At 32.8% G+C, this 138,812-nt stretch overlaps 10 protein-coding genes, 2 non-coding genes and 1 pseudogene across 15 annotated transcripts; 4 read left to right on the top strand and 9 right to left on the bottom strand.

Moving 5' to 3' along the window:
• Window positions 1–1,969: 1,969 nt before the first annotated feature.
• Window positions 1,970–4,117, bottom strand: LOC112025957 (chitinase-like protein 2). The gene is made up of 3 exons (XM_024058635.2): window positions 3,670–4,117; window positions 2,971–3,130; window positions 1,970–2,709 (listed from the first exon to the last, which is right to left on the bottom strand). The coding sequence occupies exons 1-3, from the start codon at window positions 4,046–4,048 to the stop codon at window positions 2,298–2,300; spliced, it is 951 nt and encodes a 316-aa protein (XP_023914403.1). The 5' UTR covers window positions 4,049–4,117; the 3' UTR covers window positions 1,970–2,297.
• A 21,208-nt stretch (window positions 4,118–25,325) lies between these two features.
• Window positions 25,326–34,099, top strand: LOC112007292 (calmodulin-binding transcription activator 5). Of its 4 annotated transcripts, XM_024039626.2 has the most exons (15): window positions 25,326–25,446; window positions 25,587–25,725; window positions 26,317–26,442; window positions 26,955–27,070; window positions 27,609–27,697; window positions 27,811–27,856; window positions 27,972–28,083; window positions 28,382–28,495; window positions 28,581–28,636; window positions 29,462–29,720; window positions 29,817–29,878; window positions 31,201–31,916; window positions 32,235–32,781; window positions 33,222–33,530; window positions 33,612–34,099. In XM_024039626.2, exons 2-15 carry the CDS (start codon window positions 25,671–25,673, stop codon window positions 33,657–33,659), a joined length of 2,655 nt encoding a protein of 884 aa, XP_023895394.1. In that variant the 5' UTR covers window positions 25,326–25,446; window positions 25,587–25,670; the 3' UTR covers window positions 33,660–34,099. The 4 variants fall into 4 exon arrangements, with proteins under 4 accessions (XP_023895394.1, XP_023895393.1, XP_023895392.1 ...); XM_024039625.2 differs by having other exon boundaries at window positions 28,388–28,495; window positions 29,462–29,878; XM_024039624.2 differs by having other exon boundaries at window positions 29,462–29,878.
• A 2,832-nt stretch (window positions 34,100–36,931) lies between these two features.
• LOC112007278 (small COPII coat GTPase SAR1A) lies at window positions 36,932–39,570 on the bottom strand. The gene is made up of 3 exons (XM_024039611.2): window positions 39,245–39,570; window positions 39,026–39,157; window positions 36,932–37,544 (listed from the first exon to the last, which is right to left on the bottom strand). Exons 1-3 carry the CDS (start codon window positions 39,371–39,373, stop codon window positions 37,224–37,226), a joined length of 582 nt encoding a protein of 193 aa, XP_023895379.1. The 5' UTR covers window positions 39,374–39,570; the 3' UTR covers window positions 36,932–37,223.
• Window positions 39,571–44,809: 5,239 nt separating this feature from the next.
• LOC112007279 (small COPII coat GTPase SAR1A) lies at window positions 44,810–47,704 on the bottom strand. The gene is made up of 3 exons (XM_024039612.2): window positions 47,248–47,704; window positions 47,013–47,144; window positions 44,810–45,319 (listed from the first exon to the last, which is right to left on the bottom strand). The coding sequence occupies exons 1-3, from the start codon at window positions 47,374–47,376 to the stop codon at window positions 44,999–45,001; spliced, it is 582 nt and encodes a 193-aa protein (XP_023895380.1). The 5' UTR covers window positions 47,377–47,704; the 3' UTR covers window positions 44,810–44,998.
• LOC112007337 (small nucleolar RNA snoR83) lies at window positions 45,930–46,056 on the bottom strand. Its single transcript, XR_010627060.1, has one exon. It is a non-coding gene; the product is annotated as a small nucleolar RNA snoR83 (small nucleolar RNA).
• A 2,229-nt stretch (window positions 47,705–49,933) lies between the features above and the next one.
• Window positions 49,934–55,492, bottom strand: LOC112019063 (protein disulfide-isomerase-like; annotated as a pseudogene).
• Window positions 55,493–63,591: 8,099 nt separating this feature from the next.
• On the bottom strand, window positions 63,592–68,707 carry LOC111988415 (superoxide dismutase [Cu-Zn], chloroplastic). The gene is made up of 8 exons (XM_024020204.2): window positions 68,256–68,707; window positions 67,450–67,511; window positions 67,315–67,354; window positions 67,085–67,180; window positions 66,968–66,999; window positions 66,721–66,796; window positions 66,245–66,298; window positions 63,592–63,885 (listed from the first exon to the last, which is right to left on the bottom strand). Exons 1-8 carry the CDS (start codon window positions 68,536–68,538, stop codon window positions 63,857–63,859), a joined length of 672 nt encoding a protein of 223 aa, XP_023875972.1. The 5' UTR covers window positions 68,539–68,707; the 3' UTR covers window positions 63,592–63,856.
• A 3,352-nt stretch (window positions 68,708–72,059) lies between these two features.
• LOC111994044 (borneol dehydrogenase, mitochondrial) lies at window positions 72,060–72,783 on the bottom strand. Its single transcript, XM_024025904.2, has 2 exons — window positions 72,656–72,783; window positions 72,060–72,423 (listed from the first exon to the last, which is right to left on the bottom strand). The coding sequence occupies exons 1-2, from the start codon at window positions 72,691–72,693 to the stop codon at window positions 72,060–72,062; spliced, it is 402 nt and encodes a 133-aa protein (XP_023881672.2). The 5' UTR covers window positions 72,694–72,783.
• A 3,482-nt stretch (window positions 72,784–76,265) lies between these two features.
• LOC111994027 (uncharacterized) lies at window positions 76,266–85,223 on the bottom strand. Its single transcript, XM_024025880.2, has 4 exons — window positions 84,895–85,223; window positions 84,504–84,715; window positions 82,474–82,738; window positions 76,266–76,701 (listed from the first exon to the last, which is right to left on the bottom strand). The coding sequence occupies exons 1-4, from the start codon at window positions 85,150–85,152 to the stop codon at window positions 76,372–76,374; spliced, it is 1,065 nt and encodes a 354-aa protein (XP_023881648.1). The 5' UTR covers window positions 85,153–85,223; the 3' UTR covers window positions 76,266–76,371.
• Window positions 85,224–99,555: 14,332 nt separating this feature from the next.
• LOC111988397 (zinc finger protein ZAT5) lies at window positions 99,556–100,765 on the top strand. Its single transcript, XM_024020185.2, has one exon. It carries the CDS (start codon window positions 99,737–99,739, stop codon window positions 100,646–100,648), a length of 912 nt encoding a protein of 303 aa, XP_023875953.1. The 5' UTR covers window positions 99,556–99,736; the 3' UTR covers window positions 100,649–100,765.
• A 3,683-nt stretch (window positions 100,766–104,448) lies between these two features.
• On the top strand, window positions 104,449–104,521 carry TRNAV-UAC (transfer RNA valine (anticodon UAC)). The gene has a single exon. It is a non-coding gene; the product is annotated as a tRNA-Val (tRNA).
• A 1,627-nt stretch (window positions 104,522–106,148) lies between these two features.
• LOC111988420 (large ribosomal subunit protein bL9c) lies at window positions 106,149–111,791 on the bottom strand. Its single transcript, XM_024020210.2, has 7 exons — window positions 111,531–111,791; window positions 111,264–111,391; window positions 108,929–108,974; window positions 108,141–108,238; window positions 108,009–108,056; window positions 107,244–107,431; window positions 106,149–106,459 (listed from the first exon to the last, which is right to left on the bottom strand). The coding sequence occupies exons 1-6, from the start codon at window positions 111,675–111,677 to the stop codon at window positions 107,311–107,313; spliced, it is 588 nt and encodes a 195-aa protein (XP_023875978.1). The 5' UTR covers window positions 111,678–111,791; the 3' UTR covers window positions 106,149–106,459; window positions 107,244–107,310.
• A 15,682-nt stretch (window positions 111,792–127,473) lies between these two features.
• On the top strand, window positions 127,474–129,048 carry LOC111988430 (protein SENSITIVE TO PROTON RHIZOTOXICITY 2). The gene has a single exon (XM_024020224.2). It carries the CDS (start codon window positions 127,608–127,610, stop codon window positions 128,817–128,819), a length of 1,212 nt encoding a protein of 403 aa, XP_023875992.1. The 5' UTR covers window positions 127,474–127,607; the 3' UTR covers window positions 128,820–129,048.
• The last annotated feature ends 9,764 nt before the right edge of the window (window positions 129,049–138,812 follow it).

The following is a 138,812-nucleotide window of genomic DNA, read 5'->3' as shown; positions in this document are numbered from 1 at the left end:
AAATTTATATTTTTTTATCATAAAAACCTTTTATTTCTATTTCACATAATTTTTTTTTTTAAATATCACATCAAATTATTTATTATAAACTCTATTTCATTAAAATTTCATTTTTTTCTTTATTTTTTAAAATTGTTTTTCTTTGGCTAAATTGCAAGCTACTCCTTTAAATTTTGGAGTTGTTTGAATTTTACACCTTAAAGTTTCAAAATTTAAATTTTACTTTCTAAAGTTTTATTCTATTTGCATTAGTAGCCTCGCCGTCCATTTTTCTGTAAAGTGTTACATAAGCTGCCACACATGTTTAGTTTATCCAATAAAATGATGTCATGTCATTTTTATTATTTAATATCATTTTAAAATTTTTGGGCTCAAAAATGGTGTGGAGTCATTTTTTGGCCTAACTAAATATGTGTAACAAGTTTATATGGCACTCAGCGGAAAATATGGAGGAGGGACTGTTAATGCAAACAGAATAGAATTTCAAGAAATAAAATCCAAACTATGAAACTTGAGGGTGTAAAATCCCAACACCCATAAACTTTAAGGATATAATTTGCACTTTAGCCTTTTTCATTCTTCACGCATAACAACCATTATCTACATTCTGCCTTCATTCTAATATATATAAAGAAAGAATAAAAAACTAAATGCAAAATGAATAGTGTCGGTGTAAATTTACATTGTTATTGTAGCAATTTTGCAAATTTACACATTTTTAAATTGACTGATGTGTGTGATTTTAGACTTATAAGTTTCAAATTTATTTAATTAAGCATTTTGTCTACTTCCGTTAATTATTTCCATTAATAAGTTTCCAAGGTTTTATTTAATTTTTTCAAAAATTTTAAATTAAAAATTCCAATTAAATATTGAAAAGTACTTTCCAATTTTTTTTTTTAAAAAATAAATAAATAATGAAAGTTGACAAAAATACCTTAATTGAATAAACTTAAAATTTAAAGGACATAACAGAAAAAGAACAAAGTTAGAAACCTAAAATGAATTTTGATCAAACTTAGAGTTACCGTTTGTATTTTTGCCTATAAAACAAAACCAAATCCATGTTAATGAAGAGAACCTTGAAGTAGTTTTCTGGTATGCTCAGGGCAAGATATTAACCAGATCCAATATTTGAACACATGATTATGATGACATCATGACAATTTAAATATCTTCATTTTAAAACGATATATAAGTGCCAATTCCTTGTCAAAGACCATAAAAATTTATTTCCCTCTTGCAAGAGAAAACTCGACAATGACAACGAGTATTATGATTTGTTAAAATTGAGATAATAATTAATCACCAACCAAAAAATTTTATTATTGCAATAATCCCTGTATTATGTATTGGTCAAAAAAAAAAAAAAAAAAAGAGTTGAAGGCATTTGTTTCTATTCAATCCAAAAACAAATAGGCTTTTTTTTTTTTTTTTAGAATGAAATAACAAATAGGCTAAGAGCCATATGTCTCAAACTGGCACCTTCTAGCATTTTTAACAAAGATATTTAGGGTTTCAAAATTCAAATCCTCTCCAATATAACTATTGAGTCCTAATTTCTTTTTTAATTGCACTTTTTTACAGTAAACTTTTTTCCTCATTTACAATATTCCTCGAACTATTAATATGCTCATTTGACACCATAATTTTGAAAGAATTATATCATTGTGCAAACTGCCAAATAAGTTGGGTGGTAACTGGTAAATGAGATATAAATTAAGCGTAATTACAAACTTACCTGCATTTGTTGCAATAAAAAATCAGTGTCTTCATCTAATTTAACACCCAATTTAGATGGTAGGGGATAAATTGATATAATTTTCTTAAATTGGTATGTCAATAGAATAAATTGATAGCTTGGGACACATTGAAACGAAAGTTTAGATAGAAAAATGTAATTTTTTTCAACAAAAAATAAAAATAAAATAAACGTAAGCCACATAAAGCACAAGACCTTAAATAAGAGTGCAAGTAAAATATTCTAAAACTTCATAAATGACACCAAATATAACCACAAAATGGTTCATACCATCCACATTGCATAGTTACAAAACAGCTTATATTTGAAGACAAAAGAAACCTCAAATTTACACAAAGACACGTATCGATATAGACTTCAATTGTCTAGGACGGATCATCTTCACACAAAGACAAAAAAATGAATAGATTCTGTATGTTCAATTGGGTTTTCATGATTTAACCTTTCCTTCGGCAATTGTACTTGTTCTCAAAACGTTATAGCTTCCATCCCTTATTAATTCTTTACCTTCAAACATGATTAATTAGTTCAAAGCTCAAGAAGTTGGGGAGGAAGATGAGGGGTTGAAAGCAAGCTGCTCAGAACAAGTGAGGACTTCATGAGGCCCTGCCTCTTCTCGGCCAACGCCCATAAGATCAAGGTAGTATTGGTAATGGGAGACTATGTTGTTCATGGAATCACTATCACCCTGACCACAAACACTATCCCCATAGAGTATATTCATGGTGGTGCCAAAACCAGGAACCCTTTTGGCCAATGTGTCATTCTTGGTTGGTTTCCAATTGCCAACAAAGGCATCATGTGCTGAAGGCTGGTTTTTCTTCACTGGAGTCATCCACCTCCAAATTGCAGCTTGGAAAGCTAGGGTAGCATTTTGTTCTATGTATTCTGGATGGTTCAACAAGTCCACCTTCAGAGCTTCCCCAGCTTTTCCATAGTTGTAGTTCCTGATGGTAGCACCCACAAAAAAAAATCATTAGGATTGACAAGTAATGAAATCACTTGAAGAACACATAGCTTATTTGATATTCATATGAATTATGCAACAAAATAATCTTATTTTGAGGTTTCTTTAGCACAAAACAAAATATTGTATAGAAGATAACTACTTAATTAGGTTATGGCTTACACAGCCCTAAGTAAAACAAAAAACTAGTTCAGATGCAGAGATTTGATGAAGGGGGTGATGAGGATAGAAAGGTGCTTACCAATACAAAGGCAAGGCACCACGGCCATAGTATGCAGCTCCAGGAGCGCACGGATAAGTGAGCTTGTAGTATTCATCACAGTAAAGAGAGTCAGGGCTCAGTTCCTTGTTGTAGCATAAACCCCAGGCCAAAGGTCCCCCAGTGGCAACTCCATATCCACCTGAAATTTTTTCAGCCATCAATATCATAATCATTGTTACTTGCATAGAGAATGAGCAACGGACCCATTGACTATATAACAAACATAAATTAACAGCTTAATATTAATAACACTGAAGGTTCATGTAATTCCAAGCCAATCCTGTCTTAGGATAATAGAATCTACCAAAATCACTATGTATGGTCCAAGAACACCCAATGCTTTGTTCGCTAATAATGCAGTAATAAAGATCTAACTAAAGATTTGATTATTCAATTTATCATCATTTGAGACCCAAGAACATAAAATCTCTTCCCTAATCTGCCCTGAACAACAGGAAATACGACTTTTCATGGTATGTTAACATTGTTGTCAGTTAAGAAGAAGGAGGTTTTGCTTTTTATGTTAACATTGTCCTCCTGAATAGTAAAATAAGCGAGCTTTTTAATTTTTGCCAAACACACTTAAAACCATTAGAATCAGAAAATAAGTTCTTAAAACACCTTTGATAAAACCAATCAGACAAAACCAAAATACAAAACAGAGAATTTTTAACTCACAGGAAGTTTTGCTGCCAACATGGCCTAGAAAAGCAGCAACTTCTTTCATTCCCGTCTTCTTCCCACCAGTGGTACCAAAGCCATCAGGCTGGTGCTCAGCAGCAGCAGTTATAAAAGAATGGTAGTCCCAGAATCCAACTGCATGTGCCACAGGAGTATTGCGCTTGGCAAAGAGGTTCTCAAACTGGTAGGTCTGGAAGTACTCAGAAATTGTCTCATTACAGCAAAACTTGGAGAACCTTTTGCACTCCCACCCCTTTTGACACACCTTCTTGCCCTTCACTGTCTTCACCACTGGCTTTACAGGAGCCTCATCATCACCATTGACAAGCAATAACATCAATGCAATTGTCAAGAGCATACACCATTTGGCCTCCATTTTGACTATACCAATTGCTTAGAGAATGCTTTGTTGTTGTGCTGCACATTGAAGGAGAGGGGAGAGATATGTGTCATTTAAAGAGGTTGGTGAAAGGGATAGAAAGTGAACGTACAACTCATTAGGAGGAACAGATTTTCAGAGTTGGAGTAGCAGGAGGTTTTGCTTCATTTTTATTCTTCTTTGGAGTGCAAGGGAAGAAAAACTTGATAGCTGACTTCTTCTTTTAATCAATATGTTTCTCCCATTTAAAAATTAAAAATACATCTTTTTTTTAAAGAAAATAGTCCCTTCTTTCTTCTAGCCCAAAAGAGGGTAGAAGGCCTAAGTGAAATGCTGGCGGGGTTCTATTTTAGGCTGAAATGAACTGGTTTGTTTAAACCTGTTTGGGCCTAACAATTTTTGTTGGGTTTCATGATTTCGTCATTTTTTATTAGTATTAAAAAAATATATTAAAACCCAAATCTATTATATTGTATTATGCTGTATGATTACATTATATTTGTATTGCAAATAAAGTAATTCTAATCCTGGGCAATCATATGGAAGGGGAAAAAAAAAACCATCTTTTTGGGGCTTTTTAGCATATTTTAGCGGATCTCATAACCAAAATAATAATAATAATAATAATAATAATAATCATTTTTGCTGAGCTTTTTCTCCCTCCCCTCCCAATTAAAAACAACTTTCACTAAAGTTGAGAATTCCCAACACTACCGTTTAAGCTTTTTAGCGCACTAATCTAATTTTTAATAAAAATAATGAACTGACATATATATACATCCTAACTTATTAGCATGCTAATCTAAACCTTGTGAATTTCCATTCTTGTTATAGCTCATCAACTGAGTCGGCTCATCTTTTGGCTTGTTGAGCTTCTTTTCCCTCAACTTGGGAACTCATCCCTTCTCTTCCATCCTTCTATCAATTTTTTGTAAAGATGTTGTTGGAGCGATTCCTTCTGTTGTCTTTGTCTTTTTTAGGGCTTGAACCGCCCTCCTCTTAATAATGTTATCTTATTTATCAAGAAAAAAAAAATTTGTCAACCCATTTGAGAGAAAACACTGCTTAATAATAATAAAAATTAAATAAACATCAACCAATAATTGAAATAATTGGATTCAAGTATAAAAGCACACTAACACTTTTATTATGTCATCTTTTGTTATTTCTCACATCTAAATTATTTTTCAAAAAAAATAAAATTTCTTTATCAATTTAGTTATCAGATGAGTGTAACAACCTGATTTATCGCAAAACTTATTGTCAAAGTATAACCATTACTAGGTTTCTACTATAAACATAGGCCTTTAGTGCCAAATGTAATTTCCTCTTATTTTTCTGAACATGTTATCACTTTCGCTACATTCTAATATTCTATTTCAGATACTACTGTATTCTTGGATGGAGTGAGACCAAAGACAGGGGATTGAAACTATAAAATTTAGATCCAAACACGTACATTTGAGTTCACCCAAAAATAATAATCTTACAATATTGTATTAAAGAATTTAAGATTGAGATTTCGTTTATTTTGAAGAAATTGATTTTTGAAAAAAAAAAATGCATTTACAGGTGCTTAGGGTGATTGAAATTGCTTATCAAAATGAAAATAATTTTCAGTTAACTATAAAATAGAGGTGCTTTGGGCACAGAGTGTTTTGCATTTTAATGTGTGGTCATAACATTCTAGGCCTCACCCAAAACTCGTAAGCTTATCCTCCACCCTCACCGGTTACTGTCACTCTGTCAGTAGCTCAATCTCCAACCACCACTAACGTTGCCGGTCACTTTTTTATTTTATGAAACAACAACATAAACCTTTTTGGCATGTGCTTTGAGACCTTCCGTATCTTCAGCCCTTAAATTAGTAGGGCCATAGAGGATTGGTAACTAGCGCCAGTGAGACTCATATCATTTAGTAGGTGGGTTACAAAATCAGTAATCCTCCCACCCCAAAAAATAAATAAATAAATAAAAATAATGATATAATAGTTCAAACTTTCTATATTAGTCTTTCGCTTATTTCGTATGAACTGAGATTAGTGCAATACTAAAGGAAAAATTTCCTATGGATTGAGTTTATGTTCAAAAAAAATTTCACAATTTCTTGTCTCAACTATAATGTGATAGAGTATAATTGATGAAAAAAAATAATGAGTTTATGTGTAAGTGATGGCTAACTATTCACAATCTGTCACATTAGAATTGTGGCAAAAAAAAGTTGTAAAATAATTTGTGATCCTAGAACTACTCACACCAAGGATATTGTACCATATGTAATTGCTTTCAATGGCCGAGATGATTGAAAGTTGAAAAAAAAAAAAAACTTTCAATCTCAACCATTAAATTAAAATAAAAAGGTTAAAAGTTAGATGAAGTAGTAAAAATAATTGTGAGAGAGGAAGGGGCATTGCATTTGCGCCGAATCTTTATTCCACAGATAACTTATTGTCTGTTGGGTGGCATTTGTTACACTCTGTTACACACACTAGGGCATGTTTGGTAAACGGTAATAGGCGTTGTAATGTAATAGTTATTCCTCTGGTTTATTTATTTTTTAGTTTAGTTATGTTTTTATTACAACGAATAGTCATTTCTTATGAATAGTTATTCTTCAAAATGAGGAATAACTATTTCTCTTTAAAATGTGGTATTAGTTATTCCTTAATAAGTGCAATACATTTTATACTCAATATATTTTCAAATAAACAAACTTTCCATATAAATCTAACAATTATAAAAATAAAAAATCATAAAAAATAGCACATATTTCTCTTAAATTTAAAAATAACAATTTTTAAGGAGATATAATTGTATAAGTAAGATATTTCTTAAAATAAATGTTAAGTTTCATTATAATGTTATAAGTTACAACCAAACTAATGAATATGTTTAGTTGTTACAGTACAACATACTTTATTACTAGTAATAAGATTACAATTTCTGTCGTAATTTTCATTCAGTGTACCAAACGTACCCCTAGTTTTTTAACTAAAATTGTTTTTAAATTAAAATTATGAGTTGAAAACACGATTTTCACCTTAATAATTATTCTTTAAAGACTCATCATAAACATCATTTACACTAATTATTAAGCTTGAATTTTTTTTTTTTTTTAATACAAGATAGAATTTCTACTCTAGCCTAATCTAAGTATATATATGTGTAAAACTCCCTCTTGGAAACTTGAATCCCGACCCTTGATTCCCACACCCCCACAAACATTTATACTTGTAGAGTGACCGCCGCACCAAAAGTGCGCGGTGGTTAAGCTCGATTCTATTAATACTTTTATTTTATCGTATTCGACCTAATCATTACATTCCTCTTACATTGTATCTGTTTCTTTTTATGTTTGAGTTGGTAACTAGGTGCAATTTGCAAACTGCAATGAGCCAAACCAACAATTCCTTGGACTATTTGAAGAAACTTTAGCATGAAAAAAAAGTGTGTTACTGCGCATTAACAGGGTATATTACACCGGATGCAAGTCATCCAATGATTGAAAATAATAGTAAAAATGTTAACTTTTTCCTTCAATCCATAGATCAAAAAACTTTTTAAACTCCAACATCTAAGAGAAAAATGTTAAAAGAAATTAACTTTTAATTTCACTCCTTAAATAGTATTGCCCCTGATTTACTGCTCCGAATCTCAATATTTGTTGCATCATATGTAATTCTAGTCATATTTCAGTATCAATTTTATTTTTTATAAATTCATATCATATCATAAAATTTATAATAATAATTAGGTTACAGAAGCCGTAGTTATGCCAAGAGTCTATCTTTCTAAAAGATAGACATACATTTTCTCCGATTTAAAATTTTCCACACTTCTTTATTGGTGAACAAAATTTAAGAAACAACCAATATTCTCATCACAGAAATTGCATAACCGAACTTGTAATTTTTCCCGTAAAAAGCTTATCATTACAAATAGCAATCAAACCTTTTCTTTTTTCTTTTTTTGGTGATACATGCATGCACCTAAGGATTCCAACCTTACTCCCAAGTCCTACCAACCATCTCATACATTTTATTATTATATTAATAATTTTTTATTATTAGGTCAAAACATTAATATACTTCTTTTTATATAGATGTGATTCAATCTAATTTCTTTATTCATTGATCAAATAATTTACCTAATGAACTAACTGAAACCAACAATTATCTCATACTTGTGTAAATGGATGTGCTATTAGACCCAAATTTTTTTTTTTTAATAAATATGATAGAATTTGATCGTATATAATTTGCTTCAAAGTAATTACTATTTACCATTAAATCAAATCCTCAATAAGTTTTTTTTTTTAAATAATATTCGACGATAAGACTTTACTAACTATTGTCGGGGACGTTTTGCGACAAAGGCCGAGATTGTAGCAATGAGCCAAAACTCCCCTTGGGTTCGTTAAATTCTTTAGTTATTTGGAGAGCCAAGCCCAAAATTTGCAATGTGAGGTACACAAAGGCTAATGGTGCTTTATGGAAAGAGAAAACAACACAAAAATGAAAACACAAGAAAGTGCAAAAACCATATATTCATAAGTCAGGAATTTCAATCCGCAGTTACACAGAGGGAGAAATTGATAGAAGTCTTGAGCAAGAGAGGGAGAGTTCCCCTATATCAATATTTTCACCCCCAGGCCTTCAAATCGTCCATACACTAAGGTAGCTGACTGGGCTCTTGTGTCAAAGTTTTGGGTTTTTTTTTTTTTTTTTTGTTTAATTTGCACTAACCTCTAAACTATAGGATTTAACTTTAAAATGAAAATTTTCATAAAATAGAAAATGTTGTAAATTTATTAATTAGCTGCGTACCTAACATTACTCCAATTTAAAGCAGATTTGATGGGCCAAACTCCAAACTCGATTGGTACATCTGACTGACAAGTGGCAACATGCAATGGAGTCCAAAATTCAAACGATTTATGAATAATGATAGTGACTTTATATGAAGGATCCATTAGCGACATTAAAGGAGTTTGGGGCCACAGTCACTGAGTCCCTGTTTATTTTTACTCTCCTCAGTAGAAACAAAGGAAAGCGAAATACCAACGAATTTTGCGGAGGCCCAAGAACCCAAAAAAACAAAACAAGATATACACATCTATTTATTTAGTGAAAGTGTGAAACACATTTCTCATCGTACTAAGATAAGACTTGACCTGTTACCCAAAAAAAAAAAAAAAGATAAGACTTGACCTTTCTCTCCAAGAAAAAAAAAAAAAAAAAAACCACAAGGACCTAACCTCTAACAATAATTAAGTTTGATAGTTGTTAACGGTCATTTTCGCGACAAATTTTATTGTTTGACGGAATGACTAAGCCTAATTACTTAGTGGGTCAGACTAATGTATTTTTGTCAATGTATTTAGCTCTGTTGCATGGTCCAAGCCCATGCGAATCATTGGAGAATTGAGCAGGAATGGTTTTGGCGAGTGTGGGCTAGTTCCCATTGGACGTTTTACATAAGGCCAGTCTTACGTGCTGTGAAGTGGGCTAGGGACGCTGGGGGCGTCTAAGGCCAATGAAGGAGGTCCAATGCCAGAAATTTCCACCCCAGATTTAACTCCATGCTCTGTGTGACTGTGCCCATAATTTTCAGTCCAGCTCCATTTTCCCACACCAAGCAGCTGACTCTAAGAAAAAGCTGAGCAGTCTAGCCCACTCAGCCTCCCAAATATAGTCTTCCAAGGCCTACAAAGACTAGAGATAGCAGCTATAAAGAGGGAGCAACTTTGTTTCCATAATCATGCAAAAAGCAACCAAACCTTTCCCTAAGCATAAAACATAATACACCAAGTCATAAAAATAACATCTGAAAGGTCCAAGGCCTTCCTCCCACCTAAAAACTAGTCACAAGCATCCCCTAGAACTTGATATAAATATGCATCACCAGCTCACAAGAAAAGGGAGGTTTTTCTCTACAAAAAAAAAAAAAAAACCCAAAACTTNTACGTATACAAAATTACTGTTTACATACTGTTTATGAGACTTATAATTACTTTATTTAAAAATTAAAAATAGTCTTACAATATTATTTATATATTTAAAAATTATTTTATTATAATATCTTTAGTTTTCAACAAAATAAATTATTCATATTCTAGAGTTCTTTTCCTTTATTTTTCTTTTTAAAATTTTTAATATAGACAATTCGTTTTACAGTTAATGGTGTTAGACCAATTTTGTGGGTTTAATTTGTTAGTTTTTAAAAGTTTAGAATTTAATTGCTATTCTAGAGTTTAATTTGCACTAACCTCTAAACTATAGGATTTAACTTTAAAATGAAAATTTTCATAAAATAGAAAATGTTGTAAATTTATTAATTAGCTGCGTACCTAACATTACTCCAATTTAAAGCAGATTTGATGGGCCAAACTCCAAACTCGATTGGTACATCTGACTGACAAGTGGCAACATGCAATGGAGTCCAAAATTCAAACGATTTATGAATAATGATAGTGACTTTATATGAAGGATCCATTAGCACATTAAAGGAGTTTGGGGCCACAGTCACTGAGTCCCTGTTTATTTTTACTCTCCTCAGTAGAAACAAAGGAAAGCGAAATACCAACGAATTTTGCGGAGGCCCAAGAACCCAAAAAAACAAAACAAGATATACACATCTATTTATTTAGTGAAAGTGTGAAACACATTTCTCATCGTACTAAGATAAGACTTGACCTGTTACCCCAAAAAAAAAAAAAAAGATAAGACTTGACCTTTCTCTCCAAGAAAAAAAAAAAAAAAAAAACCACAAGGACCTAACCTCTAACAATAATTAAGTTTGATAGTTGTTAACGGTCATTTTCGCGACAAATTTTATTGTTTGACGGAATGACAAATAATAATTTTGTCTCCTATTTACAAATGCGTGCATAAAAAAAAAAAATATATATATATATATATATATCAGACACAAACGCGCTAGCTTTTTTCAGCCGGATCCAGACAATCATAGAGAGAAAGTCTGTCGGCATAGAAAGAAGTGTGCAATTTGTCAATTTGTGGAGGAGCCGAACTGGGAAATGCGTGATTGATTTTGAGTGTTTGACTGATTTCAAGACAGATTTCCCACGCTTTTCTTTTTCTTTTCTGTTTGTTTGTTTGTTTTTTTTTTTTTTTGGGTTTAATTTGTTGTCTTTCAATAGTTGAAGGTTTAATTTGTTACTTTCCTTTCAACAAAAAAGAAAAATTGTTACTTTTAAAATTATAGGGATTAAATTAGGTTATTCATAAACTATAGGATTTAAAGTGAAAATTTTCATCAATTTTATTTTCTTGTTCTATATTAGGGAGGTTGGCCAGAAAACAACGTTTAATTGACAAACAAATGAATTTTTTGTAGGTTCCCATTAGCTCAACTGGTAAAATATCTGATAGTTGAATAAGAAAAAAATTAATTAGTATCTTAGTCTGATGACAAAGAACTATTATAAAAAAAAAACAAATACCATAAATTGGAAACTCTAAAAAAGAAAAAATTATAGGACAAATAAGTGGATTAAAAGTTAATTTAAACTTATTTTCCATAGGACCATGTTAAATTTATTCACATAAACGCATGGATTAAAAGTTCTTAGAAGTTTTATAACTTAGTTAGTTAACATCTTTTTATATTTTCAATGAAGAATCAAATCTTCACACCTCCGAGCCTCTGATTACTATCAAATTATCAATAAAAAAAATGTAAATTAAAGTCAGTTGTGAAAGTACCATTTGCCACTTACCATAATCTTTTTTTAACTTTTTATTAGAACATTTTTTTTTTCTACTTCTGCGTGAAGATAACGAACCACACATATACCGAGCTATTTAAGTTTAACACTGGTGACTGGACTTTTTTGTTTTGGACTGTGAAGTATGAATGATGGGTATCGGTGACTTACTGTTTTTTTTACCACTGCCTTGAAATTTAAGCAAAGATATTTATACTTCTTAAAACATAAAGAAAGAAAATAAAAGGACTTATTTATTTATTTATTTATTTTTTATAAATAAGAAAATAAAAGGACTTAGAAGATAGAAGGTGAGAAAGTGAAAGTAAGAACTATTTGGTCTAAGAATAAAGTTTAATTACAAAATTGATTGTAGTGTGGGTTTGGATTGCAAGTTTTGTTGCGGCGCGTTTTGATCTTCACGTTTTCTCTTTTTTTTTTTTTTTTTTTTTTGGCCGGCATTTTTGACTTTGAGGGCACAAAATTTACTGTTTACGCACTGTTCACGTACTGTTCACGAATATTTAATATTAAAAGTGGGTCTCACAACACTATTTACACATTTAAAAATTATTTTGCTACAGTGTTTTCAGCAACAATCAGTTTTCAGCAACTTTCAGCAACAATAAGTGCTATCCAAACGGACCCGTAGTGTTAGGTTACAATTTTACTCGAAATTTTTTTATTGATAGTAAATTTTAACAAATCCACTAACGAATTATATCTTCTTTTTTTTTTTTTATTCTCCATACTTGTAAAACTTTTAAAAAATTAAAGATCAATAGTTTTATCATCAATAAATTGTTTAAATTGCAAATTTTTATAATTTAAAATTATGCATAAAATATAAGTTTATAAATCATATAGTAAATAATATCTGATTGACGCAAAATTTGATATGTGTATTAAGAATGTAAAAAATATGCAATTCAACTGTTAGATTTTCAAAATATGAAGTAATGTTTATTTTATTAAATAAGGTTTTAGCCTAAATCTACAACTAATTTTGTAGCTAACTTTTTTCTTTGGCCTAATTGTTTACATCCATAACAAAAAAAAAAAAAAAAAACTTTAATATAAAGTATATATGAGATATATTATACTAAACCTGAAATAACAGCAACTTATTGTATTCCAAAACCACAGTAGTCAATTAGTAGTTTCTCAAAAAAAAAAAAAAAATTTACAAAACCACAGTAGTCAATTAGTCAATGATCTACTTATTTAAAAGTTAGATAATTTTGAATATATATCAGTGTCAATTTCTTTAAAACTTTCTCCTATTTTCCCGTATATGTGTTAAAAATACTAAGAGTACATTTGATACACTAAATGGAGATTAGGACAGGAATTGTAATATTTATTACTATGAATAAAATGTGTTGTAATGTAATAACTAAACTTATTTATTAGTTTGGTTGTGAGTTGTAATATTAGAATGAAACTTAACATTTATTTTAGAAAATATCTTACTCATACAATTATATCTCCTTAAAAATTGTTATTTTTAAATTTAAGAGAGATATGTATTATTTTTTATGATTTTTTATTTTTATAATTGTTTGATGTATATGGAAAATTCATTTATTTGTAAATATATTAAGTTTTGAAATTATTGCACTTACTAAAGAATAGCTAATACAACATTTTAAAGAGTAATAGTTATTCTTCATTTTAAAGAATGATTATTCATTGTAATAAAAACATAACAAAACTAAAGAATAACTAAACTATAAAAATAATTATTACATTGCAATACCTATTACAATCTACCAAACATTCTAAAAATAATTATCTTCTTATTTGTGGCAATATCATACTCCGCATAACATCCTAATATGTTACAAGAAAGAAAAATGATATGTCTACAACATTTTTACAACAAATCCTAAGTGGCAGGTTGTTACTGGTTATTATTGTTGAAGCAAAAAAGTAATCTTAGTGTTAGTTTCAAATTTGAACCAATAACAACTAACCACCTGAAATTTGTTGTAAAAATGTTGTAAAATTGTTGTAGACATAGCATCTCTCTATAAGAAAACCTCTAAGAATTTATTTATTAAAACCTCCTACCTTGATTAACAATTTGTACTTGCTTTTCTAGACCAACCCTAGAGACCGAAAATCTTTACCCCATGCAGCCCATGGATGCCTCTAAATTTATGTGGAAGTAAGAATTAGGAATTGTAACATGTCTGGTGTGAGAGGAAATTTTTTATTTTTTATTTTTTAAATCTAGACCCAAATCCGGATCCTTAATTACTAAACCCTATTAAAATTTGAAGAAAATGACACAAACACTCAAATTCTTCTCTCTTGTATTTTCTTTTAGAATTAAGAGTAGTCTTCATTTGTAGCCTGCTAGGTATTTTAATGCACGTAATTTTCTTTTTTGATATATATATTAGTAGGTAAAATTTAAAGAAAATCCAGTTAGATTCTACAATTGAAGTTCAATTTTGTGCTATATGTCCTAAATTATTTATTTTTAGAAAGTTTTATTTCTTAATTATTTTGGAGTCAAATGTGAGACTACATTATAAATATTCATCCAAGTGAGTTATTACATACAAAAACTAAAGAATCTAGAATTAATGAACATAAAAAATTTAAAAAAAAATTAAAAATTTACATTTTCTACTTAATAATATTCTTAGAATAATTTTTAAAGAGTTAGAAAAATATATAAGAATGACTATCAATAATATTTAAATAATATATGCAAGAATTATACTATGTAGCTTAATGTATATCTTTTAATAATATTTATGCATATGCATAAGGTTACAAATACGTTGTTTATAATATGAAGCCTCTGATAATTTGATTTTAATAATTTTTACTTTATAACCTCGTAATCCTTTTAACCTTTTGAGGATAGAGCATGATACAGTGTCATCCTCAGGATTACGTAATTTCATAAACAAACAAGAAACAACACATGGAAAATGTAATATAGTCCAGATATGCTACACAATTCAAATTGACAATTTGGCGGAATAATATTAGCTTAGGTTGAGAAACTACTATACGGTATACGCTAAAACGCAATATTCTAAGACTGACATGAATTAATCACCGGCCTAAAAGTCCAAATATAGTAGACAACTAAAATTGACAATCTGATTGAAATATTCACTAAAGTTGAGAAAGTATCAATAAAAAAAAAAAAAAGTTGAGAAAATTTATTTACACTCAAAACAAAAAGTATATATACTAAAATGGATTAATCACCAGCCTTGTCAAATTGTACAATACCACTATTATCATGTAAATGGTAAAGTACACATTGATTTCATACAATCATACCCCATATAGTCCCATACGTGGATACGAAAATGATGTTTCTCTTACTATATATGCATGCATGAAAGTCAGTATATAGCTAACAGTTTTTTTATATATTAGAGCATCCGTAGCAGATGTTCTAAAAATTATGCCATTTTACAACATCAAACACCTACTTTATCATTTTACCATATCATTTTACAACATCACATTTATCAGATGTTTTATCATTCAATTCTATACATTAAAATAATATTTACTACATATTAAAATAATATATTATCTCATTCTCATTATCATCAACAACAGCCACACCATCAACGGCACAACCACCGGCCACCAATATCCACTACTACAACAACACCTCTACTGCAAACCAACCACCACAATTACCAATATCAGATCAACCAAAATTGCAGCAAAAAAAAAAATGCAGTTACCAATATCAACCCAAACTGCAAACCAACCACAATTACCAATTACCAATATCAGATCAACCCAAACCCAAATTGCAGTTACCAATATCCTCTAACGCCGTAGTGACGTTCTTGAAGGCAATGGTCGGCGATGGTCTCTGCGGTGGTTGGCGATGGTCGGCGACGGTCTCCACAGAGCGTGGGTCTACGGTGGTTTATGGTTTTGGTTTGTGGGTTTGGGTTTGTGGGTTCCAATGGAGTAGTTTGTGGGTTTGTGGGTTCCGATGGAGTAGTTGTGGGTTTGGGTTTGTGGGTTCCGACGGTCTCCACAGAGCGTGGGTTTGTGGGTTTCGATGGAGTAGTTTTGGATTTGGGTTTGTTGCTGCGGTGGTGGTTGTGGTTGGCTGAGGTGGTGGTTGTGGAGGATGACGATGATTGGCCGCCGCCGCCACCTTCTTCTTGCTTGTGTCCGATTGTGAGAAGAGGAAGAATGGGTTGGGAACTTGGGAGAGAGAGAGAGAGAGAGAGAGAGAGAGAGAGAGAGAGATTCTAAGAAGGGAGAGCAACTGAAATAAAGAAATGAGAGGAGAGAGAATTTTCAAATAAAATAATAATTTTCAGGTTTACCACATATACCATACTGATGGGGTGTTTTTTTTGTGGTTGGTGTGGGATATGTGCCAAATATTTAGCATTTGGCACATATCCCACATCTACTGTGGGTGCTCTTAAGTGCTTGACAAGACATAGTACAGAATCTTTTAAAGTTTAAACTCTTTTTTTTTTTCTTTTTTTTGCATGGAGACATGATAATTGATAGAAATTAATGAAATGACAATGAAGTATCAAAGAATAATGCATTCAGCTAACTACAACCAGTGAATTACATTTTTGTCAACAACAAAAAATAATAATCAGTGAATTACAGTATATTAATCAGTGAGTATATATAATTATATATTATAGTTGAGGGTACGTGAGATTGTGGCTGGCGACTTGACAAGGAAAAAGATGTTCGAGTAACAGTTATTTTGGAATGTTCCAATTGTGCTGTTCAAAATGATGGTAATGCTAATAAGGATATTTAAATGGGTTATTCGATTGGATTTTGGATAACTATGCCGACTCAAATAGATGTTTTGACTCTTCTGAATCTAACACGTACTCTGAGCTCACAATTTATCTTTTCATCTATATCAATTAATATGGTAAATTAAAATTTGAGTTTAATGATGAGAATATAAGAATACCAAAATTTTTTCTATCTCAAAGATAGTGTCTGGAATAAACTATGAGGGTGAAAAGAGAAGCTTTCTCTCTAGAGTTGGTCAAGATATTCTTATTAAAGTAGTGGTCCAAGTCATTCCAACTTATATAATGGGGTAGTTTCAGCTGCCAGTAAAACTATGTGATGAACTTAGTGCTACGTGTGCAAGATTTTGGTGGAGACAAGTGGAGTGTGAGAGGAAGATTCACAGGCTTATTTGGGGAAAGCTCACTCAACCTAAATGTGAAGGGGGTATAGGATTCCGAGACCTGCGTGCTTTTAATTTAGTTATGTTGGCAAAGCAAGTGTGGAGGTTGATGTTGTATATATAGGTATATACATGGAGAGGTTGTAATAATGATGTTTGAGTTTTGAGAATATTGTTTCATAAAGTTGTTAAAGTGAACATTCAAGTTCAGAAATTTTCTAAATGAAAATTTGAAGTACAGCATTTTCGATCAGTTAAAACTTTGGCTCAATCGATCGAAATGGTAAGAAAATAATCCTGGAGTCTTTGGATGCATCAATCGCTATTCGATTCCTGTTCGATCAATTGAAAAGAGCACTTGATCAATCAAAAGGAACTTTGACCAATCGAAAGTCATAAAATAGGATTTTCTGCAAAATTTTCTAATGACTGTCCAAGTCATTCCAACTTACATAATGGGGTAGTTTCAGTTGCCAGTAAAACTATGTGTTGAACTCAGTGCTACGTTTGCAAGATTTTGGTGGAGACAAGTGGAGTTTGAAAGGAAGATTCACAGGCTTATTTGGGGAAAGCTCACTCAACCTAAATGTAAAGGGGTTATAGGATTCTGAGACTTGCGTGCTTTTAATTTAGTTATGTTGGCAAAGCAAGTGTGGAGGTTGATGTTGTATATATAGGTATATACATGGATAGGTTGTAATAATGATGTTTGAGTTTGGAGAATATTGTTTCATAAAGTTGTTATAGTGAACATTCAAGTTTGGAAATTTTCTAAATGAAAATTTGAAGTACAACATTTTCGATCGGTTAAAACTTTGGCTCAATCAATCGAAATGGTAAGAATATAATCCTAGAGTCTTTGGATGAATCAATCACTATTCGATTCCTGTTCGATCAATTGAAAAGAGCACTTAATCAATCAAAAGGAACTTTGACCAATCGAAAGTCATAAAACAGAATCTTCTAGTGACTGTCCAGAGAGTTTGAAGAGGTTTCAAGTCTTGTGAACAATTTTTTGAAACATTTTAACTCTCCATACATGTCTTTTGATAAAATAGAGGTTTATGTTTCGTTGAAAAATAAATAGAAGTTTATGTTTTCTTGAAACACAAAAAATCATGTAATCATTCTTCAGAATTACTATATGTAGAACCTAGCATCTTGGTTGTATTCAGGAGACAAATTTGCGATAGCCCTTTAACAACAATAGTGTAGGGGGCAAATATTGTATAAGGAAAACGATATTGTGCCTTCAAGTTACCTATTTTCTGTTTGTTTTTTATCTTAACTTTATTATTCTATTATTACTTTGTGTAATATCCCAGCAGTTTATGCAAGCCCCAAAATCACTCCTTCATCGATGTTTTGAAGCACGCTATTTTCCTTGCTGTCACTTCCTAAAGCCCTCAGATCGCCCAAATAGCTCCTTTGTATGGAAAAGTATTATGGCTACCAAAGGGGTATTACAAAGGGGCACTTGTTGGCGAGTGGGAAATGGAGCTTCGGTCAGTGCTCTTCATGATAACTGGAGTCCTCATTATCCTACCTATAGAGTAGTCCATCGGCTTATCTAGTTGCATGCAAACTGTAGAGTGGAAGAACTAATTGATTTTAAGACTGTATGGTGGAATAGTGTTCTCATTACATCCCCGATGTTATTTTATGGATGCATAACAAAAATGGTATCTATTCAGTCAAGTCTGGATACCGTGTGGCTTATCAGCTAGCTAAAGAGGCGGATTGACTGTGTAGAAGCATCTAGAGGAGTCTTTAGTCAGGAGGTGTGGAGAAAATTTTGGAGGTTGAGGCTCCCAAATAAGAGCAAAGTGTTTGGCCGGAGAGCATGTAAGGAGATTTTGCCTACCATGTCTACTTGCACCGAAGGAAGGTGATTGCAGATGTTGTATGTCCTATTTGTAAACTTGCAATAGAAACATGCTTACATTCACTGTGGGGTTGTGGGGCAGCGAGGGATGTATGGGCTAGTAGCTTACCTCATTTATAGAAAGTTTGTCTAGACCAATAAGACATGATCCAGTTAACACGCCTTATGATGGATAGGCTCTCGACAGATGAACTTGAGTTGATCCTAGTTCAAGCTTGGCTGATTTGGCATCAACATAACACAGTTGTACGTGGGGGTAAGTTTCGAGATCCTGGGGCATTGAATCGGCGAGCTCTGGACAATTTAGAGGAGTTTTGTCATGCCCATTTCCAGCTACACAAGGGAATGTGCCCCCAGCAGTGTGGCAGCCTTCTGATTTTTACAAAAGCAACTTTGATGTGGCCTCCTTTACGAATCCTTTGGCTTTGGGGATTAGGGTGATTATTCACAACGACAAGGGTGAAGTGATGGCAGCTCTCTCTGTTAGGGGTTGTCCTGCTTTGGATAGTGATGAGAACGAGACTATGGCTTGTTGCAAGGCAATTCTCTTTGTCATGGACGTGGTGTTTTGGGAATTGGTTATTGAAGGGGACAATGTGGATGAAATGAGATCTTTATCTAGTCCGGAAAGGCACTCTTCTAGGCTCGGGCATATAATACAGGACATTTAGCTTTCTCTAAGGGAGTTCAGACCTTCCATTTTTTGTCACATTCGGCATGAGGCAAATACTATGGCACACTCTTTAGCTCATTATGCTAGGCATATAGTGGACGTTGTGGTTTGGTTGGAGGATTCTCCACCTCCTACTAAGGAGGCATTGTACTATGCTTTGGCCCATTTGCATTGAATGAAATTCAATCCGTTTTCGGGGGAAAAAAAAAGGTCTAAGACAATAAATATCAATTAAATATTATTTATTTAACTATATATATATATATATATATTAAAAACTATTCTTATTTATAGAAAAAAAAAGGTCTAAGACAATAAATATCAATTAAATATTATTTATTTAACTATATATATATATATATATATTAAAAACTATTCTTATTTATTGAAATGCAAAATTGTTTATTAAGTTATATATTTAGGTTTTATTAACGTCTCTTTTTTAAGTTGTTAGAAAAATTAATTGTCAATGATTAGTTGTTACCCTCGTAATAATTTTTTTAATGAAATAATTTAGAATTTCAATTGAGTTGAATTTCTATTGACTCAATATCTTGGGGTCTTCTACTGGCTCAATATATATATCAGTTGTTGTTCTACAATTTTGGGACATTTTAATATAACTTTGAGGGTTTTTTTGTTTATGTAATTGAGAATGGCCGCACACTTAAATTTATCCCTAAAAATCCCTTAGCAAAAGAGTTGAATTGTTTATTGCTAATATAATAAATTTAAACCTAAGTTGGGTCATTTTGATTTAACTTAACACAACACCATATAACGGGGAGTCTGGGATAGTTTAATAATAATAATAATAATAATAATGCAATATTTATAATGAGGGAGAGAAGAATTAAATATGGCAATCTCTATTAGATGCACTAAAATATATCAATTGATCTAAAGGATATTGGGACAACTGAATTTCATATTCATTCCCCATTATTAGTTGCTAGTGTGACACTACCATGATTGATGAACTCATAACTTTTTTTGGTCCCAAACCAATGCCACGTGTTAGTTTCAGTGCATCAATGCATTGAACCCAATTCGTGTTGGGTCCATTGCATTAATGCATTGGACCCAAACTTAATCCCAAATCCCATGAAGCGTCTGTCTCACGTCACAAGAGGTCCAATGTGGTCCTTTTTGTCTTGGAGAGCCAACGTCGTCTGTGTACCATACTGCTTATAAATTTGTTTTATCTGAATATCCGATGGCAATGGACTTCAAAACATTTGTAGAAGGGTTTTGTTAACATTTCTAATTTCTTGGAGTACTTTGGTTGCATATATCAACTAATCATTTTAGGATCACAAACTTTTACTCACATTTTGTTACAACTATTTTATTTAGTTGATGCTAAAGGCGTTGTAGTTGAATTGACATCTCTTCATGCATAAAGTGCTTAAGGGTCTAGGGGGGAAAGTTATTTCTAATTTCTTGGGGTACTTTGGTTGCATATATCAACCAATCATTTTAGGATCACAAACTTTTACTCACATTTTGTTACAACTATCTTATGTAGTTGATGTCAAAGGCCTTGTAACTGAATTGACACATCCCCATGCATAAAGTGCTTGAGGCTTTATGGAGAAAAAGATTCGAGATGCAAGGTTAGTAGCAAATTGTAATTATCTTTAAAAAAAAAATCCTATGTAGTTGATTGCGAGTAGTGGAGAAAAGTGATGAGTAATGTGATACCTAACATTTATAGATTATCATTTAATGTATAATAAATGGTCCATGCATGATTTAATGGTATTTGACTTAAGATAAAAGGCATGTTATATATATATATATATATAGGGAAATGCTAACGAATGCCCACAAAGTATTAGTTAATAATCTATTTAAAGAAATTTTTTATGAGGAAAAAAAAAAGCAATTAATGTTTTGACAGTTTTTTTCATTTCCAATAAAAGTGACGTTAAAACTTTCTTAAAATAGATTGTTAACCAATGTCTAAAAGCACTCGTTAGCATGACTCATATATATATAGACACACACACACACAAGGAATAGAGAATCTAAAAATGAGATTCGAATTCAAATCCTTTATTCAATGACAAAAAAAAAAAAAAAACTTTATAAATTAAGCTAACTTTAATCTATGAATATACTTATTCATTATATCATATAGATAAATTACCCAACTCAACTAGTCTAGGCTGTCTAGCTACTACACATAAAAAAGGAAACATAGAAATATGTTTGTCTAACCTATGTCTTGGTTTTTTTGGGATATGGTACAGTGGTGTGAAATTCATGAACAACTAAAGGCATAATGATAAAATGTCTTAGAAATTATTAAATCACACTTTATCCCTAAACTATACCCTCTAATATACTTACTCTTTTAAATTATGAAAATACACATTTTACCTACTTAAATTATTACTTGTATAATACTTGTCCCCTAAACTATTACTCAGATATGATATAACACCTAGCACCCACGTCCTAGGGATAATAATTTAGATTAGGAATGTGTTGGAAGTTGGTCCCATTTTTTGCCCCCTTCCTGTTTCAACGTTCAAGAGTGAAGAAATCAAGTAACAAGTTTGTGGTACTAGTGGGAATGCATTAATTGTAAGTTGTGGACCTTTTGGTATGCTCCTCTTTTCTACCTAAAATTCTTAATTGTTCTTAAAAATCTTATCTATATTACTTTAAAAAGTTTAAAAATGAATGAACACTGAATACCAATAACTACTAGTCCAATCGCGAGTCAAAACTCACAAGTCTCTGGTGAAGCTTGGTCAAATTTTCTCCTTTCTTTCCTGCTGCGCATGATTATATTTATGACTAAACGAGTCCTTAATGCTACTAATCAACTATCATGCTTAAACATATTTATCTTTAACACTGGATAACCATGGAAATTGTTTTTAGTAATTCTCCCAATTCAACATCAATACACGTGATTTACGATTAATCACATAATAATAATAAGGAAAATGAGATCTGAGAATATAGTGAGATCATGCTAATGAAATTTAAGTATTGGCATGCTTCTCAGTTTCAAAAGTTATTAAAAATTTAATGTTAGCAAATCTAGATTTCTTAGGGATCTCAAAAAAAAAAAAAAAAAAAAAATTGATAATTCATCTATAAATGGGTTTTTTAGATTTAGTCACATCATCCCCCGTAAAAATAAAAAATTAGTTATATCGTTAGGAAATTCAATAGATACCAAAACAGTAATAATAAATGTTTTCTCAAATGTTTACAACATTGCAAAATTTTAACCACTTATTTATTAATGGGTGGTTAAAATTTTAAGAACTCTACTATAAACCTCTACCATCCAAGTATCTGTTCCTCAACTAAGTTTTTTGTTTTTTTTTTTTTTTGTTTTTTTTTGGTTTGGAGTCTCTTTAGGTAATCTTGCTGCTGGTTGTTCCATTTTTTTTAAAGTACTATAACCTATATTTTCAACATTTCATAATAAGTTATAAGTAGTAAATTATTATTAGTTCTAATTTAAATTTATAAAAAAAAAATTATTTTTTTGTCCACTCGTAATTAACAAACAATAACAACCTTTCATTTAGAATTTGTTATAAAAATATTATGAAGATAACTATTTTTTTTCCCAAAAAAATACAATTACTATTGAGTTATTTATTCCTAATGCATCTATACTTTATTTATAATTTATAATATATATAAAATTGAAAACATTTAACTAACCTCATAATATTTTCTCCCTTACAAAAAAACCTCATAATATTTTGTCATAGAAGCTTTTAATGTCTATCTATATATATGATTTTAAATTTTATTTCATATTTAAACCGTTCATTAAAAATTTATCAACCAAGCCTGACGCAGACTTCTCTCACCCTGCAAAAATTAAAAAGATTACAAAAAACACTCTGTATAATTATTAATTATATATGCTTGTATGCTGTATGCAGATAAGATCAAGTGGACTATTTGATACATCACATAAGATCGCTACTCTAACTTTTTTAAGCCGTAAACAAACAAAAAAAAAAAGAAAAAAAAAAAAAGAAAACCCCATCCAAGTCCAGCCAGTCATTTCCACGAAAATGAGATTATTTTCATAAGCATGTTTTGCTTATTTTTGGTAATTGTGCAAAAATACAATTATACATTAAAATGAGTGGTGCTTTAAAATAAATTTAAAAAAAATAAAAAGCTGAGTGAAACAGACTATACTGTATCATTTCTACTTATTAATTAGGTACATCCCAATGTAGCTCTTTCTCAACAAATCCCATTGCCGACATCAATAGAAGAACTAGAAGTCTAGCAGCCCTGAAATTAAGGGCCTTTGAAGATGACTCCGAGAATGTTATTCAACAGGTTTGAAAAGATGGTCCTTAATTGCTTAAGCTCATTTTGGTTATGTCAATGAAGGTATTGGAGCATGTGTGACGGGGTCTAGAAATAATAGTTTTATTAATGTAAAATGCAATGGTAATACAGTTGTTCATGCTCTAGCCAAAAAGAGTTAGAGACCTTAAACTCAAGAAAACTACAAGTTTAGTTGGCAGAAGTACTAAATAATGTTGCCCTGATTGTATTTTATGATTTGTCAAAAGTTGTGATCCAATAAAGTAGCGTGTAAATAATGCATACGAGACTCACATTAATATGAGAATAAGGTAAGGACCCGGTTTGGATAGACTACTTTTCACTCAAAGTAAAGTTGTGTTTTCAGTTTTTTTTTTTTTTTTTTTTTTTAAAGCAGCTAGACTTATTGACTTTTAGGAGGCAAAAAATACATTTCACTCAAAGTAAAGTTGTGTTTTCATTTTTTTTTTTTTTTTTTTTTTTTAAAGCAGCTAGACTTATTGACTTTTAGGAGGCAAAAAATACTGTGCGTGTACTATTCATGTACTGTTTACGCAATATTTAATATTAAAAGTGGATCTCACAATACTATTTACACATTTAAAAATTATTTTGCTATAGTGTTTTCAGCAACAATCAGTTTTTAGCAACTTTCAGCAGCAATAAGTACTATCCAAAGGTATATTATATTGTGCATATAAGGTAATTTCACTACTTTAGATGACTTGATTATAAAAAATAAATAAATAAGCTACTTATTTTACAATTGACATCACTTTTAGGCTTTATTTGTTTTGATATTAACATTTTTTGAAAAAAAGATTATTTTTCAAAAAGCATTTTTTAGAGAACTGTTTCACTTTTTTTTTTTTTTAGTAAACTTAAAATGAGTTAGATAATTAGAATAAAAAACAATTCTATCTTACACCAAACTAAATAAAATAATTTTGACTTTTTTTTAATACTACCAAATACAGAAAAACCCAAAAAAAAAATTTATATAAAATTTTTCATTGAAACAAATTATTATAAACTAGTCGCGGCCTACTATTTTAACACTTATTCGTCACGCATTTTATGCTCTGATTTTGGTGACTCGGTTTATGGAAAGCCAGAGCGGACAAGTAATTATAGTCTCTTATTTATTTAAGAATAATTATATAATCTCTTATATTATAATAATAAATTTTACTAATTAAATTTATATATATGGTATAAATATATGGTACCCACCAGACGTGTAAAAGGAAACCGTTCTGTTCCAATTTCGGCTCTCTCTTAAATTTTTATCCTACACCGTCCAACACCCAAACGAAAATCTTTGTCCCCGCATATTGACCAGTTGACTATTTTGTTACTCAAAACCGTAAGGAAATTTACTGTAAACCCCAAAGAAAAAAAAAAAATTGTCCCCACTTTCCTTTTCAATTCTCTGCTTTTTATTTTAAAAGGGAGTATTTTATCTGGAAAAAAAAATTAATAATAATAATAATAAAAGGATACAATCATAGAGCACAAGAATTGCCTTTTTTTTTTTTTTCCCTCTGTTTCTCATGGTCATTTCGAGTCTTCGGTGTTTCTTGTGATCACTGTTCATCATCAGGTACTTCTATCGTTCCTTCTCTCTCTCTTTTTTTATTTTTTATTTTTGTAGAGTATTTATTATTGCTGTAGTTGTATAGAGACTAATCAAAGTGATAGTGGGGCTGAGATTTTGATGGGTTTAAGGTGCAAAATTGACAGTTTAAGGTTTTGAGAAAAAGAGATAAAAAGAGTCCTGGGAAAGAAGGTTTCTTTTGAGGAAAGAAGGTTTCTTCTGAGGTTTTCATGATGGAAGGCCAACTTGTTGGCTCTGAAATTCATGGCTTCCATACATTGCAAGGTATGTACACAAATTCTCTCTCTCTCTCTCTCTTTTTTATGTGAAATGGATTATTTTGGTGAATTTTGGAAAATGGGGGTCTTTGAATTTTGATGATTAGAGAAATATAGAGCTTTTTTTGGAAGTGATTTTAGAAAGGAAATGAATTTTTTGGTGTTGATAAAGGTACGGAAAAAGTGCTTTCATGTTGTTAAGTAAAGGACTGAGGATTTTTGCTTAGGATTTTTTTGGCTATTCTAAGCAAGAAAAAAGTAGTTTTGAAATGCCAGAAAAGAAGTAAATTTGTTGCTTGTTTGATTTTATGGTTTAAATGCTTTTTTTTTTTTCCCTTATAATTTGAAAGAGAGAGTGTGTTTTTGTGCTATTACTTATTTCCATTTGTTGGGCTTCAAATACTTTTGTTATGGGAAATTTTTATTGCTTTAAAATAATTTATAAACGGTTTGGAAAGTGCTTTGATTGGAACAATAAGTTTAATTTGAAATTATTAATTACTGGTAAGGCTTCCTTTTTGTTAATGAATATTTAATCATGTGCATCTTGACCAAATTCTATTCTGTATATTTTTGTGGTTCCTTTTTCCATGTGCAGATTTGGATCTTGGGAATATTAGGGAAGAAGCCAGTACAAGATGGCTCCGCCCAAATGAAATTCATGCAATACTCTGTAATTACAAGAACTTCAGCATCAATGTCAAGCCAGTGAACTTGCCCAAAAGTAACCACCTATATCTATAAATTGTAATGTGATTTTTATAAACCCATAAGCCTGACTCTGTAGTCATGAGTCATCCCATATATCCAATTTTGACATTTTTTTTCTCCAAATATATTAGTCACAACTCATGGTGTAACTTGATTATTAGATTTTTTTTCTTCTTAATTTGGTTTTCACCTTTAACTTTATATCTAATATATCTTGTTGTGTGCCCTTGCCATTTTGTCATAACTCAAAGCTTAAATGCTCACACAGTCACATGATGGACCGTGTGGCCCATTCTGCCTATTTGGTGTATATGATGCAATTAGAAGCTTTTGCAAGTCTTGTTACATAGGACTGTAATGCTTTTGTAGCTCTTATATATTTTAATTAAAAGCAAAGAAGCATTTTTTTGCTTGGGTTTGATAAACTTTACATTTGTTTTATGGAGTTTCTTTTATCAAGTGGTATACAATATAAATTACTTCTGAGACTGTTGAATTGCCTATTTTGGTTGTGTAATGTAACAGGTGGCACTATAGTCTTGTTTGATCGTAAGATGCTTAGGAACTTCCGGAAAGATGGTCATAACTGGAAGAAGAAAAAGGATGGGAAGACTGTTAAAGAAGCCCATGAACACTTAAAAGTGAGGTTCTCCCAATTTCTGATATGTTTTATGCAGCATCAACTTATGTATATGCAACTCCTGGTTGTACTTATTGCTGTATATATATACCTATCAAAAAAAAAAAAAAATATATATATATACACACTTTGACATAAGGCTACGCGCACGCGCACATGCACATGCACACACAAACATATACATACTTTCTATGTCTACGTATATATGTATCCTGGAAGTTTTAATTAATGTCCCCCTTATATGCTATATTTGATTCCGGTATGTACCGATGGATGTTATTTGTAACAATTCTTGGGTATATGTGTTTTGCCTTGTGTATGATTATCATTTATGATATTGTAGCTTAGTTTGCTATGGTATGAGTGCCAATATTTCTGGTGTTAGAGATCTCTGGAATCTTGATTAGATGTAAATTCTGTATTGGCAATTAATAGTTATGGATATAATAGAAATTATTAGGTTAAAAAATTTCATTCCACTTGGCAAATTCTGTTTTAGTGTGGGTTTATTTTGGTTGTTGCTTGGTTTAATGGTTCAGGTTGGTGATGAAGAAAGGATCCATGTATACTATGCACATGGCCAAGATAACCCAACCTTCGTTCGCAGGTGTTACTGGCTTCTTGATAAGTATGTAGTGATTAAGCTTTATTTCAGTTGGTTTCATTGCTAAGCTATATCTGAATTATATAAAAGCACATTAAGTAGTCTTATCTATGATTTTGTTTTTATTTTTGTTTCAGGAGCCTAGAACATATTGTCCTTGTTCATTATCGTGAAACACAGGAGGTCAGTACTATCATGGCTCATTTCATTCAATTTCCACCTTTAAGTTTCTCTTCGCCATATGCTTTGGTGTAGATTTACTAACCTTATATTGGGCTGTGGCTGACTTATGATACAGTTGCAGGGATCTCCAGGCACACCTGTCAATTCAAATTCTAGTTCTGGTTCTTCTGCTCCTTGGCTTTTGACAGAAGAACTTGACTCTGGTGGTAATCATGCACATTATGGTGGTAAGAAAGGAATTTTAGGTCATGTTTAGCTCAACTTACAATGCTTTCATAGTAGAATGGTTTTTTCATTTTAGTAGTACATTTGGTATTTTTGAGTTTAGAGAAAGTTAGAAGTGTTCATTCTTTATTTTTATATTTGACTAGTCTTGCTCAGCAAATTGATACCTTGACTTACTATTACTGGTAGTAGGTTTTTTTTTTTTGGAACTGTATTACTAGTAGACATTGATTATACTCTAATAATTGAACCCTTTTCTCGAAAATGGATATACAACATTCTGACCCTTGCTTTTTTTAGAATCAGCTGGAACTGTCCAGAATCACGAACTAAGGCTTCATGAGATTAATACGCTAGAATGGGATGACCTCCTCCTGACAAATGATCTTAACAACTCAATTGTACCTAAAGGAGGTAACTAATTAGATGCTATTTGCAGCAGCCATTGGCTACACAGAAACTATTCACTCTGCATTTTCTTACCTCTTCTTTGTTGCAGCCAAAGTTTCAAGTATTGACCAAACAAATCAAGCACTAAATGACTCCTTGCATTTTGTAAGTAGGATCATTCATACTCTAAATATGCTTCCTATTTGTCCTTCATTTGAGGTTTTTGCTTTTTGTTGTTGTGGGGGGGGGGGGGGAGAGGTACTTTCCTCATCTAGGGTCCTTTTCTTCTCCTTCTGGGTACACCAATGATATTATGAATGCTGTACAGAAAGTGAATGGTTGATTATAACCTAAGGAATCCTAATGTACGTCAGTTTTTACTTTTCTTTTCTCCCATGGTAAAGTAAAATTTTTTTTAGTTATCTGACATCAGTATTATGAGAGTGGAGCACACTTTTATGGAATCAGGGAGTATCTTTATTTAATCAACCAAGTTAGTTGCTCATGCCATTTATAAGTTCTGCTAACACTGATATGAGGATGTTAAGCTATTTTGTGCAACGTTAATGTTTAGAGCATTAGGCCACCAGGCTTCATGTGTTTAGTTCCATGACTTCTCTTGTGGTTTTGCTGTTTACTGCTCAGAAAAATCATAGAGACACTTAAATTTGCATGTGCAAGTGTTTGTAGTCATTTTTTGTTGGCCCTGAACCATTATGGCAAGAGAAGGTTTAATTCAGAGGGAGAAGAAGAGGCAAAAATTGGAAAACTTGCATAGTATTGCATTGTTTTTTTACTTTCTAGTTAGCATCTACACATGTTTTGAAATTTCTATGGCTGCACACGGGCTTGACATGTACCTTTCACTGTGCTTCTATGAACAAACCAAGCTGCACTAATGCTATGTATGTTAGTTTTGGCTAGTACTATTTTGTTTGGTCGCTGGTAAATTTGGTCTAAGATCCACAATCTTATGGTTTGTTATTGCAGGGAGTGAACAATTCCTCAGCTGAAGTTTCTTCTTTCAGTAATTTGACAGAAGCAATTGCTAGGAGTGATAACATTTATTCAAGTTTCCCAGACAGTATTTATGACCAGGCAATGAAGGGTCAATTAAATGCAAACGTGCCAAGAAGGGATTCTATCACCATGGGAACCAATGATTCATTAGATATTCTGGTCGATGATGGATTGCAAAGCCAGGACAGTTTTGGAAGGTGGATAAACCAGATCATGGCTGAGTCACCAGGTTCTGTGGATGATTCAGTGCTTGAATCCTCAATTTCATCTGTTCATGAATCATTTGTCTCTTCAATGACAGATCATTCTCAATCTTCTGTTCCAGAGCAAATATTTAGCATAACAGACGTCTCCCCTGCATGGGCCTTTTCAACCGAGAAAACAAAGGTTTTTTTCTTTTGCGAATGCCATACATTTTCTTTTTGCTATTCTTAAATTATGACCTGTAATTCTTTCCTGTTTGCCTTATACGTTTCAAATGCCTTCAACCAGCCTTGAAGAAGCAGGTTGTATTTATTAGTTTTTGGACGGAAAAGATCTGGCATTAGAAGATATGGCAATTTTAGTTTGTTGCATACGAGGTTGTTTAAGCTTCTAGGAAGTGAAACTTTTTACTCAGCATGTATTTTAAGCTTGCACTAATAACATCATTCTGTATGCATAACAAATTGTAGAAAACTACCATATAATAAATTATTTTGAAGATTCTGGAGAGAGAGAGAGAGAGAGAGAGAGAGAGAGAGAGAGAGAGAGAGAGAGAGAGATGTTCCAAGATCCAACTCCATAAACTGCTGTTAAATATCTTAACAATCTCACTAAACAGTTCTAGGAACATGATTCTGTTTAGTTTTGCCATCTTGTTCTTGTTTGTCCCTCCCTGATCCTATAGATCATTGTAATTTGGGTTCTTGATTTTTGCCACTGTAGTACATTTCCAGTGTACTTGTTTGACTTTTTATTCTTAATAAAATTTCTTATGTTAAAAAAATAAAAAATAAAAGGTGTTTTGATGGTTTAATTTTAAAATAGAATTTTGTTAGCATCTCTAGTTCACCTTCCCCATTAAACATTCAAACAAACCCATTCAAGGATCTGGGAGAACCATCATGGATTGTGATGGAGTGGAAGGGTTTGTGTGCGTTGTGGAAGAATATTTTGGTGATTGAGAAATACCATATCACATACATGTCTTTAATTAGGAGGAATGACGCTAGACACTTCAAGTGATGAGTTTGATTTTGCAAAATTTTGGTCGAACTTTTGGACCGAGCAGGTCTTAAATTTGGAGTTACTTGTGATACATACTGATATTTGTTTGAGCTTGGAAGAGCTGAATTCAACTTTAGCTTTTTTCCTATCAGGATTTTTAGAGCGACAAAGTATTGATGTCCACCAAAAGCTGATGGCTGGCAGCTCCTTTCACATCTGTTTGAACCAACTAAACTAAATCCCTCAAACTTAATAAAAATCAGACACGTCCAACTTGATCTTCATTACTTTTTTAAATCATAGAATAGATTGGTCATAAGGTTTGAAACTGTCTGGGCTAGTTAATGTTTTCCTTGCAGTCAGGCCTCTTGCTTGGCACAACAGGTAATGATCAAACCTGATCAATGAATGAACCACTATTTATATGGTTTGAATAACCCAGGGAAGCAGGTTGAAATACTTATTAAAAGCTTTTGACCTTTGTTTAATTGTTGTTGCAGATCATAGTCATTGGATTCTTTCATAAAGAGTGTCTACATCTAGCGAAGTCCAGTCTTCTTTGTGTCTGTGGCGATGTCTGTGTTCCTGCAGAAACTGTTCAGGTTGGGGTGTATCGCTGTTTTGTGCTGCCACATTCCTTTGGACCAGTAAGCCTCTTCATGAGTTTTGATGGTCACAAACCCATCAGCCAAGTTCTGAATTTTGAGTATCGCATTCCTTCATCGGTTGACCCAAAAAATTTGTTAGAAGAGAAGTGCAAGTGGGAAGATTTCCAATATCAGCTTCGGCTGGCTTATCTGCTCTTCTCTACTTCCAAGAACCTTAACATTCTGTCTAATAAAGTATCGCCAAATTCCCTGAAGGAGGCTAAGAACTTTGCCCACAAAACCTCTAATATTTTGCATAGTTTTGAGAAATTTATTAAGTCAGTTGAAGAAAACAAAGTTCCATTTCCACAGGCAAAAGATGTTCTGTTTGAACACACTTTGAAAAACAGACTAAAGGAATATCTGTTGGAAAGAGTTGTTGAACGTCCTAAAACCACTGAGCACTCTAAAACCACTGAATATGATGCCCAAGGTAGAGGTGTAATACATTTATGTGCTATTCTAGGATATACATGGGCTGTTCCTTTATTTTCATGGTCGGGCTTATCATTGGATTTTCGTGATAAATATGGATGGACAGCTCTTCATTGGGCAGCCTTTTGTGGAAGGTATCTCTTTTGTTTATCTTATTCATCAACCGATCAGATTTGCAGCGTCCTATTTGACTCTTGAAGCTTTTGCATTAACTTTCCCAACTTTGCAGCAACCTATTTTAGTTTTATGTGTGTTATTACTAAAATTGATTTTATGCATGTTTGTCTAACATAAATAATTCTCAAGCTGATTCATGTAAAAGATAGCATGGTTTTGTGTTTGCTCATATTGCTTACATTCTGGATTTGGGAGGATAAGTTATACTTCTTCTACTGGGCTTGAAAAAGCCATCTCAGTCTTGGATTATTTATTTCTGAATTTCCAATGTGCAGGGAGAAAATGGTTGCAGCACTTTTATCTGCTGGTGCAAAGCCAAACTTGGTCACCGACCCTACGCCAAAAAACCCTGGGGGATCCACTGCTGCTGATCTTGCATCTTTAAAGGGTTACGAGGGCTTAGCAGCTTATCTTTCAGAAAAGGCTTTGGTTGAACAATTCAAGGATATGAGCATGGCTGGAAACATCAGTGGCTCCCTTGATACTAGCGCAACTGATACAGTGATCACTGAGAACCTCAGTGAGGATCAGATCTACCTTAAAGATACTTTGGCAGCTTATCGGACAACTGCTGAAGCTGCAGCACGTATACAGGCTGCATTTAGAGACCACTCACTAAAAGTACGGACCAAAGAGGTTGAGTTTTCTGCTCCCGAGGATGAAGCACGCAGTATAATTGCAGCAATGAAGATTCAACATGCCTTTCGCAGCTTTGAATCAAAAAAAAAGATGGCAGCTGCTGCCCGTATCCAATATAGATTCCGCACTTGGAAGATCCGTAAAGATTTCCTTACTATGCGGCGCCATGCAATCAAAATTCAAGTAAGCCTTCTTTCCCCGTCTTCTTGCTGGCATAGTTGAAACTTGGATAGCATAAAACATTATAACTAGCACGAACCACCTACAACGACAGAGGCCTCGATTCTTTGGCTTGATCAAATTCAAGTGTAATTTTTCAGTCAAGGTGTTTTCTTTCAGCTGACCCTAGAAGCAATCAGACTGAGTTTAGCCTGATTAACACGGTTAACTAAATGTAAGCCTGTCATACATCCATACAGGATAATGTAGCATGGGCAAGACAACCTGAACTACCCTCTCTGTTAGTGCTTGGAATAGTTGCAATTTGTCAAGTATAATTATGACTTGTATGTAATAAAATTAGATTACACACTTTCACCCAAATACCTTTTAGCCATAATGTGTAAACAATATTAGATTTGAGGTTCAAGAAAAGATGTTTAATTGTACCTTTCCCAATGCAGGCCGCTTTCCGGGGATTCCAAGTGCGGAGGCAGTACCGTAAAATTCTCTGGTCAGTTGGGGTGCTTGAGAAAGCAGTTCTGCGCTGGCGTTTGAAGAGAAGGGGTTTTCGTGGTTTTCAAGTTGATCCTATGGAACCAGTTCCTGATCAGAGGCCAGAAAGTGATACTGAGGAGGACTTCTATCGGGCTAGCCGGAAACAAGCTGAAGAGCGGGTTGAGAGATCTGTTGTACGTGTTCAGGCCATGTTCCGTTCAAAGAAAGCACAAGAAGAATATCGGAGGATGAAGATGACCCATAATCAAGCAAGGGTAGGTTCCTCACAATGAGTTATTTAATATTAATATTCAATTTGGTTTAATAATTAACTAATTTAATATTGTTTTCTGCAGTTGGAATATGAAGGGTTCCTTGACTCTGATACTGATATGACTTATTAGGTGAAGAGACAGGTTGTGCAGAGAAACTGGTTTCTCTAAGGTTCAGATAGCAGGGAATCCAATTGTTATTGATGGTGTGCTTAGCAAATGATAGTTCCAGAAGGGTGGTGGCTCTGTGCTTGTGTAGCCTGTACATCTTGTAAATGCCTAGAAAGATGTTGACTTGAACTTTTGGCCCTTTCATTGTGTTTAATGATGTTGAGGGGGCCTTTCATTGAGTTGTGGGTCCTCTGTTTATTTTTGGTTGTTGACCCCTCTTGTCAGTGCTTTTAATTACAAGATCTAGGACTTAGGAGGATCTACTTGAACATGGAAGATGGGAAACCATGTAGTAGCCAAGGTTGACATTAAAATATGAATGGCAATATAAGTAACCCTAATGAGTAAAGACTCCTTGTTCATTTAAATAAATAAATAATCCCTTTCACCTTGTCTTTGAATATGATTGCCATATCTGAAAGTTTAGTGATACAACTCATTTCGCATCATTTCTTGTTGAGAGGTGATGTGCTGTGATTGGTATACTATAAGTACAGTATAAGTGAGAGGTTAATGTGAAAATAATGTTATATCAATTACAATTTGTTATTTTAATCCATTTCAATAAGTATTGTGATTAGTCCATAACTAACCAAAGAACCTTAGATATGGTTAAGAGGATAATAGCTCAACCAAGATATCCTCACCTCCTGCTTCTAAATTATTATTAGATGAGTCCGGTTGACGGGTATTTTTAGGGCATTTGTTAGTGAATTATTTTTAAAAAGTTTTTATTCAACTTTTATGAGAAATATAAAAGACTATAAAAGAATTAAAAAAAAAATGTTTCTTTTCATTTCTCATATACAATTTTTAAAAGTATTTTTTAAACGAATGACATAAAGACATTTATTAACAAAATCCTTATTTAGATTATAAGAGAAAATGAGTAAGATTTTTTTTTTTTTTTTTAATACAAGATGAAAATTCTACTATAACTTAATTTAAGTGTATATGTGTGTAGGGGTGGAAAAATTGAACACGACCTATGAACCTGACACAACATGAAATTAACAAGTTACGGGTTGAGGTTTAATGGGTTAGTGTCATGTTTGGGTTGAGTTAGTATCCAATCTATGGAACCCATTTAATTTGTCTGACCCGTTTAATTAAATTACAATTTACCAATACATTCTTCAAATCCTAAGTATATAAATTTATTAGTTATTGGGGTTTATTTTCTTTGACATATTATGATTGATTATTTGTGATATTAAGATATGTTTTAATTTTTAATGATTATTTGTGATGTAGTTATTCAGATCAACACGATTGACCTATTTAATAAATGGGTCGTGTTAGGGTTGATGAATCTTGACCTGTTTAATAAACATGTCGAATTAGTATTGATCCATATAGTTGGATATTCATGAGTCAACACGACACAAACTCGACACACAAACACAAATTACTACCTCTATATGTATGTAAAACTCACTCCTAAAGACTTGTACCACGACCCTTACCCTCTTACACTCCACAAATACTTATGGAGTAATCATCGCACCAAGAGTATGTAAAGTGAAAAAGAGTAAGAATTGACTTATATACGGATTGGATTCAATATTTTATTCATAAATGTGTAAGATTTGACTTATATACGTATTTAATATTATTCATAAATGATCAAAAGAGTCTTATAGCAACTTTTCCTCACCTATTGCCTCTAGATTAGTAATAATAGATGAAAAGTAACCATTGAGTTGTATACATATTGGATTACCTGTGCGCTACAACATTTACCACTGAACTAGAATGTAACACTACGTTATTAGGAATTAAAAATACATTTAAGTCTGTGGTACCTTTAGGTTCATAAATGAAAATTTCAAGATTAAAATTGTATTCACATCTACTTTTTTTTACTTTTCTTTTTTTAACAAAGTATTCGCATCTACTTTAATGTAAGAATTGCATTGCTAAATGTTTTTTTTTTTTTTCCCAATAAAGTTGAGGACATAACAAAAATATTCACAAATTTCACAACATTCTTTAATTAGCCTGTCATTTCATACATGAGCCCATTGTAATATATGTTTCGATTAAAATATATATATATATATATATAAAAGGTGGTGTATATTAATTTTAAAATATTGTGAAAGGATATTGTGAAATTTTGTTGTAACTTTTTAAGATGAAAGGATATCTTGTAATCGCATTATAAAAGTAAATACTCTCACAACACGTGATTACACACTGTGGGACAAATATATTGTGAGAGATAAGATATACTACCTATTTCTAGGAGACTTACCTATCAATGATTTCAATTAGCAAACAACTCTACTTGTACACGGCTTATTCTAAATTTAAACAAAATAACATTTGACTCTCTTTCTTTTTTTCTTTTTTTCTTTTTTTTGGGGGGGGGGGGGGGGGGGGTAAAAAATAATATGTGACTCATAGAATAGCTAAGCACGCCAGATATTTTTTAACGATATACAACTTGGCTGGAAGATGTGGCAACTTTTCCAGGTAATATAAGCCAAACCTAAATCTTCTTGTATTAATTAAAAAATAAAAGGTATTTCAATCTCTTTGACCAAATAAGCGATAAATTGCTGATATTTCTACTCCTATTTCAAGTATAAATTTGAAATAAAGTTTTATTGTTGTAAGTCATTTTTAGTGTGTGTTTGAGAAGCGTGATTTGCGCTTTTCACGTTTGCGTCTACGTTTCTTTCTTTCTTTTTTTTTTTTTTTTTTTTTAAGACCAGTAAAAAAAGAGTAAACAGTAAATTTTTTATTATTTTTAGTTTTCAACAAAATAAGTGATATCTAAACAGACTTAGTGATATAAATTTTGATGACCGTATTTAAGTTTATAGCCTCAAAACGTTGACCTTCAGAATGATCATGTGTGCACCTAAACCCCAAAGCCATGGAGGCTGTATAAGAAGCAGCCACACAAAGATGATGACTGAGGGCTACGAGGAAGATTCTTTTGCTTCCATACAATCTAGTTTCGCAAAGCTGAGAGAGAGAGAGAGAGAGAGAGAGAGAGAGATTTCCCTACGCATGAGAACCAAATCAATTCAATTATAGCACAAATTTTTAGCTAATAAATAAAAAAAAGAATAGGGAAGCATCCCTAATGAATTGATTTGGAGGAGTTTGAACTTTGAAGTTGACCTTCTGTAAACATTAAAACCACTCAACTGATCCTCATAACCCCTTTATTTTTTGATACATTCATTGATAGTTGGAGGTAAAACACTGGGAGATTCCAATTGAGCTACAAGACTCTTGGCCACAGTCTCTTTATTACTTTCTGCAATTTAGACATTTAGTTACCAATACAGAGTGAGGAGGCAGACAGAACTTATCTATCCCTTAACCAAAAACAGGTAGAAAACACACCAAGTCTCCAAGCTAATTATGAGGGCTACTAGCATAGACAGTAGTCACAGTATATATTCACTTTACATCAACAACTATGCTTAAAATTCTCCAACACTAGTTCAAATGTAGAGACTGCCGCAATGGCAGGAAAACTATGATCTCGGTAGCCTATCCATTTGCCTACTTGATGTATTGAGAAAGCCACTTGAAGCCTTCGCCATATCCCATCTTGCGTACAATGCTGCACATGAAGACTTCAAGAGGGCGAACATTGGAGTCGGCCAAATTAACCTTACCTTTACCCGTGGTGAAGTTGGTCAGGCCCATATGGTAGCGCAACTCATCCTCTGAAGCAGCATAAGGTATGTCGATCTTGTTTCCCAAAATAAGGAATGGGACAGTTGCCAAGGACTCATCAGAGAGTAGCGCATCAAGCTCCTTTTTTGACTCTGCAAATCTCTCCTTGTCATAAGCATCAACCAGGTACACAACAGCATCCACCTACATGATAAAAGGTTGCAAATGATCAGTGAGGTATCAACCCCATCCAAGAAAGTTTTACTTGAGTCTTTTCATGCATCACCCCCACCACCACTGCTTTTGGCTGTAAGTTGGACTTTTTGTTCCTTCCAAACCCATGAGTAATTCAATGACAACAATAGTTGAAGAATAATCAGTTTGCTTTGATAGCAACGGACATGAACACCCCAAACACCTAAAACTACAAATGCAGAGTAAACAATATGACCATGAAGATATAAATTTAAATGATAACACCTATACGTAAGTCTCTTTATTTCAATATGGTATCCACACAGAATCATAGCAACCACTAAAGTCGAGTTAGTCCAAAATCAGAATAATTAACAATAAAGTGTCAAGTTTGACACTTACTCCTACCATAAGAACAGGTGGAGGGTTAGATTGTGATTTCAAAACCCACTGGGTGTGTGTACAACTTACCAATTAAGAAATTTGAAGAAATTAGTGAGCCATGAGTCTATACATCAAACAATTAATCTAATAAGCCATGAATTTCAAATAAACATCCCTAAGACAAAACATGCATTAATTTTGTTCAACACCATAATCTAGCTATATTTTCTACCATCTACATCTTCCCTAATCAATCACAATTATTATTATTTTGGATAGATCTAATTGATCACAATTATTATGAAACAATATTAACAACAAAACAAACAGTTTCACTAAATGAATGGATTAGCCAACCCCAAAATTTAGGCACTAAGAGTCTAAGACTTGGTTGCTTGTAGCCAATGCACAAACCTCGCACTTTTGCAGGGTCTGAGAGAGATCATGGTAGGCAGCCTTACCCCCAATTTATTTGAAAGGCTGATTCCTGGACTCAAACCCACAACTTGTTGCTTTTGGGATTAAGACTTGGTTGTTGTTCACTAAAATTACACATTCAACCCAACATTCAGAGTCAAAATCCCCCATGGTTTCAATTTTTAAATCACAACATTCAGAGTTAAAACTCCAATGAAAAGCTAGATGTCACAATGACCTCGTACCTATTCTTCAAAATCACTCTATTTAAGGGTGTTGGGATTATAGGTGTGATGCTGCCGGCCACGATTTTTGTAACAACTTTTTTCACAAAATCACATTCATAAGTTGCGATTGGAAAAGCTTCACTTTGTTCACGACTTGTTGAAATGACATGTTAGGATTAATATACAATAAAAATGATGTCAATAGTGAATCCATGTTGAAGTGACGTTACACCAATCACAACAGCACGCTGCGAAAAAGAAAAAAAAAAAAAAGTGAACTTTTTCCATGTCTCTAAACATTGCTCATAGGGCCACTACTCAACACCACTTTTAGTTGTGAAATTTTTTATTTTTTATTTTGTAGCTATACTTATTGTAAATATTAATAAACAAAAAAATTAAATTAAATTGCACATAAAAAAAAAATTGAGAAATAAAGCAAAAAAAAAGCAAAAAAAAAACCTTAGCGTAATAGTCCTTCCAGACTCTGCGAGCGATTTGATGGCCACCCAAATCGAAAGCTTTGAACTTTATCTGCCCAATACTCAGCTCCTCCGACGTTGGATACTGCGTCGGTTGGTGTTGCACTAATCTCTGCAAAACCAAACAAATACAAAATTTGTATAATTTATACAATAAACAATACAATAGCCTCTGTTTGGTTACTGAGAAAATTTGTACCTCGTCTTTGAGCATGTGTAGCAAGGTGGTCTTTCCAGCATTATCAAGCCCTAAGAACAAGATCTTCGCCTCTTTTTGCCACAGACCTAGTGAAGCCAGAATTCCATAAAACCAATCAAAAAGAAACATTTTTTTTTTCCGTTTCTAAAAATATTTAGTGAAGGAAAATGATTGGTTCGCTTTGAATCTGAGAAAATTCTCGGGAAAATTGTATGGGTAGTGAGAGTTGTAAGAGAGGGATTGAGCTTTTTTGGTTCGCTAGAAAGTGACGGAAAATTAGAGAGAAAATGGAAAAGAAAAGAAAAAAAAAAAAGGTTTTATTTTAATTTTTTAGTTTTAGGGGTTTTATTATATTTGGAGGGTGACCAATAACCGGTTAGAACAGTGAGAATGTGTTGGTGTTATGGTATGAAGGATGCTGACGTGGCCGGTGGAGGGGATACATAATGGGGATTAGCCGGTTGTGGGCTTTGGTGTCTGACGTGGGGGAATTTCATTGGCTGGTACGCGTCATTAGGATGTACCAAGCTATCGATTTGGAAACTTGCGGAAATGATGTTGTCTTTGAGCTCATGGTTTTGAGAAATTATAAAGTCGGTATCGAATTGTGGACAAGTAATATGATTTATTATTTTATTAAAAATTTATATTTGTTTAAAATTGCTGAGTTATAAAATTTTTTTAAATATAAACTGATTATTCACTAGTAATTTTAAACAAATTAGAGTCTTTTAGTAGAATAGTGAATAAGGCTGTGTTTGTTTCGTGTAAAATATTTTCCGAAAAATACATATTTTCCGGAAATGCTATTTTCCGAAAAAGGAAAATATTTTTAAGTGTTTGGTTGTATTATGAAAATTGGTGTGGAAAATATTTTCATGTGTTTGGTTCAATTAGGAAAATGCTATTTTCCTACAACAAATTCCGGCAGCAAATTCCAGCCACAACAACAACAACAACAATTCCGGCAAACGCAAACAACAACAACAACAATAACAACAACAATAATCAGTTCATAAAAAAAAAAAAAAAAAAAAAAAAAAAAAAAAACAACAACAACAACAACAACAACAACAGCAATCAAACTTAAAAAAAAAAAAAAAAAAAAAAAAAAAAAAAAAGAGCTGAGAGATCGAGGAAGAGGAAGAGGCGCGGCGACGACGATCGACGATCGACGGTGAGGCGCACGCTGGGTTCTTCGGGATCGAGATCGAGATCGAGTCGAGCGCTGGGTTCACGGCGAGGTGCGTGCGAAGGCGGTGCGGTGCGAAGGCGGCGCAGTGCGAGGAGCGGTTCTTCGTCAAGGCGCGGTGCGAAGGCGGTGCGGTGCGAGGCCGGTTCTTCGGCGAGGCGCGGTTCTTCGGCGACGGCGGTGCTCTCTTTCTCTCTTTCCCTCTCTCTGTCTTCATGCTCTCTCTTTCTCTCCATTTTCCGGAACTCATTTGAAGTGAAAATGAGTCCGGAAATCATTTTCACCCTTGACCGTGAGTCAACTGAAAATGATTTCCGGAAAATTGCATTTTCCAGCGCAACCAAACACCCGAAAACTTCGAAAACCATTTCCGGAAATGAATTTCACCCAAAACAAACGCAGCCTAAGTGACGTAGTTCACCAAAGGACTGTATAATTTCTCGACGATTACATAGAAGAATCCTTTATTTAATTTTTTTTCTTTCTTAATAAAAATGTTGGAAATTTTATTTTTAAATGGTTGTATGATAGAAAAAGATCCGCATCCGCATTTTGAAAAGTATAAAATAGATAATCTAACGTTAAATGTTTTTGAAAAATATGTAAAATAGAAAAATAAATTTTTATACTAAAATAGTTAGAAATTTTTGTTTGAATTGATGCAAATGCACTAAGTACATCGCACAAACAAAGCTCCAATTACGATTATTTTTAAACAATTTCAGGTGGAGGATTTAAATAAGAGGGTAGATCTTCTAGACAAATACTAAAATTAAAATAAAATAAAATAAAAACCATCGGTTAGACTTGTGAAGCTATTAACATGGTCACTTTAATCTCATTTCTATGCACAAAAGTAAGGAAAATTTTTAAGTATTTCCTAAAAAACGTTTTCAATTTGTCATGAACAACTGGATCTTTTCAATAAAGCGATCATATGGACTGTAGCTATATTCTCTATGACTCGAACAAACTTTAGTGTCATCACACTCAAAAATAGAATAAAAATTTCTAATAACTTGGGAGAAAAGAGGCCCTTGGACAAGGCTTTTTTAGGCCACGTCAGGTTTTCCTATTATCCGCGGCTGGAAGCAATCGGTAATGGAATAAGAGGAGCAGCCAAAGGGGGACCTATTTGCATCTGAAAAGTGATAGAGTCTACTTAATTTGCTTTAAAATAGAATAATTCAGTTGGTCAATAGCTATGGCAATCGTGAACACCTATTTTTAGAGAATGTAATACAGGGATCCAAAAAAGAGTGGGAGAGAGAGAATATAATACAGGATCCAAAGAAACTTGGGTTGGAGAGAAAGAAAACTAGATTCCAGCTGATAAAACCGTACAAAAATAAAAACATGGAAAAGAACATTTTAGTATAAAATGCAAACACGTAACATAAACTGACACCAAAGGCATTGAAGGGAAGACTAGCACAGATTGCTTTAGTGTGAGATTGACTCAGCTTAAAAAACTTACTTATTTTACTATTAAACTTATTTTTAATACTATTCATAAGTTACATTGTACTTTTTGATACTATTCATATGTTCTATTTTATTATTTCAGTTAACTTTTACCTTATCTATAATACTTTTAACAAAAAAATTTCAATTTTAACAAAATAAACGGATTTCAAACAGACTCTTAGTATGATAAACACTTACTAAGAGCACCGTTTTGGCAAAAACACAATTTTGTTGCTATTATGTGAAAGTAGTTACATACTCGCCACTTTCATATGCACCCACATACTCGTAATCATCCGTAATTTTTCATAAATTGTAAGTTATAACTGATAATATTATTCTTATACGGGCTTGCCATTGACAAAAAAATTGTTGCAAATCAATCACAACTTACCACTTTTACACAAGCTTACCACAAACACAAAATTTTCACATAATAATAACTTATTACCTTGATAAGTTGTGAGATTATGTGTGAATAAGTGTGTGTCTTTTATTTTTTAAAGAAAAAGTGTGTGTGCATAAATAATTTAGGTGTAATCTTAATTCTATTAAAAAAAACGTTTTTTGTGATATTGGGTGAGAAGGGTTTTTTTTGTTTTGGTAAATTTTACATTTATTTTACTTCAAACAAACACAACATTAATAAAATAATTTAAGGATGCTTTCAAATAAAACAATGAACTTTTTGGGTTTGATTTTGGGGTTTAGATTGATATAAGTTTAAAAGTTTAGGATTTAATTTGAAACTAATGAAACTATAAGGTTTAATTTGTAACAATCTTAAAATTTGGGGTTTAATTTGAATGTGATTGAATATTAAACTACCCTTAAAGTATAGATAATAATATAATTTGCCATTTTTTTTAATGGGTGGATTGAATTTTAAGAGAAGTGAGAAAAGAGTGACTGTTTTTGTTCTAAAAGAGAGTTCTTTACTTTTAACCTAAAAAAATTAGCCAAAGGCCTTGTAACTGAATTGACACCTCCCCATACACAAAATGCTTGGGGGTCTAGGGGGGAAAAGATTCGAGCTGCAGGGTTAGCAGCATATTGTAATTATTTCTCAAAAAAACTAAAAAAAATTACTATTTTTATACACATATTGGAGAGAGAGAGCAACAACATAAAATCTATAAAAAGTCCACTTGTGTAAAAAAAATTAATTTTTTTTGAAAATCTACTTATATCATTTACAAAATACAGGTAGCAAATAGGGAGTGTGCCAGGAACAACATGGCACAAAAAAAAGTCCACCGACCCTAGGTGGGTGTGGTCAAAGGCTTTGGTCAACTGCCTATATGATGTTGAAAATTGAAACTATCTCAATAAATGGAATTGAATTGCTATAGCAATTAGAGTTCTAGGATGTCAATAGGTCGGTATGAACTTAAATAGCGTCATATCTTGTTGGCATTGTTTAGTTTCTCACATTGTTTGGTTTCTTTTATGAGGAGAATTAAAGTTCAATCTCTCCTACTTATTGTAATTGATAACAAAAATTTGTTAGTTGGTGGGCTTGGCTTAAAGCATTCCCATCCAAGAGTACAAAAACTCTTAAAATGCAAAATTGAATACATAATACACAAAATTAACTCCACATCTGATACTCTCTCTCTCTCATAGGCATAGAAAAATCTTTTGGGCCAACAATGGAGGAGATGGGGCTTTGTGTCACGCATGGCTGAGGGCTTCTAGCGGCGTGACTGTAAATCTAGGTGTGAGGTTGCCAGTTAGAGTGCAGTGAGTTTGCAAATCAATTTGGGTGGTGTGGGTTGGGTTTGCAAATTGGTGTGGGTTTGCAAGTTGGAGTGCAAATCAATTTAAGCTTGAGTTTGCAAATTGATTTGGGTGGTGATGGATCCGCATCGATTTGAGGTAGTGGTGATTGCTGGGTTTCGTGGGTTGTCGATTTGTGTAACAAAACCATTATATATATATATATGGGTCAGGTTAAGTTAGGCAAATTTTTTAATCTACTAACTCACACTCAACCTAACCCATTGTTAAAAAAAAATTGGCAACAATTGGATTGGTTTAGTTTTGGTAGACTAGTGGGTCGGCTGCACATCTCTAGTGGTGGTAGATATGGGTACCATGGTAGTTGGGTTAGGAATTAGGAAAAAGGAAAAAGGAAAAAAAATGAATATTTTAATAAAATATGATACAAAATAATAAAAAATAGGATGTAAGATGTGTTTGAAAAGTAGTAAGGTAAAATAGATAAAACTAGTTTTTGATGATGTAAAATAAATTTTCATTGCATTCCCGGATGAAAATGCTTATCCAACTGGGTAAAAAATTTTGGTAAGATTTTTACCATCAATATGATGTTGCTCTAATAATAACTTGGTTACCTAAACAAATGAAATAAGTAATTCCAAAATATTTTACTGTAGATACAAAAATTTTAAAATAAAAAATAAAAAAGAAGACCACGCTCAATTGAGAGTTAGGTGTCAGGACACATCAAAGCTGATCTCCCTTATTTAAACGTGGTTCAATGTGTTGCGATCCCCATTAAGAAACAATCTCAACTTGTTCTCAAAAAAAAATAATAAATAAAAATAAAAAGAAGAAGAAATGCTCCCAAGTCTCACCAACCATGCATTGGAAGCTCCTCCTCGTTGCCATAGTTTAAAGAGAAAAATGGAACAACATTGTCATGGCCATTGCTTGAAAAGAAAATGGAACAATATTCCTTGACTAAAACACCCTTGATTTATAGACTATCATCAGAGAAGTAGGATATATGACAATGGCAAGAGACATTAGAAGAAAACACTTTTTTTTTCAAACAATAAATGTACCATGATACTTCAAAATTTATTATGAATTCAAAACAAAAACAATGCTCAAATCAGAGGCAGAAAAACTAGCAGAGAACAACAGCATAATGTCAAAGCTTGTTTGAAAAAGACAAATTTGAAATTGCACGTTTTATGGATAAAAAATTATGCAGTTGAAAATCCTTCAATTCCAATGAAATAAATAGTAAAAGATTTCTCTTCCAATCTCATTGCAGTCAAGCGCTTCAAAATTGCAGAAGCTTACCACAAGAATACAGTGCCGATCATTATCCCCCTACTCTACTTCTACTTGATATATTGGGAGAGCCACTTGAAGCCTTCACCATAGCCCATCTTGCGAACAATACTGCACATGAAAACTTCCAAGGGCCGGACATTGGACTCTGTAAGGATCACCTTCCCCTTGCCAGTTGTGAAATTGGTCAGTCCTAGATGATAGCGTAGCTCGTCTTCTGAAGCTGCATAAGGAATGTCAATCTTGTTCCCTAGCACAAGAAACGGAACATTAGCCAGGGATTCATCTGAAAGGAGGGCATCTAGCTCCTTCTTTGATTCTGCAATTCTTTCCTTGTCATAGGCATCAACAAGGTAAACAACTGCATCCACCTGTTCATGGATGGAAATATAAAAATAGATGGTCAGCATTCAATTCTTTGGCATGTATATACATGCTCCAAAAGGGTCATTGTCAAAATAGATTTGCATTTTTAAACTTGAGGGCTAAATGAGTTTTTCTCCTTCATTCGGTCACAAAGAGCAGGTATGTTAATGCCAGTTCAAATGAATTAAACACCATAACCAGGATCAAGACCAACTTGTTCTTCACATGGTATTGTTCTCAGAATTTCAAAAAATATTAGTTGCTGGAAACCACTTTAAGTCTGAGAGTCTATCATGAAACATTGAGCACAGAAAAACCAATAAAGTATTCATTCTGAAATTTATTGAAAGGTGATACAACTAAATGGGGAAATATTTACCATTGAGCAAACTTTGAACTCATTTTTCAATGGGCAGGTCTTCCCACTCAATCTAAACAAAAACTATCGTGGAATACTATCTCAATGAAGAGAAGCAGCCCCACTTTGGTTCTTTAAATCTCCAAGAAGATCTAACAAATAACCTTGTTCTAATAAATCTATGGCTTCTCTTTCAAACCTGAAATTGACCTCTTTGAGAATAGGTTCCACAAGACATGGTGGATTTTTGAAGGAAGTTATGTATGGAAAGCTACTATTAAAACACCTCCGGAAAGACAAAAAAGGTGCTATCAGCGAAACTTCCATTGTTCAATGTTTGCCTCCAATGAATCAGATAAACATAAGAGAAGATATATCTGGGATTATGGAGGCATAGCACATTAAGTCATTGCTGCTAAGGGAGCAGGCAATACTTTTATTTCTTCTGAAGTTCCACTCGACTACTAGTTGGATTAAAAATCATATTTTGATAAGGTAGCAAAGGATTTCTCATGTGTACAGAAGGAACTAAAGCTAGAAGCATGAATAATAATTCAATAAACTTGCACTTATTAGACCAAACCTACAAAGAATATGATTCCAATAATTCAGATAGAAGGCTGACCCTTCTCACAACTCGAGGATGTACAAGATTAAAAAGAATGAAGAAATGCTTTATTCAAAAGGGTAAACCTTATGTGCAGTTCTTTAGGGAAAGTACCTTATATTTCCAAATTCAATTCAACCGTGTGGCTGACCAGTGGAGCATAAAAGATGTTCTCTACCCCTAAGGACAATTGAATTCAATTATGCGGTTCATTGGCCAATACAACCACATGGTTCAATTTAGTTGGGGAACCAAAAGTACAATTCTGAAGGAACTACCTAAGTTTTGTCCTGTTCAAAGTTGTAGGTAATATAACAGCCTATAAGATTATCAAAGAAATTCTGTCATTGGTTTAATTTATAGTAAAAGTATCTAGTAAAACCTAATACAATTAGATCTGCTTATAGTTTCCAGTAGTTCATACAAATAATCTCAATCAAAATCAAAAGATTCAAAGAATCAAATGTGCATGAATGACTTTCAAATATAACCAATCAATTTATCCATTATAAGATGTTCTAATAGAATCGATTGCCAAATCCACGTGTAGAATTATAGTGTGGATCAGAAGCGAGTCCCAATCCAATAACATTGATTAAAAACAAAACAAGAGCAATCTAACATTGGATTAAAACAAGAAATGCATAGATCATGTTTAGTTGATACATTTTAAGCCAACACAAACATAAAATAGAGAGGAAACCAAAAAGAAAGAAATCAAATTCAAATGTACCTTAGCATAGTAATCTTTCCAGACTCTGCGAGCGATCTGGTGGCCACCTAAGTCAAAAGCTTTGAACTTGATTTTCCCAATACTCAACTCCTCCGAAGTTGGGTGCTGAGTTGGCTGGTGTTGCACTAGTCTCTACCAAAAACCAAAAAAACAAAACCACATTTTCCAAAATCTCAGAAAAACAATCTCAAACAGCAAAAGACAGAGAAAAAGGTAAAGACAAAAACAAACCCACCTCGTCTTTCAACATGTGCAGAAGAGTGGTTTTGCCTGCATTGTCAAGACCCAAGAATAGAATCTTGGCCTCTTTTTGCCATAGGCCAAGAGATGCAAGGACACCGTAGAACCAATCAACAAGGAACATGTCTGTGTCTGTGTCTCTTTCTCAAAGCCGCAAAAGAATGTGAGGAATTTGCTGTAATCTCAGGTCTAAAAAGACACAGATCGAATTGGTAAGGAACAAGAAGGACCCAGATCAAGCAAAGATCCAATCTTGCTGCTAAAAAGGTATGTGGGAAAAGAGGAAGGTGGGAAACTCAGAATGACAAGAAATATGGACTCATTGGTATGGGGCGTGGTTTGTTTGTTTGTGCGTGAGAATCAGATTGTGTTTTGGGTTTGGTCAGATACAGTTGAGCGTTTTTACAACTGGAAGTAAATAGCATTGTTGTTATTAATTTCACCGGAAGAGTTATGCTTAGCTAGCTTAGGCTGGCTTTTATTTCTCTAAAAAAAAAAAAAAGCTTTTTTTAAAAAAAAGAAATTATATAAAACAGTTTATATATATAAAATTGTATTTGGTGGGTAAGCAATAAACAGAGACCCATTTCGTGTTGACGCGGCATTTGAATTTTGACCATACGGGATTTGTTGAACTGTCATGGACCTTCCACTCAAAATAATATAATATGGGTGAAATATTAAAGACACGTTTGGTAGACTGTAATAGATACTGTAATGTAATAAATATTTCTATAGCATAACTATTTAGTTGTTTGGTTATATTTTTATTACAATGAATAGTTATTTCTTATGAATAACTATTCTTCAAAATGATTGATCAAAAGTACTGAATATCTATTTTTTCATCTTATATAATAACTTTTAAAAAAATTTTCCTAAAAAGTCATTAGTTACCACATCTTCAAAAGGAAAAAAAATAAAATTTATTTGTTGTTAATTATTAGCTCTATTTTGAACACCCTAACATAAGTGTATTTGAAAATTTTGACTTAAAAATGATTTAATTATACTTTTTTTTTATACTCTACTAAATTGTGGATATATATTCAAAATTCTATTCCTAAATGGTCACTAAACTAATGAATAGTAATGTGAGGGGAGAAAAACACAGCCCAACTTATTGGGCCCAAGTCCCTGAATCAGGAACACTCTTCATCCGAGGAGATGGGACCCTCAGTCGGATGCCCACGCCAATGGGGGATGCCTGGAGATGAGCACGCATACCATCCGAGGAAATGCTCATATGTCCGAGTAGCCATGCGTCCTCGGATCCGAAGAGGTTTGATCAAACACGAGTATGGGAGGTTCAACTGATCTATTTGACAAGTGTCAAGAGGGAGAGGGACCTCGGACACACATAAAGATAACGGCAACGGAGAAATATCAAGGAGGCATACTCCAACCACCACATTTAATGCACTGCACCTAACTTCCTGGCCGCATTTATGTGGATAGGACCCCTGAACAGTGCTTTCTCAGCTACCGCCACTCACATAAGGCTAAAAGTGGGGTGATGGGACATGTACTTAAGTAGGTGCCTGGATGATGAACAAATGGACGGAGGAGATGTAAGAAGGCAATGCTATATAAGGGAAGGGTACCTCTGATAGAGGGGGATCGGAAAATAGGAGAGGAAAAGGATATATGAGATAGTTGTGGCCCCAGGAATTGTAACCTTATATGATCAATGAAAAACATCTCTTCGGACGGAGTATTCATATTAGTCCGAGAGCACATTAATCCAAATCTTCCCATTCGCATCGCTGTTTGATATTGTTATTTTCATTATTAGCCTAGCTCTTTCACCCACTCTCTACAAAATTTATTGTTTTGGGCTCGGTGGGCCAAGGACCCATACAAGGGAGAGGGACCTCGGACACACATAAAGATAACGGCAACAGAGAAATATCAAGGAGGCATACTCCAACCACCACATTTAATGCACTGCACCTAACTTCCTGGCCGCATTTATGTGGATAGGACCCCTGAACAGTGCTTTCTCAGCTACCGCCACTCACATAAGGCTAAAAGTGGGGTGATGGGACATGTACTCAAGTAGGTGCCTGGATGATGAACAAATGGACGGAGGAGATGTAAGAAGGCAATGCTATATAAGGGAAGGGTACCTCTGATAGAGGGGGATCGAAAAATAGGAGAGGAAGAGGATATATGAGATAGTTGTAGCCCCAGGAATTGTAACCTTATATGATCAATGAAAAACATCTCTTCGGACGGAGTATTCATATTAGTCCGAGAGCACATTAATCCAAATCTTCCCATTCGCATCGCTGTTTGATATTGTTATTTTCATTATTAGCCTAGCTCTTTCACCCACTCTCTACAAAATTTATTGTTTTGGGCTCGGTGGGCCAAGGACCCATACCTTTTTGGACTTAGGCTGCAAAAACTGACCCTACAGAAACTATGGCAAAACTAAGGATTTTTTGATAATGGAAAAACTGAGAATTACATGTAGCACTACTTGAGACTGTCTCGCATCTCTTATTTTCTTCCTACTGCAAAAAGATTGTGAAGACTCGCTAATGTTGTCAAGTAAAATCCGCCATACAAGTATCTCCTCTTATAGTTGGAAGCACTACTGCAACATTTACAAGGAAACAGGCAAATAGAATTCTTAAGTACACATCCATTAAATAACATATCTTACACGGCATAAATAAAGAAAGAAAAATCAGATTGTGCTGATGGAGGTATACACTGCATAGATTTTTACATATTTGAAGAATACACTTTAGCCAAGCATGATGGCCTGTGTTCCAGACATAAATATGGTAGCCAATATACTAATATAGTTTCAAGGTGTAAAAGAACATTAAAATAGGACTCAGAAGTCACTAGTTTCATCTTAAGATTCCAGTACTTCATTGGATAAATTAAAGCATAAAAAAATGTTAGTACTTACCTTAATCACAGTTCATCATTCACTGTCGTATCTGGTTGGACTTGGACTGTCTGGTCCCGATTTTTCTGAATAAAATCAATGATCTCCTCCTTTGTTTTATTCCCATCATACTTCAACAGGATACCACTGGTAAATTTGAAGTACAAAGTTGGTAACCTTGTACCTCAAAGTTATCACTTGGGATGTCATTTTCAGTCGCATCCTTGGCAGTAGTAAGATCAAAACAACTCAAAATCAAAACCAATTAAGAATGAATATGAGACTGAAGAAGTACTAGAAACGTGATAGAATTAACTGAAGTTAAAGTATCTAACAAAACAGATCAGACAGGTGAGTAGATGACCAATTAGAATAGCAGTCAGTAATTGTATAAAAGTTAGCTATTATGGATCTAACATGTTTAGAAATATCAAAAATATAGGTAACAAAGAATAGACATAAGTTATATGAAACGCTATGTGACTAGTATAAAACTTGATGTAACATGTTTATTAACTTTGATTGACCAATCTCAAAGGGATAAATGAATGCAACACAAAGGTTAAAACATTTTTTTATTTTTTATGCTTATTTTTACTGTGAGTTCATACTGGGTTTGATCAGCAAGGAAGGAAAATGGTTTAGACAAAAAGACAAGTTACAACGTGTAGATTGGATGTCTGTTTTTCACTGATTCTTGGGTCTGTAGCTAAATTTTAATCCTAAATCACTTTGTCTCAACGTTTCGGCTTCAGTGCTCTTTCCTTGAGGCTCAAGTTGTGCAAAGCTGCAAGCTGTTAGCCTCAAAATGCATTAAATATGGATGCTTTGGTTTCAACTACTTAACCTATTTTCACCGATGGCCTACAGGGGCAAAATGTTGTAAAGTGCTGTGGAAAAATCTGTGCTCCATGACAACAAGAACAAAGATTTAAACCAAATACCACAAAATTAGTAGCACAATCTGAAGTATTAGTTATGTACAAATGGGCAAATGAACTGTCTTTGGAATACATGACTGGAAAAAAAAAAAGATTCTTACCAGCTTTGCAATGAGAACATCAGTATCATTTTCAAATGAGACAGCAACTTCTTCCAAAATTGGGGACAGTTTCTTGCAAAGTCCACACCAGGGTGCATAAAACTCTAGCAGAACTGTGAGTAGAACAAGTAAAAACCATTAATATTTTTTCTTTTCCATAATAAGCATTAAGGAATTGTTGAGGCAGAAAGGTGGAGAGTTATCAAGATAAAGAAAATATAATATTTACTCTATTTCAATATATTTGCCTATATAACAAATCATTGCCGTCCTCACAAGACACAAATTTAACACATTTATAAACTTGTTGTGTCATCATAATGCTATTTTAAGGAAGTTAATTTAAAACTCTCACAACACCAATTTGCTTACAAAAAAAGCAGTTCAGAAAAGATTCAACTTTCAATCGCTGAACGAATTTTTGCAAACAATTGCATAAGGCCTAAGCCCAATCCATATTTGACTGTATTACATTAAGGATATTCTGGCAACTAATTCAAGCATAAAACTTTCTAGGGATCTCTACTTTGGGACCAATTTGGTCTTTATTTTGAATTCAATGGTCCTTAGTTTAGTAGTTAAATTAGAAGTCTTAATGCTACTTTTATAAGAAAGAATTCTCATATATATTGCATTCAATCAATGTACACAAAGAATTGATATTTCTTAAATGAAATTATGATTAAATTGCTTTATTGAAAAATGCATGCCTAGAGTTTTCTCTCTTCTTATTCTTTGCCTCACTGTTACTATTCAGTCATTGTTTTCATTACCTTTAAACAATAACAAACTTCTGTCTCTCTCTTCTCCTTACATATCAAAACTCCAAAATTCACATACTTTCTCTAACAAACAGACACCCAAGAACCCCTTGAAACAACACTTAAATCCTAATATTGTTGCTGTTAACAATTTCCAGTAAGCAGATTTCTAAATTCGGAGTCTGTACTACCCCCCAAATGTGAAACCTTTTCAAACCCTATTTCAACCTACAAACCTTAACTATAGCCTTTCCTCACCATAACAACTCCCAAAATCATAACTTTTCCTACCCAAAATCCCACCACAAGTACAGACAGAAATATTATATCTAATTAGTCCTGCATCAGAAAAGTGAAGGCTAATTTCTTTAACTTAAAACAAGTAGGTTCAGAATACTTCATAGTGGGACTTTTACAGCACTGTTAAAATGGTAATTTATGGCACTCTAATTAAGGGTTTTATTTTATAAAAGTGAGATTGCATGAGTTACAATATGTCTTTCTGGCTGCATGGGCATAAATCAGATATTATTATTAATACTGATAAATGATATGTTTTATGAAAAAAATAGTAATAATAATCAAAGTGAAAACGAAACAGATATCACTGACATCAGTGGGGCTGGTCTAGTCCCAACTCATATGTAGAGATCATTAGCTTTTCAATTAGGTTTTAGAAAATCCATTCAACAGCTCTTTTTGGAAGAAATTTCTAAAAATTTCAAATTGTGCGGTTTCAAACAACTATAGGAATAAACTTTGAATGATGCAACTAATGAAACACTAATAAAGACAGACCATTCTTTCCAGAGTTGAAAACCATGTCATGTAGGCTTTCAGCAACAACCACTTTCAGAGGCTCAATATTAGTTTCAGGAATGGGCTGTGACTTTATGAATGGCTTTAAATTTCCATCCTGAAACATGGCCACATTGGAAATCAGAAATTTTTTTAATGAATAAGACAAAAAATCAAGCAATAAAACAACAGTGCAAGATTTTTCAAGTCAAGAATGGAACAAACTACATTCATGAGGTGAAGAATAATGCATCACTAATATGAATCATATTAGTGGCAACAGAAGCAGGAGAGCATTGCCGTGTATTGCTTCAACCAAGGTGCAATATGTTCAGGCTCCAAGTTTGGTTTAAGGTACTTCTGACCATCATTTTTTAGTATGAAGAGGAGAGGTACCAGGTCATCTTTGAATCCAAAGTACTGCCCGCCCAAACCAAATACAAAGTAAACATACCAAAAGAGTAGGCTATTAAAAAATAACAATAAAAATGGGTGGGTTGGAAAAACAATAACCTCAAGTGGCCCTTGGCTCGCCTCAACATCAGCTATTAGAAAGCTTATGCCCTTTCCTTTGTTGTGCAAAGCAACATCATGAAATTTTGACTTGAAATTATCAACATGAACGCCAGTGAAGTCCAAAAATGGCATCACCTACCAATGTCCCCCAAAAATAAAGAAGGAAACTATTAGTAAGGTTACTGGGGGTAAGGCTACCTACCAACCACCTCTCCAGATCTCACAAAAGTGGGAGCCTTGTGTACTAGTACTAGTATAACCGCTTTTATTTTATCTTTCTTTATTTATTTTTAACTATTAGCACATAAAAAATAAGTAATGATATTAGGCAAAAAAAAAAAAAAAAAATGTATTGGATGAATTTTTCCATATAAAAATGCACTCTTGTAGACCAAGAAAGCACAATAGGGAAAAAAGGCAAATGGAATTTCAAATATTAAAAAACTGAAAGGCTGCAGACTTGAATAAGGGCAATGGGGATAACCAGACCCTAGAAAAACATGTAAGTGCACATCCACACCCAGCAACAACCAGTTAAAATAAGAAAGGAAATAGTATATAACAGTTTCATTCAGCACAAAAATAAATTTTGTGACCTTGTTATTAGGGCTGTTGAAGAACTTGATAACAAATGGATGGTTACTTGGATCCTTGTCGAAAAGAGTCATAATAGGCAAACTAGCTTCTTCAATAAACTTCACCAAAGCATCCACATTAAAATCCTGGAAACAATAAGGCATAAAAAAAATTGTTCATCATATTAAGAAGTGTACCAAATGCCATAAGATCTATGTAATCAAATTGCATTCCACAGTACCTGGAAATCAACAAACAGTTCGTCAAATGGTTTTATCAATCTCACTGTTAGCCTGTCCACTGAAGATCCACCCTTTGGAAGGAGTTTGGCATCCAAAGTGCGACCAAACTTATAGTCAAAACGCAAACTTTCTGCTAAAGCAGTGAAGTTATCAAATTCCTCCCCCGAGAATTGTGGAAAAATTCCAAACTGTTGAATTGGACACACATTATTGGTACAAAGTGGACCTGCCAAGGGAAGAAACAGAAGCTGAAACTAAAACCAAAAATTCTTACAATTAAGATCTTGTTTTCGCCAATAAGGCTAGCAGCATCTTCCACAGATTTTATTTCAACTGATGCAGGTGCAACTTGCTTTTTCATGTAAGCTACTATATGATCAGCTTCATGAGGGCCTTTATATTCTTGAATATTTTTCCTCCATTTCTTAAAATCTTAAGAGTAGGGAAAGCCCTTATGTCAAATTCATCTGCAAGTGCCTCATTTGCTTCATCATTTGCATCTATTTTTGCCAGAATGACTGGAGGGTCATGGCTACTCAAAATGGAAGCAGCTTTTTCATACTACAAATTACAAGATTTGCATTTGAAAAAATTTTATTCAATTAAGAATGCACTTGGCCTACATTTGCGAAGAACGGGGACAACTATGACTTTAACCTAATGAGAAAAGAAATTAATTACCTCTGGAGCAAGTTTCATAGAAAAGTTACACCTGCACGAGGGAAGGGAAAGATATATTAGACTGAAATATGAGCCCAACCCACCTAACAAAACAAACAAGAAAATAATAATTTAAACTTCTGAATGAGAGATAAGACTACACAGGTCACAGGAATCAAACTCAAGGAAAAAAACAAAAACAAAAAATCTCTACTGAAACACTGTGGTAGCTAATACACATGCTTGAACACAAGCATTGTTTTAATCACACAAGTTTGAACAAGAATCTAATTAAGCATAAACTCTTGAAGGATCATTTAAAGTATAGAACAGTTTGAATGATGGTTAAATTAAATGTAAAATGTGCAAGAAATAAATACAGGGGATAAACTTGAGGTCATATTGACTCTTATAGCCAAAAATGCTCAGTATAGCTAAAAATGTTCAGAATAGGCTGCTCTCAGTAAATCACTGACTTTTACTATTAGAGGACTACTAACTCACCAAACACGGTATTGTTGGTCCCAAAGAAGGATGACAATCCCTCTGAATGGATGTAAACTTTTTAAATTTTATATCTTTTCACTAAGCCAAACATCTACATGGGAAGCTATCATTATCCCTAAGGGTTTTGGTGCGTGAGATTTATTATGTTGTGATCACCCCTTCACATTCCTATTAACAGAAGCGTAGGCAGGGCCACTATCAATAAGTGACCCTCTCCTATATGGCCGATACATGGGACATTACTCTTGCGGACCCAATAGGGCCAATACACTAGATATGGCGCTGTTAATCATGTTTTGGTTACATCCCTGTTTGCATTCCTGTTATGATCATGTGGTAGTGAATCTATATATTCTTCCTTTTCTTTTTTTTTTTCTTTTTTTTTTTTTTTGAGAAACTTCCTTTTCATTATTTATTGTGAAGTTTCTTGTAATTAAGAACCCTTAGAACATGACAAACAAACAGACACTTTTCTTGTTTGTACACAAGCTTGCCACTAGACACACAAACAAGTGAACAAGCACGAGTCTATCACAATGTTTCTTGGCTGTTACTAAACAATCTAGCATGCCTTGAGAACGTGATTGTTAAGGTGACTCATAATACAAAGATATCTAAGTTTAATTACATGTAAAAAAAAAAGTGTATAGATCACGAAGTCCTCACTTAGAAGTAGGCTAAGGAAAGTAGAGGAGTTGTGTACATATATCCATGTGATGATGGGTCATGGTGTGACATACGAAATATCAATTTAAGGTGAAAAGTCCTAGTTATTTTTTATTCAAAATTTGTTAGGAAGAGTTATGATTTCCACATATTCATTATTTCACATCTTTCTTCATATATATATATATATATATATTTAGTGGTGTTAAAATGTAAACATTCTCACATTAATTGTGAATATGTGTGTGAAATAGTGGATATAAACAAGTGTAAACAAATATTTTTCTTGTATGAATTAAAGTTAAAAAAATATCTAAATTTTTTTCTCAATTTGTTAAATCAACAAAAGGGTTCTATTATATTATCCCAAAAAAAAATGACATTATTCTATAAAAGACTATCTACCATACGTTAAGGATTTATTCTATTTTAAGTGAATGTAAAATAGAGAAAATCCATTTTTTACCATTAAAATTTTATTGATTTTTTTTTTAATTCTAACAATATATAGAATGTCATTTCATTTAAAATTTAAATAACACGATACTAAATACACATTGACATTTGAAATCTATTACTGTAAAAGACTAAAAATACTTGCAAATGATATTTATTCAAAGTAACAGGCCAATGAGATTACGTTATCTAATTGATTAATGCTTTATGGTTTGTAGTAGGAAGATTCTAAAAGTACTACAATAGGAGCTTCCGATGATAGTTTCTTATTATCAAACAAAGACACCAATAGATTTTTACAAATTACAAATTGATGTAATAATGAATGTAATTGATGAATTTCAACCACTATAAGTGAATATTTGAATTGTCTTTTTATAATTGGTGACACATCAGTTTGTAAGCTCAATATAGTCAACCATGTAACACATGTTACACGGTAGTGCACTACTCTAATAACACAATTTTATTTTATTTTTAGGAGTAAAATACTACATGCAGTGGACTAGTGAACTTAGTACTCACTCCACTTAATGGGTTTAAAGTCTAAACGTCACTGATTAGAGAGAGAGAGAGAGAGACCGAGAAGTTTTTTGAGCCACTCATAAATAAAGATTAGGTTGGTTGTAATTAAGAACCCTTAGAACATGACAAACAAACAGACACTTTTCTTGTTTGTACACAAGCTTGCCACTAGACACACAAACAAGTGAACAAGCACGAGTCTATCGCAATGTTTCTTGGCTGTTACTAAACAAGCTAGCATGCCTTGACAACGTGATTGTTAAGGTGACTCATAATACAAAGATATCTAAGTTTAATTAAATGTAAAAAAAAAGTGTATAGATCACGAAGTCCCCACTTAGAAGGAGGCAAAGGAAAGTAGAGGAGTTGGGTACATATATGCATGTGATGATGGGTCATGGGTGTGATATTTGAAATATCAATTTAAGGTGAAAAGTCCTAGTTATTTTTTATTCAAATTTTGTTAGGAAGAGTTATGATTTCCATACATATTCATTAATTATTTCACATCTTTCTTCATATATTTATTTATTTAGTGGTGTTAAAATGTAAACATTCTCACATCAATTGTGAATATGTGTATGAAATAATGGATGTAAACGAGTGTAAACAAATATTTTTTCTTGTATGAATTAAAGGTAAAAAATATTTAAATTTTTTTCTCAGTTTGTTAAATCAACAAAATAGTTCTATTATATTGTTTCAAAAAAATGGCACTATTCTATAAAAGACTATTTATCATACGTTAAGGATTCACTCTATTTTAAGTGAATGTGAAATAGAGAAAATCCATTTTTTACCATTGAAATTTTATTGAATTTTTTTTATTTTATAAATTCTATCAGTATACAGAGTGTCACTTCATTTAAAATTTAAATAACACGGTACTAAATACACCTTTACATTTGAAATCTATTGTTGTAAAAGACTAACCATGCAAACTATAAATACCCTTTTTTCTTGAATAAAGGAAGAGATTACTCAATCCATTTTCATATCGCTCATGATCTATATTATAACTGGAGCACCCATTTCAAATGTCTATCCTATTTTTGCAGAGCAGGGTAATGAAAATCCATGCGAAGCAACTAGCCATATTGTATGTGCCAATTGCCATTTANCTTTTCATTATTTATTGTGAAGTTTCGTATCGTTATTAATTGTTGTAAATCTGTTACTTTGGTAACTAAATCATTGCACCTCTATCTATGTATTACCTCTATTTATATATATATATATATATATACATAACTTTGGTACTCATTATAAATTATTTTATACCTATCTTTGTCTTGTTAGTATGTCACTTCCTAGTCCTACCTTTTTTTTTTTTTTTTTTTAGAGAGAGTTATAACCTATGACGTCCGCTTTTAATGATAGCTCTTTATCATCAATCCAAGGCACCAATCGGTTTTTAGTGTAGACGGGAATTGAAATCTAGATCTCTTATTCAACCATAATGTAAAGTTGTGATTTCCAACTATCTTGTGTTGACTTTAATTCCATGCCAAATTTGATTGTAATTTATTCAATCATTTTCTCTGTATGTATATGGGTTTATTTGTAAGGGATGAATGTGAGAAATTGGTGAAGAATCAAGCTTCAAAAGATGAATCAATGGAATTCGTGACTAGCTCACGAGAAGCAACCTGCGAAAAGGCCACATGTGAAGTACATGACTAGAAGCTGAAGAGTCATGCCAGACTGTGAATTTCACAAGTGTTTCGCGAGAAGGGCCAACCCGCGAAATTGTCTGTTTGGCAAAAAGTTGTGTTGCTCTACCAAATCCTTTACCAACACTATATATACCCTTATTACTCACGAATTGTAAGGAATATTTTTCAGAGAGAAAACCCTAGCAAATACACTTGAGAGTTAAAGATTGTTATATTCACAATCATTTACACATTTTCTTGTAGTTTTTCTCAAACTCCTACCTCTCCATTTCTAGATCCTTGAGAGATTGTTAGCCTAAACACTTACCACACTCATTCTGAGTGATAAGTGAGATTTTGGTGCTGCCGGGAAGCATTGGAAGGAGTCATTCATTGGCGGATGCAATCAGGCTGAATTGCGAGATCCAGAAAGCTAAAGAAGACAAGACTCTGAGAAGTCCGTTGGTAGTAAGAGCTTGGAGGGCTCAAGTACATTGGGTAAACTAGGCTTGGAGGGTCTTTTGTTATTCGTGTACTCCAACTTATTCTCTAATGGATTGATTTCGACTTGGAGGGTCACGAAGAGGTTTTTCGCCGAACTCTTTGGAAGGCTGTAAATGAGCTGAACTTTGTCGAGTAATACATGTTCAAGCTTGGCTTATTAGGAAAAGTCAAAAGCTCAAGCTTGGCTTGAACTCGTAATAAACCTAAAAACAGTGTTTGAGCTTGAGATTGTGGGAAAGCTAAAAAGTTTGAGCTTGGCTTGGCTTGGAGCTAATAAACCTGTGGATATTGAGGTTCCACAAGCAAATACTTGCAAATGATATTTATTAATTTGAGTATGAGACATGCTGTCTAATATTCAAAGTAACGGGCCAATAAGATTACTTTATCTAATTGATTAATGCTTTTTGGTTTGTAATAGGAAGATTCTAAAAGTTCTACAACAATACAAATTTTACTGTATAAAACTTACTAATTATAATTTTTTTTTTTTTTAAAGTTTCAACTTGTGGCATCAGTTTCTTATCATCAAACTAAGACACTAATCGATTTTTACAAATTACAAATTGATGTGACAATGAATATAATTAATGAGCTTCAACCACTTCATAAGTGAATATTTGAATGGTGTTTTTATGATTGGTGACTCATTAGTTTGTAAGCTCAATATTCTCTACCATATAACACTACTCTTTGTTATAATATTGTGAGCTTATTAATTTGGTTGTTATTGATGAGTGGACTCGAATCATCCTTGAGCACTGCAACAAACTAATTAATGCAAGTTATTAAGAGTGTTTTACTTAAAAATAATAATAATAATAATAATAACCTATTTGTATTTCTATCACTAACTCATACATCTACAAACTCTTGAAATCAGAAATGAAGTCGATGGCCTAGCAAGTGATCATTTGTGTAATCTCAATTTAACAGAGAATTAATTACATCTTTATAATTGGCTGCATTTAACAGAAAAGAAAATTGCTGAATGCTTTCTTCAAACTGAATTTTTATCATTTTTTTTCTCCTCAACTGCACAATCCTGTGTGGCTTGGTTTATGCTTTACTCAAAAGCATGTCACATCCTTTTCAGTTAGAGCCTAAGGGGTACTCTCCAAGTCACTTCTTCTAAACTATCTCTAAGCTCTTTTTCTTCCATCTAACTGTCATTTGACTTCTGTGGCCTTTGTAAACCCACCGACTACAAATCTACAATCAATTGGTTGAAATTATCAGTCAAGTAAACTTTCAATATATTAATACAAACAACAAATTAGCTTTCAATTTGATAGCTTCCAATATTTCATGAATATAATAAGGGGCAGTAATTGATTGGTAATTAAAAAAGTGATAATAGTGGTAGACTGGTTGGTTCAAAGTCCACAAATTTCAATAAATGGTGAAAAAGATAGTAAAATATGAAAGATGGATTTGATAACAAAGAGGGCCCATAGGCCATAGTCCTTATTAACATTGATTTTTCTATTAGTTGCTACCAAATAAATAATGTTCAGCTACTTAATCGAACATGCCTTCTTAATTTGTTTGCAATCAATTTGGGGTATAACTTAGCTGTTTTCTTAAGTCAAAAAAGCTGTGAATTTCATCTTGCCATTAAAAGTTCTAAATGTAAATCACATTTCTTGATAGTGAAAGCTCTTGCAGAAGATCCAACGCTTACAGTTAGCTCATTGACACACACCGACATGCACACACCAAAGCCAAAGATAAGACGCTGACTTCTTGTGAATACCATTGGAGCCTTTAATGATATCAATCTAACTTTCTTGTCTGTAAGCATCAGCTAGAAGTGGTTACACCATACTACAAGAGTGAGACAGAACCAAACAAGAAATAGGAAGAAAAAAAAGCTTCACGAAATGAATAGCAGAAAGTACTATTCTATCTGATCTCTCTCTCTCAGTCACACAGTGGTTTAGTACTAGCTAGCATGGGTAGTAGAAGTGGCAGTGGTAGTGATGTCTTTGTTGTTAGCTAGTAGTATTGATGCGTTGGAAAACCACTTTCAGAAGTTGCAACCAATGCACATAGAAGAAAGAAAATCAACAAAATTGAAGACTAGGGTAGCTATCACTTCAGCTCCATTCTCCTTTAATGACAATTACACTATGCCAACTACACTACCCTGATGAATTAGGTTTACAAACAGTCAAACACCTATACATATATTTTTTTTGTTTCACTTCTTTCACTCTCACACTTGTCTCGTGAACTAACTTAACATCATACATTGAAGACTAATGTTGATGTTAGTAACTTAACATTTCACATCCATTGAAATGAGATTAAATGTTATTGGAGCAACATATATTATAGGAAAGAGGTGAGGTTCAAACTACTGATATAAGACACTACAACATCATTTTCACCTAAATCCATCGTTGTTACCACTTTTATTATAAAAACTATAGATTGCGTAAACATTATTGTTTATTGAAACAAGCCAATTATGCATATTAGTATATTAATAGCTAACCCATTCCCATATACTTATTAGCTTCTTTATGCAAATGTATACATGCGCTGGTAGAATCAGAATCCAAAACTTAAGGTTTACTTTTAGCATTTGATGATGCATTTAAAAGGAGAAATAATCATATATAAAGAGGCCACCAAATTAAAGACCTCGTTGCAAACTAATGCTTCAAAAATACACATGGGTCATTGTTAAAATATTGAACATGTGTTTGGTTCTGCATTACATAATACATTTATGTCAAAGAGAATATATAGTCTATATACTTCTTGTTATCTAAGCATGAAGTTTAAAATGGTGGTTCACTTACCTTCAATTTGTGCTGCTCTTACTCACTTGTACAGTAGTAACAGTACTGTGAGGGCGTTTTTGGTGTTCTAGAAATGCAGAGAAATGAGAAAATAGTTTACCTAATTAGGTTGCTTGTTCTAGCAACTAGGGTTGGTCGGCTATTCTAATCAGAATGATAGCATGGCCAACATAAACACGTGTACTTGATGTAAAAATTTCTTTTATTACATATGAATTTAGGAGACAAATGAAATAGAAATCACGACCAACCACTTTTTCTATTTAGTGGCTCTTGACTCATTAAAAATGAGGTATATTTTAGAATAAAAAGGAAGAAATGAAAGACATTTTGCTAATAACTTAATAAGAGTAACCTATATATTTTTGTGTAATATTGCTTTTCTAGAAAAGTAAAACAGATCCCAACCTAAATTCATAGTCCCAATTGATTAGACTTTGATGTAAGTGTTAAGTTAGTTATTGGACTATTTATTTGAACTATTAACCCCTTAAAGATTTAGCTTTGTTACAAATCAACATTCTATTAGTATTTTCTATTAGAGCTTAATGGATTTTAATCGTGTGTTGTGCAAATGTTTTTTTTTTTTTTTTGGTCATTTTATCAAATAGTTTTGAAATGCCATTGTTACCATGTGCATATTATATAATTAAATTTATTAGATTTTAATAGAAATACTAACAAAGGATTAGATTCGTCACAAACTATATGTCTAACAGTCTAAGAGATTACTTGTTCCAAACTTCGAGTTAGAAGTCCAAAAAAAAGTCAAAATTCAAAAGTTTTAAACCTTTGAACAAAAAGTTGTACTTCTGTGGTATTCCAATCGTCTTTATTATTATTATTAGTGTCATTAATTTTTTTTTTTCCAGACTTGTGAGTCGTGACTGGCCATGCAAAGAAATATAACTTTAAAGAATGACATAAACCAATTTGGTATCCAATCAAAATTGCTAAAGAGAAATCATGAACTAAAGTTAGTAAGAAACTAAAAGGCCACTTAAAAATCATGATCTAAAGTTTTTTTTTTTTTTTTTTTTTTGGTTGTCTTAGTTCTTTTACTTTTTTTGGTAAATCCAGTGGAAATTTCTATAGCTTCTGTTAAGAGCTACTTTTCGTCATTTGCTAAGAAAGCATCAATTGGGTTCCGCTTTTATTGGGAAAGAGCAAAAGTTAACTTAGATTTGGATTTTTTATATATATTAAAAGTGATTTGTCTTTCTCTATCCATAAAAAGAACTAATTTGTAGTACATTTATCATTTTTCATCAAATTTGCTAATTACTATGCATTGAATTTTTTGTCCTTGGGGAATTCGTTAACCAGATAATACAATGTCCATGATGTAAAGAGATGGAAAAAAGCATAAAAATCCTTGATCATGGTCTTAATTGTCTCATGTGGTATGATAAATGTTGATCAGTTGGACGGCCCAGACAATTCTACTAGCAGAATTTTGGAATGAAACTTCAACTCATTTCAAAGGAACTATTTTCCATTGCCATTCTAATTCTATCATGTGATTGCCACTTGCTAGGTAGCCTCCACAAATTTTCTTAGTTATCTTTTCCATGATGCACTGCGGGGTCTGGCAGAAAAATAAACGCTCTAGAAAGAATAAACGGCCCAAAATGTAAATTCTGGGCCTTATTAACCATGTTTTCACTGTGGGGAACGCAAATCTATCTTAAAAATCAATAGAAGACAGCAAAAACATTATGAACACAGCTCTAATGCACATTCAAACATCAGCAATAAGTTCTCCACATTCACTAGGCAAACAAAACAACTCGAGTTTATTGGGTAGGGTATATTTTTAAACACAGTGAATCTCTGGGATCATTAGGACTAATACTGGCTGTCCCCATAATTTATATAGCACACCCTCAGCTTTGAAATAACATTGTGCTCTATAAGAGAAACTGGTGCAAGCAAGCATGCAACGCCACACAACAAACTGCTTTCAAAGCAAGAGTTGCCATTACACTGGTACAGTCAAACCAACGACGCCTGCATAGACATTATCACAATGAGTACGGACAAGAAAGTCGAGCAATTATGAAACACAGAACATGAAATTGTTTATATATAGTGCAGATGTCACATAGAGGATATATATCTTATGATACATACGTATTGGGACTCAGATTTAAATGATGCCCTTATGGTAGTCCAAATGGAAAGTCCAACAAATAATGGCATTGTATTCGTTAAGTGTTCAAAAGACTAAAGTACCAGAGGTTATTTTGTTTGACAATTATTTCTAAGATATAAGCAGGATAGCATTCCAGAAGAAATCTCACAAGATTTTCCCAGCTTCCACCTCAAGTTAAAATCTCCCTTTCCTAACCGCATCACATGAATTCAGGAATGAGTCAGATGTGGGGGATGTGTATACCGTATAGGCATTAGATCTTGTATAATCTAAGGATACAAAGAAAGGCAGACTTATTTAAGTATCTGATCTTCATCCAAATAAAGTTTACAATGAGTAGTCCTACTATTCCTCTATCGCCAGATGGTCAACACACACAATGGAGTAGATTCCATATCTTCAGACGCCTACGAAATGAAACATTCCTTGCCATCATTCCAACAACTAAATCATTGTCTAAGTATGACCCAGACAAACCCCTAATAGACTAACACAAATGACTACAACTCCCTTTCCAATGAATGATGTAAAAGAATTTTGAGGATTTGCATAGTTCCGGTGATCAGATGCTTGCTTCTTTTAGTGGGACTCTTTTTTATTAGTCTTGGGCTTGGGGACTCATGACTAGTGATTCCCTCCCTTCTTTTCTTAGTTCTCTTTCTCTTTTGTAATTAATTTGTTATCTAGTTTTCTTTTTTGTTTTCTCTTTGTTTTGTTCTTCTTGTATTTTCTGGGTTTGCTCTATGTTTTTCATGCATAGAGTAGCCGTTCGTTTATATAACATTCTTATCAAAAAAAAAAAAAATATATTTTTTACTATAAGAAGGTGATCAACAGATTCTCCATTACTGTTGCACATGCAATAACAATCAACAATCATAAGGGAGCATTTCCGAAGTTTATCCACTGCCAATATTGTACTCAATGCCACTGTTAAAGCAAACAAAGAAATTTTACAAGGAACCTTTTCACTCCAAATACTCCTCCATGGAAAGTGAACTCCTATAGATCCTCAAAGACTCTCATAGAAAGATCGTACCTTGAACTTCCCACTCGCAGTTAACCTCCATGAAGGTTAGACTTCAAATTGGCCTTGAGGAAGGTAGGAGTACAACAAATCGAAGAAACTATCCACAACTTCCAATTCCCAATCTTGGAAAGACTGACAAAAGTGAGGATTATAAGTACGTCCACCACTTGAAAAGAGGCAGCAGAAGCATCTTTATCTACCACCACTCTATACAACTTGGGGTACATATCCTTAAGACAAGAATCACTGAACCAAAGATTGTGCCAAAACCTGAGTTACCTAACCTAGAGCCATCCCCAACACTCATGAAAACCACAAAAAACATCTCAGCCTCATCTATGTGTTTGTGACTATATATATATGCTCAACACGCTCAAAGAATTCAAGGAGTTGATTAATAGAAAAATTGAGGTTTTGATTATTGAGGCATGTTGCCCCTGGCGTGTTCTCTTTCCCTCTATCTATTCTCCTTAGCATTCTGTCATTATCATATTGGTGTTCACATGCACTTTTCATGCTACAACTTGTGGACACATTTATCTTATTTTCTTCTCACCTATTTTGCAACTCTAAATGAAATATATTCACTTCCTTACCAAAACCCTAATCATTCTCACCCAATCCTTTTTCGCAAAGTTCTAAACACTAGACCTAAATCCACAAATTCTTCTAACCCAAAGCCTAACACAAGCACACAGACACAGATTTCCCAACTTTAATTCATAATTTTACTGAAGATTAAGTAAGACACTAATAGCCTAACCTCTTTTCTTAAGTAACCCACCCACTCCATTTTTCACTCCTATGTCTTCACCAACTCTCAGTGTATGTATGGGTGGGGAGGGGGGATAAGAAAAGACTTGCACCAACAATCCTCAAAGGAATTTAAAATCTTTCATGCTATCATTTGGTTGCATGATAGTACAAAATTCATGGAATTGAGTAAAAAGGAATATAGAGCTATGCCTGCGTTGTATATAGGATGTTGTGCCTAAATGATTTAAATACCCAATATGTCAAAACTCAAAAGAAGATTCTTGATAAGATTGTTATCAATATACTCCTAACTTGAAACTATTAATTGGAGGGAGAGTCAAAGAAGAGATGATCGTTGATTTGAAGTTCTACATGCAAGAAAACCAGGTGTGAGTCTGAAAATGAATAAAAACCAAATTTTTGCATACCACAAGCCAATCTTCCACCTGCGTTTCCAGTGGTCAGGCTTAGTTCATGTCCACCTGCAGATGCAGAATCAAATAAGAGTGAGGGGTCAAAAAACAATACATTTACAGCAACATGAGGGAATCCAAGAAAGTAATAAAAACTTTACTATAACCATTTAAGAGAATAGATACTCCTACCATTTAGGGACCTAAAACCTATCTGGTCCACTCATTTTTTCCTTGACAATGCCCTTAATTTATACTGCTATATACCACTGGTGATGTTAGTTAAGAAGATCCTGTGGATAAAAAGTAAATTTCCTCTCTAATGGCCTGCCCTCCCCTTTCCCCAAACCCAAACCCAAACCATACACATTGTTGCAAGTTCAGTCTTTAGTTATAACGAATATAAGACTCTCAAGCTTGCAAGAACAAATTCCTCTGCAAGCACAGGTGCAGACTGCAAGCTAATTGCTTGATAATGAATAAATACTTACCCTTTCCAAGATCATCCTCAAGCTCATGAACCACGAGGGCTCTCCCAACAACTGCATTAGGACCAGTTAATGGTATCTGCACATTTTAGCCAAACAGAGTAAATACTCTAATATGAACTACAGTCCCATATAAAAAACAGAGTAAAATGATTCAAAAGCCATACCAACATGACCACATGCGAAATAATAAATAAACAAAAGACAAACACACATTATCGCTCAATCAATATAAGGATGTAAGCAGTACCTGGTTATCTACAATTGTTGCCTCTGCCACCCCTGTATTACCAAAAGATATGAGACAATATATTACTTGGTTCAAGTAGAATACAAGTGAATCAAAGAACATCCACATAGGCATTACCATCAGCATTGGCAATTATGTTTCCCAGGTCACCCGCATGACGGACTTCATCCTCAGGAGCACCATGTGTCAAATTGTTAGGATTGAAATGTGCCCCTATTGTTTAAAAGTTAAACAGGACAGATTATCATAAAAGCACCATCCAAGAACCAAACTTTTCACACTTCCATTGCAAGATTATAATAACCTACATTTTAATAGTTTGAACTCTAAACACTATCAAGTCCTACCTGTAGAGATGCACCCATTTGTTGTGTCACCAAACTCATGCTGCACAAGAAAAGAATTAAAAGTAAAAACAATTCAGAAAATTTTGAACATACAAAAACATTGATTATGGATGGTAATGATGAAAAACCACTTACTAGGTGGAACCCATGAGGCCCTGGAGTAAGCCCAGTAACACGAACCTTCACAGTCGTGGGACCTATAGCATAATCATTACAATTTTCGTCCATTAAGATGGTTTCTAATTACAATTTTTTGAAAATTATAACATTATTAGAAGTAGTAAAATATGACATGTTAATTAAGAAGAAAACCATAAGTTTGATTCCGGATAGAATAGAATGAAGGAAAAGAATACATGTGATATGACATACCCTGACTAGTCCATTGAGCAGGATTAAAGCTTGGTTATTGTTGTAACTCAAAATGTATTTTCTTTTCTTTTCATATGTTTTCCCCCTTTGAAAAACAAAACGGTGCTTCCTGAAACTATGTTCGGTCTTCAGTTTAGGAGAAACAAAAACCATTCAAAACATCTCATTTGTGTGATTATTCCGTTATCTGAAAACATCTTTTAAAAAGTATTACCAGGCATATTGTTCTGGTTGATAACCATTACAACTTAGAAACAATAGAAAACACTAAAATTAAAATCTGCATTACTTCCATATCAGGTAAACATCAAAACTCTTCCAACCAAACCTAATATCACCATTCCAGTAAGTACAAATAATCCCATTTTTCAACATACAATAAACAATAATAATCCCATTTTTAATCCAAATTTTCCATTTCATTCAAAATGCCAATAAATAAATATGAAACCAAAAACCCAGAAAGCCTTAAAACTAACAGAAACAATTACAACCATAACACTCACAATCCCTCGTATCTATTTGATAAACGAATTTATATAAAAAGAGGAGAGTCAAAGAAGAGAGACCATCGTCTTCTTGGGTCAACGTGACGACGCCTTCGACAGCGGAGGTGCCCTTGAGGACGGCAACGGCTTTCTTGGTGGCGGCGACGACGGTGAGAGGTTTGGGAGCTGTGGCGGCGGAGACAGAGAGGGTGAGGGATTGGCGAGTGAGCTTAAGGGAGGAGCCACGGAAGGTGGAGGAGCTGAGGAAAGGAGGTGGGTGGTGAAAGCTTGAGGAGAAGTGGGAAGGAGGAGAAGGAGAGAGGAGGATGGTTTGGGCAGCCATGGCTGCCAGTGCGGCTTGCATTTTTGGGATTGTGGTTGAGATGAAGAATGAAGAAGATGATGATAATGAATGCCACAGAGAATGAGATGGAACAAAGCTTCTGGTGAAGTGAGTGGTAGCTCACAACTGTGTTTTTTTGTGTGTATGTACCATGGGGGGTTTATCTGTTGTTGGGCCTAAGGTTTTTTTTTTTTTTTTTTTTTTTCTTTGGTTTTTGGATGGGCTTGAAAATCTTATCCAAAAGAAGTAATAAATGGTTGGGACCACTGATGCGTGCCATAGAGCTAGGTAGTGAGGTAGAGGTATACAACAGGAACAAACAAAGAGAATTTTGTCGTGCAACAAACATGTTCTGAGCAGATGGCAGTCGTCGGGGCAACCAATGGGTGAGTGGGTAATCTTGAAATGATGCCCACAACAAACCAAAAACAGTTAGTAAAGCCCTAGGGGTAAAAGGGAGAAATCTCATTGAATTAGCTCACTATAAAAGGGAGGTAACCACGGTAGAAAAAAGGGGACCGAAGTGGAGGAAAAACAGGGGAATTAGTGAAAAACAGGGGAAGAAGAAAAACACCCAGAGGGGAGAAAAAAAAGAAGAAAGAAAGAAAAAAGAAGAGAGAAAACGCGGCAGAATAGGAGCATGCATCAATAGACCATCTTTTCCCTCCCTCTTAGCAAACTCACTCTTTGAAATCTCTAAAAGTAATAGCTAGTAGCCATTTAGGCCTATTCTCCAAAATGAACAACTTTTATGGCAGGAGTCCATGATAAGGTTGTTGAAGTTGGAGTTTGGGTTCCTTCTTGATTTACTTATTCTATGGGCAGATTTATTACTTAATTTTGATTGCAAAAATATATTTGATTTCTCTCATTATAACTTATATCTACCGTATTTAGTCATCCTGCTGTAGCACGTTTTTATCACGTCTGCCGCATCAGTTGTCCTGCTGTGGTGTCTTTACTTGCTGTATTATTTATTCTGCCGTAGTACATTTTTATTATATTTACCGTGTTAATTATTATACAAGCTAAACCATTTCCTGCCGAAGCTTTCTTCTTTATTTGTTGTTACGTATTTTACTGTTGACACAAGCTAATCATTATCCTGCCATAAGTATATATATACATATACATTATTTCTCATGTTCTGGAAAAATATATTTTATATATGTATATGTGAATACGTATAAGTATATATACTCATATATGTATGTATATATTTGAGAATATGCTAACCCATTTAAACTAATATTTGTTTGATGGGTATTTTCTTTGAGTTTTAGATTTGTTTATGCGCAGGAAGTAAAAAAGTGTTTCTGCAGTAAAAACAAAGAGTGGTCATTCGCGTTGTAGAAGGCTTTAAAGCACGGCAGACGGCTTTAAAGCACAGCAGATAGCTTTAATGCACAGCAAACAACTCTATTGCACAAGGCTTTATGGCAGGAAGCTTTAAAGCACGACAGGAAGCTTTACTACATAGTAGAAAGCTTTATCGCACAGCAGGCAACTTCACCGCATAGCATAAACTTTTATTGCACGGCAGACGGTTTTACTACACGACAAAAAGTTTTGCTGTACAGCAGAAAAGTTAAACCTTGGCAGAAACTGAAGAATAGTTCATTCTGCAGCAGAAAAGTCAATCCTGCGGCAGAAACTGGAGAAAAGTTCCTACGGCAGAAACAGGGGATAAGCCCACTTCGCAGCATCTTCCCTTGGACTTGGACTCAACGTTTGTGCATAAGCCGACCCAAGTTGAGTTCCAGTTGGACCGGTCTCAACTCCCTTACTCAAAACACTCGGGCCTACTACCGCGGAAGGCATCCTAGCCCAACGCACACAAAAAAGGCCCCCACAAATGCTTTTAATATTTGAAATCATATATATAATATATTAAATTGGGAGGCTAGGAGCTCAATTAATAATTCAAATTAGATTTTAAGTTCAATCCAATTTTATCACAAGTATCCTATCAATTTCCAATATTTTCGATGTCACGTGTCCTTCTAATTGCCATATAATTTGATGCAAAGTGTCTGAATATTTTAAATCAATTCTAATTTTATGCTAAGTGTTATTTAACTTATTTTAATTGACTTCAGAGTTGTGTAAGTTATATTTAAATGCAAATTCACGTATCTAATTAGAAAATATAAAATGACTCAATTCAAATATATGATGCTTCATTGTTATATGTATGTATCTAATTGTGACCATTTTTAATTGCACCTGTACATACACAAGGATTATAAGGTAGTTATGACTACTTATGAGTTAAACTGATCAAAGTCACCCTTGAAATGTTGATTAAAAAAATAAATTAACATTAGAAAAATGTTATGTCCACAAAACTTGCATAACAAATCCTAAGTGATAGGTTGTTACTAGTGGACAAAAACGTAATTTTAGTAGTGAGTTCAAATTAGAATTAGTAATAACTTATCATCTAAAATTTATTGTGAAACATGATACACGCGTAACATTTTTTTTTAAGGGAAAAGATTGGAAAACTTTATGAAAACAAAATGACTATATCAGCTTGGAGTATAGAGCAAACATGTGATGTAACATCCTCCATCCATTATGTACAATTTAGTATATTAACTGCATATCTAGGTAGACTATAAGCAATTTAATTGCCATCTCTCTTAGTGCGAGAGTAGAGCAGTTTAGTAAAAGACCTAGAGTAGAATCTTGCATCCTCGATTAGCAAACCATTAGAGGACATTTCCCTATTCTTATTGACCAAAGCTTTCATAACCACCTTAGAGTCTTCTTCCACAATGGCTCAATCTATACCAATCTCTAACCCAAACTCAAGGGCTCAAGCTGTATCTATTGCTTTGATCTCTACGAATTGATAAGCTTAGGGGTGTTGTAGGGATAAAGATGCTATGACTAACTCATGGTTATTTCGAATGACCACGCCAATCCTAAATTAATTGATATCTACAAATATTTCTCCATCAAAATTGATCTTAAATAAATCTTATGAGGGATGGTACTAGGAACACGAGCAATGGGTTGTCATGGTCTCGATGGAGGCAATAATACTTTGAAGGAAAATTTTGATGCCACACCCAATTACACAATTTTGCCCACAATTTATCCATGTGGTAAGTTGTGGTTGGTGGAAGGGTGTGGCACATAGACCTACCATCATTCCTCTACTAACTACAACTCACCACAGACAAAGTTGTGTAATTAGACGTGGCAACAAAATTTCTTTGCTTTGAATTCCTCATGTAGATCCTTGGACATTGGGCAATTTGGTTGACGGTGCAGCTTGGTTGATTTAGACTGATTTGATTTCTCTGAGTCCATATCGATCAAGTTATCATAGCAAATAACTTTGCATTTTTGTTTTGTTGCATAACCCAAGAAACAAGAGTTTGATTAAAGTCCAAAAATTGAGTGCGGTGTCGGAAATCCAAGAATTCTATATTATCCTTTCAATTTTATATTTAGAAAGTCATTTTTTTTTTAAAAACCAACCCCCCCCCCCCCCCCCCCCCCCAAAAAATATTCACCGTCGGCATATTCCTTCACCTAAAAATGCCATAAGCACCTAAGAGGTTGACACTAACCACTTGCTCAAATTCAGCCTTGGTGGTGTCAAGGATGTTGAGTTTGGCTGCTCCAGCTGTACCAGCATTATTGAACATAATGTCTAGCTTACCGTACTTGGAAACAGCATGGTTAACAGCATTTTCTACTTCCGTTTCCTTAGTAACATCACAATGGACAAAGGATGAGGATTGAGGATTTAGTTCTTTGCATATAGAGTGACCCAACTCGTCTTGGATGTCTGCGATTACAACTTTAGCTCCATGTTTGGAGAAGATTCTTGCAGTGGACTCACCAACGCCGCTAGCCCCACCAGTGATTAGTGCCACTTTTCCTTCTAGCCTGTGACATATTTGCATGATATTATCTCTCAAATTTAGTCAACATTAATTAGATGGCACATCTGCGTAAGATATTTGTTACGGCCACAAGGTAATGCATGCAGTGTGTAACAAAAATAGAAAAATTATTTACTCTGAGAGAGGGAAATTTAGGATTTATTTTCATAAAATATTGCTGTTCTTTAATAAATTAAACATATAGAGGCAAGCTAGATAGCTAAAATTTTTCATACCTTCTAGTTGCAGCCGAAACTAAAGAGAAACTTCCCATGGTCGACGAAGTTAGAATATGTGTTGCAAAAACGAAAAATGAAACCCGAAGACCGTCACCAAACTGCTTTGTGATCTCTCCTTGAATGTAACCAACTTATATAGCTAGAGGCAATGTCCCACCCCTGCATTCCCACAACATGTGTTTTTTCTTTTTGAAGAAACATGTTTTAGCTGGATGGGAGCTGTAAACAGTGTATAAGACCCACTAATAAAATTATTTCAAAATTTTCAACTGCGTCCAAATGTTTACCTAGTTTACAAGACAAATAGCAATGCATCCCACAAGAACTGGGCCCATGTCATGTTAGGTAGAATAGTTTGGGCGTTCTATCAAAGTTTGTACCATAGTCAATTTCAACAAAAACACGTGGTCCGCTTTTACTAATTTCATACTATGTATAGATATATTCAAAAGGTATATGTATTAAGATATATTGTATAATTTTTTTATAATTTAAATATTATTGATAGTTATTTTTATATATATATATATATATATATATATATATTTTTTTTTAACTCTTTAAAACTCTTATAAGAATATTATTAGGTAGAAAATGTAAATTGTACATTTTTATTTATTTTTATGTTTATTAATTCTAGAATTTTTAGTTTTTATATGCAATAACTTACTTAAATGGATATTTATGATGTGCTTTCACATTTGACTCCAAAATTAAGAAATAAAACTCTTTTTAAAAATAAACAATTTAGAACACGTAGAACAAAATTGGACTTCAATTGTAAAATCTAATTAGATTTTTCTAAACTTGACCGTTAATATATATAGATTAGGGAACACAGTTCTTACATTTTTTTCATGCGTCTATTTTCACTTTGTTACATTTTTTTTTATTTTTATTTTTTATCATATGAGTTTATTTGTGCATGTAATTTCTACCATTTTTTGAAAGTAATGGTGGTCTAATCTCAAGGAAGGAACTGAGACGAGGAGATCTCATCTCTCCATATCTCTACATGTTTGCTATGAAGTAAAAAGAACACAGGACTCACCAATGTTTTCCTAACTGAGGAAGCTAGGAAAATTTATTTAAGATATTTTTGTTTTTTTCTCTCTCTCTCTAGATTTTTTTTCCCTTTTTTTTTTTCCCTGGTTTTCTCTTATCTAGATAGCGATCATTAGCTTCAACTGCATGTTTGCACAAACTGCGAAAAACATATGCCACACTCTCTGGTTCGATGAGACTTTTCATAATAATATCATATTTTCATTTGTTATATTAACTTCATCATCTATGGGTTTTTGGCCATTACAATAAATCATGAAGTCAGAATATATGTTGCGCATATAGCCGCATACTGCTTATAATAAAAGATTTCAAGAATGAATATGTGATTGGAAGAAAGAACTTTAAATATGATTATATCCTGCGAGGCAGCTAGTGTACATATTTAAATTTTGGAATAATTTGGGACTACGCAATGCGCAATTTGTTTGCTTGCTTGCTTGCAACATTATCATTTCTAGTTTGTATTAAACAGGGTTTTTTTTTTTTTTTTTGTTTTAAACTTAAATGATTTTTTCATACATATGTCTATATATTATATAGGCTAGCAGTTGCAGCATTACTCGCACCTATTATCAATTATTGGTGGGCAAGGTGTTCAAATTGTACTGGCTTGAATTTGATAGTCGGTGGACAGCAATTTCGTGAATAGTAAATATAAAAAATGCCCCACATTTTTTTCATTTACGTCTATATATATTATATAGGCTAGCAGTTGCAGCATTACTCGCACCTATTATCAATTATTGGTGGGCAAGGTTTCAAATTGTACTGGCTTGAATTTGATAGTCGGTGGACAGCAATTTCGTGAATAGTAAATATAAAAAAGGCCCCCACATTTTTTTCATTTACGTCTATATATATTATATAGGCTAGCAGTTGCAGCATTCTCGCACCTATTATCAATTATTGGTGGGCAAGGTTTTCAAATTGTACTGGCTTGAATTTGATAGTCGGTGGACAGCAATTTCGTGAATAGTAAATATAAAAAATGCCCCCACATTTTTTTCATTTACGTCTATATATATTATATAGGCTAGCAGTTGCAGCATTACTCGCACCTATTATCAATTATTGGTGGGCAAGGTTTTCAAATTGTACTGGCTTGAATTTGATAGTCGGTGGACAGCAATTCCGTGAATAGTAAATATAAAAAATGCCCCCACATTTTTTTCATTTACTATTATCCGAGTTAGGCAATAGTCTAGGAGGCCCTGAATGGAAGAATGCCCCACATTTTTTTTTTATTAGCTAATAGGAAGAAAAAAAAAAACTAAAAAAAAAAATGCTAAAGATACTATAAATTTCATTACATTACTATGTATTTTGTCCATATAAATTGGGTAAAAGATTTGTTTTTATCTGTATAAAAGGAGTTTAGAAAGGGGCTTTGATTTTGTTTGTATAAAAAAAAAGGGTTAAATACGCTAAGATATGTATACATGTTCAAAACACACGCATCTCAACTAGTTCTATCAAAATGTGGGGCATTTTTTAGATACTAGAAACACGTGAAAAGTTCGCTTTTAATTTAGATAGTAGAACAGCAATATAAATTATACAAAAGTCCAATTCTAACCAATAAGTGAAAGTGTCCAATACTAGTAAAATTGGACACTTTCACTTATTTTTCTTCGTCAATACATTGGTTGAAAATGATATTTTATCTTGAGTATAACATGCTGAATTTCAACGCAATCCAAGGAAGGTACAAAAAAATAGAGCCTTAATCTAGAAAGTTATAGACATGGTTCTAAAAGAAAAGGCTCAGAGAGAGAGAGAGAGAGAGAGAGTCTATTGATCATTTCTCTTTTTGGGCTTGCCCTTTCTACTTGCATTTAAGAAGTTGCGCTCACGCTTCAAGTGTGCATGCATTTTTAAAAATTGTTTAATTTTTAGAATAAACAGGCTGCCTCCTAATCTATTGATCATTTCTCTTTTTGGGCTTGCCCTTTCTACTTGCATTTAAGAAGTTGCGCCCACACTTCAAGTGTGCATGCATTTTTAAAAATTGTTTAATTTTTAGAATAAACAAATTATTTACAATAAAATTTAGAGAGTAAATTATACATTATACTATATCTCAAAATAATTATATATTCTCTTGCATCGCGTGAGCCTGTGATTAGTATTTATAAATTTACTATTATTTTGGTTTATATCATATCTTCATTTGGGGACCAAATTGATGGCAAATTAAAATTTTAAGGACAAAAAATGAACTTATAAAACTTGAGGATTTAATTGAAAGTATCCCAAAATGTAGAGATTAAAAAAAGGTAGTTACGCAGTGAGTTTACTGAAATAAACAAAACAGCATACACCAAAAGTCATAAAAATGAAAAGAAAAGGGAAAAGAAAAAAACCACTAACTAAGCAAATCGGACTATAATTTATTTATTTATTTTTAAACCTTTTCTATTGCATAATCCAAGGCCCTGAAACAAAGATAGGCCACCCTTAGCCTAGATCAGCCACTCAATGGCCAAGATTTGACATCTCATGATCAAATTAAAACCAAAGGGCGAACTCAGATCCACTCACCTTAAATTCGGAGAATAAATTAGGACACTATTAAATTCTTAATAAAGCAAATGGTTCTCTTTAAAAATAAAAATGGCAAAAGAATTTTTGGACATCGTATAAGATCAACATTCTGTTAATTCTGCATCAAAATTCTGTTGCTTCTTGCCAAATAAAAGTGTCTTTATGATAACTTGGCTCATTCCAACAGCATAAGGAAAAAAGTGTCCAGCACCTGGTAACTCATGGTATTGAATCCATGGAAGTTTTTTGGCAATAAAGCGCTGCGATTCAACAACTACAAGCTTATCTTCATCACCTTGCCACAAATGAACTGAGACTTCATTGTTAGGGAAGGGATTCTCTAGATTGATAGGACTGAATTCCCAATTTCCAAATCCAACTAGTAAGGTACGATGTACTGATTCAAATTCTCCTTGCTGAAATACATGTGCCTGCAAAGACCCATTTAAGAGTGCATAATAAATAAATGCTTGTTCTATAAATGTTTATTTTGACGCAAACCTACTGGAGGGTAAAAAAATAAGGATAAAATTTAGTTACAAAATTGGTTGTAGTTTAAGGTTACAATTTTCTTTAAAAAAAATTAATTTTACAACATATTTTGAAAATCTAACAGTTGAATTACATGTTCTTTATACTCTTAATATACATGTCAAATTTTGTGCCAATCGGACATTATTTACTATATAATCTACAAGCTTATATTTTATGTATAATTTTAAACTACAAAAACTAGCAATTTAAACAATTTATTGATGATATAGCCATTCATCTTTAATTTTCTAGAAATTTTGCAAGTATGGAGGATATAAAAAGAAAATACAATTCAATAGTGGATTTATCAAAATTTACTTCCAATAAAAAAATATTGAGTAAGGTTGTTGCCTTAAGTCACAACCAATTTTGTAACTAAATTTTGTTCAAAAATAATTAGAATTGTTAAATGGGTTATGTTAACGAGTGCCTTTAGGGAAATTGTTAATAAACTATTTCAGGAAAGTTTTGACTCCACTTTTATAAGAAATATAAAAAGCTGTTAAAACATTAATTTTTTTTCCCTATAAAATTTTTCCTAAAATGGTTCACTAATAAATGCCCTAAGGGAATTCTTTAACATTTCCTTGTTAAATTACCGATCATCTCAAAAGTTTAGTTGTTAAAAAATTCTAAATTTAATCATTAATTTAACCATATTTCTAACATGAAAAATTGTTCTCATTTTGAGAAATTCATTGTCGCAGGGTAAGAAATTGTTTTTGGTCTTAAGATACACAACAACCCATTGGAATACTCTCTCTCTCTCTCTCTCTCTCTCTCTCTCTCTCTCTCTCTCTCTCTCTCTCTCTCTCTCTCTCTCTCTCTCTCTCTCTCTCTCCAAATGTGATCTAGCTAGCAGAACCAAAAAACTATTCCAAATTTCAAAGTAACATATGAGCATTCCCATCCGGCAATGCAAAAAAAAAAAAAAAGCATTTGGCATACTCAAAGTTAATTTATCTAGTTTGCTTTCTCATTTTAATAATACAACCTACATCTCAAACTCTATTTTATGACACATCATATTAAAATAATTTAAAAAAATTCTAATTTTATAATAAGGCCACGCTTAACTCACCCAAAACAAAAAGTACAATACCCCACACATTATTAAAATTTTTTTTTAAAAGAAATTAAACATACTATATAGTAAGATCTAAATATAGTTCTTACTATAAAAGGTTGTATTTTACATTTTGGCTCCCAAATAAGAATGCTCTAAAAATTTTAGATTTAGATATGTACCATACAATTACCACATCATGTGAGATGTAAAAATTGATTGTATAAAGGGTCATGTTAACAGATACCTTTAGGACAATTGTTAATAAATCATAATAGAAAAATTTTGACACTATTTTCTTGAGAAATATAAAAAATTGTCAACAACATTTTTTTTTTTTTTTATCATTCTTCCAATAAAATGTTTTTAAAATCTCATAAACTAATATTCTTAGGGCATTGGTTAATATTTCCTTTATGTAAATTCTTTTTAACTATTTAAACTTTTTTACCTATAAACTTTTAGAGCATTTGCATCAATCTAGGGGCTTGTTTGGTGTTGATGCTCATTTTTACAAATCTGTACCCAAAGGCTTATGAGGAAGAAAGCCCAATGAAGAGCAAGGCCCAAAGGCCCACCAAGAAGACCAAAGAACAAGAAGGGTCCAAAGAAAGAAGTGCAAGTGAAAGCAATCTACAGCAAAACGCAAATTTGCAACAAAATACAAGTCTGCCGCAGAATACAGTTCTCTGGCAGGATAGCTTTGGCAGATGAAAATAAATTGGGCCCAATGCCCTTTTGATCCAGTCAACATTTTTTGGCCCACAAAGGCCCAAATCATTTTGTATAAAAAAAAAGATAGGCATGAAAATTGATATGAAGAAGAACGATGAAAAGAAACAAGGAGCAACAGGAAGTGTTAGCAGCCGGAATTGCGTGAAGGAAGAGTTAAACTAAAGGAAACGACAAATGCAGCAGGAAATGCGTGAAGAAATAAGACAAACATGCAGCAGACGAAATAGAAATAATCTGCTACGGCAGGAATGGTGTGGGAGACAAAAACAAAAGACAGTGGAGCAAGCACAAAAGGGTCGGGGCACCACCAACCTGTACCCAGCCAATACAAGGGAGGTGGGCCCACGGTCAAAGAGATTCAGAGGGCGTGGTTTGGTGGTGGGGGGAAAAGGTGGTCTATATTTGGTTTCCTACCATAACTTCTTTTAGGAATATATCCTACTGGGATGGTATCTTACCCAAAAGAAGTAATAAATGGTTGGGATCACTGATGCATGCCATAGAGCTAGGTAGTGAGGTAGAGGTATACGGCAGGAACAAACAAAAGAGAATTTTGTCGTGCAACAAACATGTTCTGAGCAGATGGCTGTGGTCGGGGCAACCAATGGGTGAGTGGGTAATCTTGAAGGGATGCCCACAACAAACCAAAAACAGTTGGTGAAGCCCTAGGGGTAAAAGGGAGAAATCCCATTGAATTAGCTCACTATAAAAGGAAGGTAACCACGGCAGAAAAAAGGGATCGAAAGAGGGACAGAGGTGGAGGAAAAAACAGGGGAATGAGTAAAAAACAGGGGAAGAAGAAAAACACCCAGAGGGGAGAAAAAGAAAGAAAGAAAGAAAGAAAAAGAAGAGAGAAAACGCGGTAGTAATAGGAGCATGCATCAATAGACCATCTTTTTCCTACCTCTTAGCAAACCCACTCTTTGAAATCTCTAAAAGTAATAGCTAGTAGCCATTTAGGCCTATTCTCCAAAATGAACAACTTTTATGGCAGGAGCCCATGATAAGGTTGTTGAAGTTGGAGTTTGGGTTCCTTCTTGGTTTACTTATTCCATGGGCAGATTTATTACTTAATTTTGATTGCAAATATATTTGATTTCTCTCATTATAACTTATATCTGCCGTATTTAGTCATCCTGCTGTAATATGTTTTTATCACGTTTGCCGCATCAGTTGTTCTGCTGTGGGGTCTTTACTTGCTGTATTATTTATTCTGCTGTAGTACCTTTTTATTATATTTACCGTGTTAATTATTATACAAGCTAAACCATTTCCTGCCGAAGCTTTCTTCTTTATTTGTTGTTACGTATTTTACTGTTGACACAAGCTAATCATTATCCTGCTATAAGTATATATATACATATACATTGTTTCTCATGTTCTGGAAAAATATATTTTATATATGTATATGTGAATACGTATAAGTATATATACTCATATATGTATGTATATGTTTGAGAATATGCTAACCCATTTAAACTAATATTTGTTTGATGGGTATTTTCTTTGGGTTTTAGATTTGTTTATGCGCAGGAAGTAAAAAAGTGTTTCTGCAGTAAAAACGAAGAGTGGTCATTCACGTTGTAGAAGGCTTTAAAGCATGGCAGACGGCTTTAAAGCATAGCAGATAGCTTTAATGCATAGCAAACAGCTCTATTGCACAAGGCTTTACGGCAGGAAGCTTTAAAGCACGGCAGAAAGATTTAAAGCACGACAGAAAGCTTTAAAGCTCGGCAAAAAGCTTTACTACACAGTAGAAAGCTTTATCGCACAGCAGGCAGCTTCACTGCATAGCAGAAAATTTTATTGCATAGCAGACGGTTTTACTACACGGCAGAAAGTTTTGCTGCACAGCAGAAAAGTTAGACCTTGGCAGTAACCGAAGAATAGTTCATTCTGTAGCAGAAAAGTCAATCCTGCGGTAGAAACTGGAGAAAAGTTCCTGCGGCAGAAACAGGGGATAAGCCCACTTCGCAGCATCTTCCCTTGGACTTGGACTCAACGTTTGCGCACAAGCCGACCCAAGTTGAGTTCCAGTTGGACCGGTCTCAACTCCCTTACTTAGAACACTCGGGCCTACTATCGCGGAAGGCATCTTAGCCCAACGCACACAAAAAAGGCCCCCACATTTGGCAAGCTAGTTCAAACACAAAACTATATATTTTAAACAACATTACACACTTTTCACTCAAACGTATATCAAAAACACCCAAACAACATAACTCAAACTACTCTCTCAAACACTCCCTATTTTTCAGTCTATTTTACACTAAAAACTTACTTTTTCTATTTTACACTGCCACTTTTGAAAACACACGAATCAATTTATATATTTTACTATCTACTATATTTAAATAATATTACTTATTCCTTTTTTATTAGTATTTATTAATATCTCTATTTCATTTATATATCTTTCTCTCTTTCATCTGAACCGTATCTCTCAAATATCAATTCCAAAAGTCTCTCTCTCAATCCTACCTCAAGTATCTTCCTCTCTCAAACACTCACACACGGCGGTAGATCTGGCGGCAGAGTAGCAGCGGCTCCTTTGGGTTTTTCATGTGGGTTTTCTGTTGGCTTTGGTTTTGATTTTCGTTTGGGATGGTTTTTCAGTGGGTTTGAATTGATTTTGAGTTGGGTTTCCCGGTGGGTTTGGACTATTTTTGAGTTGGGTTTCTAGGTGAGTTTGGCTTGATTTTGGTTTTGCTTGATTTTGAGTTAGGTTTTCTAATTGCTTGCGCTGATTTTGGTTTAATTTTCCATGGATTTTGGGTCAACTTTGTGGTGGATTATCAACTGTTCAAACAATTTGTGTCAGTGTTGGTTAGGTGGTGGTAGGTTGCGGTGGTGGTAGTGCTGCTGGATTGGTGGTTAGGTGGTTATCATCTTCATATTTAATGCAGTAGATAGATTTTCAAATCTTCTGTCTCTCGAGTCTAAATCTTCTGTCTTACTTTTCCTGCTCCACGTTATACTCTACTAATAAATACTTGCCACGTGTTCACCTAATTAATTAAATATTACTATTAATTAATAACTGTAGTATTAATAAGTCAATAATGATAGTATTTAATTAATTAAGTGAACACGTGGTAAGTATTTATTGGTGGAGTATAGAATGAAGCAAGAAAAGTGGGACAGAAGATTTGGACTCTAAACTTCCTCTCCCAACTTATCTTTTCATAGCTACTCCCAATATATTCTTATTCATTAATGATCCTACTCATGACAACTCATATATAAATTAATAGCTGAATAAAAATATTTTCTAATTAATTTCATCACGGTTTTTTTTTTTTTTTTTTTTTGAGAAAGTTTTTCATCACGGTTGACCATCCCTATATGGCCTACAATTAACAATAGTTTCTTTTGTTGGGGTCACCAATGTCCAACATCTCACATTTGTAATCTCATTGCTATCTGATAAAGACACATGGCTCACTAAATGCATGCCACATTACCACTACACTAAAGTTACAACCAACATTAATATTATTGATAGCCTCATGTTGTTAATGGAACATGAATACTTTTTATTCTTTACTCTTTTATAGTTAAAAGTTGTACAACTATGGAAGTACTGTTAAATGATTTCACAACCAACTTTTAGATTTAAGCAGACATTATAAGTTGAAATTTAAATCTATAATACTATAGTAGTACTTATCTTTTTTGTGTTATCTACGAAATTACAACGGTTTCCTCTTCAAGTTGAGAGTGCCAACTGCAAGATCACAATAGAAATATTTGTAGAAAACTAGGTAGTTAACAACGTTGTTACTCATAGAAGTTTCCTAAAGCAATTTTTTGGGCTGAAAATATTTACTCTTAACGAATAAAAGAGAACGTTCAACTACGTACGTACCTTGTTGATTTGTGTCCCAATCTTTTTAGACATTATTTCTAAATCTTGTCGAGAGAAAATATTAGGGTTTCCGGGTACAGCACTTAATGCAGGAAACCACTTTTGTGTGTTCCATAAATAGGTTAGCCATGGTATGTAATGAACAACTCGAACTGTCCACTGGTCCTGAGGTAGTTGTTTGTAGTAAGCCTCTGTAGACAACTTGGGAGGCAGACCTTGCCACCAGTAGTTGATAACTGGTGCAAGTAGTGCTACTCCTGCTAACCTGTAGACGTATGACAAAATCAGATTACACAAATTTGTATTTAAATTTGTTTTCTTTAGAGTTCAGAATAACAGGACAACTTTCTCAAATTGAAACAATAGTACATCATAACTACTTCTAATTGAGATGTACGTAATTTAATATGAAATATGGTTCTTTAGAAACCTTTATTTATTTAATTTTTTTTTAAATGACCATTTTTTTCTTCACATGACAATTTTACTATGTTTTAATGTTCTAGAGAAAAATGGAATAGTATTTTCACCAATCTTATTCATTGTATTAATCAATTTCATATCAAGTTTCCCAAAACCAAAGGCTCATTTTAATTATTGTGTTTTAATACCAATTTTACTATATACACACAATTGAATAAATATTATCATTAATTTTCATATCAAGTTTGCCAAAACCAAGGGTCATTCCAATTAGTGTTTTAATACCATTTTTTACTTCATACACACAATTGAATAAATGTTATTATTATTCACTTACTTTATACACACAATTGAATAAAGGTTATCATTCTCTCTCTCTCTCTCTCCAATATTTTATTGAAAATAGTACACACTTTATATATATGTGATAGTGGAGGAGAACAGTTTTGAATGTGAATATCTTAGTTAGAAACATTATGAAGTGTCAGTTAAAATTACAAGGCTCTTAGTGGTACATACTTTTTTTGTATGCATTATACCTATGTGGTCTTAATCATTTATCTATTATCATAAAATATATATTAAATAAGGTAATATCATATGTTAATGTTTAAGACTAAGTAGGTATGTTATAGGAAAAAAAAAGAGTACCATAGATTTCACCATTATAAAATTATATGCACATCCGAAATATATTCACAATAGTTACATAAGCATAGCAAGATACTACTCTAGTGCTAGTATCTGAGATGTGGCTATTTAGAGTATTAACAATGGTCTCCTTAAAATAAGACGAGCCCAATATGGGTAATGAACTCAAGAATAACACTCACATTCTTTCCCGCCGATTATCTAAAATAAGATCTTGGAAACAGTTATTTTATTTTATGTTTCTTTGAAAAGTGAGTGTGACTGTGTGAGTGTTTAGAAAATCAGTAGACCTCACTCAGTGATATACCATCACTCAATTCTCTAGATTTTGATTGATGAGAGAGCAAATTCGGAAATAAGTTTTTGGAGTTTCTGAGAATAGAGACATGAGTAACGATGGCATTTTGTGTAATTTTTAGCAAGTGTTGGGGCCCACGGTCAGACATTGCCACCTCAATTTTCAGACCCAATTAAACAAAACACCGACCATAGTTATCACGCACATCACTTTCACAGTCAGACAATGGGGCTCGCTTTTGGGGGTTTTTGTAATTGAAAAAGATGATTGGATTAAGGTGCAAACGTTGGTAGGTGATTTTTGGTATATTTTGAGTGATGAAAAATAAGTGATAGAGTGATAAGTGAGAAGTGATGACATTTAATTGAAGTGATAAGTTATAAATATTTTGAAAAGTGAAGAAAATAATAATAATAAGAAACGAATGAAAAAAAAAATGATATTTAAATGAAATATATTTTAGAATAGAAAATTTGACATAATACTGCTGTTTTTTTTTTTTTTTTCTTTCATTCAGGCCTCTTTTTCTTTTCTAGTTTTTTCCTTTTCTTCACAAGGATCAAGGTTAGCAATAGTAAACTGCTCATAAAAGAACAGATTTACTGTTAAAGGGAAAAAAAAAAAAATCTTTGATATATATATAAAAGCTAGTTCATACCTATGAGGAATGTACTTGAGGCAGCCCCAAACCAGATGGCTCCCAATAGAATAACCAATTACATAAAATTTGGAACCGAGTTCCAACTGATCCACAAGCTCTTCGATATCTAAAGCCAAACTTTTCACTGTTTGTTTTGGATGTGGATCACTTTCTCCATAACCGGGTTTGTCAAAAGACAAAATGTGTAGTCCAAGTTCTTCAATAAATTCCTGAAAAGTATTTCCTTTAGTACATAATAATTTAGAAACTCAATGCAAATAAAAGAACACAGTACAGTTTTTTTTTTTTTTTTTGCTGAACGAACTTAGTACAGTACTTGAGGGAGGCTTTTCAAAATAGAACATAATAATTTAGAAATTCAATGTAAATAAAGAACACAGTAAAGTACCTGAGGGAGGCTTTTCAAAATCACAGGACTATGTCTACAAGCACTTAAGCCATGAACAAAGATAATCTTGTGTTTGGCCACTTGTGCAGGCACACCATGCTCCTTGTAAGCCAAATACCTTCCATCCCTAAGCTTTATTCTAGGTGCTGTGATGGATGGTCCGCCAGGTGAGCCACAAATTTTGGGAGGTGGTGGGCGGATGGCTCGATAAGCCCATCCTATTGCTAGCAATCCCATCAATAAGACCACAGCAAACATGGATATCTCTGGTATTTGAAGTTGGGGAGGGAAGACCTACCCTGAAAATAAGTAAGGAATATATATGTGTGTGTGTGTGTGTGTGTAGAGAGGTAATAATTGAGAATCACTTTAGCCACAAATAATTGCAATCATGGAAATCTCAAGTAGGTAGCATTTTCCTTTTCCTATTTTCCTATTTATTGGTCTAGAAAACTTTTCAGAAACTTTTAATGAAAAAAAAAAAAAAAAACTGTTTTTGATATATTTTTTTTAATAGTGGTGTGCATGGTTGAACAGTTTTTTCCTCTTTAATTACTATTATTATTATTATTAGGTCTCTCAGACCATATACTTAGGTGAAATTAACATTTAATAGCACCTTACTAAGTAGTCAAATAGATCCTAAGCCATGTCATACTTAGGTGAAATTGACACTTAATGGCTCTTCTATAAGTATCAAATAGAGCCTAAGTTGTATCAGGTTCTCAGATCACATATTGGGGTGAGATTACCACTCGAATAAAAATTGTTAAGCAACCTAAAGTTGGTGTTTATTTACTTAGGTGGTGAGCAAGATGCAATTTGCCTACATCTTTTTATTTTTCATATAAAATACAAGTTTGTAAAATTAACATTCCTTACAGGGGGGTTTATACACAGACATAAACATGTGATACCAAATTGTGTTTCTGTTACTTGAGTGAACTATTAAGATAAATAAGCAGAGTAAAGTGCAAAGCAAATGAATAGGAAACAAAAAGAAAAAACACCTTCATTATGCCAAAAAGGGAGTACATTACATTCCTTAACAAAGCACTTCTAAAAAAAAAAAAAAACATAAGTACTATGTCTTGGGTTTTGGCACTGGTGGACCTTCCTTCTAGCTCAGCTGAGATGTAGGAGCATCCTTGGCTTTAGGATCAGCGTCTTTGGCCTTGGCCTCTGCCCCCTTCTCCTTCGTGACAACTTCTTCACTTTTACCCTCATCTATATTCTCCTCAACCCCTTGGATCTGATCACCAAACTCGAGGGGAAGGGGAGCAGCTTCCACAGCATGGGACTGCCTTGGAATGTTTGAGGCGATAGTTGGGGGAGAAACGGTGGCACCAGGGGCTACACGGATGTTTGGATGATAATATATGCTCCATGGTTGCCTTAGAGCAGAGTCCGTAGGGACTCCTGTAGCGTCAAGGGCCTTATCCCATGACGCATCGCAGTAATCCCTGCAAACTTCGAAGAGCTCCTCGGCTAGCTGGATTTTCGTTTCTTCCACGCCCAGTAAATAGGAGGCCTTTTTCTCTGCCTCTGCTACCTCCTTGGCCAGATTAACTGCTTCCCTACCTTCTGCAGCTTGGCCTTAAGGTCCATGACCAACTGCTTTTGGGTAGCTAGCTTGATCTCAGTCAAATGCAGCTTTTGGCATTAATCTTTAGCCTGCTTTTCTATGCTTTTAATGCCCGCCTTAGCACTCCGACGAGCTTGGTCCACGTTTTTGAATTTTTCTGATAGCTCGACCTGCTCTTGTTTGAGAGTCCCCAAGGACTTCTCAACTTCGGCGTGAGCAAGGTCAGCAATGTCAGCTTCAGTACGAGCCTGTGTACCCACTCTTCGGCCACAAAAAATTGCTGGGTGATTTGTACAAAACAATGAAAGAATTTTCTAAGTAAAAAAAAAAAAAAAATGAAAAAGGAAATGAAATGATGATAGTGAGTAGGCAAAGTAAGGAATAAACTTTCAAGAGTGTCGCAAATCGCTTACCATGTCGCAGGCCCCTTTGAAAATCTCGGACCAAGGCGCTCTATGGGATAGGATTCCCATCTGCCTCTAGCTTAAGAGACCATGTGCGTTGTGGCATACACACCTCGGCCCTGTTTTCCTCTTCTCGGTTGTCCACTGATTTTAACCTTTTATCCTGAGTTTCTTTGGTCACCTTTTGCTACTTTGATCCCTTTTAGGGACCCACATCTCCTTCCTTAAGCTCCACGACGGGCCTTTTCTTTCTCAGATCTGGATTTGCCTTTAGTCCGAGATCGGCGAGGATCTGAGGAAGGGTAGGGGGAAGTTTGGCTGGGATTGTGGACTTGATGACCTCCTTTGAAGTTGACTCCTTGCCTCTAGAAGCCATAAGGTCTCTCAAACTCCTACCACTCTTGTTCAGCGCCATACTATCTTCCTCTTCGTCTATGGAGCTGTCAGGGCAGGCAACTATCAGAACTGGGGCGTCAACACCAAATTGCCTGTCAGTCTCGTTCAATATGGCAACTATAGGAATCCTTCGAGTCTCTTCCTCCTCAAATCTAAATTGGTCTATCTCCTCTTCCAATGATAGGCGCGAGGAACTGACCCCTTCTTCTGCTACTGCCATTGCTCTGAGAGGGATTTGTTGTTGGGGTACTATGAGCAGTGAAGGGATTGGGAGAACTGGCCGCTCGACTAGGGAAAGGTCGTCTCGGGCCAAGAAGTTCGGCTTCGACACAACAATCCGGTTTATCCAAGGATCCCCGGCTCTGATAGCGTGGCCGACCTCTTTAAAAATCTTTGAAATAGGCTCAAACTTTAAGATCATGTGAACAGCTCGTAACTGTCAATTCTCGCTCACAAAGATTTCTGATTGGAGAAGGTTGATGAGGGCTGTAGTGTGGGTTAGGCTGAGCCGAAAAGCAGCGTGATTTTTATCTGCAAACATAGCCGAGAAATTAAACACAGTTAGTAAATTGGATCTTTTCATTAAAAGATAGTAAAATGACACAGAGATAACGATGTGGTTAGGGTTAAAAAATCTAAGTTTCTTGCTATAGGAACCTAACTCTAAGATGACCCACTTGGCACCCCTTCTCGTACTGAGCAATGAAGACCATCATGCCACGCCCCTGAAGCGATGAGGTAATCGTCCTTCATTCCCTTGTTAGATTTGGGGAGGCATGAGATAAGCCTGACTATGGGTGACCGGGACTTGAGATAATATCCCTCGTCGGCTTGAGTGTGGCATTCGTAAAGATGGGTCACATCGTGCCAGGTGAGTCCTAATTGGAAATGCTCATTAAGAGCATCGACGCATCCTAGGACCCTAAACATATTAAGTGCGCATTGGTGGGGGCATAACCTATGGTTGAAAAGGTAATCCTGGGTTATCCTACCAATCGGCAAAGTCATCCCTCCCTCTATGAAAACTATCATAGGGATGACAACTTCCCCTTCTCCTCTATGTGACATGATTTGCTCCGGAGAGCAATATCGTAGGCCGACCTCCTGAGGTATATGGTATTTACGTTTAAAGACTTCTATTTTTGCAAGGGAGTCTACTAGGCTCGCGAATCTACCCATTTGGACAACCTAAGACAAATCAACTGGAGTTTATAAATCAAGGAAGTGAGAATGGAAGGCCGAGGTGATTGGCCGAGGAGAAAATAAAAGGGTTCAAGGGGGAAGATACTTATGGAAGTAAGTGCATTGGATCCTGGACCTTTAGAAATAATCTTTCAAAAAATTTCTTGAGGGAAAGGATCATGAAGACTCAGGAATCTGAGATGTTCTGTGAGTTGAAGTGCTAAGGTTCTTTGAAATACTTGAAGGTTTGCGAAGTAAAGGGAGAAATGGATCCCACGATGTTTTATATAGGGGAAGGGGCGGGTGGGAATAAATCCCGCTCAAAATTCGAAGGAAAATGTTAATCGTTGGATTTGTTGGTCATCATTGGATGCGGGGACAGAATGCCACTTGCAGCAATTAATGATGCTTCGTAAGTTGCGAAACGTCAGGGATAATCATGAGGCGTGAAAAACGGAACTGGTGCATGTGTGAACTAGAGGGTCAGATGGTCTTAACCCTTAAAATCAAAACTCCCTTTTTCCTTCTCGGATGGGGGAAAAAAAAAGCAAGTTTTGAGGGGCTATTGTAGGGTTATATGCCAAAAATACATGTTGGGCCTTTGGGCTTGGCCCAAGGACATGGGCATGTCCGAGGAGGAATAAATAGTTGTGGAAGTCTCAAATTAGCAGTCCTGCAAATAGGGAGTGAGGAAGGTTGTCTGAGGAGGAACATATCCTCGGATCAACTAGGAGCAATCCCATGGTGGACTCCGCTAGTGAAAGGAACCTTATAGGGAGCTCCATCAATCAAGTTACAACCCACAAACTTGCGAGAAGGATTAGAGCTCAAGAGCATCTGTGGAAAAGCTGCTACCACTGCATTAAATATACTGCATCTACTTTTCTGGCCGCATTTATGTAGAGAGGACCTTTGAACAGTGTTACCTTGGCCATTGCAACTCACAGAAAGCCAGAGGAGGTGTCTGATGGGATAAGCACACAGAGGGGGTCCGGATGATCAACAAGTGTACGATAAGGATGATCCAAAGGAAGATATATAATGTGAGAGACCGCCTATGAGGTGGTGTGTGGAAAAATTAATAAAGGAACACTGTAGCAATCAGAATAATTCTTGCACCAAGTTTTACTGATTTATAAGAAGGCTAACCTCCTTGGACAGTTAATTTGTTCATACTCATGTCTACTGTTCTATTTAAACTACTCTTAACATCCATACTAGCTATTGTACAATTCTCTAGGACCAAGTTCTTTAGCCCACTTTTTACAAATTTATTGTTTTGGGCTTACTGGGTCAACGTCCCACATCTTTTGGGCCTGGGCCTAAAATTGAGTCCTTACAAGTAGATTAAATGAAAGTCTTATATGTGGAAGTCTTTTTTTTTTTTTTTTTTTGAGAGCAAATTAGAAAATATGTGAGAGTCTCAAACCCATGCAAAGAGCAAAATATATTTGTTGCTTAAACAAAAGCTTTATTGAACTAAAAGAGACAAACACAACAAAGTTTACATTGTTCACCGAGACAGCACTAACTTACAAAAATAGACTTACAAAACAACACCACCAGGACTACAAATAGTATCTTCTCAAAAAAAAAAAAAAAAAAAAAAAAAAGGGGGGGGAGTGAATGTGGGGGGCATGAAGTTTGTTCAGTTTATATTACTGAATCTTTAACTCTCTCTCTCATTTGTTTTATGATTATGTAAAACAAGCTCCGTAAAATCAACATCAACAGAGATGACATTAAATCTGTAAGGCTACTATGTGAGGATGCTTTTACTGAAGACTTCTTAATTTCTTAATTTATCACGAAGAAATCATGATAGCTAAAATGATTAGCACTAAGAGATCTCAATATAAATATATTAAAAAAAAAAATAGTTGTTTCTTCTCCACCAGCATTTTGGCGCTATGATTAGATTAATAACAAGCTGGAACTTATTTAAATTGTATCTTGGGTTCACATGTGTATGCAATTATGCTAACTAAAACTAGTCCAATAACAGCAAGTGTTTAGATGGGCAAGAAAGTTATGGATCAAAAATAGTTGATGATGCAAGAGTTTGACAGTAATGTGTCATGAACTCTTGGGCACATCAAAACTTATTTAAATATGAGGTAGCCCCACCCTTTGCACTACTTAGCGTGAGGAAGACGCGTGAAAGAAATCAATCCAATTAACATAATACTAAAAATCATGCCATACACACGGATTCAGATTCTCTAGAATTCTTAAGGTACTTTACCAAATAAATTTTCTTAAATCTTAGCCATTTTTTTAATGATTTAATGGTTTAGATTCTGCCATGTCAGCATTCTACTAACAATAATCTTAATTGTTTTGTTTGCAACATTATTTTATTATCTTAAGAATATTATTAGTGGAATGCTGATATGGCAGAATCTAAACCTTTAAATCATTAAAAAGTTGTTAGGATTTAAAGAAATTTATTAATAGAGTACTCTAAGAAATCTAGAGGATCTGAATCCTACATACATTATATATATATATATATATATGTGTGTGTATGTGTAATGAATATTTATTAGTTATAAATGATCTCTCACTTACGCTAAAAAGAAAATTTATTAATGTCTTGATTTTTTTTTTAAATGGGAGGACAAAGAACTTTATTAAGACTGAAAAGTAACAAGAACATTTTTGTTTCGAAACCCAAGTAAAGAAATCAGAAATGCCGAGGGTATATTTTGCTAGTAAATGAGCAGATCTATTATCTTGCTTATGTAAATGGGAAATTTAACTCTACAAAACTCATGAATAGCCATCATACCATAATTAATGTATTGATTTGATGATAAAGAATAAGAATTATGAAGAAATACTATGTTCATAATATTTTCACAATAATTTCATAACAAATTATAAATGATAGATCATTATTGGTTATTATTGGTGAGCAAAAAAGAATTTAAGGGTCCATTTGGGATTTTTTTATTTTGCTAAAATTGAAAACTTTTTATTGAAAGTACTGTAGATAAATGTAAAAATTCTGAAATAGTATAGTGAGATCCATGAATAGTATCAAAAAGTGCAGTGAGATCCATGAATAGTAGCAAAAATAAGTTAAATAGTAAAATAAGTTAGCAAAAATAATCATTACCAAACAGACACTAAGTTATAGATTCAAATTAAAACCAATAACAACTTACTACTTATAATTTGTTGTGAAAGTGTTATGAAAATATTGTGGATGTAACACTTTTCATAATTATGAATTATTATAAGTTCTAAATATTATGGTATCTCTCCCTCTACATATATATAATTTTTTTTTAAAGGGAAAAAGTATATGGTAACGAAAGATGTAACGTTGTGTGGCCTGAAGATAGGAAACAAAGTATATATATTTTTCTTGAAAAATATGTTTATAGTATAATCTTATATAAGTTTGAGTACAAATGAGAGAAAGAAGAATGCTTTACTTGCTTCCACCGACTTTATAAAAAAAACAGTGGCTGCAGCAATTAGCAGTATCAACCGTACACACACACCTCTCACCTTACGTGCCTCACACAACTTTATAACCAAAATCAACGTTACGCTAAGAATCGCCCTCTTTTTTTTTCTCACTCCAAAACTTCACTATTCATTGAACCTTTTTAGCATGAAATATTCATTTCCTTCAAATATACTTCTCTACACTGTTCTGGACTGAAAAAGGTCATATGGTTAGTGGACCTAATTTGGATCAGTGCTAATTACCCCATTTAATTATCCTAATAAGTCTGTACGAAAAGGAATGGAATTATCGCTTAATGCTTTTGTTGATAACTTTAATATATATTTCCCAAACCCGTAATGCTTTGGGTAGCAAACCTAATTGCTGTTACTAGGCCAACCTATCCATCATCTGAGACCATTAATTTTCAAATTCTAATCCACTCAAAGTATATATCCCAACTCCCAACTACACTTTAGGTTTTGAATGGCCAATCCTACCACTACACTAATTAAGTTTTAAATTCACTAATTAGAATTTACCCATCTCAAAGAGAGAGAAAAAAAAGGGGGCATCTTGAACAATTTAAGGTCTTGATTGAGTGGATGAGTTGAATTAATTCCTCTTAAAGGATTGAATTTTGGTTTAATTGTTTTTATGGCTTCCAAAATTAAGTGGCCCATCTGGCCATTTCCTAGAAGTATATTCCTCTATTCGATTGGTGCAAAGATAATCTACTTGTCTAACAAATCATATCTTTGTTTTAGGTAATGATTTTCCTTTCTAATATACACTTTTTCTACCTTTCAATTTATCTACTTTTAAGCGAAAGAATTTTCCTTCAAACCTCCACCAATCTATAACACGACAATTCAATAATCATTTACTTAGATTTCAATTACAAGAAAGAAGTTATTTAAACAAATCATATGATTATCAACCGGGTTATAAGATTAGAAATACACATAGATAATCGTCTGAATTACTATTTAATGGCAAAAAGCTCTATAAGTCAGTCGTATTGATTAGTCTTCTTTACAAGTAGAATCAGGGTTAAAATTCTCATATCCTCCTTATTATAACAATTGAATTAATACTATTCATAAAAAAAAAAAAAAAAAAAAAAATGAGTTTATAACAATTGAATTAATACTATTCATCAAAAAAAGAGTTTATAACAATTGAATTAATACTATTTATTGAGTTGAAAGTTCAATCCCTAACAAAAGTTATATAATGAATATCCTAATCAGATAGGAAGCTACTTTTCTCAAAATATCTACTATTCCTCGAAAAGGAATATATGAGGGCCAGTGAAATCTAGTCATCTAGAAAGATATATAGAAACACCAACGTGACAAAGAGTAAGTTCCAATTATTATTATTATTATTATTGTTTACATGGTTCATGCATAACCTTTTGCGATTAGGCGTTCTCATTATTGTATTGGCTGTTTTCTTTACTTGTGTGGTCGCTAATCACAATAATTCACAATTTCTCCGGCCACTAGGCTAGGGACAAAGAATACAAATAATTTTTAGCTTAAATCGTGCTATCACCATTTTCATAAGGACAATGCACGTAGATTCATGCGTCACTAGAGGAAATATTAACATATACTCCACAAATTTTTGGTAGACAAGAGATAGATTCGTTATCCCAATAACTTTTTCTTCTTCTTCTTTTTTTTTTTTTTTTTTTTAATTATTTTATTTTTTAGAATAGTTATGCCAATAACTTATTGGCATAAACTGGGATAATAGTATCACAATAATGGCACACAGTATATTAATATACTGCGTGCCATTATTTAACCCCATATATATTTTGGCTTTTTAATTAATTTATTATTCCCAATAGAATCATTGAAAAATGAACCGTGGTATCCATCAAGGTTAGATCCTCTTTGGCTATTTGAAGAACTAAGTGTAGGAATATATACTCTAATAATTTCTGTCACATTCTTTAATTAATAGATTCCACCTAATAAAATCAAATACTTATAAATAATAGTAGATTCATTCATTACGAGTGAAAAAAAAAAAAAAAAAAAAAAGAAAAAAAAAAAAAAGCTGATAGATTCGTACGGATATGGGGTGAAAATTACTTGTGAAGTAAGATATAGATTATACTTTATAGAGAGTCGCCGTTCCCACTAAATAACTCAGTTCACATTCAGTAAAAAAGATTAAAAAGAAAAGAAAAAGGAGACTGAATTCAGTGATGTTAGGTACAAGAAATGATACTACGTATTTGGTAATTTTTTTTTCTTTAACTAATGGATCCCGTAAATCAAAAGGCATATTAGTTGAATTAATGTAATGTAACCAAGCATCTACGCAATAATGTGTAGTCTAATCATTGTGAGAAAAGATTTAAATAACCATGGTTATAACTTATAGGAGTTAGCATAGACCATTATTCCACACAAAAAAAAAAAGAGAGTAAGCAGACTAATTATTATTCTTATTATTTTTATGAATTAGCTAGCAGACCGTTTTAGTTGGCATTATCTTTGGGCTACTATATACTCCAAAGAAGCATTGTATCAAATGAAGTTGGTCAACGGTTCATGAACCCAGTTGATGAATTTAAAGACATTAAGGACATTTGTCACATGTTTTGGCAAAAGAGAAAAAAGGAGTGTAAAAAAGATAAGGAGAGATATCCTAATTCCTAACCAAATAAAAGATTTACCATATCATTCAATTTCAAGGACATGGGCTCCTCAAGAATTAAATAAAATGATCAATGCAGTAATCTATTCCATTTATTATAAATTTATAAGGTCAAAGTTGGGTGGGGAGAGTAAATACGCCACTTGATCTAACCATATCGGACCTAGAGATAGAATGGAGGGGGACCATGTCCATGGGCCCTTGGCTCAATACATAATATAAGACACGGTTTGTGTTAAATGCATTAGTGCACTAGTGATTAGATATATTAGGATACGAACATGTGTCCAAAACTAGACTTTTCTTCAGCGTAACTATGCATTGTACACAATCTCAACCCTATAATATATTGCTAATTGTTTTATATATATTGTTTTTTTTTTTATTGATATATTGTGATTTTCTTTTAAAGTAAATGTAGTTAAAATTTGAAAGTTAGATTTTCAAAGATTACACCAATCTCCCTCTTAAGAATTAAGTNTACAATACACACACACACATATATATATGAGTTCACAATTACATATTTTAAGTCATGAATTTCTAAAATATGTAATAGTTTCTCATTATATACATTTTTTGATGATTTATTTATATTAGACTATTCGTCTTTTGTACTTCATTAAATTTTCTAGAACAAAAATAAATAAATAAAACTTAAATAGGACATATGGCGTAAAATTAGACAACATTTGGAATCTAATTTAGAATTTAATTAGATTTTCTCTTAATTTTACCTACTAATATATATACAGACTAATGTATAACTAGTGCATATGCACAGTATATTTTAAAAAATTACAATTACACACATATATGGATTCAAATTATACTGTCTCTCTCTATAAAATATGTAATGATTTTTCATTATATATATGACTTAAAATTTAGTTGGATCTAGACTCTTTAGTTTTTGCACTTAATAATTTACTTACTACAAAATTAAAAAAATTAAATGAGACACATGATGCAAATTTAATTTCAATTAAATTCAATTTAGAATCTAATTGAATTTAGACTCTTTGATTTTTGCACCTAATAATTCACTTGATACACAAATTTAAAAATTAGATGAGACCTGTGGCGCAAAATTTGACTCCAATTTAGAATTTAATTAGATTTACTCTCAATTTTGCCTATTAATATATACTAGTGTATAACTCATGCATATACATGGTACAATTAAAAAAAAAATTACAATTACACATATATATGGATTCAAATTATACTCTCTCTCTCTCTCTCTCTCTCTCTCTCTCTCTCTCTCTCTCTTATTTTTTTTATTTTAATTTCTTTTGGATATACACATGATTTTACTTTTTTTCTTTTTTTTTCTTTTATTGGGTTTTTGATGGCATATTTTTATTAGACTCTTTGTCTTTTGTACTTCATTAACTCACTTAGAACAAAATATAAAAAATAAATAAATAAATAAATAAATAACTTAAATAGGACACATGGCGTAAAATTAAACAACATTTGGAATCCAATTTAGAATTTAATTAGATTTTCTTTCAGCTTTACCTATTAATATATATACATATTAGCATGTAACCCATGCAATCGAGTGGATGCATATAAAATTAAACACAATTTTTATTATAAAAATATAAATAATTAGTCAAATTATTAAAAAAATTTAGCCTGCAACATATGCATTAGTGCATACATTTAGATACATTTAAAATTAAACACAATTTTTATCATAAAAATATAAATAATTAGTCAAATTATTTTTTTTAAAGTAAACGTAATCAATAACATATTAAAATTCTTACCTAAATTTAATACTACTTATGATCATTTTTATTTTTATAATTTTTAATAAGGTAGAACATGTGATGATTTTTGTTGTGTTTGTTGATTTTTATTGAATATATGTGATTGGTTTTTTTTTTTTTTTTAATATTATAGTTTATTAATATTAGATTCTTAGTATTTTGCACTTATTAACTCACTTGGCACAAAAATTAAAAAATTAAGTGGACACATGATACAAACTTAAGTGGATAATTATGGTGTAATCTCCACATAAATTTAGACACATAATACAAAATTAGATTCTAATTTCAAATTTTAATTGAATTTTCTCTAAGTTTTACCTCTGTGTGTGTGCATATATATTGTGCACATTGTGACCTTGTGTGGTGTGTGTTTTGGGGGCATCAAAATAGGTTAAATATTTGGGACTTGGGATTTGGGTACTACTACGATATTGCTTGGTTCACATAAATGACTTGTTTGTGTAATTTTTCTTTTTCTTTTTACTTGAAAACACTGTTTAGTTTTTTAATTTGAAAAATATTGGATACAAAATTAGATAATAGATATGACTTTTGTTTGATTAGTAAGTTATATATAGAAAAGTTAGTTATAATATTTGATAATGCATATAATTCAGAAACATTTATTTTCTTCTATTAATATTTTTTTTTAATACCAAATAAATGTTAGTTTGAATTTTTATTAAAATTTATTCATTCATGCTATGATCCCTTAAGTTGGAATTCTGGTTTCATACCTGTGTCGACCAATCCAGAATGGACTGGTTGAGTCAGATCCAACAGGTGGTTTGGGTTTTCCAATTTTGTGAGCAGCCCTAGTTAGGTAGGACTTGGCTCCTATAGTTGAATTAGTAAATACTACTTAGTAGGATACTTTCAATATTTTTCTTTGAAATGATGTAAGTTACGAAATATTATCCAGATTCAATGATTTTAGGCGTCCAATACCCAAAAAATGATGGTATAGAAGGCTTAAGAAAAAGAATCAGTGCTTTTACAAAGGTTAAAATATCCTTTTTAACAAAGTTTCTCACTGTAAGCTGAGTTGACTAATTGGAACCATCAGCAATGGTACAAAATGCTGATGAATATTACAGTGAATGCCTCAACTAAGTGGACCTGACTGTATTGGAGACAAGCCGAATGTTTAGTCCCCCAATTAGTTTATTTTTGTCAACTTAGATCCTCCCATGAAACTGAAATAATTTCATGCATGTCTTCTTCCTTGCCATTGAAGATTAAAAAAAGGCTTACACTGTAATGGTATCACTAAAAATATATATAGCTCTGATCAGAACCAGTGTGGCTCAATTAAAGTATTTGAATAAAAGGCAATGTAACAGCTTCCCAATTAATTTAAGCCATCTTAAGATGAAGCAAAATTAAGTAATAGTCTACCCCTCAATAAATAAATAAATTAAGTAGTATTATACTAATATTAGGCACATTTTAAAGTCTTAATCTTCTGCACAGAAGTTAATAAATCATGATATCATTATCAATGCTTGATCCCAACGGTTGTGCTAAGTTGACTTAATAAACAATTAAATTGAAACTTAAGCTTAAGAATTATTTGTTTGATAATTGAAACCAACTTTTTAAAGCGGAGAAGCAGCTCACATTTGGTTTAAATTGGAGAGGGTTAATTTTACAGTATATATTTAATATTTCATAAACTTAAAAAGGTGAACATAAAATAACATCATTTAAAATCAATAATAATTCATTATATAGTAGAATAAAATTTTATATGATGAAATGTTATATAACATATATCTTAATCGTGAAATTGATTATTTGCATTTTAAAACAAAAAGAATATTACGTGATTGGTGCATAAGTTGACATAATATGCTTAAGTATTCAAGATGGACTCATATGAAAGTGTTAAAACCTAATCATATATAAACAAATCGAGTGTGAAAAGGATGCGCCAGTAGGTGAATTATTAAAACAATTAAATGGTAAGAACGTTTGCTCTTTTAAAAACCCTTAATCATAATGGTTTTTATTAAGTAATAAAATATGTCATGAGCCATGAGGTGAGGTAGCTGCAAATTCATCATGATGCCTCCAAGAGCACGAAATTAGGCACTCCTTAATTGAACAACGCCAAAAAATGACCCATGTCAAGACGTGTGTGGTACACAATTTTTACACACTCCAACACCTTAACTAGAAGCTCAATCACTTGAGATAAGCACACAGTTATGTCCCTTTCCTTCCTGTTGGGCTTGGTACAGGCTGCCTCAAACTACAACCCTACTCTCACAAGCTTTAGATGAGAGAGAAATAGAGTAGTAGTTAGCTAATTAGAGAAAAAGTAATAGGGAATGGCTTGATTGAAAGCCACCCGAATCTCTCATTACTCAGATATTTATGTATAATATGTATCAGTACTTTTCTTTAAGACGACATGGAGTGAATAATGAGAGAGTGGCATGCTTTTAACGTGCAAGCCCTTGCCCTTTGCCCTTTGCCCTTTGCTTTAATGGGGTTTGTGTATATTCGTGTGACTTAGTCGGCATAGTGTGAGCTGAAAGAGAGTGAGAAACGGACCTAAACGTTAACATACACCCACCCTCCTTGAACTGTCTTTACCTCTAAATTTGCCTTTTTCAGTTATGCTTTCTCTTTCTAACCAAATTCTCACCTCTAATTTTCACCTAACTCTATACTCTCTCTCTAAATATGTATCACTAAAACCTGCTTAGTGAAGTAACCAAAATATTAATCTAGCTGGTTAATTATAGAAACAAAATATAATTAATGACCATGAGAACCGTATTAATCTTTTTTTAGAAATAATTGTAATATATTACTAACTCTGCAGAGAAAATTGGGTTTAAATTTTAATAAAGAAAAAAAAAAAAAAAAAAAAACTAAAACTAAAACTAGTAGACAGAATAGGATTCTCCGAATATAGAAGCGTGCCTTTACGTGCATTTAAAGCGCGTTGAAAGTAAAACTTTTCTTGTTAATAACACTTCGAAGGTTGGAAACGCAAGGAAGATTTTGGTGGCAGACTAATTTTAAGGTAACTGTTCACTGGGGACGGCATTGCATTTGCATTGACTCCCAACAAAACCCTCTTAATATTGTTACCATATTCACTATATAAAAATATATATATATATATATACACATCAACAACAAAGCTATTCCTTACCCATTCACTATATATATCAACACCCACTCTCCCAACCTTGCTTACTTCATTCCTCTCTTCTATCACTTTACTTCTTTGTATTCTCTCAATACTTTTCATCATATTCCTACTTTCTTTCTTTCTTTCTTTGTGTGAGTAAGTTCTCTCTCTCTCTCTCTAGCTAGCTATTGCTCTTTTTTTCTTATGGACGGTCAAGAAGAAGTAGCTGTCATGGGGTCTAATGGTAACACCCAAATCGTCAAAGGCAAGCGTACCAAGCGCCAGAGGCCCTTGTCTCCCTTTGATCTTGCTCTCACTTCTAGCTCATCAAGTGTTGGACTTGCTGGAAGTGGTAACACTAGTGATTATGCTTCGATTTCATCACCATCAGCAGGAACTAATTGCGAAGTGGATGTATATGAGAGCACTGAAGAAGAGGAAGACATGGCTAATTGTTTGATTCTCTTAGCCAAAGGTGTTGGTACAAGGCAATCGCCGGAATTAGCCACAACCACAACAACAGCAACTACTGCTACTACTACCAAGTCCGGGTTCTATATTTACGAGTGCAAGACCTGTAACCGGGCTTTCCCTTCATTTCAAGCCCTTGGTGGTCACAGAGCAAGTCACAAAAAGCCTAAGCCGATGATAGAAGAGAAAAAAGCAGCACCAACACCACCATCCACAGAATATGTTGAAGAAGCGCAAATCAATATTAGAAACAATTGTACCACTAGTGCTCCTCCCAAACATGTCCAAATTGGTGCGGCACCCAACAAAGGTTTGATCAATACCAACAACAACAAGACCAAAATCCATGAGTGTTCCATATGTGGTTTGGAATTTATGTCTGGTCAAGCCCTTGGTGGACACATGAGACGGCATAGATCAGCGGTAGCAGCATCACCAAGCCAAATGGTGACGATGGGCGTTGAAACAACAATAAGTACCACTTTGGAATCCAAGCACGTTGAGATCAAGCCAAGAAGAAATATTCTATCTTTGGATCTAAATCTTCCAGCACCAGAAGATGATTCTAAGTTCCAATTCACATCATCAGCAGCACAACAAAGTCTTGTGTTCTCCGCCTCAGCCTTGGTGGATTGCCATTACTAGGATGTGAGGGAAACCAAAAAAAAAAAATTTATTGGTTATTCTTGATCAATGTGAATTATATCATTATTTTAAGTTACTATTTTTATTATTAATATTCATACTTGTCAATTCTTTGAATTCATATTTTTTTTTTTATTGTTGTTTGCTATATTGATGATCTACTTGTTGAAGTTAGAGTGCTTGAATACTTTGAGTAAGTAAGTGGTTAGTGTTCATGGTTGCCTTTCATTCACGAAAAGTGAGTGATGGGGCATCTTTTTTTTTCTTTTCTTTTTTTCCTTCTTCTTTAATTTTGTATGTTCTTTTTTAAGTGGGAGAGCGATGTGTAACACTTAAGAGAGAGAGAGAGAGAGAGAGAGAGAGATGGCGTGGCTAGGGTTTGGCAGCACCACCACCACAACCAAAAGTCGTGGATTAGGTTCCATTTTTGTGTGTTTCTTTGATTACAATAAAGTTAAACACACGCACATACACTCTTTCTCTCTCTCACACAGACACACAAACACACACAGTGACGCATATCAGTTTCATTAGAAGACAAAGAATAAATGGATAGAAAGCTGAGTTGGTAACTGCCATTGCCATACGTATCCACCTGTTTCTCTTATAATTATTTTGTTTTTTGTTATTACTATATATATATATTACTATTGCTTTCTCTTTTCGTTTTTCTATTCCTATGGTCCACCATACTTTTAGCACTAAGCCTAACAGTTACACCTAATTAACCAACTATCTCATCCCTTACTTTGCAAGTCACTTTTGCTAAATTTGAGATCGTCTCTCTCATGGGGTCCTGACCTTGTTGCCACAGTAATATTCTCCCAAGAAGATACTCCTAACTCATACCACAAAAGTACATTTGGTTATAACTTACTTATTAAGGTCCACAAGATTATTTGGCCCCGCTATCCATTTTGTTTTGGTAGCTCACTTAAACACTGGAATCAAATTCTTTCTTCATCAATTACATACTCTCTGTTTTTTAGGTTATCCTTGTACTTTTTTTATGACAATGTTAAGAATTAGAATAAGTTTAGATTAGATACACCCATTGGGAACATTTCAATAATCTAAAAAAAAAAAAAAAAAATGTAAAAAGTTTTGTATTTATAACATTACTAAAAGAATTATTCACATCTAATTTCCTCTATGTTGTTGTTATGAGATTTAAGGCGAGTTTGGCACTAGCTTGTAAGCCACCTTTTTGTTTTTTTTAGTTTTGATGTATAGTTTTTTAAAATCTTTTTATTTATTTATACAAATATAAGTATATTTTAACATGCTTTCAACAAAAAGCTATATAAGCTGTTCCTTCCTAAATGGACAGTAGTGATTGATTCGTGTACTGATCATGTGTTGTACAAATTAATAAATATCTTTTAGAGAGAGAGAGAGATATTTGGGAGACCAAGTGGCTTACACAAATCAATTATGCAAGAGTTTGTAATGTGCACGTTTTGGTGAATAATGGTAACTGGTAAGCGAAGCATGTGGATACATTGCGTGAGATGTCCAAATTCATGGTGAGTGAGAGAGAGAGTGTGTGTGAACTGTGAAGATCATCATTGACATTTGGCCATCTAGTGGGGGGGTTACCTTATTATTTAAAAACAATCAAATATTCTCCTGTACATTATTCTATGCAATAAAGGAGCCAACACAAAATGTTTTTATTTTTTCTGATTCAAAACAAAAATAGTATCAGTTCCTTTTATAAATTTAATTCATTTTTTTTTAATTCAATAGTTACGAGACACAGAGAATTTGCACTCTATATTTATTTGATAAAAATACTATGAAGTGTCAATTGAATAAGTTTTTACAAGTCACTCAACTACTTAAAATTGTGGGTTCTAATTAGCTCAATTGATAAAGTCTATAATGGCTGAATAAGAGATTTGAGATTCAATCTCTACTTACACTAAAAACTGACTGGTGTCTTGGTCTGATAATAAAAGAGTTATTATTAGAAACGAACGTCATAGGGTGAAATTCTCTCTCAAAAAAAAAAAAAAAAACTACTTAAAACTAAATATTTGTGTACACTAAAAAAGATGGATACAATTATGCCTACCATTATTATTTTTTTCTTTTTTTTATAGAACCGTTATGGTTCCGTAAATAAAAGTATATTTATTTACTTTGCATATAATTTTCAGAAAAACATAAGAAGGTTAATGTGGATAATATGCCCTTTTGCTTGAAACATAAAATTCTTCACATTTTTTTTTTTTTTTGAATAATGCTAGAGATACAACTATTTTACAAAAAAATTTACAAACTACTGATGTGGCCAATGATTATTGGTAAATGAAAAACTGATATTAACAGTTGGCCTAAATAAAAACCAATAAAAGGTTGGTCATATCAGCAGTTTGTAAAAATGTTGTAAAATAATTTGTATCTATAGCATTACTTTTTTTTTATTATAACCGTAAATTGTGATTAGAACAAAATTATTTTTACATAATTTTTTTGAGAAAATAATAATACTTTTTTTTGAAATCGAAAATAATAATACTTATTAAAACATATAAACATGAAAGTAATATATCAAGTTTTTTTGCATGACTAGGTGTTACTGATCAACATCAGTTATAACACTTACTAATCTTCTTTACCAATTTTCAGCCTACTTTTATGGGTTCGTATTTTATGGTAAAATTCATTTTTTTTTTAAATACTAAATATCTTTAACATACAGATAAAAAAATAGAAAAATTTTTTTAAAAAAAATTTACAATAATGTATTTTATGGTAAAATCTAAAATCCAAAACCAAATTGGTTTTTATCTTTCCAAATAAAGGAATGATTTGGTTTGTCTAAAATTAAAATCCTACAAATTGGCTACAATCAATCAACTACTAACTCTCTCAAAAAAAAAAAAAATCAACTACTAATCAAGACGCGACAATGCCATGAATATGCAGAGCTGTCATGTCAGTTTGTCCAAAATAAATTAGAGGTTCTATCTTAGTAATTTAGTTTGACTTCTCATAAAAAGTTGACATGTGGATATTTCTTTCTATATTGAAGTGGCTAGGCATGGTCTCCAACTTCACAGCTGTATGGCTACCCTAAATTCTTGGGTTTTTCCTATTACGTGTGGGAAATTAAAATCCCAAAAATCCAAACTTTCTTTTCCTTTTTCTGTAGGGAAACTGGGAAAACTCCAAAATTTCTTGTATCATAATTCATAATCTCTTTGCTTCACTGTGTTTTAGTGGGGTGGTTTTTCTTTTTGCCCATAGAGACAAAGCCTCGAGTTTTCCGCAAAGTAAAACAACTATGGATTTTCTTCTCCATTAGGTCATAAGGTCATGAACAAACCACTCCAGACCAAAAACAAAAAGCCGCAAATGAATAAGCCTATTAATGGGGTTTGGTTCCCACATGATACCAAATCATCGTTTGGACCAAATTTGGATTTTTTTTTTTTTTTTTTTTTAAATTCTAACACGTAACTGGTGTAAATTTGTTTTTTTTTTTTTTAATACTTTAAAAATAAAATCAAATAAAAAGTGGTAAATTCTATTTTTCTTTTCTTTAGAGATGTAATTAAGAGTTGATTTTTGCTCCATAAAGTAACCAATATTATTCGAGCCTCCTTTTCATTACAGTGGTTCACTCTGGATAAGGTACAGCTAGTTTCAACTTTCAAATACTTGCACTAGTTCTTTCTGCTTATATTAGGTCCATGCACCATTAGTAGATACAGAAACTGAAGGTCCAGTCAAACCTAAGTATGCACAATTACATAGATATTATATTTTTAAACACCTTCAGCACAAAAGTTGTTGCTGTGGTGTAGTGGTTATCACGTTAGTCTTACACACTAAAGGTCCCCAGTTCGATCCTGGGCAGCAACAAAAGCCCTTAGTTTTTCATTTTCGGCCTCTTATTTCATTTGGGCCCATTTGACAATTTGGCAATTAGCCCATTAATGTAGGCTTTCATTCGTGGAAGCGTGGAGCTACGTTAAATACTTTGTCTCTTATTCTGTGGGGGAAAGTTCATAAAAATGAATTTTTGGCATCTTTTTTCATTTGGGCCCAATTGACAAATTGGCAATTAGCCCATTGATGTAGGCTTCCATTGGTGGAACCATGTTAAAATTCTTGTCTCTTATTTTGTTGAGGAAAGTACATAAAAGAAAAATCCTATAGTTTAATTCTTGGAACACATTAAATCCCAAATTTTTAAATGGGACACTTTAAAGTTTAAACCATATACTTTCACAAATATACCCAAAACAAAAACCCAATCTGGGGTTTAAAGTAAGTATTCAATTTATGAAAGTGGAATTTTAAAAGTCACATTTAAAAGTGTCGGGTTTAATGTGTCCCAAATATAAAATTATGGGTTTATTATTATTATTATTTTTAATGTACTTTCCCCTATTTTTTGAATGCTTCTTTAAACTTTCACGAGCTCTTTCCAATGGTGTGAATATGACATATCCAAGACAAGGCAACCAAAACCTAGAAACCAAAGAATGTGAAAATGGTTCATGCCATGTATGCCTAAGAGCATCCACAGTAGTAGAGTTAAAAGTTTAACTTTTTAATTTCACCAAAAGTTATTTTATCTATTTTACCTACACACATGCTGCAACCGTGAATTTATTTTAACTTTCAACACAATAAAATAATATAAACATCACAATAAAATAATATAATCACAACAATAAAATAATATATCTCACTATCCAAAAAAAATCCACCGCACCAACCACAATCACCTCTACCATCAGCCACAGCCACAATCACCACCACCACCAGTCCACAGCAGCAAAAAAAAAAAAAAAAAAAAAAAAAAAAAACCAAATCTCCAATCTTTTTCCTCAACCCAGACCAAACAAAATCACCTATCACAAACAAAATAAAAAATCACCAATCACAAACAAGCACAACGTCGGTGAGCAAGCACAACCATGAGCAAACACTCCGATTGACGGCGTGGGTCTGAGCTGATTGGCAGCTTGGGACAACGGTGAAATAAAGGTGAGAATTTGAGAGAGTGAGCTTGAGAGAGTTTTGAGAGATGAGAGCTTTAGATGAGGCGGATGGCGGCGTGGGTCTGAGGTCGATTAGCAGCTTGGGACGGTTGCTATGTCAGTGACGTTGAAGATGACAAGGGCCAGCGGCGGTGAGCTTGAGAGAGTTTTGTGAGAGAGTTGAGAGCTTCAGTGACACTCAGAGAGGGGCGTGAAAAAAAAAAAAAAAAAAAAAAAAAAAAAAAACCATATTATTTTTAATCCCAAGCTGGATAAAAAATTGCTTTTTTTTTTCTCCAAGCTACAGTGCACATCTATAGATAGATGTGCATTAGCAATTAAGCTAAAAAATATAGATATTGCACCACTACTGTAGGGGTGTTTTTTGTGTTTTGATAGAGCTAAAATAGCAATATAGCTATTTAACTTCACTGCTTCAAGTACTCTAAGATAGTCACAACCAAACTCAAAACCATACTTCTACACCTCTCCCAAGAATCAAAATGAGAATCATGAGTGATTGATTCATTAACAACTTATAAGAAGTTTGTTGAGGATATCCCACTATATTAGAGCCATAAAAAGAGAACCAACTAAATACCTAAAAAAAGAATGTGCAAATTTGAAACAAAACAAACGGCTTGGTTCTTTAGAGCCTAACATACAGGAGATGAAGGTTGAACTAACAACAGTAGAAATGGCAAAGCTGTAAGCAAGTTGGATTAATATAATTACACACAAGCATAATTACATGTATGTCAATCCCCATTAGGCATCCACATGACTCCATATTACATCAATCGTGCTCCTCCTGCAAAAAATAAAAAAAGAAAGAAATATATTTTAACATTTGCATTTGCAGATTCTGTTGACAATGAAAATGATTAGAACTGCAGTCCCTGGCCATAGCTCTGGCTTTTGATGCGTGCACTCTCACTTTTGGTTCAATATAATTATAATTTCAAGCAAAAATAAAATTGAACTACAGGCTAATCTTATTTAAGTCATATGAAATGGATTTTCTGTTTCAGTAATTACAGAAAGTGCAGTAATTATGTGGAAATGGAACAAGTATTGTAGAAATGAAATTTTGGTCAACTCTAGCTTCACTTATTATGCCAACATGCCGATTGTGGACATACTTCATTTAATTTAATAATCAATTCCAGATTCCTCTAAGTAAAGCATTTAATAAGTTAATCACTCATTTCATATCTGGTCCAGCATCCCTAGAGCACTCTTTTGTCACCAGCACAGAATAGCATAATAGCCTTAGTTAGGGACAACACTACTCCCCCAAGAACTTCTTTATCATTATCACAAAATAATAATATTAAAAAAATAAAAAAAATAAAAAATTATTGCAGAGTATGAAGTACCCATAGGATATGCTAATACTTTTCAAAAATCATTAAGGAAAACAACATGAAAGATGATACTAAATTCTAGTAATTTCTTTTGCACCAAAATGTAAAAGCAAGAATTCCCAGTGATTTCTTTTCTGGTAATTTGGATGGCTAGATGGTTTTCTGATAAGTGTGTGTGTGTGTATATAATCCACTCTTGAAATTTACGATTTACCAAAGCCCATTTACCTTAGATGTGCAAGCTAGTAGCACAAATGTTCCAACCAGAGCTTGGGGCACCACAAGGTGCTGGTTCTTAGTTGGCAAACACATTTAACCTCACTCGAGCAGTAACTTCTGGGTGAAGCTTCAACTCTGCAACATATTCTCCCGTTTCCCGGATTTCTGGAAGAGAAACAATTCTCTTGTCCACATCCCTAAAGATATATGAAAGATAGCAATTCAACAAACACAAGCATTAAAAAAATTACATGCTACTAAATTTAAGGTTCATGAGATGCTGATTTTAACCAAAATGAAAATATTGTAGCAAGTTTCTACTGCTTAATAGAATAAAATGGTGCTGTGTAGGTATATTGATTCATCAGATGAACTTCTGTCAGCAAGTTTTGAAACCTGTAAATGTGAACACAAATCTAGGATTTTATTTGGCATGAAGAAAGATTTAGAAATCAAGACTCAACTGGCAAAATAACATGGAGAAAAGCTGGGAAGGTAGAGGCAACTATAAAATTCATGAATGAATTTAAAGAAAAATATTGTCTACAAATATGAAAAGATTACAATTGGAATTAGGAGAACAAAGAATTGATAAGATAAAAGAGAACACTGTCCTGGAATTATAAAGGTTTCAGAGATTTTCAAATATGTCAGAACTTGTGAACACTATTTACATATTAATAGCAAATCACTGAAACTTGTGCAAGGAAAAAACGCGCATATATCGTCAGAATTGGGAAAATATAAAGATAGTAATGTCAATAAAGGTGGTACCTCTGAAGTTGTGCCTTGATTATGTCAACAAGATCTTGAGCAGTTACACTGCCAAAACAATTTTGTATCAGTCAATATCTAAACAATAGAATTTATGACTTCATAATGCACAAGATCCAAGTTCCAACTCACCTTCCAAAAATTTGTTTCCCTTTCCCACCTTTGCGCTTCACCTTAAAAGCTCCAACAGTTTCAAAGATCAGAGCAAGTTGCTGTGCCTCTTCTTTTACCTGAAGAAAGATGTTATTATCTAATAAAATGATATAGGGCTCATTAATCTTACACACACACACACACACACACATATATATATATTGAAGGGCAGGGAAGGTGGAGCTATAGTAGAGGTTTTACTAGCAAGAGAATGTAATTGAAGTTTTTTTTTTTTTTTTTTTTTTTTTTTTTAAAAAAAAAAAAAAAAAGGGGTATAATAATGTAATTGAAGATATGGTTCATTTCAGCAGTCAATTGAAATAATCCTGTTATTTGGCATTTGAAGTCACAGTGAGTTCATAAGAGTACTGCCAGGGTCTAAGAAAAAATAGATCCTTTAATATGAAAATGAAAGTAAGACAACGCTCTTAGTCCTACTAATAGCAAGTTTTTCTTTTTCACCATTACAATGGAATATGAACAATTTAAGTTGCTGTGATCCTCAAAAGGACAGAAAACAGAATCACAACTTACAAGAAACTGAAATAAATTAGGCCAATTTCCATCACAAAACTATTATATGAGTACCCCAATGTTTAAAGACTTCAAATGTTTTAACTACAAACTGCTTCTGGCCTTAGATCAAAATGTGTAAATGGAATTAACCTAAAAACAATTCAGCCATACATGAAGAAAATATTATTACAACCATAAAATGCAATAAAATTTTATCCGTTTTTTCAATCAATAAAGTTTTACTTAATTACCCTTTTTTTCTCAGCCTCAATTCTCTCCTCTTCCATTCGCATTTCCCTATACAAAGAATGAAGAAAATGCAATAAAATTTCATATTAAAAGAATGAGGATAGTTTCATTAAAATTTTTTTTTAAAAGTATAAGGATAGATTCATTTTCTACCAAGAATATGATACTAAATTCTATGATTTGGAACCTGAACCAACTATCTGTCCCCTAACATATGAACCCACTCTTTTTAAAAAAGCACTGCAGTACCTTAGTGTTTAAGTGCCAAAGTTTTTAGCGCTATGCAAGATCGTGAAATTCAATTTTAGAGCTTATGTACACATGAACAAGAGTTTTGACCTTTTGGGTGAAACTTTGATGCAGCCATGGAAGACCGAGTTGTTACTACATTGGCATTTTGTCCATTTCAAGATTTGCTTTTTTAGGTCAATGTGTGAAGTCCATTGAAGCAAGTCATATAGTTTTAAAGGTCTAGTGATAAGTGATATAAGGTTAAAAAAAAAAAATTTAATTTGGGTTTTTATTTTACAAGTTATTGTCAATTTTGTAGGGCAGAACCTCTCATTTCTGCAACTCCTGCGAATTATGGGTATTTTAAAAAATTAATTGGGTCCATAATTTTCTAATAGATTTCAAGTATTTTTGGTTTATTTCCTTTGAGTCCAAGTTGTCTTTTATTACTATATTAGATTTTTACTTTACTTTTCTGGTTAGGAGTTGTTTAATACTTTACTAGTTAAAAAATTTCCGTTTCTTCTGATGATTTTATGGGTCAATCATTTGCTTCAATCATTTGCTTCATTGGTTCCAATGGTGGCAGCTGCAGAATTTGCCATTGGGTTCACCATTTTCGTTATTACTTTCCAAGTCTCTGAGGGAATTGTTGTAGAAATAGAATCCATTAATAGCAGATTAAGCATGACTCCAAGAGAATTACCAAAATACAAAGTTCTCTATGCCTTTCATCCTATTCTTTCCTTTTCTTTTTGAATTCATGCATACTGTTCAGCTACTGTTCACATGAACTTTTCACAGTTTGTGGACAAATTTGATATCTTCTCACCTCATTTACAACCATAAATTAAATACCTCCCCTGTCCTACTAAAACCCTAGCTATAACCATAATATTCTTTCTAAAAACAAATCCAAAAATTCTCCTGACCCTAAATGGTTAAACCTACCACAAGCACACATAGACAGATTTCCCAATCTGTCCTATGTCAACATCATGATAAGCTATTTTTAGGGAAATACTAAGACCACCATTAACACCTTTAGCCACCAGCATCTCCTCCATAACTAACATTATACCTTCATTCACCATGAATACCACCCAAAAGTAGTGGAGCAATCCTTAGGTATCTGAGGCTTAGGGGGTGATTGTCTATATTTTGGGATGATGCAGACCAATGTGGTTGAATTGCCATAAGTAAAATAATTATAATAATAATAAAGGAAGAGCAAAAGGAAAAGGCGTTTATAGCCTTTAGGTTGGGGGGTGATGGAGCATTGAGGATGGCATATGTAATTAAGGCTGATAAGTGTGGTAGTTTTTGGTGGTGGTTTCAGTAGGTTGAGATAGATACAGAATGGTGAAGTGTCAGTAAAGAAAAATGTGAAGGAGATAACATCGATGGTGATTTCCTGTGGAGATGGAAAATGTAAATAGTGGTGTGTCACAGTAACACTAGGTGGAATAAAAGGTGAACGTTGGCCATAAATTAAGGTGATAAAGTCAATGACACAGGAGATAATGTAGCTAGAGGTGCTTATGGTAATTGTAAGAATGCTAGATGGACTTGGTACACAGGCAGCTCATTGTCAATCTTGGGGATCATGAAAGATGTACTAATGTGTTTTACACAGTGGATGGTTGTCAATAACCACGGAGGTTGGTAGTAGCGATGAAGAGGAACGCAGTGGATGAGGTTGCTGGGGTGGAGGCAACCTTGTCCATTAAATAACTACTTATATTAATGTCCTAAAAACTCTTATCATTTGGTAGCATTTTGGCCCCCTCAGAACAACAGTGATATGTGAGTTTCAAGATTCACTGCGGTTCCTATTTTGCACAGAAGATTGTGTGGATGCCTATAATTGCATCTAATATGACCCAAAGTACCAAATATGTGCCCAACTTTACTAATTCTGACTCAAACAACATTTCCAAATAGTTTGCACTATCTTATCTGTTTGATAAATTTCCCAACTGACACTAACTTACATTGTTACATTGTTTCATACTTTTATCAAATATCTTATATTTGGAACTAGAAATTTGAGGGACAACAAAGCTAACACAATCCAAAGATAAAATGGTTTCAATTATACATTACTTGAGCAGAATGGGAGTGACAATCTGGGCCTTTCCCGTAGGCAGCAAAAAATTCCTATAAAACCCAGCTTTAACATCAAGTAGCTGCCCCATCTTTCCCAGGTATTCCACGTCCTCCTTCAAAATTACCTAACCACAGCATTAACAACAACAACCCCATTATAATGCTGCCACAAAGTCGAGCACAGAAAGACTTTATATAAGAGAATAGCAAAAAAAAGTGAAACCCATTTCGTTTTTTGATGATTATGTTAATCTTTATATCTACCTTTCGGGTCTTCTTGGCTTTCTTCTGAGCCAAAATGACCAAGGCTGTTCTTCTGTCCGATAGTTTAGAAGCTTCGTTTGAGTTTCCACCGAAGCTCCTGAGCCACGAAGAAGAACTCCATGACAGAGTCGAAGCTGTAGATGCCATTGCCACACCAAAAGCCACTCACACTCACTGACTGTCTCTCTTTTTGTGTCTCTGATTTTGGTCTGTTTAATGATCTTATCTCTTTATGGGTGTGTCTTCGTTTTTGTTACAGAGTTTAACGTTTTTGTTTGTTTTATCATTTTGACCTCCATACAATAGAGAAACTATAATGTTTCCCAGTTGCAAGTTTTGAATTGCACTATTGCCCTCTTGTTGGTGTGCTCTTTATGCAAATTGAAATTGGGTTGGACTTGGATTAGAGGCTTTTAGAGCTCAAGTTATACATAAAGATAAACCCAATGTTTTCAGATCATTATCACTCTAACATAGCCCAAGTTTATATGTTAGCTTTGGGCCTAACTTATAAACTAAACCATCCTTCCTTTGAACGGGGTTATTTACACCTTTAAAAAAAATGCACAATTTTTTTAAGCATTATCTAATTTAAGATATAACCCTTTTTTTACACAATAAAAAGAATAAGTTCATCTAAGTGCACAACAAACCAAAAGGAAAAAATAAAAAATAAAATTACATTGGTCTCTTAAGTGGGTTTTTTCTTAAAATATGAAGTTTTGTTATGATTTATTTAGTGCAATTACACTCCTTCTAGTTAGGGCCGGCCCTAGGCTTAGGCCAATTAGGCCATTGCCTAGGGCCCCCTTACTAGAGAAGGTCCCAAATTTGGGAGCAAATTTATTTATTTATTTATTTTTTATATATAAATATTTTTGGGAGATATTAAAACATTTTAGTTTACATTTTTTTCACTATTAAGAAGGCTCAAATAATTAAGTAATGCTAGAGATAGAGATAAGACAAATTTAAATAAACAGGTCTTACAAATAGACGTGTTACTAATCACAAGTAATTCAAATAGGAAAATGTTAAAAATACTATAAATTTTACTACATAACCTTTATTTATTTAATTATTTTTATACAAGATAAAAATTCTATTTTAGCCTAATCTAAGTATATATGTATGCGAAACTCTCTTTTAGAGACTTAAATATTAGCCATTGTCCCCTACACCTCACAAGAACTTATACTTGTAGAGTGATCACTGCACCAATGGTGCGTGGTAGTCTCCATAACTTTTATAATTTGATGTGACAATAAATATGATAAGTAGATTTCAACAAATTATTGAATGCATTTTTGAATGAATATTTGTGATTGATGATATATCTTTGTAATTCTTATGTTGTAAATTTTATAATATTTCTAGTATTTTTGTAAGCATCATATCATTGATCACATCCATTACGACGCCAGTTTGTAGTAAAATTTGTTATAACTTTAGCATTTTCTCCAAAAAAAAAATCATATTAAAGAGTAAAAAAAATGGATTTAAAAAAATTTATTATATAAAATGCTAGTTAAATATTATTTAAGTGATAACATAAATGCCCCATTTGAAAATTTCACCTTAGGCCTTGAAAACACTTGGGCCGGCCCTGCTTCTAGTTAACTTCATTTCTTACACTTTGTATAAGCACATTAAAAAATTCATTACATCAAAGTGCTAAGATACTGGAGGTTAAAGTAATAGTCTAGTAATAATGAGATATTTTGTAGTACATTATGCTTATGGTTTGACCTTCTTCCCCTTTTTTCTATCTAAATATGAAAAGAAAATGATAAGACATTTCATTTGAATTAAAAGTGTAATTAGATACCTAAAAATCATATAGAATTCTATTGGTTTGGCCTAATTTGGGCAATGGGAAAAGTTTTGGTCAAGTGTTCTATTGCATTAGATTCGTCAAGATAGTAATACATACCTAAAATTGAACATGTGTCACTATTTTAACAGGTCCAATACACTAAACCCAAGCCAAATCATTGAATAATATCATTGAATTGATACTAGTTCCTTCGTGTTGGCAGCCAAACTTCCTTCCTTTAAATTAATTTTACAAGAATGAGCCCATTCAAATGGCACATATTTTTGAAGTGATGTGGACTTTGGAGCAAGTAAAAGAATTGTGGCACTTTTTTTTCCTCCCACATTTTCGGCAATGGCATTGCCACAAAGCCATTTCACTTTTTTTTTGTTTTTTTTTTTTGAGAAATGATAATTGCACACAATTTTTACAACAAATTCTAATTGGTAGGTTGTTACTGATTATTATTATTGGATTAAAAAAGTAATCTCAGTGTTAAATTTAAATTTGAACTAATAATAACTAATTATCTGTGCTTTATTGTAAAAATATTGTAAAAATATTGTGTGCGTAGCACGTTATATTTTTTTTAATTTCTCCCAGATTTCGGCAACCACCTTTTTTTTTTTTTTTTTTTTTTTTCCTTCCTATTTTCGGCAATGACATTGCCACAATAGGCACAAATTTTTTCCCCCCTATTTCAGCAATGCCATTGCCGCAATTGCTTTCCTTTGGGCACCCCACACTTCGAGCACTTCTCACACTCACTCAGTCAACGTTCTGGGTAGTAGGAATTTCGGTAATACCATTGCCAAAATTCAACATTTTCTCTCTTCCACTTTTTCTCTTTCTCTCTCATATTTTTGTTGGAATTTTGGCAATGGTGTTGCCGAAATTCTCTCTTTCACCTCATTTTTCCAAATAAGTTGGAACAGTGCCCATAATACAAATAAATTTTAGATTCAACAATATTCAACCAAAAGACTCTAAGTAAGATAGTTTTCCACATGAAAAAAAGAAAAAAAAAAACAAAAATACAAAAAGTCTTTCTTTAATCCCATCTTCCTGGATATAATCGGCACGGAATTTAAAAGCGACAAGGACCGTGGAGCAAGAAGCCTAGGCCCTAGAGAGTTAAATAAGTCTCTCAAGGCTTTGGAGAAAAAAACACTAAACTTCAAAAAGTTACTAGGCTTTTTAGACTTGGGCTTGTCAACAAGCCTAAAAAGCAAAACTTCTCTTACGACTACATAGCGATGCGAAGGCTTTTTAGACTTGGGCTTGTCAACAAGCCTAAAAAGCAAAACTTCTCTTACGAACTATATTACATAGTGATGTGGACTTTGTAGTAACTATAGTAAGTAGCCTAAAAAAAAGTCTCACACGCCGTATAGGCCTGCTTTCTCCAATTTTATCCATATCTTTCACAGACGACAAGTTCACAACCACTCTAACTTTGTCATAACTTTATTTTAAGGCTTAAATTATTTTTCTTTCATATTTGCACCTTGCACCCTAGTGACCTCATCACTGATCACATCCTTACAATTGTACTATTATAGTATTATTATACAAGGGTTGATCAATTGGGAAATATCCCATAGCAAATCAACAACAACAATAAAAAAATAGGTTTAATCTCAAGTTTTTTTGGGTCGGTTTTGAATTTGAACCAATTAATCAGAGTTGGTTACTTGTATTCTTTTCCTACACTATCATAACTCATATTCTTCAGCACATCATTAATGGGCATGTTCTTTATTACTTCTAATAATATATTTTTTAATCATTTTTCCATTCCCTAAACATGAATCAACTTGTTCTTTCTCTCTAATGCATGAGTCACTGTTCTCTAAACATGATCAAACCATCTTAAGCTACTCTTCTGCTTTCTTTCATCAATACCTTCAAGTGGAATTCCTCATTTTAAATTCTATCTTCCCATGTATTTCCACTTATCCTTCTTAACGTTCTCATAGCAAATAAAAACACAAAAAACTAGGGCAATACCAAAAGAGGGTCTTAGTTTCACTTTTTCCCCCCTTTGCCAAATATGTAATTGGGAGCCCTAATTATTGACTTAAACCCTTAATTCAATCATATTAATATTTTGGAATGATTTATTGAATAATTAGAATATAAAGGATATAGTTTTATGCATAAATTGGGGACTGTGTAACAACTGTTAACCGAAATTGAATTATTAAGAAAGAAACTAAAGTTCCTTATTAGAGATATGAATTCATAACTTAATCAAATTATGATTGTGTTGAGGTGATTTAATAAAATGAAATATTTAGGGATTGGATATTTTGTGCTATATGTGGCTTTCAAAGATTTGAGCGCTTTGATGTTGAATTCAAGGTTCCTACTTCCTATATGAAATTCAAGTATCTAATTACACGTTTGAACATGAGATGGTCAAGGTTGTACATTAAAGAGGATTTTCACTTGAGTTAGACTTTTTGTATATCAAAGTTTCATATTTCAAAATAGGACATGTTTTTATGGAAAGTGAAGGCCCTTATTGAGTTCCGGGTTGTTCAATTATGGACTCACCATTTGATCTGGCTTCAATTTTATTCCCTACCATTTTTTTTTTACTAATATGTATCCCCTAATCTTATCAACAAGATGATTTTCATGAATTTTTGCATAAAGCTCCATTCTCAACATTCAGTTTATCAATTTATAAGGCTAGATCTTGTTCTACTGCTTTAAGGTCTTCTAAGAAACTCGGCTTAAAAAGCTTAAGCTCCGGTTATGTATTTTCTTACATTGGTTAAATGTAAAACTCATTAAAATACAAATTGTTTAACTAAAAGTCTTGCTTTAATTTGCTGGTTGATGGCACAACCTAATACATGAGTTTATGTGTTTATAAAATCACTTCTATTACTATTAAAAAAAAAAAATTATCACTTTCATAACATCATGTCGTAATAATCACAAGGAAAAAAAAAAGTCAACTATTATCTTTTTATTTTTCCCCTCATTCTTTGCACGCCTAGAACAAAATCGACTCTTTGATATACTCCATCGTCTTCTATGTCACCCATTAGTATACTATTTGACTGCATTACTTAATAGTTTATTTGACATAAGCCCTACTTTTCCATTTTCAAGGATCTTCTACAAATCAAAATAGTCTTCTAAAATTATCAACGAAATCCCATTTATACATTATGAGAGAAGAATGAAATTTTTATTGTTTGTAAAAATGTGCCAACCAATAAATTGACTGGAGAAAAATATTTGATATGATGATTGCTATTGCTTCCACAAATACCTATTAGCATAAATTATTGAATTGCCGTCAATAGCCTTGTAGATCAACATATATTACCTGATGTTTTTGATGGAGACATTTATAATTTAAATTCTCCAACTTCCAACTAGGGATGGAGTTACTTGTGGACTGCTAGGGCCTCGGTCCCAGTAGTTCCTTTATAAATACAGTTTTAAAAATTAAAAAAAGATATATAAAGTTTAAATTTGAAGTTGAAATTTTCAATAGATATACTTAATTATCTCTTCGCAATTAAGTTGGCCCAAAAAAATTATAAAAAAAAAATAGAAATCGTCAACTAATCCACACTTACACCCGTTTAAAAAAAAAAAAAAAAAAAAAACCCTATAGTTAATAAATGCTTAAACTTAATGGTGTCTCCATATTGAAGGCATTAACCACTCCAAGAAATGTCTCCAACTCATGCACGGAAATCTCAAGAAGTCCTTGAATTTTGAGAAATGTATAAATTAATCGTTCTGTTGATATTTTATTAATGAGATTGGATGGAAAATACATCACATGAGATGCAGCTAGTGATTCAATAACCTTGCAGTTCAACTTACATCACCTGATGTTTTCGATGAAGGCATCCAGAATTTAAATTCTCCAACCTCCAACCAGGGAGGAGGGAGCCTTGACCCCAGCTCACAAGTAGTTCCTTCATATATATATAAAATTAAAAAAATGAATATATAGAGTTTAGTCTCTTTAGATTTGAAGTTGAAATTTTCAATTGATATACTTAATTATCTCTTAGCAATTAAGTTGTCCCAGACAGAGATAGAAAAAAAAAAAAAAAAAAAAAAAAGAAGAAGAAATAGTCAACTAATCCACGCTTACGCTGGTTCTAAACAAAAAAATCCTATAGTTAATAAATACTTAAACTGAATGGCGTCTCCATATTGAAGGCATTAACCACTTCAAGAAGTGTCTCCAACTCCTGCATGGAAAATTCAAGAAGTCCTTGAATTTTGAAAAATGTCTAAATTAATCGTTCAGTTGCTATTTTGATAACGGGATTAAATGGAAAATGAAAAATGATATGTTTACAACATTTTTACAACAAATCTTAAGTGGCAGGTTGTTACTGGTTGTTATTGTTAGGGCAAAAAAATAATCTTAGTGTTAGTTTCAAATTTGAACCAATAACAACTAACCACCTTTGATTTGTTGTAAAATTGTTGTAGACGTAGCATCTCTCATAGAAAATACATCACATGAGGAAAAATTATTGAATACTTCGGGAGTACAATAAATGTGTACTCTCACTCTCACATAAATTGTAGGTCCCACCATAAATTTAATTAGTGGAACTCACAATTTTGTGACAGAGAGAAGTATGCATTTATGATACTCTATGAATATCCAATAATTACCCTCACGTGAAAAGCAGCAAGGATTCAATTTAATAATATATTCATTTAATGTAAAATGTATTTGAATTTGTTAACAAAATAATGACAAAAAATCAATTTAGAAATTTATTAAAGTACAAGGTCTTATTCTTAAAGAACAATGATTTCAACCCTAAGTTTAGGGGGTCTTCTATATTTTTGCCTTTTTTTCTTTTTTAATTCTCAATGTTTTTTTTTTTTTTTTAATTACACACACACATATATTGGTGTATGGAATTAGGTGCTAGAGAGGATATTACAACATAATGTTGTTTATATACAATAATTTAGGATAGTCTCTGGTTTTAGAGTCAAGAAAAATTATTGTGCAATATATTTAGTATAGAATCATAGGGGATTTTCATGATTAAAGAAAATATAAATTACGTATTGATAGATGATTAAGTTGAAATGCATTAATTTTTTAAACACAAAATAAATATTATTTTAATTTTCCATGTATTAATTTAGTATTGAATTTTTGTTTATATATAAATTCTTATTATTAACTTGTGATTTTTTTTTTGTTCATACTATGCCCCTCTCCCCCCAAAAAAAAAACATAAAATTTTGGCTATGTCCCTACCTCCAACTATCAATGTATAAAATAAAATTAATATATATATATATATATATATATTCGAACTACCGGTACCACTCATATTGATTGTAACGATTCCTTTTGAATTTTCATCTTAACTTAAGACTCAAGAGACCTACCATCCTTAATCGTTGCCAATAGGGTTATTGGCATGAGCTTAGCCTCATCATTTAACTATCAGATCAAGCTAATCAAGGTTTTAGTTCAAATCTATGCAGGGTGAAAAGTAGAGAGAAACATGGTTAAACCCTAACTATAAACTATATCTTAAATTCACAAAAGTATGCAATCCACTAGGCAAAACAAACAAAAAAGGAAAAAAAAAAACCAAAGAGTTGATTGATAATATACTTCAATTTTCGTTGATTGATTGCTATTTTTTTTTTTAGAGATTATAAGAGATGCTAATTTAAATGTTTTAGAATATGGATCGAGATACTCTTAAAAACACTTTAAATTAAACAAAAAAAAAAAAAATCTAATTATAGAGTTTATAATTTTAGGTTGACAACCATAAACAAATGTAACTGTTTACAACTTTGTTTGTTTAATTAATTAGTATTGAATTAATACTAGAATCAAGACAATTCAAGTTCAGAACAATTGAAGACTCAATATTGTAGAAAAGAGACAGCTGGAAGATTGCATTTCAATTGCAGCTCAATTGGTTGAATTCCACTTAACTCAATTGGTCGAAATGCATGTCTCGACCGATCAAGACTCAGGCAGAATGGATTCTCAGCTTATTGTTTCAGTTGTTTGATCTAGGGTTTTGATGGATCTTAATTCTTAAGTGGAAATAAGTACAAACCCTAGAGCACATTTTTGAAGATACAATAGGGTAGTGTTCTGTACGTAGATCTTAAGCTTAAGTCTTTTTTATGACAAACTTGACGTTCTACATCAATAAACTACAACACAATTAGCAAATATAAAATTGGTGGTTTTTTTACAAGCAAATAATAGGATTTAGATTCATGTTGTGGATTGCACGAGGCTGTTCAATTGAAAGATCTTACATTATTTATTGGAAATTCTCTTTAATTCTTATTTGGACTAGGTTGCTTTTTTTTTTTTTTTTGGTGTGAATGGAAAGTTGTAAAGAATCTTAAATTGTTATATGTTAATTGTTATATTTTTTAGATTTTCGCATGCATCACTAGTTATTGTTGTATATATAGGTATATACATGGATAAGTTGTAATAATGATGTTTGAGTTTGGAGAATATTGTTTCATAAAGTTGTTAAAGTGAAAATTCAAGTTCTGGAATTTTCTAAGTGAAAATTCATTATGCATTTTCGATCAGTCGAAGTTTTGGCTCAATTAATCAAAATGGTAAAGAAAAAATCCTGGAGTCTCTAGATGACTCGATCGCTACTCGATTCTTGTTTGACCGATCGAAAAGAGCACTCAATCGATCAAAAGGAATTTTCAATCGATCAAAAATCGTGAATTATGATTTTTAGCATAACTTTTAGATGATTGTTCAGAAAGTTTGAAGAGGTTTTAAGCTTAGTGAACGGTTTTATGAAACATTTTAACTCTCCATACATACCTTTTGATGAAACATAATTCTATGAGTATAAATAGAGGCTTATGTTCACTTGAAAAATAACTAACTCCACAAAACATAGTAAGTTAGATAGAAACACAAGAAATCCTATGGTCATTCTCCAGAATTGCTATATGTAGAATCGAACATCTTGGTTGTATTCTGAGAACAAATTTGTGATAATCTTTTAACAACAATAATGTGGGTGGCAAATATTATATAAGAAAAATAATATTATGTCTCTAAGTTATCTATTTTCTATTTATCTTTTGTGTTAATTTTGTTCTCCTATTATTACTTTGAATAATATCTTTGACGGTTATCAAACCCCCCAAGTTTGGTATTTCTTGTGGGTTAGATAAGGACGTACGTGTCTTATTCGTTTTGATTAGAGGACTGAAGCAGGCCTAACTTTCTATGTCAAAATCTAGGAAATAGGTAAGAGAAAAATTAGGTAGAACAAGAAAAGTAAAGAGTGAGAAAGATTTGAGCGTGCATTAGAGGCTGTTTGGGAACTTTTTTTTGGTCACTCAATTTTCGTCACTCAATTTTCATCACTCATCACTCATCACTCATTACTCATTTTTCATCACTCATCACCCATCACTCTAAAATTAATACCCGTTTGGCTCCATCTTTTTCATGCCATCACTCAAATTTTTTCACACTATTTGTGGGCCCCAGCTCTTTCACTGGCGCAGCTTTTTTTTTTTTTTTTTTTTTTCAATACCCCCAAACCCGAACCAGTGAAAGAAGAAAGGAAGAAAAAAATACCCAGATCACCGAACCCAGGAAAAGGAAAAAAAAAAAAGGATGAATAATGGGAAGATTGAACCTAGGAAAGGAAAAAAAAAAAAAAAAAGAAAGAGGATGAATACCAGGGAGACCGAACCCAGGAAAAGGAAAAAAAAAAAAAAGAGGATGAACACGGGAGAGACCGAACCCAGGAAAAGGAAAAAAAAAAAAAAAGATGAACAATGGGAAGATTGAACCTAGGAAAGGGAAAAAAAAAAAAAAAAAGAAAGAGGATGAATAGCAGGGAGACCGAACCCAGGAAAAGGAAAAAAAAAAAAAAGATGAACACCGGGAGAGACCGAACCCAGGAAAAGGAAAAAAAAAAAAACCAAACCCAGAACCAACGTGAAACGAAAAGAAAAGAAAAAAAGAAAAGAAAGGAGAATGGAAAAGAAACCCAGAAAGTGAGAAAAAGAAGCAAAAGAAGAAGAAGAAAGCAGGTCTGCCGTGAAAGACAAAAAGAAAAGATAAAAAAAAAAAAGAGAAAAGAAGAAAAAGAGAAGCAAATTCTGACTGTGGGGGTTTGGTAATAGTATTTACAATTTTGCCATTGAAAATTGAGAATTGAAAACTGAAAACAGCTTAAAGTTGTTTTCAGTTTCCATAACTCAAAAAGTAGAGAATTGAGTATTGAAAACAGAGTTATGAAAATAGAGTATTGGTGTAGGCAAACGAGTATTTTGCTATGGGTCCCACCATTTTTGAGAATTGAGTTATGAAAACTGAGAATTGAGTCATGAAAATGGGTCATCCAAACAGCCTCTTAATTATAGGCTTGTTTAGTTGATCATAAATAAAGGGTAGGAGACTGTAGAGTACGTGACTAGTCACATGAGAGGATGGTGTAGAGAAATTAGCAAGGATGAGATCTTAGTTGCTATTTTTAGTTGTTTAGGCCATAAATTAAAATGAGTTTTAAACAACTAATTAAGTGAATGAAGTGCCAATATCTTATAACTTAAATAAAATGATACAATCTTTTGTAAGGTGGTTCAAACTTCAAAGGAATCAAAGCCCTTTTTTTTTTGATAAATAAATCAAAGCCCATTAAATACGGGTAAATTAACTTCTTCCAATTAAAAAAAAAAAAATGTAAAGTGACCCATGCTACATTCTTGTGCATTTAGTTTTGTGTCAATGCTTGTGTTAGCTTTCATAGCTGCCGTGTAGTTTGGACTAAATTGGCTGTTTAATAGAAGAGAAAAACTAAAAAACTAAATAAATAATCATGACATTGACGTCGGGTCGTTGATGACCACGAAATTATGGTGTGACTCAGGAGGCTATGGTGTCTAATTGGCTGTTTAATACTCTAATGGTTTGATGCCACATTTCAATTTAACTTGCTGCCAGATATTTTATATGAAAAAATTGAATTATTCACAAATAAAATATATATAGGTAAAAAAAAATTAAATAATCAGACAAGATCGAAAATGAATTGAAATGGTAAAGATTAAAATGAATTTTTCAAAATTATCTCTCTCTCTCTCTCTCTCTCTCCCTCTCTCTCTCATATTATGTGTATTTATTAGAAGTAAGCACACGCAGAGGTAGAGACAGGATTTAAAATATTAAAATATAAAACCTCAAAAAAATAATCTATATTAATAACGAAGTAAATAAAATTTGTAAATAATATGTAGAATTCAACATTTTTGTTCTATATTCTTCAAAGTATTTAAATTTAGGTTCATAGCAAAATCAAGAGTTCGAAATTAAAAGGTGAATTGATATAAGATTAAAAATAATAATAAATAATAATAATAATAATAATAATAATAGAAAAAATAATACAGGCTTTAGAGTTTGAGTACATGGACATTAGTTAAAATATAAGACATACAAATCAATTGAAATACATCAAATGAACAAAAAAATAAAAAGGATAAACATTCAAAATGCCGTGAAAGTGAAATGCTGAAACAGAGGGACAATATAAAAGTTCTTTTTTGTTTAAAAAAAAATGGGATATAAAAGTTTTATTTATAAAAAAAGGGGAGATAAATTTTTTATTTTTTAAACAAAAGTTACAATAATGTGGTTAAAAAGTGCCGTGAATATCTCCTATAACTTTTCCTCATTTTGTTGGTGATACAACTATTTTCTTGCAAGTAGGAACAGCTTTTTGTTCTTTTTCTTCGGTGAGGAGGGGCAGAGCATTTAAGAGGATCCTATATACGCACTGATAGGCATTTTTAAGAGGAGAAGGGGGGCACTTGTCCCCTCGCCACCCCCCCGGCTCTGTGCCCTGGGCACATGCGAAGCAATCTATTGTGAAATAGAATATTGTATTAGCATATAATAATAAGTATATCGAGATTAATTTTATCGATGATTTTTTTTAAAGAATGAGAAACCCCATCTCTCTTTCACATGAATAGTGAATCTCACTTCATTTTATATAAAAAACAAAGTTGTAATCAAGTAAAAAAGTGATTAATGTATAGATAATTAGATGGAGGGAACACGCGTGCTTACTTCAAAACAAAAAAGAGTGATTAATAAGATCAACAAAAAAAAACCCCGCATTTGCTTAGAAAGCATACATTGAATAGTGACAAGAAAGTTCACGTATTGGCGTACGTATGGAATGTGGTTGGGGAAGACATGCCTTTTGATTTGTGTAAAGAGTTTAAATTAATAAAAGCAACAAAAACAATAAATGAAACATAACATTTTCATTGGGACCATTCCATGCTCGATTATACATTATACAAAAAATAAATTAAAAATTAAAATTAAAACCAAACGGCGTGTGCCTGCCATGACCATTGTAATTTTATAAGATTAATGTAGGGCCAAAGAAGATGTTTGACTCATATTTTACTCTCACAATATAGTAGGGTAGCAAATAATTTTATGTCTAATGTCTCCTATTTCCAAATGAATAATTGAAACCTACCCACAAAAAATCATATCCAAAGCTATTTGATGCGAATTCTAAAAAAAGAAGAAGCTATTTGATGCTTTTCTTTTAAACTATGATATCGTATTTTACAAGTCACCAAAACCAAACCCCATAAGAAATTTAAATTTATATATAAAGAACCTTTACAAACCATGATTTTTTTTGTTTTTTGAGAGAGTTCCAACCTATGACGTCCGCTCCTAATGATAGTTTTTTATTATTAGACTAAGACACTAATCGATTTTTGATGTAAGCGGAGATTGAACTTCAGATCTCTTATTCAACTATTACAGATTTTACCAATTAAACTAACTGGAACCCACTTTTTGATTGTTTTTTAGATGAATCACGATCATTGACTAATATTAAATTCGTTGGTAATTGGCTTTTACTCTAAACATTTTAAATAAGTGATGGTGGTCCTTATTGTGGTCCTCCTCGCCCGTGCACGAGTATTTAGGAGAGATTTATTATATATTAAAGAATCAAATATAAAATGTTCTATTAATTAAACAAATTAAGGGAGACTCAAATATAAAATGGGATATATATATATATATATATTTCATGAAAAGAACTTCTAGGAGATTCTCTCAAAGCTACAATGTTATATACATTGTGTCATTTGCTTGAGATTAGGGTTGAAAAAAAAAAGCAAATTTGAAATGCACTTCTTGTAGAGTAATAGTATTTTGAAGTGGTATAGTTAAGTAGTTAAGTTTCCTTTGCAAAACTAGCCCATTTAAGCCCACAGAAACCATTTGAAAGTTGACAATTATAGCATGCTTTATTCAGTGTTGCTTCCAACTAAAACATGTTTTAAGAACACAAGTTAACCTGTTTCCATTGGTTTATTATTTGATTTGAAAAAAAAGAAAGAAATGAAGTTAAACTATATAAAATGTCAATAAAAGTATCTACAACTGCTATGAATTTGTGCGCGTATGCATACAAGCATTCACACTGATCTCAACAAAGTTCTTACTTAATTTTTGTTAGAAAGTCTTTTTTTTTTTTTTTTAATATACCTACTTTTTAAAATAAATTTTATAGCAAAACTCTCTATTTATTTCTCTATAATATTTAAATATTAGTTTTCTATCTCAATCAGGTCAGCTCCGAAACCCATAGCCTAATTCAGACCATCAAAGTTGCATGCGCTCCCCCACTTCATCAACCTTACCTAGTTCTACAATCACAACTTACCTAGTTCTACAGTCACAACTTATTTTACAACAGTATTCGAAGAAAGAAATCATGAAAATTTGAACAAAACCTTTTGCCTTCATTTATGAGCTACACATAGTGATATCCATACCCATTTATCTCAATCAACTCGCAACTCCGAAACCTATATTTTAGGAGATCCAATGAGAAGCAAAACAGGGATGATGATATTGATATCCAACAATGTCGATGGTTATTATAACTTTTGAAAATTGTGTTGAGTAGCTAGCGAGTTTGTTGGAGACCAAAAAGTGGGTTTGACTCACCAAAATTTTGGGTGGGGTGGGGGAAGATTTTTTAAGCTCATTGAGAATGTTCTAACTCTTCATCATTTGCATGTGTGTCTTTTAAATGTGCATTGAAAATTAAACATCTGATGTTTCTTAATTTGTGCATTTAAACTCATTAACAAGGTCTTTAAACTTTATTTTATGATGGGAAAGGATTTAAACTTATATGTCAACCACTCATAATATTTGTTCTTTACTAATAACAAGTCAAAAGACTCAAAACACCAATTGATTTCATTTTGGTATATACATGTGTGTGGATTCGATCTCATTCCTCATTTCACGACAAAAATCTTTACCAAATTGAGCTAACTTAGCATATTGATACTATCATAACACAATCCCCTCCCCCAAATAGCATAATACTAGATTTGGCATAAAAATAAGGATAAAATTTAGCTACAAAATTAGTTATAACCTAAAACTACAACTACAACTTCCCTCAATATTTTTTTCTTGGATGTTGATTTTGACAAATCCACTAGATTATATTTTATTCTCTTTCTAAAAAAAAATTATATTTTCTTCTTATATCTTTCATACTTGTAAAATTTCTAGAAGATTAAAGACCAATAACTATATCATCAATCAATTGTTTAAATTGCGAATTTTTGTAGTTTAAAATTATGCATAAAAATTAAATTTATTAATCATATAGCAAATAACATTTAATTGGCACAAAATTTGATATATTTTGTTAAGAGTGTAAAAAATATGCAATATATTGGTTAGATTTTAAAAATATGTAGCAATGTTAATTTTTTTTTTAAAGGAAGTTCTAGTCTTAGACTACAACTAATTTTCTTTCTCAAAAAAAAAAAAAAAAAAGACTACAACGAATTTTGTAATAAAACTTTATCCTAAAAATAATGCATAAATTTCTTTTGTTTGGGAGGAGAAGAGAAAAATGGTTTTTTACGGGATAAAATCCATATATTTCTCTATTTGGCAATTTTGTGAGAAGTAATTTTATAATAAAATAGAGAGAATGTCCATTAAATTTCCTTCCCTTGTATGTGTTCCCAAAAATCAAAAGGGAGCGCAATGATCCGTTCCTCTCTCATTAATTTAGAAGAAATTAATTTTTCATCCTCAATTATTGAATATATACAAATAAAATATCCGATATAATAGTAAAGGTTTTTTTTTAAAAAAAATTCCTTCTTTTATACACTTCGGAATACACTAAAAAAGAGGGGGAAAAAATGTCTCATTTAATTCAATTTCATTATAAACTCTCAAACATAGTATCAATGTTTTTAATTTCTGTTGAGGGTATCAAAGTTCAAATAGAATATTTTTATCAGCATTATTTTATGACAAAGATCAAAATCAAAGTCTACATCGCACACACTCATACACACCCTCTCATTAATAACAAGATCCCTGAAGTCTTAGCAAGCCACCAACTGATCATGATAATGGCAACCAATTCGGTTCTGCTTCTTGCATGGCTACAAGAAATAGTCAAGAAGATATATAAAACGACAAAGTTAGAGTAATTAAAAATAAAAATAAAAATAAAATACAGATGAGAAAATATATTTTAAAGTTGTGCGCATGGCTCATCCAAGAGGTGCTCATACATGGGTGGCATGGACCAGAAGGCATGAGTTTATGATTGTCATTGGAGAGAATTATTTCACACTCGAGCTGCTGGATTTTCACGCTGACGGATCGCTTGAAAAGGTTGTTGTCATCTTATGCGTAAGATATTACGTATTTGAACTCTTCAAATCATGCGCAGCGATTGAAAGTTACAACATTAAAAAATCCATTTTTTATTTTGTTGGGCATGATGCAATCTAAAATGTCCAACGGGGAGAAGAAAATTGTTTAGTTGACAATTTATTATGAGTAAAATTTTGCTTTAAGTCCTACTTGTTTAGTGTATTACAATTTGAAACCTCTTTCGTTACAAAGGGTTGTCCCAATGTTAGATAGGTGAGATCTTAGGGAGGTTTTATGTGGGGGAGTTTGAACCTAGCTCTACCTGCGCGTTGACTTGCATTTCTCTCTCTCTCAAACTACCATTATATGTTATTGCAAAACCAAAAAGGATAGGGCTGCTTAAGCTTACCCTATATAATCACCAGCAGTCATTTCTACAGTAGTGAACCAAAAATCCAAAAGCAATCTATAGAAAAAGAACATATAATACTTAGAGAGGCAGGTTGGAAATCAAAGCATCACAAAAATGCTTTCTGGGGCTAATGCTACTTCTTGCTTCCAAAATGTTCCACTGCAGATCTATTCTGTGAATGAAGATGTTGTTTCAGCCTCCTCTCTTGAAGGAAACTCGGCCTCAGAACCTCATCCAAACTCTTTCCTCTATAACTTTTCAGTTCTCAAGGACAAGGTTCATCAGGTGCAATCTTTGGTTAGCATCCTTATCAACACGGATCATAGCCAACCTGAACCAGCAACATCTTTTGCTGTGGCCAGCATGAGTACTGTGATTCAAGAAATTATCTCGTCCGCGACTTCAATGATGTTCATTTGCCAACAAATGGGGCTTGGTCCTACTGCAGCTGGTAGCACCAGCACCGATGAATTGCACCATGGTCATCATGGCCAGCGTCATCAAACTCGGTTTTCTCAACCAAACTTTGGTGGCAATCGTGCTGGTAACATAGGCCAAGGTTTCTTTTCTAGTGAAACCCTTGCTGATTGCTGGTATGGTGGTGAAACCTTTAATAATTATGGTACTAATAAGGATGAAACTCGAAGTGGTGCTGTTGGCAACAACGTTAACAGGGTCGAAAGGAGAGATCAAGTGGCTCAAGGGGGTGATACTAGTGAAGCGATATTAGAAAGGATTACATCAAAGGATTATGATATCATTGAATTAGATGCTGCGGATTTGTTGGCTAAGTACACACATTATTGCCAAGTTTGTGGGAAAGGGTTCAAGCGTGACGCGAATTTGAGAATGCACATGAGGGCTCATGGAGATGAATACAAGACTAGTGCTGCTTTAAGCAACCCCATGAAGAATAACAATGGAGGGGCCTCAGGTAATCGAGACGGTTTGCTGAAATTGCCTAGGAAATATTCGTGTCCACAAGAAGGGTGTAGGTGGAATCGAAAGCATGCCAAGTTTCAGCCTCTGAAATCCATGATTTGTGTGAAGAATCACTACAAGAGGAGCCATTGTCCTAAGATGTATGTTTGCAAGCGTTGCAATCAGAAGCAATTCTCTGTGCTTTCTGATTTGAGGACACATGAGAAGCACTGTGGGGATCAGAAGTGGCAATGCTCATGCGGTACCACATTTTCTAGGAAAGACAAGCTTATGGGCCATGTTGCTTTGTTTATTGGGCACACCCCAGCTACAATCTCTCTGTCAAAGCTAGCAAAAGTTGAGCAACAAACGTTGCAAATGCAAATTGATGATAGGCACAGATGATCATGTGTGGTAAATCATCAAGAGCTGTTTTTCTCTAAATCTTGTTATTTTCTATATAGAAAATAATGTACTAATACGTTTTAATTTTAATTAATGTACTAATATAAAGCCTAGACTAGATATACCTAGTTGCTATGGACGATTACAACATGAAGTAACTTGCTTCATATAGTTCATATATATATATTTTATATATTATGGTTGTATTAAATTCTCCTCTTTGATGCTATGTTAACTAAGCAGTAGACAATATTATGCTTATTCCTAAATCCAAAGCGTGAAGATCTCGCTTTGCAAGAGTTAATTTCGTAAGGAATGTAGAGTTCTAGGAAGAATTTTGTTGATGAGGAAAAGAAAATAAACTAGCTACTTTGCTTGTGGTGGCACTGTGTTGTCATAACTCATAAGCTAGTTGTGGTGTCATTGTTTTCTTTTCATTCTTTTTCCTCTTAGTGAGGTTATCAACAAATTCCAGAAAGAAACAAAGAAATTGAGACATGTGGCCCAAAAAGGAAAATTTATAGTTGCACTTCAAGTTTTCACATTTGTTGGTCCCAATTCAACATTAGAGTCTTACCTAGAACCTTATTTTGGAATCACCTGGCGGCTTAAAGTACCTTGAAGAACTCCATGATTAGTAGTTAAGCTACTCTTTGGTCATTCAACCCCAGCAAGGAGGAACTTATAAAAACGAAGCCTCCCCGGCCCGCTTATTTTGGGATGAATTAATCTTATTAGACACAAATCTGATTATCCCAATAAATTTTCTTTTAAAAATTTGTGGCTTTTATGAATGGAAAACTTTGATTATTGAGCTTCAATGGAAAAAGGATCCTACCCATTTCAAATTTTATCTATTTTGTGTTTCGGATTTTATTTTACAAATCTAAAGGTACATATTACTTTATTCATAAAATTCAAAACTCTTTCTAACTACCCATTTGAAAATAGGGAAAGAGATGGAAATAAATAGAATGTAAAGAATCTTTTAAGAATATTTTTTCTATTTACTTATTTGAGAGTTTAAGTAAAAGATATTGAAAAAATCATTCTTTTATTTAGAAGTTTAAGTAGAAATGAATGAAGTGGTTAACTGGGAGTGCTCATTCTTTTTATGGCATGGAGATTAATAACATTTAGACCAAAATGTTCATAATATCCATTTATATTTTACAAATTTCTTGTAATTCACCTCTCTTATTATTATTTTTTTTTTTGCCTCACTTTACCTAATTTTAATGATAAAGTGAGACAATATTATGCTTATTCCTAAATCCAAAGCGTGAAGATCTCGCTTTGCAAGAGTTAATTTCGTAAGGAATGTAAAGTTCTAGGAAGAATTTTGTTGATGAGGAAAAGAAAATAAACTAGCTACTTTGACTTGTGGTGGCACTGTGTTGTCATAACTCATAAGCTAGTTGTGCTGTCATTGTTTTCTTTTCATTCTTTTTCCTCTTAGTGAGGTTATCAACAAATTCCAGAAAGAAACAAAGAAATTGAGACGTGGCCCAAAAAGGAAAATTTATAGTTGCGCTTCAAGTTTTCACATTTGTTGATCCCAATTCAACATTAGAGTCTTACCTAGAACCTTATTTTGGAATCACCTGGCTGCTTAAAGTACCTTGAAGGAACTCCATGATTAGTAGTTAAGCTACTCTTTGGTCATTCAACCCCAGCAAGGAGGAACTTATAAAAACGAAGCCTCCCCGGCCCGCTTATTTTGGGATGAATTAATCTTATTAGACACAAATCTGATTATCCCAATAAATTTTCTTTCAAAAATTTGTGGCTTTTATGAATGGAAAACTTTGATTATTGAGCTTCAATGGAAAAGGATCCTACCCATTTCAAATTTTATCTATTTTGTGTTTCGGATTTTATTTTACAAATCTAAAGGTACATATTACTTTATTCATAAAATTCAAAACTCTTTCTAACTACCCATTTGAAAATAGGGAAAGAGATGGGAATAAATAGAATGTAAAGAATCTTTTAAGAATATTTTTTCTATTTACTTATTTGAGAGTTTAAGTAAAAGATATTGAAAAAATCATTCTTTTATTTAGAAGTTTAAGTAGAAATGAATGAAGTGGTTAACTGGGAGTGCTCATTCTTTTTATGGCATGGAGATTAATAACATTTAGACCAAAATGTTCATAATATCCATTTATATTTTACAAATTTCTTGTAATTCACCTCTCTTATTTTTTTTTTTTTTGCCTCACTTTACCTAATTTTAATGATATTTCATTGTTTTTTTGCTCTTTAGTTTTTGTGAAGTGAATGAATATTGTTGTATTTCTTTTTAAGCCATCATCATGATCAATTTACCTATAGTACTTTTATCTTCTTCTTCTTCTTTTTTCCCCTTTTTTTTCCAAATATTATATATAATATAATATACAAAACCATAAATTGAGAGAAAGTTCAATAAATAAAAATTAATTCGATTCTAATTACATACAAATTAACTTTGTGTTAACTTTGTCTCTATATTTTGGTTTCTCTAAAAAAAAAGTGTCTCTATATTTTAAATCATACAAATTAACTTTGTGTTAACTTTGTCTCTATATTTTGGTTTCTAAAAAAAAAAGTGTCTCTATATTTTAAATATACTCGATTTCAAGCCAAGAGAGTCATTCAAATTATATTTTAATTATGTGTTAATTATATTATATTAAAATTAATGTATTTGTAACTATAAAATATAAATTCAAATTTATTATACTTCTATTTAATACTATGAATATGTCTAGTCTATTATTTATTAGGTAGAAATATTTTATATGTATATAGATACATGAATTTTCATGTATATAATTTTTCACACACACACATATATGGGAAATTACATTTGTTCCACCATAAACTATACCCCATTTTAGACTATGCCCTATGAACTATTGATATGTATGATTGACTCTCCAAAGTTATAACTTTGAGTTTCAATATTTCCATTGTTGTATGTTTTGGAGTTAAGTATGGCAAAATTAAGTATTAAAATGCTAGTATTTCTCCAACACAAATATGAAGAGTAAATTGGTATTTTTTTAATTTTTAATTTTGTTAAATTTAACAACAAACAGACAACAAAGTTTTCGATTTAGGAGGTTGGATCACGCATTTTGATAGTTCAAATGACAAGGGTAAAATAAGTTATAGTTTATGGTAGAAAAGTAATTTTGATCCCATATATATTGCACCATTGCATATGCTATAGTGAGATATAAGCTAGTAATATTATAACAATAAAACATGATTTTAGAATTACTATTAGGACAAAATTTAGCTACAAATTTGGTTATAGCCTTATGTTACAATCTTACTCAATATATTTTTATTAGATGTGAATTTTGACAAATTCACTATTGGATTACATATTTTTCTTATATCCTTCATGCTTGCAAAATTTCTAGAAAAGTAAAGATTAATAGCTATATCATCATGTCAAATTATTTAAATTGCAAGTTTTTGTAGTTTAAAATAATGAATAAAATATAAGCTTATAGATCATATTATAAATAGTATCTAATTAATACAAAATTTGACATGCGCATTAAGAGCATAAAGAACATGCAATTCAACGGATGAATTTTCAAAATATAGGGTAATTTTTATTTTATTGAGTAAGGTTGTAGTTTTAGACTACAACTGATTTTGTAGCTAAACTTTGTCTTTATTATTTTACTTATAAGTTTATGAAAATAATAAAAACACTAATGATAGCTTCTTGTTTGAGTTTTTTTTTTTTTTTAAATTTTAAAGAAGAAGAAGAAGAAGAAGTGTAATAATAGTAATGTTGTTATTGAATTATTTCTTTTCATTCCTTCTGATGGTACCCACAAATGAGTTTGACTTACCTTCAATACTTTTTAAATGAATGTCTCCAATTGTTTTAAATATACAATGACAAGTGGTAGTAAGTTTTAATTTCCACATTTTATTTAGTTAATATGTGATATGACAGTTTTTCATTAAAACAAAAGGAGATTATAGTTAAAAAAATAATTGAGGTAAGCCAAACCCCTCGCAAATAACGTTACTTGCATTTCATTCATGATTCATTTTTAAAAAAATTTAGATCTATAAATAGCTTAATTCCTTTTTCTCAAAAAAGAAAAAGCTTAATTCCATTATATTATATCACATTTGAGTCTAAATCCTCTGTCTCATCAATTGTGCTCCTCATCAATTGTGCTCTACTTTGAGTCCAAAAGAAAAAGCTTAATTCCATTATATTATATCACATTTGGACAACTAGCATTTCTCATTAAAGTTAGAGTTATCTCATTTAATGAGAGAGGCTAGTTGTCTAAGTTTTATTGGTGGAGCACAAAGTAGAGCACAATTGATGAGACAGAAGATTTGGACTCATCACATTTAATCCGTTCCTATAAACTCTAATGCAAACTATGCGGGCCAGGTTGCCAAACCCAACCACCCTGTTACATTAAATAATAAAAGCAAACTCAACATCAACTCGAAATCACATATTGATATTATCATTGAACTAGGGCCAGAATTTTGGGGTCACAGATGTGTTTTGGTAAATCATTTAGAGAAGGAGTTTTGGGGAGGATTCAAGAGAGAGATTTTATCGATTCCTATTTGCTGTCATAAAACGATAAAAGAGGAAATTTTATATTTATTGCCTGAATTTTGGGATCCCAAATTTCAACTTTTTTTTTATGATAAATTAAATTCCAACTTCAAATCCCATCTAATTAGATGGAATTTCACAATTGAAGGCCATGAAGGGTTTGCAATTTGATGGGTGCACCAATAAAAAAAAAAAAAAAGTGAATCTAATTCTTTCTATTTTTGGTCTCCTTCAAAATATGTGTATATACACACACAACAAAGTTTAAAGCCCCACCCCTTTCTTCCTTGAGTGTGTGTGTTTGTTTCTAAAAAAAAAAAGTTTAAAGCCCCGTATTTTATATTTTCTACCAAAATTACAGTCAAACAATGGAATTTATAAGTGATGGGATTTTAAATGATGGAAATGTAAAATTTGTGTGTATTTGACAATTGCTTCTTCCAAACACGCCTAAAGAATGGAATATGTAATTAATGAGATTTTAAAAGTTGGAAACATAAATCATATCCTAAAAGAGTTCAAATTTTCTGTTTCAATTTATATATAATTGTTATGCATATATATATTAATGAGATTTTAAAAGTTGGAAATATAAATCATATATAAAAGAGTCCAAATCTTATGTCCCAACTTATATATAATTGTTATGTATATATAGCAATTTATTTTTCCAAACATAAATGTGTTTGAGTTGTTACCATTGAATTATAGTTATATGTTATGTCAAATTATGTTAGAGAGGTGCTGATTAATTCTTAGGTACTTCGAGAGCAAGAAAAATGACGTTCTTCCCTCTCATATTCATGGTACGACCCACTTATTAAATTTATGGTAGAGTTTACCATGTTAAAAAAAGGAGCATCATTTCAAACATATTTGTGTTTGAGTTGTTACCATTGAATTATAGTTATATGTTATGTCAAATTATGTTAGAGAGGTGCTGATTAATTCTTAGGTACTTCGAGAGCAAGAAAAATGACGTTCTTCCCTCTCATATTCATGGTACGACCCACTTATTAAATTTATGGTAGAGTTTACCATGTTAAAAAAAGGAGCATCATTTCACTATATTCCGAAACTACTTAAGAATTTTTTTTAGGTTACTAAAATATCCACCAACAATAATGGTTCATTGAATATTATACCATTGTTATCAAATATAAAATATGGAAGTACAATATTTAATGGGGAAAAGATGCTTGGCTTCACCATTCACCGAGTCCCTATTAGTATATCTGATCAAAAACTATATAAACCACATCAAAAGAAAAATAATGTATTCCTATGTGTGAAAGGTCTCTATTTGAAGGAGTTAATTTTCTAAATAATGTATAGTTCTAAATTCCATGGTTAAAAAGAAAAATAATAAGTTACTCGATCGGTATTGTTTTGACATTTTGTCTTACATAGAACGTCATTCATGGTCATTTGAAGCTGATAATTAAATTACTGGGAGGTGAAGTAGAGAAATGAGTATAGTTCTAAATTCCATGGTTAAAAAGAAAAATAATAGGTTACTCGGTATTGTGTTGACATTTTGTCTAACATAGAACGTCATTCCTGGTCATTTGAAGTTGATAATTAAATTCTGGGAGGTGAAGTAGAGAAATTTAGGAGAAATTATACGTATTCGTGGTAGACCACGTTATTTGTTCACCATTCTACTAAAAAACTTTTATTTGTTTAAAATTGCTAAATCAATAATCAGTTTCTGTTTAGAAAAATTTTCTGACTCAACAATTTTAAACACGTGGGAGTCTTTTAGTAGAATGGTAGACTACATTACTTGTTTACCATGAGGATCTTATAATTTCTCAAATTAAGGAGCCGTTTGGTATGGTAGTTTAAGCAACATTTTTCAGTTTTTAAACAACATTACACGTTCACATACTTTTTCACCCACATGTATTTCTAAAAATACAAACAATATTACTAGAACAACGTTATCAAATGGCCCCTAATAGTTTAAATTTAGGATCATTTATTTTGATAACAAGATAAATTATCACTTATCTTTAAAGCTTAATCTCCTAAAAAATTGTAAACATAATCAGTTAACTATTCGTTTAACAGAATTACTTTCTTACTATTTTTAGAATTTTCTAGAATAGGATTGTATTTTATTGTTTTGATTATTTTTAGAGGGTTCAAAAACAAATTAAGTACATTTTGTACTTTAGGATTAGGTTATATCTTATGTGACTCTTTGTTTATTTAACACTATTTATTATTATTTTTATTGGTTTAATATTTTGAAAATCTCATATTATTTATTTATTTTTAGTTTTGTAAAGATAAATTTCAAATTTTGTATTAATTGGATATTACTATATTTGTTATATAAGCTATAACACTTATGACTTATGTATAGTTTGAAAGTACAAAAATTTTAAATATTAAAATTTATATAGATGAAATAATTATTTATTTTTATCATTTTGAAAATTTGCAAACATAAAGGGTGTAAAAATCAACATAATCCAATGACTGATTTATTAAAAAAAAAACCAATAAAAATAATTAAGTGTTGTAAACTTTAGTAGTAGCTCTAAGAATTTTTTTTAGAGTGATCACTAAGAAACTTAAATTATACAAAATTTAATAAAAAGATAATTTGAATATATCAATGTCACAGAAAAACACACTATGGGGTCAAAGAATTTGGCAACCTCGGCCCATTTTATACTAAGCCCAAGGCCCACGCCGAGGAAGAAGAAATGTCCGAGGACGAACGAAGAAAGTCCAAATTGTCAAGAAAAATCGCCAAGGACAATCTTGTTCTCGACCAACTGAGATCATAGAAGGGAAGAGCGGCACGCCATTAAAGGCAGCCTCCCAAAGCATCCCAAGAAAAAGGACAAGTACAATGGGTTCGCCATGGGAGCATGGTGGAGGAGCAATTCAAGGAGAAATTGTCACCTCCGCATTAAATGCCCACAACTAACGTTCTGGCCGCATGAGAAAATGATCCTTAAACAGTGCTGTCTTGGTTGTTGCAACTCACAGAAGTTTGGGAAGGCGGTTGATGGGATAAGCACTCAAGTAGTGACCTGCATGATCAACAAATGGAGGGCTAAGATCAACTGAAAGGGGATATATAATGTAAGAAATCCTCCAAAAAAAGAGGATGGGGAATTAGAAACAGAGAATACTGTAGTGATTTGTATCATCTTTGAAACCTTTGTAACCAAGCACTGAAGAAATAATAAGAATAACAAGCTCCTCAGATGAGGGCCGATGACAAAATTTCACACTTTAGTCCACGTCCTTGTTATTTAATTCACTCATAACCATGTCTAGTTGTTATAACCCTCACTAAAGCCTAGTTCTTTAACTCATTCTCTATAAATTTATTGTATTGTGCTAGTTGAGCCTGAGTTCGCTCATCTAATAGAAGAAGTGCTTAAACCCAGGCCCTACACACATAAATACATGAATTATTACGATTTCTTTCTACTAACAAAGAGAGAGAGAGAGAGAGAGAGAGAGAGAGAGAGAGAAGAAACTTATAAGAGATAAAGTAGGTATTGAAAATTTTAAGATGTGAGTAATTAATAAGTGAAAGAGTTGAAATGATAAAAGAGAAGAGAAAAATTTGGGGGGGTGGGGGGGGGGGAGTAGAAACATATGATATTTGCTACAGCTGAGAGCCAAGTTGATACGGAGAACAAAATTATTACGATTACAAAGCTATATATATATCAATAGGTAAAACTTAGAAAAAGTTCAATTAGAATTTGAAATTAAAATCCAATTTTGCGTCATGTGTCTAAATTTATGTGGAGACTACATCATAATTATCCACTTAAGGGGTTAAGGATTATATTTGAGGGGTCATAATTATTTTTGGAGTAATGCTACTTTGTTTACAATATTTTCACAACAAATCATATGTGACAATTTATTATTAGTGGGGTTAAAAAGTAATGTCTAGTAGCCCAAATTGGAAGTATTAACAACTTAACATATAAGATTTGTTGTAAAATTATTGTGAAAATGTTGTGAATGTAATATTACTCTTATTTTTGTTGAATCTAAATTCTTGTGATTATTAAGTCAGGATGGTCAAAATAAGTTAGTTTAGTGTGTGTGTATATATTATATTATATTATATTATATTATATATATATATATATATATTTGCAAGCGATATATATACATTTTTTTTTGCAAGCCAGGGTGTCCTATGACCACCCTGGCTTACACACAAAGCCACCCCTAGTAAACTTGTTCATAGTTAAACTAATTAGCCTCATCACACGCACTTTGCGTGTGCAATGAGATTTTTTTGTTTTGTTTAGTGTCATAATTTTTGGTACATGCATTGCCATTAAAGTTTCAAGAATAATTGGAAATATAAAAAATATAAATAAAAACTACATTAAATCATGGTTCAAATTTTTGTAGAAAAAAAACCTGTGTTTTAATTTTTTATATATAATTTTTTTTTTTTGAGAATCTAATTTATACTTGGATAAATAAATTTGAAAATCAAGAGGAAAGTGATCCAATTTTGTAGGCAATGTTTTAGTAAGAGTTAGAGTTGTATTTTTACTGGATTGTCCTTTAGTTTTGTCTCTACTTAAATATAGGAGTGTAGGAGTATTTTTGAACAAAAAAAAATATATATATAAGGATCCCAAACAGGGGAAGCCCCTTAACTCAATTTTTATGATATATTATTATAATATATGTACACACAAAAGATGAATCACACAATCACGAAATAGTATAACAAATTATCAATTTATATTGAATTGTATATATATGAGTACAATCCTCTGTATGACTCTTTACAATAAAAGAATACAATAAAACTCCTCTGATTCGATCTCCAAGAAATTTTACGATCTGAATGGCTATGAAGCTTGATCTTGAATCGTGCCTTGATGTCTCCAAGTTGGATGTGTGGTTGGATGTATTTGATTTGAAGTTGAGGGCTGTTGGCTTGATCTCAAACAAAATTGAAAGAAAATCCCTAGTTACTTTGATTTGAAGAAGTAGGGATGAGCTTGATTTTGAGGGAGCAAGGGTGCTCTTTTGGACTTAGAGATGACTCTCTATTTTGACAAAGTGTCAATAGGGTTTTTCTTTCTTCATTTCTGTATCCTTTTCTCATATGAAAAGTCTCTATTTATAGGCAATTCAATAGCATTTTATTTGGCATTTTCTCTCAGTATTTATTGAGATTTAATTATGAATTATGAATTAATTTTGGTTTTCTATTTAATAAGAACCTTCCATATAAGTCTTTTCTTTTGACGTTGGCACATGGCTTTCTTCATTTGATGTTGCCACATGACTTGATTTCATTTGCTGATTGTCCACATCATCAATTGAAAGTTAACTTGATCAAAGATACTCAATCATGATCAATTGGACGGTTGTGGGTA

Source organism: Quercus suber, unplaced genomic scaffold, assembly GCF_002906115.3.
Source record: "Quercus suber isolate HL8 unplaced genomic scaffold, Cork oak 2.0 scaffold_26, whole genome shotgun sequence".
In the NCBI taxonomy this organism is placed as follows: Eukaryota; Viridiplantae; Streptophyta; class Magnoliopsida; order Fagales; family Fagaceae; genus Quercus; species Quercus suber.
The sequence above is the reverse complement of the archived record's forward strand: the minus strand, read 5'-3'. Positions and strand labels throughout refer to the sequence as shown.

Bases quoted from the DNA above. Each gene is read 5' to 3' on its own strand.
- LOC111988430 (XM_024020224.2), top strand. From the start codon at position 127,608: ATGCTTTCTGGGGCTAATGCTACTTCTTGCTTCCAAAATGTTCCACTG.
- LOC112007278 (XM_024039611.2), bottom strand. From the start codon at position 39,373: ATGTTTCTTTTTGATTGGTTTTATGGAATTCTGGCTTCACTAGGTCTG. The intron at 39,158-39,244 runs GTACAAATTTTC...TTGGTTTTGCAG, and splicing joins TACACATGCTCAAAGACGAG to AGATTAGTGCAACACCAACC. The intron at 37,545-39,025 runs GTTTTTTTTTTG...TTTATCATGTAG, and splicing joins GGAAGGACTATTACGCTAAG to GTGGATGCTGTTGTGTACCT.
- LOC111988420 (XM_024020210.2), bottom strand. From the start codon at position 111,677: ATGGCATCTACAGCTTCGACTCTGTCATGGAGTTCTTCTTCGTGGCTC. The intron at 111,392-111,530 runs GTAGATATAAAG...TGCTGTGGTTAG, and splicing joins AAGCCAAGAAGACCCGAAAG to GTAATTTTGAAGGAGGACGT. The intron at 108,239-108,928 runs GTAATTAAGTAA...ATCTTTCTTCAG, and splicing joins TTGAGGCTGAGAAAAAAAGG to GTAAAAGAAGAGGCACAGCA.
- LOC112007279 (XM_024039612.2), bottom strand. From the start codon at position 47,376: ATGTTCCTTGTTGATTGGTTCTACGGTGTCCTTGCATCTCTTGGCCTA. The intron at 47,145-47,247 runs GTGGGTTTGTTT...GGTTTTTGGTAG, and splicing joins TGCACATGTTGAAAGACGAG to AGACTAGTGCAACACCAGCC. The intron at 45,320-47,012 runs GTACATTTGAAT...ATCCATGAACAG, and splicing joins GGAAAGATTACTATGCTAAG to GTGGATGCAGTTGTTTACCT.
- LOC111994027 (XM_024025880.2), bottom strand. From the start codon at position 85,152: ATGTTTGCTGTGGTCTTATTGATGGGATTGCTAGCAATAGGATGGGCT. The intron at 84,716-84,894 runs GTACTTTACTGT...AATACTTTTCAG, and splicing joins TTTTGAAAAGCCTCCCTCAG to GAATTTATTGAAGAACTTGG. The intron at 82,739-84,503 runs GTATGAACTAGC...ATACGTCTACAG, and splicing joins CTCAAGTACATTCCTCATAG to GTTAGCAGGAGTAGCACTAC.
- LOC111988415 (XM_024020204.2), bottom strand. From the start codon at position 68,538: ATGCAAGCCGCACTGGCAGCCATGGCTGCCCAAACCATCCTCCTCTCT. The intron at 67,000-67,084 runs GTAATGCCTATG...TTGGTAATACAG, and splicing joins CATAATTGCCAATGCTGATG to GGGTGGCAGAGGCAACAATT. The intron at 66,299-66,720 runs GTAAGTATTTAT...CTGCATCTGCAG, and splicing joins TGAGGATGATCTTGGAAAGG to GTGGACATGAACTAAGCCTG.
- LOC111994044 (XM_024025904.2), bottom strand. From the start codon at position 72,693: ATGGGAAGTTTCTCTTTAGTTTCGGCTGCAACTAGAAG. The intron at 72,424-72,655 runs GTATGAAAAATT...AATATGTCACAG, and splicing joins GTTTCGGCTGCAACTAGAAG to GCTAGAAGGAAAAGTGGCAC.
- LOC111988397 (XM_024020185.2), top strand. From the start codon at position 99,737: ATGGACGGTCAAGAAGAAGTAGCTGTCATGGGGTCTAATGGTAACACC.
- LOC112007292 (XM_024039624.2), top strand. From the start codon at position 25,671: ATGATGGAAGGCCAACTTGTTGGCTCTGAAATTCATGGCTTCCATACA. The intron at 27,857-27,971 runs GTCAGTACTATC...CTTATGATACAG, and splicing joins ATTATCGTGAAACACAGGAG to TTGCAGGGATCTCCAGGCAC. The intron at 32,782-33,221 runs GTAAGCCTTCTT...TTCCCAATGCAG, and splicing joins GCCATGCAATCAAAATTCAA to GCCGCTTTCCGGGGATTCCA.
- LOC112025957 (XM_024058635.2), bottom strand. From the start codon at position 4,048: ATGGAGGCCAAATGGTGTATGCTCTTGACAATTGCATTGATGTTATTG. The intron at 3,131-3,669 runs GTGAGTTAAAAA...AAAAAATTTCAG, and splicing joins TGTTGGCAGCAAAACTTCCT to GTGGATATGGAGTTGCCACT. The intron at 2,710-2,970 runs GTAAGCACCTTT...TGCTACCATCAG, and splicing joins GGTGCCTTGCCTTTGTATTG to GAACTACAACTATGGAAAAG.